At 48.6% G+C, this 144,179-nt stretch overlaps 1 protein-coding gene across 1 annotated transcript; it reads right to left on the bottom strand.

Annotated features, from left to right (window-relative positions):
• Positions 1-69,006: 69,006 nt before the first annotated feature.
• Positions 69,007-133,660, bottom strand: LOC147099463 (beta-1,3-N-acetylglucosaminyltransferase lunatic fringe-like). The gene is made up of 8 exons (XM_085969638.1): positions 132,815-133,660; positions 98,832-98,880; positions 95,536-95,638; positions 88,660-88,813; positions 81,473-81,558; positions 79,825-79,990; positions 79,044-79,129; positions 69,007-69,704 (listed from the first exon to the last, which is right to left on the bottom strand). The coding sequence occupies exons 1-8, from the start codon at positions 133,277-133,279 to the stop codon at positions 69,653-69,655; spliced, it is 1,161 nt and encodes a 386-aa protein (XP_085825764.1). The 5' UTR covers positions 133,280-133,660; the 3' UTR covers positions 69,007-69,652.
• Between the last annotated feature and the right edge of the window lie 10,519 nt (positions 133,661-144,179).

The following is a 144,179-nucleotide window of genomic DNA, read 5'->3' as shown; positions in this document are numbered from 1 at the left end:
CCTCAACTCTCCCTTCACTCCTAGTTACCCAGTGCACCCTGCACTCTCCCTTCACTCCTAGTTACCCAGTGCACCCTGCACTCTCCCTTCACTCCTAGTTACCCAGTGCACCCTGCACTCTCCCTTCACTCCTAGTTACCCAGTGCATGATGCACTCTCCCTTCACTCCTAGTTACCCGGTACACCCTGCACTCTCCCTTCACTCTTAGTTGCCCAGTGCATGATGCACTCTCCCTTCATTCTGAGTTGTCCAGTGCATGATGCACTCTCCCTTCACTCCTAGTTGCCCAGTGCAACCTGCACTCTCCCTTCACTCCTAGTTGCCCAGTATGCCCTGCACTCTCCCTTCACTCCTAGATGCCCAGTAAACCCTGCACTCTCCCTTCACTCCTAGATGCCCAGTACACCCTGCACTCTCCCTTCACTCCCAGTTGCCCAGTACACCCTGCACTCTCCCTTCACTCCTAGATGTCCAGTGCACCCTGCACTCTCCCTTCACTCCTAGATGCCCAGTGCACCATGCACTCTCCCTTCACTCCTAGTTACCCAGTACACCCTGCACTCTCCCTTCACTCCTAGTTACCCAGTGCACCCTGCACTCTCCCTTCACTCCTAGTTACCCAGTGCACCCTGCACTCTCCCTTCACTCCTAGATGCCCAGTGCACCCTGCACTCTCCCTTCACTCCTAGTCACCCAGTGCACCCTGCACTCTCCCTTCACTCCTAGATGCCCAGTGCACCCTGCACTCTTCCTTCACTCCTAGTTGTCCAGTGCACCCTGCACTCTCCCTTCACTCCTAGATGCCCAGTACACCATGCACTCTTCCTTCACTCCTAGTTGCCCAGTGCACCCTGCACTCTCCCTTCAGTCCAAGTTGTCCAGTGCATGATGCACTCTCCCTTCACTCCTAGTTGCCCAGTGCACACTGCACTCTCCCTTCACTCCTAGTTGCCCAGTGCACCCTGCACTCTCCCTTCACTCCTAGTTGCCCAGTGCACCCTGCACTCTCCCTTCACTCCTAGTTGCTCAGTGCAACCTGCACTCTCCCTTCACTCCTAGTTACCCAGTACACCCTGCACTCTCCCTTCACTCCTAGTTGCCCAGTGCACCCTGCACTCTCCCTTCACTCCTAGATGCCCAGTGCTCCCTGCACTCTCACTTCACTCCTAGTTGCCCAGTGCAACCTGCACTCTCCCTTCACTCCTAGTTACCCAGTACACCCTGCACTCTCCCTTCACTCCTAGTTGCCCAGTGCACCCTGCACTCTCCCTTCAGTCCTAGTTATCCAGTGCACACTGCACTCTCCCTTCACTCCTAGTTGCCCAGTGCACCCTGCACTCTCCCTTCACTCCTAGTTGCCCAGTGCACCCTGCACTCTCCCTTCACTCCTAGTTGCTCAGTGCAACCTGCACTCTCCCTTCACTCCTAGTTACCCAGTACACCCTGCACTCTCCCTTCACTCCTAGTTGCCCAGTGCACCCTGCACTCTCCCTTCACTCCTAGATGCCCAGTGCTCCCTGCACTCTCACTTCACTCCTAGTTGCCCAGTGCAACCTGCACTCTCCCTTCACTCCTAGTTACCCAGTACACCCTGCACTCTCCCTTCACTCCTAGTTGCCCAGTGCACCCTGCACTCTCCCTTCAGTCCTAGTTATCCAGTGCACCCTGCACTCTCCCTTCACTCCTAGTTACCCAGTGTACCCTGCACTCTCCCTTCACTCTGAGTTGTCCAGTGCACCCTGCACTCTCCCTTCACTCGTAGTTGCCCAGTGCACCCTGCACTCTTCCTTCACTCCTAGTTGCCCAGTGCATGCTGCACTCTCCCTTCACTCCTAGTTGCCCAGTGCACCCTGCACTCTCCCTTCACTCCTAGTTGCCCAGTGCACCCTGCACTCTTCCTTCACTCCTAGTTGCCCAGTGCATGATGCACTCTCCCTTCACTCCTAGTTGCCCAGTGCACCCTGCACTCTCCCTTCACTCCTAGTTGCTCAGTACACCCTGCACTCTCCCTTCACTCCTAGTTGCCCAGTGCACCCTGCACTCTCCCTTCACTCCTAGTTGCCCAGTGCACCCTGCACTCTTCCTTCACTCCTAGTTGCCCAGTGCACCCTGCACTCTCCCTTCACTCCTAGTTACCCAGTGCACCCTGCACTGTCCCTTCACTCCTAGATGCCCAGTACACCCTGCACTCTCCCTTCACTCCCAGTTACACAGTGCACCCTGCACTCCCCCTTCACTCTGAGTTGTCCAGTGCACCCTGCACTCTCCCTTCACTCGTAGTTGCCCAGTGCACCCTGCACTCTTCCTTCACTCCTAGTTGCCCAGTGCACGCTGCACTCTCCTTTCACTCCTAGTTGCCCAGTGCACCCTGCACTCTCCCTTCACTCCTAGTTGCCCAGTGCACCCTGCACTCTTCCTTCACTCCTAGTTGCCCAGTGCATGATGCACTCTCCCTTCACTCCTAGTTGCCCAGTGCACCCTGCACTCTCCCTTCACTCCTAGTTGCTCAGTACACCCTGCACTCTCCCTTCACTCCTAGTTGCCCAGTGCACCCTGCACTCTCCCTTCACTCCTAGTTGCCCAGTGCACCCTGCACTCTTCCTTCACTCCTAGTTGCCCAGTGCACCCTGCACTCTCCCTTCACTCCTAGTTACCCAGTGCGCCCTGCACTGTCCCTTCACTCCTAGATGCCCAGTACACCCTGCACTCTCCCTTCACTCCTAGTTACACAGTGCACCCTGCACTCCCCCTTCACTCTTAGTTACCCAGTGCACCCTGCGCTCTCCCTTCACTCCTAGTTACCCAGTGCACCCTGCACTCTCCCTTCACTCCTAGTTGCCCAGTGCACCCTGCACTCTCCCTTCACTCCTAGATGCCCAGTGCACCATGCACTCTCCCTTCACTCCTAGTTGACCAGGACACCCTGCACTCTCCCTTCACTCCTGGTTGCCCAGTGCACCCTGCGCTCTCCCCTCACTCCTAGTTGTTTCGCTAGCCAAAAATGCCAACATGCCACACTCAAGTTCATTTCAGGTTCCAAACTGAGTTACAATTTTAATTTACAACAAATAAAATCCGGTGCAGAATCACACCCGACGTCTGGCTGCTAAACCCTCAGACCATTGAAGGTGCAGCCGGTTCCTTCATCCGTAAGCAGTTGATATCAATCTTTACAACAGTCTCTCACTCCAGACTTACAGTTCCCAGGAGACTCCGGACATGAAACTGGTTTTTGTCATAGGCCCCAAATGCCCCATAATATATATTTGTTAACGTTGTCTTCATGGGGAAGGAATGTTGGGCTGGGTGTAAAACAGACTGCAGATTCACCATCGCCATTGGTTTGCGCTGCTCCATAATTTTCCTTCTCTGAAGCAGTCGCCAAGCCTGGGGCTGAACCGCCCTGTTATATCCTCGATCGGCCTGGAGATTGCGTATGTGGGGGATTGGCAGCGGAACAATGCAACCTTCTACGGTCTTTCAAAGTGACTTTTGCACAGAGTGCGTTGTTCACATCAGGTCTCCATGGCTTGATTAGAAAATAACTTGCATTTATATAGCACCTTTCATGACCCCAGGGCATCCCGAAGCACTTTTGAAGTGTGGCACTGTTGTAATGTAGGAAACGCGGCAGCCAATTTGCGCACAGCAAGCTCCCGCAAACAGCAATGTGATAATGACCAGATCATCTGTTTTTAGCGATGTTGGTTGAGGGATAAATATTGGCCAGGCCACCAGGGGAGAACTCCTCTGCTCTTCTATCAAAATAGTGCTGCGGGATCTTTTACATCCACCTGAGAGAGCAGAAAGGACCTCAGTCTAACATCTAATCCAAAAGATGGTACCTTAGATGTAGTGTATGTAACCGTCTACCTTTAAGAGACTATTGTATGTAACCGTTCACCTTTAAGAGAACTATTTTAGGTGTGGCACTACTTGTTTGGCTTCTGTATACGGTAATACCGACGGTGACCACACTGGTATATAAGTGCTGTGGCATGATTTATAGGGCAGATTCGCCCTGACCTTCGAATAGTAAAGTCTTGTTGTATGTTACTCCTGAAGTCTGTGTCGTAATTAACTGCACAACCCACAGACTTTACAGTGGCGACGAGTCCGATCGTACCCTGCGGCAACAATATTTTCAAAGCAACGAAAGAGCGTCGAAAAGAGGCAACCGCCCTCGTCATTCGGCTGGGAGAAAACTCAAGGCTGCAGCAATAGAAAGGAGGAAGACTTTAGCGACAAAAACTTCCATCAGCAACAGGCACTGACTGTCCCTTCTGCCACGGTGACTGTGAGTAAGGGAAAGTGAAAAGAATAGCCGGAGGATAAGGGCTGGGTACTCGACCACGGTCGAGGGGGAAAAGGAGCCGGACAAAAAGTCGGGTCCAACGGCGTCGTGAGAGACCGCGACCGGCGGGAAAAGCCGGGCGGTGACCGAAGCCACGAAGCGCTGCGACCGGGAGCGTAGGCGCGGGAAGAGAGAAACTCAGCCGCAGCCGGGGAGAGAAGCACCGGACTGCGAGAGGGCTGGGAGGCGCGATTGGGGTCCGAGCGAGCGGGAGAGGCAGAGCCGACCAAGAGAGACTGCGCGAGAGCCAGTCCAGCGGCTGAACTGTCCTCCGTCAACGGGGTGTAACCAGCGCCGGTAGAGCCGAGCGAGCGGGAGAGAGGCAGAGCCGAGCAAGGGGAACTGTGCGAGAGCCAGTCCAGCGGCTGAACTGTCCTCCGTCAACGGGGTGTACCCAGCGCCGGTAGAGCCGAGCGAGCGGGAGAGAGACAGAGCCGAGCAAGGGGAACTGTGCGAGAGCCAGCCCAGCGGCTGAACCTGTTCGCCGTCAACGCGGTACCCAGAGCCGGTCGCCCTGCCATAAAATTAAAAAAAAAGGGAAAGCCTTGAAGCCGACGCGCAGGCTGTGAACCTGAAAGCCAGCGGCCGTCGCCCGTGGGGAAAGTGTACCCCTCCCGCCAGGGAAGAAACGCGGGAAGCCGCCATTAGAAGGGGGAAGAAGACAGAAGCGGGAAACCGCCATTGAAGTGGGCGGGGAGAGAAGATAAGAGCGGGAAACCGCCATTTTCGCGGGAAAACCGCCATCTTAGAAAAAAAAAAGAAATAATAATTTAAAGAAATACTTGTGTTGTTCCCAAAGAGAGGAAGATGCCTAATCGTGGTAACATCAACGATTTTAATTCGGAGATAGAAGACTGGGCCACGTACGTGGAACGCATTGAGATCTATTGTGAGGCCAACAAAATAGAAGAAGACGACAAAGCTATAACGTTGCTAAACTCGATGGGCGCAAAGACATACGGGCTCTTGAAGCATCTACTATCACCAGCTAAACCGGCGGATCAGACTTTCGATGAGATAGTGGCTGTTCTGAAGGATCACTTGAACCCCACACCGTTGATGTTGGCTGAACGATTCAAATTCTATGCGAGAACGCAACGGAAAGACGAAAGCAACGCGGAATACTTGGTCGAACTGCGTAGACTAGCGAAATACTGCCAGTTTGAAGGGAATCTGACAGAGGCATTGCGAGACAAGTTCGTATGCGGACTGTCCAAGGAAGGGACGCAAAAGCGATTACTCGAAGAGAACGACCTTACACTTGACAGGGCTGTCCTTATAGCAGCATCGCACGAAGCCGCAGCGAAAGGAACTGCGGAAATGCAGCTAAAGGCAGCGGCACTCGGTGTGGACCAAATTACCTCGAGTATAACAAAATGCTATCGCTGTGGGAAGACAACACACGATCAGAACCAATGCTGGTTTAAGAACCAGGAATGTAGGAAATGTGGCAAACTGGGTCACATCGCTAAGGTATGCCGGTCAGGGAAGAAGACCAACAACCAAAGGAAGCCATCACAGGAAAAGTACAACAAGGTACACAAGGTGGCTGAGAAGAGTTCAGACGAACAGAATTCAGACTCAGACCCAAACGGCCAGGAGCTGGGTAGTCTGAGAATTCATAATGTGAGTAAGGAAGCTGACCTACAAACTATCTGGGTCATGCTAAAAATAGCTGGAATCCAAGTGAAAATGGAGTTGGACACTGGATCAGCTGTATCAGTCATAAATCGAAGGGATTACCACCGGCTCTTCTCACATATACCCTTAAGAGATACCAAGTTCGTATTGCAGACATACACGGGGCATAAAGTATACCCCATGGGAAAGATAAGAGTCAAGGTGAGAGATAGGGGTAAAGAACACCCAAGAATGAACTTATACGTACTACCTGAGGGAGGACCACCACTTCTAGGACGGGAGTGGATCAAGAAAATAGACATGGAATGGCACTACCTACAAGCAATGACGAGTGAGGACTCGGTGCAGACAAGCAGCTCAGACTCTGAGCCGGAAGACGATAAGTCCAGCCCAAGTATGAAAAACAAGGTTAACATGAACTCACTGACTAAGGTTGGAAAAACGATGGCGTGTATAAAGACAGAGAATTTTGAGTCTGTTCAAGTTACAGACATATGCATTACGGAGGAACACCGGGCTCGAACTCAACGTTATCTCAAAGTACGACAACAATTAGAACAATTGAGTTACCGTCTCGTACAAGAGATGAAAACAATGAAAAAGTTCTATGACACCGAATGGGAGAGTCTGGAAAGACAACAGAACCTGCTGGCTCAAGCAGAGAGCGACCATAGAGCCATCGTGACCAATTACCGATCACATCTCCCTTATGATGTTCAGGAGTTAGAATATTTGCATGATCTAGAGATACAGCATAAAGGCAACCCACGCTACACTGAGGATTTTGTTCTGCAATTGGAGACGGAGCTAGTGCAGGCAAGGTTAAGAGAAGCTGAATCGCAGTGTGCACTTAAAGAGATGCAGAAAAAAATCTTGGGCATAGAAAAGAGAAACGCTTCTTTACCTGATGAGAATAATGTGGCCATGTTGCAAGAGGAGCTTATAGGGGCGAAACTGAAAGAAGCTAAGCAAAGGATGTTGGAACTTGAAACACAGAACCAAATCAGTAGTAACCAGCTAGGTCGAACAGAGAAGGAGTGCAATGGTCTACAGGAGAAGGTGCAATATCTCTCAGCCCAGAATAAGGGACTACTCACTCAGTTAAATGAAAGTAAAGGGAAAATGGCTGAGATAGACTGCAAGAATAAAGAAGATTTGATGGCAGTGAGACTTCGAGAGGCAGATAGCATAGCAGCCTTGGCTGAACTCCAACAGAAAATCGCAAAAGAAGCAAATGAAGAGGAATCTTCAGGAAGCCAGGATTTTATTCCAGTTCTTCTCTACGACTCCTTACAAGCAGAGTGTGAGAAGTTGAAAGAACAGTATGAACAGGCCCAGGCTACAATTCTGGAGGGGGTTAACTCGGCAACCTCCGAAAAGCTAGTTTCAGTAGAAGCATATGAGCAACTAAAGGTTGAACATGAGCAAGAAGTCCAAAGGCTGCAGGAAATTCTTGATGAGCTCAAGGCCAAGACAGACTCATCGGTAGAAGTTCCATCCATAGATGAGAAATTAGAGGTGAAAGACATGGCAGAACATGAAAGGCAAGATGTCCAAGAACTCAGAAAATTATTGAAGGAAACCCAAGACATGACCCAAAATATGAGGCGGCAATGACCGAGGTTCAACAACTTGAAGAACAGAGTCAACTGGGAATCCTTTCAGTGGAAGAAAAGGAAACTGTAAGAAACACAGAGACTGTAAGACATGAGCTAGAGAGCATCATGGCACAAGAGCTAGATAGCATCATGGCACAACTTCTCCGAGCGCTGAAAGCCAAAGTCCAAGAGGAAAAGAAGGTGAAAGCATTGGAGGAAAAGGTGGATTAAATGGAGAAGACTCTGATTCACAGTGTTCCCGTGGAAGAGTTAACGGTCAGCCAACTCCTTCATATGTTGAGGGACAAGACTCTGCAATGGGAACAATCTGAACACGAGCTTCAATCTTCAGAGGGAAGGAGTTCGGAGCTCTCAAAAGTTACGGATATAGCTGAGGGTGCAACATGGATTTTACTGGGATGCCAAAAGTACGCTGAATCACGTCAATGGGAACAACAGAATGTTGAAACAGATGCTCCAGTAGAAGGATTGAATAGCCCGATCAATCAATCTCCGATGGAAGGGGAAGTATTGAAGTCATTAGTGAAGGATTTGCAGGAAACCCAGGAAGAGTGGGATGAATATGAACGCATAAAGAAGTCTCTTCAGGAAAGATGTCTAGGGAGGGAACAACAGTCGGCTAACGTCCAGTTGGGTAAGGAAGAAGTAGCAGGCCCTCTCGCTAGACTAGCTCAGGATGACACCGAATATTACCATGACCTGTTGAGTGACACGGAATATTACGAGGGCTTGGTCTGCCCAGCTTGTGATGAAAACTCCCAAAGTGCAGAAATCAGGATGAAGCACTTAGGGCTAGATTTTCAGTTGCTTGCGCCAGCAGTTAGCGCCTTAAGAGAAGTGATTTCCGGGCGCTATGCGTGTAGCGCCCGGGCGCAGCGCAGTTTGCGCCCCGCCCCAAATTAAGTTGCCCGTTAGCGCCGGCGCAAAGTTTAGCGCCCGCCCGGATGCGCGCGCAGAAAATGACGTCACATCCTCGTGCAACGCCCTTTGGCCGCCCCGATTGCAAACTTCAGTCGGACCGCCCCATTGTGCGGCGGGCGGCCGGAGCGTTTGGAAAAAGGAACGCAACACAACCAGCGCGGGCCCCGGGGGGCGCTAATTAAAGGGAACGTCCTCTCCAGTATAAAGGCCATCCATTATTTCAGAAAACAGTCTTGTGCAACGCATTTCTGGAGACACAACAAGGAGGATAGCTAACTGGTTTCAAGCAGCAAGAGCCAGGTATTTTTGGACTCAGGCAACAGCGCTGCAAGTGGCCATTTGGAAATTAGAGTGTTTGCCAGGATTTGATGGGGGTTGCATGGGGTGCCAACGCGGAGCTGCAGCTCCATGTCCGTAGGGCTCGCAGACGCATTGTGAGAGGGGCAGCCCTGGCTAGAGGCAGAGGGGGCTACAGGCGTCGGCCACGTAGGCCTTACCCAGTCAGGCTATACCGCCAGCAGCGCTCCTACCTAAACATGAGTGCCGCGCGATGTGTTAAAAGGCTCCGATTCCGGAAGGGGGTGATTGCAGAGATCTGCCACCTGCTTCGCCGAGATCTGCGGCCAAAGCTCAGGTGCAGGACGTCTCTGTCGGTGGAAGTGAAGGTGACAGTGGCATTGAACTTCTATGCCACCGGCTCCTTCCAATACGCTGCTGGGGACATAGCAAACATCTCCCAGTACGGCGCGCATCGCTGCATCCGCCAGGTGACCGAAGCACTGTTCAGAAGGAGAAGCCAATTCATCTCCTTCCCCATGGCCCTGGAGAGCCAGCATCAGCGCGCATTGGGATTTTCCAGACTCGGGGAATTCCCCTTGGTGCAGGGCGCCATTGACTGTACGCATGTGGCTTTGCGGGCCCCTCTGGAGCATGGCGAGCAGTATCGCAACAGGAAGGGCTACCATTCTCTGAATGTGCAGCTGGTCTGTGACCACAAGCAGCGCATCATGGCAGTCAATGCCAGCTTCCCAGGCAGCAGCCACGATGCCTTTATCCTGCGGCAGAGTACTGTGCATGACATGTTCCAGGCACAGCCTCCCCCAAGAGGATGGCTACTCGGGGACAAAGGCTATCCTTTGTGCACCTGGCTCATGACCCCGCTCCGCGCGCCCAGGACCGCTGCTGAAGAGGCCTACAACGAGAGCCATCAAACCACCCGCAACATCATCGAGCTAACTATTGGGGTCCTCAAGCAGCGGTTCCGCTGCCTTGATCGCTCCGGAGGAGCTCGCCAGTATTCGCCGGACCGGGTCTCCCAATTTGTGGTGGTTTGCTGCATGCTACACAACCTGGCTATCCGCAGGACTCAGGCACTGCCACCTGACGTTGGACCAGCACCTCAGGAGGAGGAGCAGGAGGAGCATGAGGAGGAGGAGGAGGAGGAGGAGCAGGAGTACGTTCCCAGGAGGGAGCGACCAGGGCCAAGGGCCGCACGACGCCACCTTATTACACGGTACTTCTAAGCCCCCTGTCAGGGAATGGCCAGGGGCCATGAGGGAAGATGAATGCAGCCGCTCCGCAAGCCCTCAGCCGGCGAAGCCAACAAACACTAAGAAGAACAACCATGGAGACTGCATGAATAAAGATAATTTTTTATTAAACAAAAATGAAAAGCCCTTCCCACATGAATCCCCAAAAACAATAAACGGGCCCCACAAAAAGCCCAACAAACGACTCACTCCCACAAACTGGGGAGGAGCCACTCCACCTTTATTGAAACCGGGCCTCAACGTCGGCCTAACGCAAAAAAAAAGCCCTCCAAAAGCACAACCATGGGCAAAATAAAGATGGCCACCGCCATATTAAAGGAAAGCTGGCCACACCCTCTACTGAGTGGCCCGCGAGGGCGAGACCTTGGCCAGCATTTTGCCTCCCCTGCCCTGCCTGCTGCTCCTTCGCAAGCTCTGCCCAGTGGCTGCTGCGAGGCTGGGGGAAGGCGCCTGAGGCTCAGATGCCCTTCCGCCAGATGCCGCTGGGGGGCGGCCTACACGGCGTTTGGGCCTCGAGGGGCCGTCTCCTGAGTGGCGCACCTGAGCCTGGCCACCATCAGCTGCAGCCGCTTGCCCTTGACGCCCCAGAGGGGGAATGGCGGCGACGGATGGCGCAATGTGGGCCAGCTGGCGTCTGGGATGCGCTGGCTGGTGCTGTGGCGCGGTGGCACTCGGCCGGGCCCGCACTGCAGGATCCGCAGCAATCAGCCGACGGCCGGCTTGCTGGGATGGTCCAGCGCGGCGCCTGCCCTGGCGATGCCTGCCTGAGACAGCGCGTGTGGCAGCAGTGAGTGGCCCTGTGGTCCTGGTGTGCGCGCGCATCACATCCGCCAGGGTCTTGACGGCATCAGTTAGCATGCGGCCAGTCGCGGCAGTTGCTGCCCCGAACTCGCGCACACTGGTCGCCAGCGACTCGATGGCCTCAGGCATGCACCCCACCACGCTCATGAGCTCCGTGTGGCGCCGGTCCGAGTCGTCGGCCATCTGATCGAGCTTCCGCACCTCCTCCGAAGTGAAGGTGTCCGGACTGGAGTCGCGACTCTCCCGCTGGGGAGGAGGGGGCCGAACTAGGGGACCCTTGCCGCGTTGGTGACGGCGAGTGTGCCGAGCAGCAGCACTCCCCTCTGATCCTTCCCCCCTTTGGGGGGAAGGCCGCGGGCCACGCGCACGGCTGCTGGGTGGCTGGACGCCACTGGTCCCAGAAGCTGCATTGCCCTGCGACAGTTCCTCCAGGCACTCGTCCAGTGAGGAGGTGTCGAGCATTTCCTCCTCTCCTGCGGGACGTGACTGTTCCCCCGAAGGTCCGGCTTGCTCCTCCTCCTCCTCCTGGTTGGAGGTGCTGTCACTGGCAGCCTCAGGGTCCTGGTCGTCACCAGCTGAAAGCAGGAATGCACAAGAGTAGCTTCAGAGTGAGGAGACGGCGTCAGCGAGGGAGTTAGGACTGGTGGGATTCAGCGCATTGGTGGGACAGTGGCAAAGGAGGTAGCTCGGATGGGCCAGTGCGACGCGAGAGGGCCAAAAGGCGAGGTCCTTACCATTGCCGGGCAGTGGAGGGTCGGATACACCGCACGCTGTGGGGACAATCACACGTGCTCCCATGAGCACACACACGCGCTCCTCCAGCTGAGTGAGCTTCTGCAGCTTGGCGCGGCCACCCCTGGCACGGGCCTGGCGATTAAACGCTACTTTAGCCTGCAAGAGAAAGGACGGGCTGTAAGTGCGCAGTGAAGCCCTGATGTAGTGTGCACTGCCTCCCATGGTGGAATAGCTTGGACAGAGTGAAGCCCTGATGTAGTGTGCACTGCCTCCCATGGTGGAATAGCTTGGACAGAGTGAAGCCCTGATGTAGTGAGCACTGCCTCCCATGGTGGAATAGCTTGGACAGAGTGAAGCCCTGATGTAGTGTGCACTGCCTCCCATGGTGGAATAGCTTGGACAGAGTGAAGCCCTGATGTAGTGTGCACTGCCTCCCATGGTGGAATAGCTTGGACAGAGTGAAGCCCTGATGTAGTGAGCACTGCCTCCCATGGTGGAATAGCTTGGACAGAGTGAAGCCCTGATGTAGTGTGCACTGCCTCCCATGGTGGAATAGCTTGGACAGAGTGAAGCCCTGATGTACTGTCCACTGCCTCCCATGGTGGAATAGCTTGGCCAAAGTGTAGAGTGCCGAATGGCCATTTGATGCTCATGACTGTCCCAATGCTGCTGGCTGAGGGCTGGCCAAAAGGACTTTCAGGTCCCTTTGCCCATCATGTCAGGTGTACATGCAAGAATGAGGAGGAGACTGGAAAGGCTACTCACCCTCACAATCCTGGTCAGATCGTTGTACTTCTTACGGCATTGTGTGTGGGTCCTGGGGGCCTCGCCGGTGAACGTCACCCTCTGGGCGATCTGCTTCCAGGCTTTGGTGTAGTCGTGGTGGGTTGGATTCCTCCCACAGTCTGGAAACAAGATCTTGCGCCTCACCTCCAGAGCTGTGACCATGATGTCCAGATCACCCTCTGAGAAGCGCAGGGCACGCTGACGGGCCTTCTCTGGCGTTGCCATGACTCCCTGGGGCTGAGCAGTAGTGTTGAGGCCTCTTTGCAAGGCTGCAGTGTGCAGGGCGTGGCAGCAGACCAATTCGTCCCTTCCCCCTTTAAGAGCTGGTCGGCACCACGGGGTCTGCTGTCAGTGCAAAAATGACCGCACCCGTGCTGCGCCCCGCCTGGGCGCTATCCCTCTGGACCGCCGGCTTAGCGCCTAAAGAGAGTAGTGGAACGCCTCTTTTAGCGCTCCACCAACCTCTTAGGGCGAAGCCACTGAATTCCCGGCAACGGGGCGCTACTTTGGGGCGGGCGCTAACTTCGGGCGGGCGCTAAGGTTAGCGCCCCAAAACTGCCTATACTGAAAATCTAGCCCTTAAAGTCTAAGGAACATAGGGAGATGGTGGCGCTACAGCTGGCAGCTGATAAGGGAGCCCCGAGAGTCTCCAAGAAGCAAAAAAAGGAAAAGACGAAGCCGAAGATGATAACCATCTAAATCATTATCACTTCTAATGGGAAAGTAGGGAAAAATTACTAAGGCAGTCCAGCTGTTTGTAAAAGTCAGCACTGCTGGTTCAGCAGGACGGAAGTTCAAGCTGTTACGTCAAGGGAAAGACTATTGGATGAGTCACGCTAGCAATGTGAACCGGCTACACCACAGAGATGTTGTTCGGACCGAGTCAAGACCAGAGACTGAATCTGTGAACTGTTCCCACAGAGACTGAACCTGTGAACTGTTTTCCGCAGAGACTGTGGGCTAGATTTTCAGTTGCTTGCGCCAGCAGTTAGCGCCTTAAGAGAAGTGATTTTTGGGCGCTATGCGTGTAGCGCCCGGGCGCAGCGCAGTTTGCGCCCCGCCCCAAATTAAGTTGCCCGTTAGCGCCGGCGCAAAGTTTAGCGGCCGCCCGGATGCGCGCGCAGAAAATGACGTCACATCCTCGTGCAACGCCCTTTGGCCGCCCCGAATCCAAACTTCAGTCGGACCGCCCCATTGTGCGGCTGGCGTCCAGAGCGTTTGTAAAATGGAACGCAACACACCCTGGGGAGGGCAAATTAAAGGGCACTCCTCCTGCACTATAAAAGGCAGTCTGCATGTGTTGTGTGGAAGGATCCAGTGTGTTGTTGTGAACGGTGTATTTTTTCCGGCCACCTCCTCCTCCTCCTCCTCCTCCTCCTCCTCCACCTCCTCCTCCTCCTCCTCCTCCTCCTCCTCGTTTCCCCCCCCAGACTCTGCCTTTGAAAAAAACACATGCACCCTTCCCCTTTAAGAGCTCACTGGCACCAGAGTGTCTGCCGTGCGCTGCGCCCGAGCTCGGGTGTTGCGCTGTGCACCGCCGGCTTAGCGCCTAAAGATAGTAGTGGAACGCCTCTTTTAGCGCTCCACCAACCTCTTAGGGCGAAGCCACTGAATTTCCGGCAACGGGGCGCTACTTTGGGGCGGGCGCTAACTTCGGGCGGGCGCTAAGGTTAGCGCCCCAAAACTGTCTATACTGAAAATCTAGCCCTATATCTGTAAATTGTTTTACATGAAGTTGAATATATGTTATGTTTAATGGGGAATACGTATGTTGTAAGCTAAAAAGGGAGGATTGTAGTGTATGTAACCGTCTACCTTTAAGAGGCTATTGTATGTAACCGTTCACCTTTAAGAGAACTACTTTAGGTGTGGCACTACTTGTTTGGCTTCTGTATACAGTAATACCGACGGTGACCACACCGGTATATAAGTGCTGTGGCATGATTTATAGGGCAGATTCGCCCTGACCTTCGAATAGTAAAGTCCTGTTGTATGTTACTCCTGAAGTCTGTGTCGTAATTAACTGCACAACCCACAGACTTTACATTAGACAGTGCAGCACTCCCTCAGTACTGGCGCTGGAGTGTCAGCCTAGATTTATTTGTGCCAAAGTGGGATTTGAACCCATGTCCTTCTGACCCAGAGAAGAGAGAGTGCTCCCAACTGAGCCACAGCTGACACTCCAGGATGCTGAACGAGCCTGAAGCGTCAGAACAAAAAACGAATAAAGCAGTACAGATACAGGGGAGATGTCGAGCATCTTAGAGCCTCTGAAAAAAGACTTGCCTTAGCTTTCAACTTATACGGGAAATATACAATATATACAAAGCTGGACTAATTCTCATCGAAGTGACATGAACCCTAAACCTGTCACATAGCTCTTGGAAGAAAGTTATAGAGCAAAACGGTGTTATGTGTGAGATGTAAACGTGAATCTATTTCAATAGCAGTTACAGCCTTTTCCTATCTGCCTGCCTCAGCACAAAACCAGTGTTGAAGTGGGACCTCAAACTGGTGTTTGGCGCCTTATTTACAAATGCAAATTATGTAGGTAAAGTACACTTCCTTTCCCAATATGGCGAACGGCGCACTGCAGTGTGAGCGCGCTTCCTGTCTACAGCATTGGGTTAGTAGACCAGTTAGGGCCTAAACAAAAGGCCGAATTTATAGGCTGCAATCTCATAGCCTTTTAATCTCTATGCATAATCTCATTGGAGATAAGGTAAGGTACATGGTGTTAGCCTAGGGTTCAAATGCATTGATCTACACCTGATTATTGTACTACTGATGTAAATCTGGGCCAAGACACACTTACCACAAGGCTATGTGTTTCTTGCCTCTCGCCTCTGAGTCAGAAGGTCGTGGGTTCAAGCCCCACCCTAGAGATTTGAGCACATAACCTAGGCTGAAAATCCTGTGCAGTACTGAGGGAGTGCTGCACTGTCGGAGGTGCCGCCTTTTGGATTAGACGCGAAACCGTGGCCCCCTCTGCCCTCTCATGTGGACGGAAAAGATTCCCATGACACTATTCGAAGAACAGGAATTCTCATTCTGTCCTGGCCAACATTTATCACTCCACCAACATCACTAAAACAGATTATCTCGCCATTTATCTAATTGCTGTTTGTGGGAACTTGCAGTGCACAAATTGGCTGCAATGTTTCCCTACATTACAACAGTGACTACACTTCATTGGTGCTTTGGGATGTCCTGAGGTCGTAAAATGTGCTATATAAACACAAGTTCTTTCTTTCATTTATGTTAGTACCACGGTTACAAGCTAAATGTAATTATAAAGTACTTTGCCAGGGTTTCTGGTTCTGGTCATTATCTAGTGACCTCTCCCCCAATCCCCCGCTTCGCAAAAGCTCATGTCAGGTGAAGACAGGTTTAGGCTCCTGATAGCCCACCCCCATGATCAAAAAGCACGGCCCAACCAGCTCGGGTATGAAAGATGGCTACATGGGTGTGGTACTGACCATGCCAGTCCCAATACAATTGCACCCACGCACGCATGTTGAACAGTATTCAGAAGAGGAGGAGAGAAAATTGGGACTGGGGAGAATTGGGAATCAATCCCTTCACACTTGCAATTGTTAAGTTAGCGAATGAACTGTTGATTGACACATAGAATCATAGAATAGTGTAGCGCAGAAGGAGGCCATTCGGCCCATCGAGCCTGTTCCGGCTCTTTCGACGAGCAATCCAGGTAGTCCCACTCCCCCGCTCTTTCCGCATATCCCGGCAATTTTTTCTCCCTCAAGTATTTATCCAATTCCCTTTTGAAGGTTACTATTGAATCTGTATCTACCACCCTATCAGGCAGCGCATTCCAAATCCTAACCACACTTTGTGTAAAAAAAGTTTTTCCTCATGTCGCCTTTGGTTCTTTTGCCAATCACCTTAAATCTGTGCCCTCTGGTTGTCGACCCTTCAGCCACTAGAAACAGTTTCTCTTTATTTACTCGATCTAAACACTTTGCGATTTTAGACACCGTGAATGCAGTTTTAGTTGAAGCATTCGGAAAACAACAACAGGGATTGGACGGAGATGGTCTCACCACAGAGGGAATGGGTTGACAAAAATGCTCTTTTTAAATTTCGCAACAGGAATCTAAACCGGGCGAGCATGAGGGAGAACAGACTGGATGGATGTACTGATAGTGTTAGATTAAGAGGGCTGGGAGGAGGCTCGTGTGGAGCATAGACGTCGGTATGGACCAGAATGGCCTGTTTCTGTGCTGTACATTCTATGTAACATGGATTTTTCTTAATGTGTTTTCAAAAGCATTAGGAAAGCCAAGGATGAGAATGGGACTTTGGGCCCACTAAGATTAGACAAGCATGTAGCAAAGGCAGAGTGGTTTTAATGGGCGATTTTAACTTTCATATTGATTGCGATAAGCAGACTAGCACCTGTCAGAAAGGTAGTGAATTTCTTGAGTGTGTCCGGGATAGTTTTCTGCAATAATATGTCCTAGAGGCAACAAGGGGGCAAGCCATGTTTGATTTAGTAATGAGTAATGAGCCAGAATTAGTTAACAGCCTAACTGTCCATGAACATTTATCCAATAGCGATCACAACATGATCGAGTTCAAAGTAGTGTTTGAAAGGGAGAAACGCGAAACAGCTACTAAGATTCTAGATTTGGGTAAGGCCGACTTCAATGGGATGAGGCAGAGACTGCCCACAGTAAACTGGGCAAATCTGCTAATGGGTAAAATGACAGAAGATCAGTGGGAGATGTTTAAAAAAAGAATTGAAGGTGACACAGAACCAATTTATACCCCCGAGGGGCAAGAGCTCTACTTGCAAAAAAAACAGCCGTAGATGACTAAAGAGGTAAGGGACAACATAAAACTAAAGGAAAGGGCATGCAAAAAATAGCACAGATCCTGGCAAATGGGAAAGATACAAAGAACAGCAAAGGGTCACAAAACAGATAGTAAGAGCTACAAAAAGGGAGTATGAAAGGAAACTTGCAAGGGATATCAAAATCAACACAACATTTTTTAGTTATTTTAGGAAAAAGAGGGTAGTCAGGAGCAATGTTGGCCCCTTAAAAACTGAAAGCGGTGATATTGTCAATGATAACAAGGAAATGGCGGACATGTTGAATAATTACTTTGTGTCAGTATTTACAGTAGAGGAAGAGGATAGCATGCCAGAAATCCCAAGGAAACTAAATCAGGGACAGGGACTCAATAAAATTAATGTAAGTAAAATAACAGTATTGAAGAAAATAATGGCACTAAAGAGTGACAAATCCACAGGACCAGATGGTTTCCATCCCAGGGTTTAAAAGGCAGTAGGTGAGTACATTGCAGATGCCCTAACTATAATCTTCCAAAGTTCTCTCGATTCAGGAACCGTTGCTTTAGATTGGAAAATTGCGCATGTCACTCCACTTTTTAAGAATGGTGAGAGAGCGAAACCAGGGAATTATAGACCAGTTAGCCTAACATCTGTTGTTGAGAAATTGCTAGAGTCTATAATTAAGGATAGGATGACTGAACGCTTTGAAAATTTTCAGTTGATCAGAGAGAGCCAGCATGGATTTGTGAAAGGTAGGTCATGCCCAACAAACCGGATTGAATTTTTTGAAGAGGTGACTAAAGTAGTGGACAGGGGAGTGTCTATGGATGTTATTTATATGGACTTCTAGAGGGCATTTGATAAAGTCCCACATAAGAGACTGTTAACTAAGGTAGAAGCCCACGGAATTGAGGGCAAACTATTGACCTGGTTAGGAAATTGGCTGAGCGGCAGGAGACGGAGAGTAGGGATAATGGGCCGGTACGCTAATTGGCAGAATGTGACTAGTAGTGTCCCGCAGGGATCTGAGTTGGGGCCTCAACTATTCACAGTATTTATTAATGACTTAGATGACAGCATAGAAAGTCATATATCCAAATTACCGATGACACAAAGATAGGCGGCATTGTAGGCAGGGTAGATGAAAGCATAAAATTACAAAGGGAATATTGATAGGTTAAGTGAATGGGCAAAACTGTGGCAAATGGATTTCAATGTAAGCAAATGTGAAGTCATCTACTTTGGACTTAAAAAGGGTAGAACAGGGTATCTTTGAAATGGTAAAATGCTAAAAACAGTGGAGGTCCAAAGAGACTTGGGGGTCCAGGTACACTGATCATTAAAATGTCATGAACAGGTACAGAAAATAATTTAAAAGGCTAATGGAATGCTGGCCTTTCTATCTAGAGGACGAGAATACAAGGGGTAGAAGTTATGCTGCAGCTGTACAAAACCCTGGTCAGACCACACCTGGAGCACTGTGAGCAGTTCTGGGCACCACACCTTAGGAAGGATATATTGGCCTTGGAGGGAGTGCAGCGTAGGTTTACCAGAATGATAACTGGACTTCATTAAGTTACCTCGTTAAGTTACAAGGAGAGATTACACAAATTAGGGTTGTATTCCCTAGAATTTAGAAGGTTAAGGGGTGATCTGATTGAAGTTTTCAAAATATTAAGGGGAACAGATAGGGTAGATAGAGAGAAACTATTTCTGCTGGTTGGGGAGTCTAGGACTAGGGGGCTGAGTCTAAAAATTAGAGCCAGACCTTTCAGGAGTGAAATTAGGAAACACTTCTACACACAAAGGGTGGTAGAAGTTTGGAACTCTCTTCCGCAAACAGCAATTGATGCTGGGTCAATTGTTAATCTTAAATCGGAGATTGATAGCTTTCTGTTAACCAAAAGTATTAAGGGTCGCTGGGTCAAAATCCTAGAACTCCCTCCCTAACAGCACTGTGGGAGTACCTTCACCACACGGACTGCAGCGGTTCAAGAAGGCAGCTCACCACCACGAATAAAAAAAAATATGGGCCAAAGGCGGGTTATATGGAGTTCGGTCGCAGATCAGCCGTGATCTCATTGAATGGCGGAACAGGCTCGAGGGGCTGAATGGCCTCCTCCTGTTCCTGTGTTCCTAAAGCTCACTCCTCTAGTACCGTAACTCTCTCGTTATAGCGTGCAGTTGCATGTTAACTATCTGTAATGTTTTTGCCTCTGCTATCCCACCTGGCGGACTATTCTCAACAGTCATCACTCTTTGAGTAAGCTCTCCCTAATATCTGTTTTCAATTAATTCATCGCTTTTTTAATGTTTTTTGTCGCCTGGTCCTACTGTTCTGCCTTCAGCTGATGGAACGTTTGGGGTTTACGATTTCTACACCATTATAACATTTTATACACCTCGATGACTTTTCCTCTTGAACCACCTTCTTCCTAGATTATGGAGCCTGAGCTTATCAAGTTTTCTTCATCCCCTTCATAACAACAACAACATCCATTTATATAGCGCTTTTAACGTAGGAATACATCCCAAGGCAAGTCACAGGAGCGATTTATAAGGAGATATTAGGAACAGGTGCCCAAAAGCTTTGTCAAAGAGGTAGGTTTTAAGGGACGTCTTAAAGGAAGAGAGAGAGGTAGAGAGGCGGAGAGGTTTAGGGAGGGAATTCCAGAGCTCTGGGCCCAGGCAGCGGAAGGCACGGCCACCAATGGTGGGGCGAAGAAAATCGGGGAAGCGCAAGAGGCCAGAATTAGAGGAGCGCAGAGATCTCGGAGGGTTTTAGGGCTGGAGGAGGTTACAGAGATAGGGAGGGGGCGAGGCCACGGAGGGATTTGAAAACAAGGATGAGAATGCTTCTCATTTCCCTCAGCAGCGTTTCCCCTTGCTGTTCAAGAGTCAGCTGCAACTTCAGGAGAAGAGGGAGATTAATGGGAAATGACGGGGGGCGGGGGTTGTTGGTTGGTGGCAGGAGGGAGACCTGTATGAATTGGCTTTTGTCCAATATTGGAAGTCAAATTAATTTGCTTCCTTTGTGAGGCTGTGGGGATGATCTCCTGATGGGGTCCCATCCATATGGCCAGCGACTAAATGTCTGCGACACATGTTGCCTGCTTCCTGTAATGAAAACACATTAAACAGTGTTTGAAATTGGCCAGCGTTTGCAGTCAAATTGGATGCAAGGGGAGGTAGCAGGAAGCCTTTGGCTCTGTGTATAGCATGCTTGTAATATTAATATGTGTTGCCGTACAGTGAACAGGTGGCGGTCCGGACACAGGTGAGTGTCTCTATTAACAAGTTACAAATACAGTATCTGGAGACAGTTGCATTGGTATGAATGGGCGGTTAACCCTTTGAGGACTGCGGCACCTAAGACAAGAACAAGATTGTCCAACAGCATTCTGGCACCTTGCAGCACTGTGCACTAGTAAGGCACTGATCTGTGCCTGTGATTTTTGCAGTGCTGGCGGTGAGTTTGTTGGCACTTAACTGCCCTCTGAGGTGGCCTAGCAAATCGCTAGAAAGAAAAATGGAATCAAATTGGACAGACCACTTGGCTCCAACTAGGGCATCCAATCGAGACATGACAATGGAACACCCAGCCCAGTCGACCCTACAAATTTCCCCTCACTAACATCTGGGGGCCAGTGCCAAAGTTGGGAGCTGTCCCACAGACTAGTCAAGCAAATGCCTGACATAGCTTATCTAAGGAAGGACACACTTGCCTTAGAGGCGGTGCAACGAAGGTTCACTAGATTGATTCCTGGGATGAGAGGGTTGTCCTATGATGAGAGATTGTGTAGAATGGGCCGATACTCTCTGGAGTTTAGAAGAATGAGAGGTGATCTCATTGAAACATAAGATTCTGAAGGGGGATTGACAGGGTGGATGCTGAGAGGCTGTTTCCCCTATCAGGAGAGTGTAGAACTTGGGGGGCGTAGTCTCAGGATAAGGGGTCGGCCATTTAGGACTGAGATGAGGGGGAATTTCTTCACTTGGAGCGTTGTGAATCTTTGGAATTCTCTACCCCAGAGGGCTGTGGATGCTGAGCCGTTGAGTATATTCAAGGCTGAGATCGATAGATTTTTGGACTACAGGGGAAGCAGGGATATGGGGATCGAGTGGGAAAGTGGAGTTGAGGTCAAAGATCAGCCATGACATTATTGAATGGCGGAGCAGGCTCGAGGGGCCGTATGGCCGACTCCTGCATCTAATTTTTATGTTCTTAAAGTCATACTTACAGAATTGTACCTATCCGTCAATGTCCCAGACTCCTCCATCACCATCGCTGGGTATGTCCTGTCCCACCGGCAGGACATAGAAACATAGAAACATAGAAGATAGGAGCAGGAGTAGGCCATTCGGCCCCTCGAGCCTGCTCCGCCATTTAATGAGATCATGGCTGATCATCCAAATTCAGTACCCTGTCCCTGCTTTCTCCCCATATCCCTTGATCCCTTTAGCCTTAAGAAATATATCTAACTCCTTCTTGAATATATTTAATAAGTGGGCCTCAACTGCCTTCTGTGGTAGAGAATTCCACAGGTTCACCACTTTCTGGTGAAGAAATTCCTCCTCATCTCAGTCCTAAATGGCTTACCCCTTATCCTTAGACTGTGACCCCTGGTTCTGGACTCCCCTGCCATCGGGAACATCCTTCCTGCATCTAGTCTGTCTAGTCCCGTTAGACTAGAGGTGGCAGCACAGTGGTATACAGTCAGGTGGCCCTGGGAGTCCTCTACATTGACTCTAGGCCCCATGAAGTCACACGGCATCAAGTCAAACATGGGCAAGAAATTCTCTTGTGGATTCCCACCTCCTGCCCTCCCTCAGCTGGTGAATGAGTTCTCCTTCATGTTGAACACCACTTGGAGGGTAGCAAGTGCACAGAATGAACTGGGGGGCTTCAATGTCCATCACCAAGCATGGCTCAGTAGCACCACTACTGACCAAGCTGGCCAAGTCCTGAAGGACATAACAGCCAGACTGAGCTTGCAGCAGGTGGAGAGAGAACCAACATTAGAAAATAACCTATTTGACCTCATCCTCTGCAATCTACCTGTCGCAGATGCGTATGTCCATGATGGTATTGGTAGGAGTGACTACAGCACAGTCATTGTGGAAACCAAGTTCCGTCTTTACACTGAGGACACCCTCCATCGTGTTGTGTGGCACTACCACTGTGCTAAGTGGGATAGATTCAGAACAGATCTAGCAGCTCAAAACTGGGCACAACAGCAGAGTTGTATTTCACCACAATCTGCAACCTCATGGCCCTGTATATCTGTCACTCCTTCATCACTATCAAGCCAGATGACCAACCCTGATTCAATGAGGAGAGTAGAAGAGCATGCCAAGAGCAGCACTAGGTGTACCTGAAAATGAGGTTACAACCTCGTGAAGCTACATGCATGTCTAACAGGAAAAGCAGCATGCTATAGAGAGAGATAAGCAATGCCACACCCAAAGGAGCAGGTCAAAACTCTGCAAACCCTGCTACATCCAGTCACGAATGGTGGTGGACAATTAAGCAACTGACAGGAGGAGGCTCCATGAAAATCCCCATTCTCTGCTCACAACCTCGGCATCATATTTAACACTGAGCTGAGCTTCCCATACGCCCCTTTTTCAGAAAGACTTCCACCTAGTCTGTCTCCGCCCCTGCCTCTGCTGCTCAACCCCTCATCCAGGCCTTTGTTACCTCCAGACGCGACTCTTATGTGCATTAATAACTAGACATTCTTCTTATGAACACAGCTAGCTTCTATCGCCTGTGGGCCTGCAACCATAAGCAGCAACGCTATCTTCCTTGCGTCTGGCTTCGTACCGAATCTGATGGCTGCAATGTAGAGTTCGAATTGTTGCTTAAAAGTCTGCCAATTGTAGTCGATTTTTTCTGTGAGATTCAAACGCTCTGGTGGCTTCAAATTCTCCATGTCGCTTTTCACAATTTTGAGCAGATCTTCACCACCCTGGTACCATCTTATGTTCATTAATAACTAGACATTCTTATTATGAACACAGCTAGCTTCTAGCTAGTCATTTATTCAGTACACGTTCTCTAGGTACAGTATCTGTAGAGATGCAGCATGTGTGCTCCTGTGTGCAGGCTGCCATCTTGACTGTTGCCTTGTGGGTAGCCTAGCCTCATGGGTAATGTAGTCTTAATATATATACAGCTGGGTAGTGTAGTCTTATACATACAGCTATATACAGCTCTACACAGCTCTACGGCTCCACCTAGTGTCCACTATAGAATGACATGTTATTGATCATTACATCCCCCTTTCTTTGAGGTTTAACAAAATCAATATCAATCAACATTCAAGAAAACAATAAAGATAATATCAGTAACACTTGTTAGTGCTCTATAAACATAAACATTTTCAAAACAGTCAACACATTTTCAAAGCTTTACATTGTACTCAAAGACTAAGTCTATCAGGCTCTTTTACTTCACGTGTGGATCTTCTCAACACGGGTAAGTCTGATGTGTCTTCATGAGATTGTTCTGGCGGTGAATGACAAGATGCAGTTGCGGCATTGTCATCAATCTGCTCTTGTATAGATCGAGGTCTCCTTGCGATCTTTGCTTGGAGAGGGTTTCAGTGTTTCCTTCACTCTTCATGCCATAACTCTCAATGTAGTCAATGCACTCTCGAAAAACTGCTGGCAGCTGGATCCCATCATACAGCATAGTCCTCTCAGCAGCCTCGGCTAATGGAACACCAAAGATTGGCCTGAGGGAAGAAGGAGTATCCACCGGAACTGCTTCCTGCTCTGGTGCAGGCTTCTTCTTTTTCTTTTTCTCTTTCCATTGCTTAACAACATCTGCTGCGGTTATATCTTTGGACTTTTTCTCCTTGTGTTTTTCCTCATTGTGCTTTTCTTTGACCTTAAAGTCTTTTTCTTTCTTCTTGGAGAAACTAGGCTTTTTGAAGACATGGATACCCTTTGGCCTTTTCATCCTTGATGGGCTCTCTGCTTCATCACCTGAGTCACAGTGGGCAGCATGGTGGCATAGTGGTTAGCAATGTTGCCTCACAGCGCCAGGAACCCGGGTTCGAATCCGGCCTCGGGCGACTGTCTGTGTGGAGTTTGCACATTTTGCGTGGGTTTCCTCCGGGTGCTCCGGTTTCCTCCCACAGTCCAAAGATGTGCGAGTTAGGTTGATTGGCTATGATAAATTGACCCTTAGTGTTAGGGGGATTAAATACGTGGGGTTACGGGGATAGTGTGGGATATGTGTTGGTGTAGGGGTTATGGGGATCGGGTGGGATATGTGTCGGTGCAGGCTCGATGGGCCGAAATGGCCTCTATCTGCACTGTGGGGTTTCTGTGATTCTGTGATCTGGTCTGCTTATGGCACAGTTTATATGGTAGACTCTCTTGACCAGTTCTAAGTCCTCACAAGCTTTGTCACCCAGCAGTGAATCAAGTCTTTCAGCCACAACAGAAAACATGAGATGATGCACTTTGTCTTTGACTGTCACTTTAAGTCTGCATGCACCTAAGCTATCTATTTTTTGTCCACTTTTTCTGTATTTTGGGCTTTTCTTTCATATTGTTAATGTCACTCATACTGATTAAGTTTGCTTTTGCCCCAGTGTCCAGTTTCAATGTAACTAATGCTCCATTTATCTGCAGTGGGATCATCCATTTGTCCACTTTTACTGCATTGACTTTATGTTCAGCATTGTCCATTTCTGAGGGCTGCACATTTTCTGTATCCTTTTTGATATTGTCACATGACACCATTCCTACAAAAAATGTCTCACTTAAATCAGTGTCCTCAATTACATTAACTCGTTGCCCTTTCTTAGTTTTTACTTTTGAAAAGCATTGTTTGGCAAAGTGATTCTTTCCAGGCACGGTGGCATAGTGGTTAGCACTGTTGCCTCACAGCGCCAGGGACCCGGGTTCAAATCTGGCCTTCGGGCGACTGTCTGTGTGGAGTTTGCACATTCTCCCTGTGTCTGCGTGGGTTTCCTCCGGGTGCTCCGGTTTCCTCCCACAGTCCAAAGATGTGCAGGTTAGGTTGATTTGGCTATGATAAATTGACCCTTAGCATTAGGGGATTAAATACGTGGGGTTACGGGGATAGGGTGGGATATGTGTCGGTGCAGGCTCGATGGGCCGAAATGGCACTGTAGATTAAAAAAAAATTAAAAAAAAAAAAAAATTACACTTTGTGCACATTTTTCCAAACGCTGGGCATTGTCTTAACTGGTGTTTGTAACCACAGCATTTACAATTAAAAATTTCATCCTCCGATTGCTTTTCATTTCTGTTCTGCCCACGTTTCTTCCCCTTGTAGGACACAGCACCGACAGCAGCATTATCACTCATTACAATCGCATCATTATTGATTTCACTGAAAGTCTTTGCGTGCTTTCGAGCTAGCTCGCTGGCTTGGCATATTTTCACCGCATTTTCCAAATTTAGTTCGGTTTCTCTCAACAGACGTTCCCTGACTTTTTTATCATGAATACCAAACACAATCTGGTCATGAATCATGGATGCTTTGAGCTCAGAGAAATTACATGTCTGTGCTTTCAGTTTCAGATCAGTTATAAAGCTATCAAAAGTCTCATTTTGCTGCTGTGTCTGAGAACAGAACATGTATCTTTCATAGGTCTCATTCTTTTTGGGAGAGCAATGTGCATCAAATTTTTTTAGCATATCTTCTAATTTTTCTCTGTTCTCCTCTGGATTAAATACAAATGTATTAAATACCTCTATCGCCTGTGGGCCTGCAACCGTAAGCAGCAACGCTATCTTCCTTGCGTCTGGCTTCGTACCGAATCTGATGGCTGCAATGTAGAGTTCGAATTGTTGTTTTAAAGTCTGCCAATTGTAGTCGATTTTTTCTGTGAGATTCAAACGCTCTGGTGGCTTCAAATTCTCCATGTCGCTTTTCACAATTTTCAGCAGATCTTCACCACCCTGGTACCATCTTATGTTCATTAATAACTAGACATTCTTATTATGAACACTGCTAGCTTCTAGCTAGTCATTTATTCAGTACACGTTCTCTAGGTACAGTATCTGTAGAGATGCAGCATGTGTGCTCCTGTGTGCAGGCTGCCATCTTGACTGTTGCCTTGTGGGTAGCCTAGCCTCATGGGTAATGTAGTCTTAATATATATACAGCTGGGTAGTGTAGTCTTATACATACAGCTATATACAGCTCTACACAGCTCTACGGCTCCACCTAGTGTCCACTATAGAATGACATGTTATTGATCATTACAGCGACTATTCCAGTGCTCTCCAGGCCAGCCTCCCATCTTCTACTCTCAATAAACTTGAGCTTATCTCTGCTGCCCGTACCCTAACACACATTAAGTTCCGTTCGCCAATCGCCCCTGTGCTCGCTAACCTACATTGGCTTCCGATCTGGCAACACCTTGATTTAAAAATTCTCATCCTCGTTTTCAAATCCCTCCATGGGCTCGCCCCTCTCTACATAGAAACATAGAAACATAGAAGATAGGAGCAGGAGTAGGCCATTTGGCCCCTCATGCCTGCTCTGCCATTCAATGCGATCATGGCTGATCATCCAAACTCAGTACCCCGTTGCTGCCTTCTCCCCATATCCCTTGATCCCTTTAGCCTTAAGAAATATATCTAACTCCTTCTTGAATATATTTAATTGGCCTCCACTGCCTTCTGTGGTAGAGAATTCCACAGGTTCACCACTCTCTGGGTGAAGAAATTCCTCCTCATCTCAGTCCTAAATGGCTTACCCCTTATCCTTAGACTGTGACCCCTGGTTCTGGACTCCCTGGCCATCGGGAACATCCTTCCTGCATCTAGTCTGTCTAGTCCTGTTAGAATTTTATAAGTTTCAATGAGATCCCCTCTCATTCTTCTAAACTCCAGCGAGTATAAACCCAATCGACCCAATCTCTCCTCATATGTCATTCCTGCCATCCCAGGTATCAGCCTGGTGAATTTTCGCTTCACTCCCTTCATGGCAAGAACATCCTTCCTAGTTAAGGTGGCCAAAACTGCGCACAGTACTCAAGATGTGGTCTCACCAAGGCCCTCTATTTCTGTAACCTCCTCCAGCCCTAAAACCCTCAGAGAATACACAATGAATGGTAGGACCCTAGGAAGGACAGAGGATCAGAGGGACCTTGGTGTGCATGTACATAGATCCCTGAAGGCAGCAGGACAGGTAGATAAGGTGGCTAAAAAGGCATATGGGATACTTGCCTTCATTAGCTGAGGCATAGAATATAGAAACATAGAAACATAGAAACATAGAAGATAGGAGCAGTAGTAGGCCATTCGAGCCTGCTCCGCCATTCAACAAGATCATGGCTGATCATCCAAACCCTAGCACCCGGTCCCTACACCGACAGCCATCCTACCCAAGCCCTATCCCCGTAACCCCATAACCCCACGTATTTAATCCCCCCTAACACTAAGGGCCAATTTTTATCATGGCCAATCAACCTAACCCGCACATCTTTGGACTGTGGGAGGAAACCGGAGCACCCGGAGGAAACCCATGCAAACACGGGGAGAATGTGCAAACTCCACACAGTCTCCCGAGGCCGGATTTGAACCCGGGTCCCTGGCGCTGTGAGGCAACAGTGCTAACCACTATGCCACCGTGCTGCAGGGAGGTTATGATGGAGCTGTACAAAACGCTAGTGTACATTAATGATTTAGGTATGAATGTAGGAGGTATGATCAGTAAGTTCGCAGATGACACGAAAATTGGTGGAGTGGTAAATAGCGAGGAGGGAAGCCTCAGGCTACAGGATGATATAGACGGGTTGGTCAGATGGGCAGAACAGTGGCAAATGGAATTTAACCCTGAAAAGTGTGAGGTGATGCATTTTGGGAGGACTAACAAGGCAAGGGAATACACTATGAATGGTAGGATGCTAGGAAGGACAGAGGATCAGTGGGACCTTGGTGTGCATGTACATAGATCCCTGAAGGCAGCAGGACAGGTAGATAAGGTGGTTAAAAAGGCATATGGGATACTTGCCTTCATTAGCCGAGGCATAGAATATAAGAGCAGAGAGGTTATGATGGAGCTGTACAAAACACAAGTTAGGCCACAGCTGGAATACTGTGTGCAGTTCTGGTTGCCACACTATAGGAAGGATGTGATTGCATTGGAGAGGGTGCAGAGGAGATTCACCAGGATGTTATCTGGGCTGGAGCGCTTCAGCTATGAAGAGAGACTGGACAGGCTGGGGTTGTCTTCCTCAGAGCAGAGAAGGCTGAGGGGGGACCGGATTGAGGTGTACAAAATTATGAGGGGCATAGATAGGGTAGATAGAAAGGAACTTTTCCCCTTAGTAGAGGGGTCAATAACCTGGGGGCATAGTTTCAAGGTAAGGCGCAGGAGGTTTAGAGGGGATTTGAGTAAAAACTTTTTCACTCAGAGGGTGGTTGGAATCTGGAACTCACTGCCTGAAAGGGTGGTAGAGGCAGGAACCCTCACAACATTCAAGAAGCATTTTCATGAGCACTTGAAACATCATAGCATACAAGGCTACGGACCAAGTGCTGGAAAATGGGATTAGAATAGGGCTTGATGGCCGGCGCGGACACGATGGGCTGAAGGGCCTCTTTCTGTGCTGTATAACTCTATGACTATGAGATCTTTGCTCTTCTCCAATTCTCACCTCATACACGTCCCCCATTTCTTTTGCCCCACCTTTGGTGGCCGCATCTTCAGTCCGCTTGTCCTTGAGCTCTGGAATTCCCTCCCTAAACCTCTCCGCCTCTCCACCTCCCATTCATCCTTTAAGACACACCTTAAAACCCACCTCTTTCTCCAGGCTTTTGGTCACCTGTCCGAATATCTCTTCTTTGGTTTGGTGTCAATGTTTGTCTGATAACACCCCTGTGAAGCACCTTGGGATGTTTTACTACATTAAAGGCGCTATATAAATGCAAGATGTTGTTGAAGAAGAAGGGCCATCGCTAGCTTTTTAAGGGCAACTAGAGATGGGCAATAAACGCCGGCCTTGCCAGTGACACCCACATCCCGGGAACAAATTAAAGCAAAGTTGCAGCTTCTAAATTCTATTGTTAAATCTGATTATGAATGGGAGCTTTAAACATGGGAGCACAGGAACACCACCAGCTCCAAGTTCCCCACCCGGTCACGCACCATCCTGACTTGGAAGTATATCGGCCGATCCTTCATCATCGCTGGGTCAAAATCCTGGAACTCCCTCCCTAACAGCACTGTGGGAGCACCTTCACCACATGGACTGCAGCGGTTCAAGAAGGCGGCTCACCACCACCTTCTCAAGGGGCAATTAGGGATGGGCAATAAATGCTGGCCTTGCCAGCGCTGCCCACATCCCAGGAATGAATTTAAAAAAAAACTCCTGTGTGCCAAAAGAAGGGTTTATATTAAAAGAGCAGCTCACGATCACAGCCATTCATCTAATTAGTTCTTCTGTAAGATGTATATCATTATGTATTATTTCAAAGCTCATCATCCACAGGGCACTTGGCAATTCCATCTTAATTACAGTCATTTTAATAGCAACGCATTCGAGGTGCAGTGTGCAGTCGGATCTAAATCCGCTGTCTTTGCCCCTTTTTTCATCATTCGCACACTGTTGGTTACAAGGCATAGAGAGAACAATTCTCAGCTGACAACAGGTACGTAGACCACGGATTTTTATCCCTAGATATAGGTGCGTGTGCGCGGTGTGTGTGTGTGTGTGTGTGTATATGCATGTGTGTGTTATGTGCACGTGCGTGTTTGTATGTATGTGTGTGTATATGTGCATTGTGCGTGTATGTACACGTGTGTGTGTGCGTGGGCATGCATATGTGTGTGTGTCTATGTATGTGTACGCATGTGTGTATATGCGTGCGTGTGTTACTTATGTGTGTACACACACGCTCATTCATCTTCCATCTGTATAAAGTCAAACGCAGGACCTTGAGGTAAAAAGGCATACTTGAACAACTCCCCCCTCTTCTCCGTTGCCAATGACCTAAAATTTACCGCATAATTAATTTGATGAGTATCAGTCCATGTACTGCTGCAGGTTCATTTGACCTGCTCACCTGGGCTATCAGAGAGAAGCGCCTACCTGCTTATCTGCAGTGTTACTGATCCTACCCCACCAATATTCCCCACTCAACTTTAAATAATGAGTTGTCCCCATTATACATTTCTCCCCCGCGCCATCAGTAGATCTCTGTGGGACCTTGCTGAACGCAAAAAAAATTCTGCCGGCGTTTCCTGCATTACAACAATGTTTACACTTCAAAAAGTGCTTCGCTGGCTGTAAAACGCTTTGGGACGTCCGGAGGTCGCAACAGGCGCAATTGAAATCCAAAGGGGGAAAAATTCAGTTGTTTGCGCCTCCCGTTAGCGCCTTAAGAGGGCGCCAATTGGGGCGCAAAGCAACTAGCGCCCGGGCGCGGCGATGTTTGTGCCGCTCGTGAAACTAGGCATTTTGCGGCGGCGCTAAACACTACCGCCACGATCTCCTGCGCCGGCAGATTGTGACGTCAGTCGAGCGCGCAACGCCCCGGTAGCGCCCCGGACCGGATATTGAGTGGCGCCCCCTGCCTTACCGCCTGCCGCTAGCAACGACAGGTTGAGGGGAGCGTTTTGCTGTCAGAAAGGGACTGGGGGAGCGCTATTTAAAGGCGACCGCTTCCTGCCTTTTTTTGTCGGTGACATTTTTGCACCACGCATTCTGAGAGAGAGAGAGAGAGAGAGACTTCTGGAGAGATTCAACGCTGTGTGAAGGAGTTTTGAGTACTGAGCAGCACTTTGCAGGTTTATTTTGATTTGCCCTTCCTTGCTTCGCCGGCGCTCTGAGGTAGCGCCTCGCTCCTCGGCCTTTGCGCCTTAAGACAGGTGTGAAGCGCCTGATTTAGCGCTCCAATCACCTCCGGGGCGATCAAAGCCAAGTTTGCTGTCGGAGGCAATAATTAGCAGCAGGCGCTAAATTTTGCGCACGGCCGATAATGGCGCCCCAAACGGGGCGATACTGAATTTTCCCCCCAAAGTCTTTCTTTCCCTGTTTTGCGTCAGTGCCTCATCAATGGCAAATGCCTCTTCAGTGCTGATCCACAGCGATGCCAAGCTGTGATATGCGATAAGCAGATAAAACCAAGACTCTCCAAATCTCCTGTGGGGCAGTAAGTTTTTGAAATTAGTCCAGTAAACAGAAAGGTACATTCAGCATGTTGGATGCTCCTTCAGTAATTAATACGTTGGTTTTTGGACCGCATTATGCTCTGTGGGTGTTTGTAGATCCTGCAGTGGAGCTGTCAGGCATGACTTCCTTCCATCTCTATTGTTTTCCAATAACCTTCAATGTAATGAGTTATCTTTCTCCGCCACAGTAGATTGAGATGGGATGAAATAGTCCTGTGGTGAGCCGGGTTCATTTGGTGTCTGTATGTGAGAGAAAAGAAAGACTTGCATTTATACACCACCTTTCGTGACCTCAGAACCTCCCAAAGCGCTTTACAGCCAATGAAGTACTTTTGAAGTGTAGTCACTGTTGTAATGCAGGAAATGTGGCAGCCAATTTAAGCACAGCAAGCATCTACAAACAGTAATGTGATAATGACCATAATGTTTACAGCAACATTCTACCTACCAAAGTAAGCACAGGCTTTATATCAGAAAGGCTATTGTAACAGGCACCATATACAGACAATTAGGCTGCAGTTAGAGTCAGAGAATCTTACAGCACAGAAGGAGGCCATTCAGATCATCGTGCCTGTGCCAGCTCTTTGAAAGAGCTATTCAATGAGTCCCACTCCCCTGCCCTTTCCTCACAGCCCTATTGTTAAGTCTGTGTGTTATATTGAGAATTACTACACAGACCACAAGAGTAAACTTTAACAGGTCTTTACTAGTCGAAGGTCAGGGCGGAACTGCCCAATAAATCATTACACAGCACTTATATACCGGTGTGGTCACCACCTGTATTACAGTATACAGCAGCCAAGATAAAATAGTTCTCTTAAAGGTGGAACGGTTACATACACTACAATCCTCCCTTTTTAGCTTAACAGTATATATTTCCCATTAAACATAACATCATAACATATATACACAACTTCATGTAAAACAGTTCACAGATTCAGTCTCTGAGGCGGCGCCTCCTGCGCCTCCTGACTCGGTCCGGATAGCGCCTCGGTGGTGTAGTAGTTTTCGGTGGTGTAGTAGGTTTTCGTTGCTGGGGTGACTTATCTAATAGTCCTTCACTGGACTTAACAGCTTGAATTTTCGTAACTTCAGAACCAGCATTGTTGACTTCTAAAGGCTCGAGTACCTTGGGAAGTTTTTCTGCTTCCAGACCAATTTGGCTCAGTTCGGAGGGACCACGTGCGTGACCTGGTAGGGGTGGTAATGGTTCAGATGAGTCATCATCTTCATCATCATGGGACAACTCACATGAATACACTAGATTGCTGTCCTCCTCAGTATCTACGTCCTCCAAATGTTTTATTATTTCTATTTTTGGAGCTTCAACTGTGAGTGTGGCTGTGGTCTGTGCATTACTTGATTTGCAGCTATATTCACCAGAGTCTTTGGGTGTGAGCTTTGTAATGGTAAGTTCTATCACATTCTTATTTTGTTTAAATTTGTATCGGTCAGAAGATTCGATTACGCTCTGGTCTTTGTACCATCTGACCATCTTGGAAGTAGGTGTAAACTCATAGCTCAAAGTAGCAGAATGCTTCTCTTCCACTGTAATGTTCTGTAGTTCTTTGACTACCTTTGACGGAGGCTCTTTAATAGTCAGCCTCGCCTCAGATTTTGATTTCCCTGCGATAAACTGCAGCAAGCCGGTCATCTTACAAGTTGTTTTTTTCAGAGTGAGACGATGAATAGTGCCACGATGCTCAATGTCCACATCTTCAGAAGCATGAAGAATTTCACCATTTAGTATCCATTTTGGAGGCTTCACGTCAGCAACTGAAAGCTCACACTCAAGAATGGCGTCACTTGGCTCTGTCACTTCCATATCACATATGGGTTTAATGATGGCAATTGATTGCTCTTCTACATATAACTTTGCTGTGCTTTGGTCATCTATGGCATCGCACATGTAGTTGCCTTCATCTTCAAAAGCGACATTATTAATAACGAGCTTCCTGTACACATCTTCACTCACAATCTCATATTTATTACTGGGATGAATCTCTTTGTCTTTGTAATACCACTTGACAGCAGCATTTGGCCTGGAAACCTTGCATTCGAAAATGACACGATGTTTCTCCCTGCCAATCTTCTCTCTTAAGGGTTTCACAATTTTAACTGGCAATTCTTTAATTCGAAGCAAAGCTCTGGAAGTAGCGCTTCCAGCAACAAACTTGATCTCTGCAGCATCTTCAGTTTTTGCCTCTGCCACCAATTCCCTGAGTGGCTTATTACTGCTGACACTGCTCACAAAAGGGTGCTCTTTCTTCTTAGCTTTCAACTGATCGATGAATTTGACATATTCCCTTTCTTGCTCAGCTTTGATTCGTTTGGCCTCATCGCGCAGACGGTTTGTGTGTTCCTGTTCCATTTTCTCAATCAGCTGCTTCTGCTGTCTTTCCAGATTCTCCCACTCTGTGTCAAAGAACTTTTTCTTTGCATTCATCTCTTGCTCAAAACGGCGAATCATTTGTTCTAATTGCTGTTGTAGTTTGAAATTGAGTTGAGTTCGAGCCCGGTGTTCCTCAGAAATGTGCATGTCTGTAGACTGGACAGACTCAGAATTCTCTGTCAAACTATGTTGTTGTTGTTCAGTGGAATTCTGTTCTGATACTTTGTTCTCTTCTGAAGCATTTATGCACTCCTTCGTTTTTCCATCATTAGTCTGCAAGTCCATTTTAGACTTGTCTTTTGCACATGGGCTGGTCTTACCATCATCAGTTCCAGAGTCTGAGCTGATTATCTTCACCGAGTTCTCACTCTCTGCTTTGTCACTGTCACTGCTGCATATGCCCTCATCCAATATTCTGGACAATCGTGCAGGTTTGACATCTTTGTTTTTTCCGGAAACTACCGTTATTGCTTTTAGGGAGTGCCAGTCCATATTTATTGTCCTGATCCACTCCCGTCCCAGAAGTGGTGGACCTCCCTCAGGTAGTACATATATGTCCATTTCTTGGTGTTCTTTACCCTGGTGTACCACCTTGACTTTTATCTTTCCGATGGGGTATACTCTTTGCCCCGTGTATGTCTGCAATACTATCTTCGTATCCCGTAGGGGAATATGTTTGAATAACCTTTTGTAATCTTGCTTATTCATGACCGTCAACGCTGATCCGGTGTCCAATTCCATCTTCACGTGGACTCCTGCTATCTGCAGTGTGGCCCAGATAGTTTGTTGGTCAGCTTCCTTACTCACATTGTGAATTCTCAGACTACCCAGTTCCTTGCTGTTGGAGTCTGAGTCCAAATTCTGTTCATCCGAACTCTTCTCAGCCACCTTATGTACCTTTCTGCACTTTTCCTGCGGTGACTTTTTGTTGCTGGTCTTCTTTCCTGACCGGCATACTTTAGCTATGTGACCAAGCTTGCCACATTTTCTACATCCCTGGTTTTTAAACCAGCATTGGTTCTGATCGTGTGTTACCTTTCCACAACGATAACATTTCATTGTACCCAAAGCCATTTGATCTACACTGAGTACCACTGCCTTCAGCTGCATTTCTGCAGTGCCTCTCACTGCGGCTTCGTGCGATGCTGCAATAGTGACAGCCTTATCAAGTGTAAGATCATTCTCTTCAAGCAGCCGCTTTTGTGTTCCTTCTTTCGACAATCCACACACGAATTTGTCTCTCAGTGCCTCTGTCAGGCTTTCCCCAAACTGGCAGTATTTCGCTAGCTTACGCAGTTCAATTAAGTACTTCGCGTTGCTTTCCTCTTTCAGTTGTGTTCTCGCATAAAATTTAAACCGTTCCGCTAACATCAGCGGTGTGGGGTTCAAATGATTCTTCAGGACAGCAACAATATTAGCGAAAGTCTGATCCGCCGGTTTAGCTGGTGATAGAAGATGCTTCAATAGCCCGTATGTCTTCGCACCCATTGAGTTTAGTAAGGTTAGTGCTTTATCTTCATTTGATATTTTATTAGCCTTACAATATATCTCTATGCGTTCTACATACGTGGCCCAATCTTCAACATCGGGATCGAAATCGTTGATGTTACCACGCTTAGGCATCCTAGCAATCTTTTTGAGAGGCAAAAAGAAATTTTTCCTTTATTTATTTTTTTTAAATGGCGGTTTCCCGCGCTCGTCTTCTTCCCCCGCCTACGAAAATGGCGGCTTCCCGCGTTTGCCTTTCTCCCCCGCTGGCTGTAATGGCGATTGCCGTATTGCTGCGTTCGCCCTCCCCAGCGGTTTTCAAATCGTGCCTCCCAGCCCCTCTTGCAGTCCGGTCCTTTCCCCCGGCTGCGGCTGAGTTCTCCGCGGTTTTTTTATTTTCTCCCGCGCCTTACGATCGTGCCTCCCAGCCCCTCTTGCAGTCCGGTCCTTTCCCCCCCCGGCTGCGGCTGAGTTCTCCGCGGTTTTTTTATTTTCTCCCGCGCCTTACGATCGTCCCGGTCGCTGCGCCTCCCAGCCCGCTTGCAGCCCGGTCTCTCACACCGGCTGCGTTTCCATTCACCGCGGCTTCCGTGCCTTACGCTGCCCCAGTCTCAGCGCCTCTGGCCCCGACTTCTGTCCGGCTCTTTTCCCCGGCCGTGGTCGAGTTCTCCGCCCTTATATCCTCCGTTTTTTTTTTTTTTTCTCCCCTACTCACAGTCAACGTGGCCGACTTGCTGCTCGTCGCTGATCGGCTTACCCACCACCGTGATAGAAGGGATGATCACTGCCTGTTGCTGATGGAAGGCTTCGTGTCAGAATTCTTCCTTTGCTCCGCAGACCCGAGTCTTTTCTCAGCAGAATGATGAGGGCGGATGCCTCTTCTCGACGCCCGTTAAACTGCCTTGGATGTATCTCTGCCGCAGGGTAAGATCGTACTCGTCGCCACTGTTAAGTCTGTGTGTTATATTGAGAATTACTACACAGACCACAAGAGTAAACTTTAACAGGTCTTTACTAGTCGAAGGTCAGGGCGGAACTGCCCAATAAATCATTACACAGCACTTATATACCGGTGTGGTCACCACCGGTATTACAGTATACAGCAGCCAAGATAAAGTAGTGCAACTCTTAAAATAGTTCTCTTAAAGGTGGAACGGTTACATACACTACACCTATCCCATACCCCATCTCCTACCCACTTGTCCCATATCCCCTATCCCGTACCCTCTGTCCTTTACCCTCCGTCTCCATCACAAATCCCCTGTCCCATACCCCCGATCACTATCCCATTCCCCCTTTCCCAAATCCCAAACTCACAGCACTACGCTGTTAATCCTCTAGTGTCTCCCAGTCAAACCTTTTAGGTTTGCCAGTAACTGCTGGGATGAATTCTACAGAAATCCTCAAAATAATTTTTTCAAAGATTGCAGGTGGTTGTTCTTCAAGTTTCCTGCACTCTTTCCACACAGAACACTCAGTTGGGGTGAAGTGGTCAAAAAAAACAAGTATTTCCATACTTAGTTCTTGCGTTTTAAAAATGGCATCTTAAAGGGGCAAAGCAGACTCGAGGTATATTGTCAGGAGTGCCTCCTTGCAGATTGCACTGAGGTCAGTGACAAAGAAGCACTGCTTGGATGCTTGCACAGACACCCACTCCTTATAAGAACATAAGAACATAAGAACAGGAGTAGGCCATTCGGCCCCTCGAGCCTGCTCCGCCATTCAATAAGATCATGGCTGATCTTCTATCTCAACTCCACTTTCCTGCACTATCCCCATATCCCTTGATTCCTTTAATATCCAAAAATCTATCGATCTCTGTCTTGAATATACTCAACGACTGAGCCTCCACAGCCCTCTAGGGTAGAGAATTCCAAAGATTCACCACCCTCTGGGTGAAGAAATTTCTCCTCATCTCAGTCCTAAATGGCCGATCCCTTATTCTGAGACTGTGACCCCTGGTTCTAGACCCCCAGCCAAGGGAAACATCCTCCCTGCATCTACCCTGTCAAGCCCTGTAAGAATTTTGTATGTTTCAATGAGATCACCTCTCATTCTTCTAAACTCTAGAGAATATAGGCCTAGTCTACTCAATCTCTTGGTCCTCTTTTGCTGAATTCTAAAATCCTCCCAATTCTCAGGCTTATTGCTCTTTTTGGCAACATTATAAGCCTCTTCCTTTGATCTAATACTATCTTTAACTTCTCTTGTTAGCCACGGTTGGACCACTTTTCCTGTGGGGTTTTTCTGCCTTAAAGGAATGTAGGTTTGTTTTAAATTATGTATTCATTCTTTAAATGCTAGCCATTGCTTGTCTACCATCATACATCTTAATGCAGTTTCCCAACCTACCTCAGCCAGCTCACCCCTCATACCTACGTAGTTAGATTTAAGACCCTAGTTTCAGATTTAACTAAATCACTGTCAAACTCAATATAAAATCCTATCATATTCTATTATATTGCTCATGCGAGGGACCTTTTGCTACCTGTCACATTTTTTGCGTTTTACATTAGATATATATATATATATATATATACATCCCTTCACGGGATGTGGGCGTCGCTGGCAAGGCCGGCATTTATTGCCCATCCCTAGTTGCCCTGAGAAGGCGGTGGTGGGCGTTCTCCTTGAACCTCTTTAGTCCTTGTGGTAATGGTGCTCCCACAATGGTGTTACGAAGAGAATTCCAGGACTTTGACCCAACAGCGATGAAGAACCGATGATGTATTTCCACATCTGGATAGTGTGTGACTTGGAGGGAAACTTGAAGGTGACGATGTTCCCACGACATTGCTGCTCCTGTCCTTCTCGATGGTAGAGGTTGAGGTGCCATTGAAGTAAGCTTGGCATGTTGTTGCAGTGTATCCTTTATGTAGTACACACTCCAGCCACAGTACGCTGGTGGTGGAGGGGGTAAATACTGAGCTTAGTAGCATGGGCACCCAACAAGAGGGCTGCCTTGTCCTAGATGGTGTTCCACGACCAATGATTCGATCGCCTTCTGAGAATTAAGAGGGAGATCTTAACCCTACTCGCTCAGCAGAAACCCGGCAGGTGGGCGGTTAAAATCGCCCCCTGGCTCTTACCTGTCCGAAAGCCGCCATGATTGCAACATCTGCAATTTTACAGGCACTTTACAGCCTTCCGGACTCAATATCAAGTTCAACAATTTCAGATCATAACCTCGGCCCCTATTACATTTTTACTTATACTTTTTATCCACACCTTTGTTTTGGCCTTTCCCCCACCCTTTCCTTTTTTTTTCTTTCCCACATGGCAGCTGTCTCCCATTCTGCCAGTGCATTTCACACCTAATCTAGAGCTGTCTTTTGTCTCCACTAGTCCTATCACCATCTCGTCTCGTTTTGAATACCTCTTAATGTCTCTTCTCTTTTGTTCTCTCCCAGCCTGGCCTCTGAATCTATTTCATTTCCTGTGCTTCTTTAGTCTTGACAAAGGGTTTTCACCCGAAATGTTGACTCTATTTTCTCTCCACGGATGTTTCCTGGCCTGCTGAGTTTTTCCAACGTTTTCTGTTGTTATTTCTGCAATTTTAACCGGCTCTCCTGAGCAGGCAGCGAGGACAGGCGCCCGGAGCCAACAGGGGTCCTTCTTTACACAGGCGTGTTGCGGCCCGATGACATCATTGAGACCCGACTGTAATTTTAACTCAGGCCTGAAGCGGGGAATCTGCCTGGAGTTAAAATCGGGGCCTTGATCTCAAAATATCCTTGGGACAGCACTCAGTAATGAGACGGGTGGGCACCGAGATCAGCTTTTCATATGCCGTATAAATGAGCTCGCGACAGGTAACTGTGATGACAGACAGCCAATTACAAGCCGAGTGGTCAAGCGGATAATAGGATCAGACACAAGCATTTTTTCTAATATTTGGAACTAATTAGCATTAACCTGAAAGCAGCACAAATAGAAAATAGCTTCATCTGTGCGAGATCGAGAACACTATCTGGGCTGAGATTTTCCTTCCATTCTAATCAATTAAGATAATAAATTGCACATTAAGAGTGAATTTGGGGCCGGTAATGGGCAACAGTGAGCTGCTTGGATGAGAATTGCATCAACTCCATGTTAGTATGAAATAATTCAAATTAGCGTTTAATTTTAAGGCGTCCCCACCATTAATGATGATGTTATTAAAGAACCAAATGCATCTAATTTATCATTAACTCCTTTATCCTTTTACGAACACTAATAAAAGATTATTTGGCTGTCAACTTCTCTGTAGCCCTCAGACCAGAAAAGAAATTCTCTAAAATAACAATTAAATCTGGAATAAGAAGCTTGTATCAGTGGCATAGACACCCAACAAGACGACTGCCTTGTCCTGGATGTTGTCAAGATGGTGCATGAAGCTGTCAGATTGTCGGAAAAACCCAACTGATTCACTAATGTCCTTTAGGGAAGGAAATCTGCTGCCTTTACTTGGTCTGGCCGACACACGAGTCCAGTCCCACACCAACATGGTTGATTCTTAAGTGCCCTCTGAGATGGCCCAGAGAACCACTCAGTTGTATCGAACTGCGACAATAAAGATTAAGAAGAATAAAACCCGACAGACCACTTGACTGTGAGCATCGAATTCAGACTCAGCAAAGGCACTCTCCGCCCAGGCGACCCTGCAAAGTCCTCCTCACTAACATCTGGGGACTGGTCCCACCGACTAGTCAGCAACTTCGTCGTACTCACGGGATTGTACGTTTCAGCTGACGTCCCTGACATAGAAACATAGAAACATAGAAGATAGGACCAGGAGTAGGCCATTCGGCCCTTCGAGCCTGTTCCGCCATTGAATGAGATCATGGCTGATCATCCAAATTCAGTACCCTGTCCCTGCTTTCTCCCCATATCCCTTGATCCCTTTAGCCTTAAGATATATATCCAACTCCTTCTTGAATATATTTAATGAATTGGCCTCTACTGCCTTCTGTGGTAGAGAATTCCATAGGTTCACCACTCACTGGGTGAAGAAATTCTTCCTCATCTCTACCCTAAATGGCTTACCCTTTATCCTTAGACTGTGACCCCTTGTTCTGGACTCCCCGACCATCGGGAACATCCTTCCTGCATCTAGTCTGTCCAGTCCTGTCAGGATATTATAAGTTCCAATGAGGGGGGCACGGTGGCATAGTGGTTAGCACTGTTGCCTCACAGCGCCAGGGACCCGGGTTCAAATCTGGCCTCGGGCGACTGTCTGTGTGGAGTTTGCACATTCTCCCTATGTCTGCGTGGGTTTTCTCCGGGTGCTCCGGTTTCCTCCCACAGTCCAAAGATGTGCAGGTTAGGTTGATTTGGCTATGATAAATTGACCCTTAGTGTTAGGGGATTAAATACATGGGGTTATGGGGATAGGGTGGGATATGTGTCGGTGCAGGCTCGATGGGCCGAAATGGCCTCTATCTGCACTGTAGATTCTGTGATTCTGTGATTCTGTGAGATCCCCTCTCATCCTTCTAAATTCCAGCGAGTACAAGCCCAATCGTCCCAATCTCTCCTCATACGTCATTCCTGCCATCCCAATATCAGCCTGGTGAATCTTCGCTGAACTCCTTCCATGGCAAGAACATCCTTCCTCAGATAAGGCGCCCAAAACTGCACACAATACTCAAGATGTGGTCTCACCAAGGCCCTGTACAACTGCAGCAAGACATCCTTGTTCCTGTACTCAAACCCTCTCGCTACGAAGGCCAACATACCATTTGCCTTCTAAACTGCCTGCTGCACCTACATGCTTACCTTCAACGACTGGTGCACAAGGACATCCAGGTCTCGTTGCACTTCCCCTTCTCCCAATCTATTGCCATTCAGATAATAATCTGCCTTCCTGTTTTTGCCACCAAAGTGGATAACCTCACATTTATCCACGTTATATTGCATCTGCCATGCTTTTGCCCAATCACCCTGTGATGAAATATTCCATTCACCACTGCCTGTGACTGAGATCGGTTTCAGTGTCATTTCCCTTCCCCCAGACCTCATTGTATTGTGTACTGGAATGTGCTGTATTGTATACTGGAATGTGCTGGAATGTGCTGTGTGTAGGGCTCCACCCATACCTGGCCCCGTTTGTAAGCTAGCTTCAGTCTGGCCTCAGTCTCCAGAAGGAAGACATCTCTCTCTCTTACGTGTTACTTTCTAAGTTAATAAAAGCCTTGTTTTTGTTCTGCTAACTTCGAGTCTCGGAATTATTGAGGCACATCAATTTTATTAACTTATTTTTCAACACTATGGATCAACTCCTGAAACCCGAACATTTGGATTTGGATCAACATGCTCCGGACGCATCAGCACGCTTCGGACACTGGTTTGAGTGTATGGAATTCTTCCTGGACAATTCCGCAGCCGTCAAAGATGCTACGGACGCTGCGAGGATGAGACTCGGAATTCTGCGGAATTGGGTAAGCCACCGGGTTTACCCCCTCATCCAAGACGCCGAGACGTACCTGGCCGCCTGCGACATCTTAAAGGCGCATTACCAGCAGCCTACGAATGAGGTGTATGCTAGGCACCTGCTCGCTACCCGCGCACAGCGACCTGGGGAATCGGTGGAGGAGTTCCTAAGCACCCTGAAAATGCTTGGCAAAGACTGCAAGTGCCGAGATGTAAAAGCCGCGGTGTACACTGACGAGCTTGTTCGCGATGCCTTCATCACAGGCCTCAGCTCCACTTACATCCGGCAAAGACTGCTGGAAAAAACGGGGTTGGACCTGAAACAGGCTGCGAACACCGCGCGATCCCTGGATGTGGCCCAGAGAAACTCGGACGCCTACTCTTCAGCCCGCGCCGTCCACGCCGCCACGTGTGCACCGAGGGCGCCGCCATCTTGGAAGGCATCTTCCCCGCCCGACAGCCCGACACCGGCTGGGCCCCGCTCTCCCCCCAGAAGCCCTACGACAGCCGCGACGCGTCAGGGACCCAACTGCTACTTCTGCGGGCAGCCAAAGCACACCAGAAACCTGTGCCCGGTGAAAGGCATCACCTGCTTTAAGTGCGGTAAGAAGGGGCACTTCGGGAAGGTGTGCAGAGGGAACCCCGCCGGAAAACCAACCGCCGGAAAACCCGCCACCGCCGCGTGTGCGCCGTGGGAGCGGCCATCTTGGACGCCATCTTGCCCGACCTCGTGGGGTCCGCCATCTTGTGAGCAGACAGCGTGGACGCCATCTTGTATCGATCAGGGCCCTACAGTGGCATCGGTCACAGTGGACCAGACCAGGCCGCACCCGCTATCCAGATCAATGGTGGACATCGAGGTAAACGGGTGCCGGGTTAAATGCATAATTGACAGTGGAAGCACGGAGAGCTTTATCCACCCAGAACTGGCACAACAACTCTCCCTAAAGGTGGTCCCTACTCAGGGTACCATCTCTATGGCTGATAAAACCCAGACATCGACCATTCTGGGTTACTGCACGGTACAATTGTGCGTTAACGGAACTGTATATGATAATTTTAAAGTATTAATCATGAAGAACCTATGTGCGAGCGTGATCTTGGGCCTGGATTTCCAGTGCAACCACCAAAGCATCACGCTCAAGTACGGTGGGTCCCAGCCGCCCCTCACAGTGTGCGGTCTGGCTACCCTGAAGGTAAAGCCGCCTTCGCTATTCGCGAACCTTACCCCTAACTGCCGGCCAATAGCGACCAAAAGCAGGAGGTGCAGCTGGGAGGACAGGCGGTTTATCGCGACCGAGGTAGACAGGCTCCTGAAAGAGCGCATTATTGAACGCAGCAACAGCCCGTGGCGCGCCCAAGTGGTAGTGGTAAGGGGTAGCGAGAAGAAACGGATGGTGATCGACTATAGTCAAACGATCAACAGGTACACCCAACTAGACGCCTACCCGCTACCCCGCATATCAGAAATGGTGAACCAAATCGCCCAATACCGGGTGTTCTCCACCATCGACCTCAAGTCAGCGTACCACCAGCTCCCTATCAGACCAGAGGACCGCCCGTACACCGCCTTCGAGGCGAACGGACGCCTCTACCAATTCCTCAGAGTCCCCTTTGGGGTGACGAATGGGGTCTCGGTCTTCCAGAGGGAGATGGACCGCATGGTCGATGACCACTGTTGTGTATGTAATATGTGTGCTACTTTAAACCTACGGACAGGACTGCACTACTTGTAGGGCGTAGTGATACGCAGTACCACTCCTGGCCATAGGGGTATAAATAGTACTGTGGGTACTGATCTCCCCTCAGTTCCCGCCTGTGGGCATGAAGTAAAGACCTACGGGTAGTCCCTACCTCCAACCAGTAAAGACCTGTTTGAGTTATACGTTTAAGTCTTTGTGTTAATTGTTCAATACAATACACATACTTAACACTGGCGACGAGTCAGATTCTTACCCTGCGGCAGTTATTCCACGGCGGCTTCGTCCACAGACAGGACGTTGAAGAGAGGTTTCAAACCGCACCACCCCACTGGAAGCGACAGGCATTAGGACCCTGAAGCCTCCATCAGCGACTGAAAACTGGAGGACAGAAGACATCCTGCAGCTTCTTTTTCAACCTCGGTGGTGGGTAAGCCGAGCAGCGTTGGCTGCAAAGACAGGGCTGGGGGAAGTCGGAGGTACAAGGGCGATCGCGATCGGGAGATAAGGGCCATCGATCGCGGCGGAGATAAGGGCCGCACTCCGGGCTGAAGGGAGACGGCGTCGGGGGACGGGTGAAGACCGCCAAGCGCGGGAAAACCGCCATTTTGTGGGCGGAGGACGACGGCAAGAGCGGGAAGCCGCCATCTTTGATAACAAGTAAAGAAAATAAAATCTGAGAAATTGCAAATCTACAATGCCGAAACACGGGAATATTAGTACCTTTGATAGTGACCTCGAAGATTGGGCCATATATGTTGAAAGAGTAAAAAATTATTGTAAGGCCAATAAAATTCGTGACCAAGATAAAGCTCTAACATTATTAAATTTAATGGGTGCGAAGACATACGGGCAATTGAAACACCTGTTATCACCAGATGAACCGGCGGATAAGACGTTCGATGAGATTGTTACTGTCCTGAAAGATCATCTAAACCCCACGCCGCTGATGCTAGCGGAATGATTTAAATTTTACGACAGAAAGCAGCTACAGCATGAAAGCAATGCTGAATATTTGCTGGAATTGCGTAAATTAGCGAAATATTGCCAGTTTGGAACGGGACTGACAGATGCACTACGAGACAAATTTGTGTGTGGTTTATTTAAACAGGATACACAAAAGCGACTGCTCGAGGAGAATGAGCTGACGCTTGAGAAGGCGGTCACTATGGCAGCAGCACACGAAGCCGCAGCGAGAGGCACGGCAGTAATGCAGCTACGGTCACCGGAGCTCAGTGCACACAAATTGGGTGTGAGTTCTGGCAAATGTTATCGTTGTGGAAAGACAACGCATGATCAGAACCAGTGTTGGTTTAAAAACCAAGAATGTAGAACTTGTGGTAGGCTTGGACACATAGCTAGAGTATGCAGGTCAGGGAAGAAGACCAGCAACAAGAAGTCACCGCAAGGAAAATACGCAAAAGTACACAAGGTGGCCGAACAGGAGTCCGATTCAGACGCTAGCAGTAATGAACTGGCTGGCTTAAGCAGTACTGAACTGGCTAGCTTAAGGGTACTCAACGTGGGTAAGGGTGCAGACCTCCAGACAATTTGGGTCACTCTTCAGATAGAAGGAGTCCAAGTAAAACTGGAATTGGACACTGGATCGGCATTGACGGTCATAAATAAGAAAGATTATGGAAGGTTATTCCAACATATTCCCCTACAGGATACGGAGCTCATATTGAAAACATACACGGGGCAAAGAGTGTACCCCATCGGGAAAATTGAGGTCACAGTGGTCCACAAGGGTGAAGAAAGTCAAATAATGGACTTATATGTGCTATCTGAAGGAGGTCCTCCACTACTAGGACGGGAGTGGATTAGGAAAATGAATATCGACTGGCATTTCCTACAAACAATAACGAGTGAGAACTCGGTGAACATAATCAACCCAGACTCTGGAACTGATGATGGTAAGACCAACCCGTGTGCAAAAGACAAAGTTTCAGCACAGAATTCCACTGAGATAGAGAATTCGGAGTCTGTCCAGTCTACTGACATGCACATTTCTGAGGGACACCGGGCTCGAACTCAACTCCATTTCAAACTGCAACAGCAATTAGAACAAATGATTCGCCGTTTTGAGCAAGAGATGAATGCGACGAAAGAGTTCTTTGATATAGAGTGGGAACATCTGGAAAGACAACAGAAGCAGCTGCTGGAGCAAATGGAGCAGGAGCACACAAAACGTCTGATGTCAGAGGAGTTAACGGTCAGCCAACTCCTGCATATGCTGAAGGACAGGACTCTGAAATGGGAAAAACTTGAACACGAACTTCAATATTCAAACGAAAGGGGTTCGGAGCTCTCAAAGGTTATTGGAAGAGCTGAGGTGGCAACACAGACTGAGATGACTGCAACAGAGCAGCCCTTGGATGCCAAAAGTACACTGACTCACGTCAACGTAGAACAACAGACCGCTGAAACAGCTGCTACGGTAGAGGGATTGAATAGTCCGATCAATCAATCTCCAAAAGAAGTTGAAGTAGTAAAATCTCAAATGAGGTCATTAGTAAACGACTTGCTGAAAGCCCAGAAAAAGCTGGATGAAGAGGTACGCATGAAGAAGTCTCTTCAGGAAAGATGTCTGGACTTGGAACAAAAGCTGGCTAACGCCCAGCTGGGTATGGAGGAAATAGAAGACCCTCTCGCTGGCCTAGATCAGGACGACACCGAATATTACCATGACCTATTGAGTGACACTGAATATTATAGTGACCTGGTCTGCCCAGCTTGTGATGAAAACGCCCAAAGTGCAGAAATCAGGATGAATCGCTTAAAGTCTAAGGAACATAGGGAGATGGTGGCGCTACAGCTGGCAGCTGACAGGGGAGCCCAGAGAGTCTCTAAGAAGCAGAAAAGGAAAAGACGAAGCAGAAGATGATAACCATCTGAACCATTATCACCCCTACCAGATCACACACGTGGTCCCTCCGAACGGAGCCAAATCAGTTCGGAAGTTCAAGCTGTTAAATCCATGGAAGGACTATTGAATGAGTCACTCCAGCAACGTGAACCGACTACACCACAGAGACTGAATCTGTGAACTATTTTCCGCAGAGATTGAATCTGTGAACTGTTTTCCGCAGAGACTGAATCTGTGATCGGTTTTGACATGAAGTTATCTATGTATCTATGTTATTCTGTTATGTAAACCTGAAGTTATATATGTATATATGTTATTACGTTATGTTAAATGGGGAGATGACTGTAAAGCTAAGAAGGGAGGAATGTTGTGTATGTAATATGTGTGCTACTTTAAACCTACGGACAGGACTGCACTACTTGTAGGGCGTAGTGATACGCAGTACCACTCCTGGCCATAGGGGTATAAATAGTACTGTGGGTACTGATCTCCCCTCAGTTCCCGCCTGTGGGCATGAAGTAAAGACCTACGGGTAGTCCCTACCTCCAACCAGTAAAGACCTGTTTGAGTTATACGTTTAAGTCTTTGTGTTAATTGTTCAATACAATACACATACTTAACAACCACCACTTGCAGGCAACCTTCCCCTACCTCGACAACGTCACCATCTGCGGTCACAACCAGCAGGATCACGACTCGAACCTCGAGAGGTTCCTGAAAACCGCACAAAAACTCAACCTCACCTACAACGAGGACAAGTGCGTTTACAACACCACGCGCCTCTGCATACTAGGCAGCGTGGTGGAGAATGGGGAAATCGGGCCAGACCCCGACCGATTGCGCCCCCTACGGGAGCTGCCCCTGCCCAACACTCCCAAAGCCCTGAAAAGGTGCCTGGGGTTATTTTCTTATTATTCCCAATGGGTCCCCAACTACTCCGACAAAGCCCACCCCCTCTTGAAAGCATCCTCTTTCCCGCTCTCTGCTGAGGCCCACGCCACCTTCAAAAGCATTAAGCAGGATATTGAGCGGGCCACGCTACAGGCAGTGGACGAGAACACTCCATTTCAAGTGGAAAGTGATGCGTCTGACTTCGCCTTGGCGGCCACCCTCAACCAGGCGGGGCGGCCCGTAGCTTTCTTCTCGAGGACCCTCCAAGGGCCCGAGATCAGACACTCCTCCGTGGAAAAGGAGGCCCAAGCCATCGTGGAGGCAGTGCGCCACTGGCGCCACTACCTAGCCGGCAAACGCTTCACCCTACTTACCGACCAGCGGTCGGTAGCGTTTATGTTCAATAATAAACAGAGGGGGAAGATTAAAAATGATAAGATTCTTAGGTGGCGGATCGAGCTCTCCACCTTCGAGTACGACATCATTTACCGGCCAGGGGCCCTTAACGAATCCCCTGACGCCCTCTCACGAGGGATGTGTGCCAGCGCCACCGGGGATCGGCTACAGACCCTCCACAACGACCTCTGCCACCCAGGGGTCACGCGGCTGTTCCACTTCATAAAGTCCCGTAACTTACCCTACTCGATTGAGGAAGTTCGGTCCCTGACCAGGAACTGCCGCACTTGCGCTGAGTGCAAGCCTCGGTTCTACCGCCCAGATAGAGCCCACTTAATCAAAGCTACACGGCCCTTTGAGCGGCTCAGCTTAGATTTCAAGGCCCCCTCCCGTCCGTCGACCACAATGTTTACTTCCTGAACATTGTGGACGAATACTCCCGGTTCCCATTCGCCTTCCCCTGCCCAGACATGACCAGCGCCACGGTCCTTAAATGCCTCAACAGCCTGTTCTGCCTGTTCGGTATGCCGAGCTACATCCATACGGATAGGGGGGCGTCCTTCATGAGTGAAGAGCTACGCCAGTACATGCTGTCCAAGGGGATCGCCACGAGCCGTACCACCAGCTACAACCCCCGGGGTAACGGCCAAGTGGAGCGAGAGAACGGGACAGTATGGAAAGCAGTCACTCTAGCTCTAAGGACCAAGGGCCTCCCTATCTCCCGCTGGCAGGAAGTCCTCTCGGATGTGCTCCATTCGATACGGTCGCTATTGTGTACGGCCACTAATACCACGCCTCATGAACGAATGTTTGTCTTTCCCCAGAAATCCACCTCAGGCGTATCCATGCCGTCATGGCTCTCCACCCCAGGTCCGGTACTCGTGCGAAGGCATGTGAGGGGCCACAAGACGGACCCTCTCGTGGAGCCAGTACACCTACTCCACGCCAACCCCCAATACGCATATGTCCGGCACGCCGACGGAAGGGAGGACACCGTGTCCATAAAAGACGTCGCCCCAGCCAGCATCGACAACAACCACGGCAATAGCGGCAACGACGATCACAGCAACTCTTACCCACCCACTACTCTTTCATCACCCCCGGAAGAACACCGACCAACGGCACCCCCACCAACTACCCCTCCAACAACCCTGGCGGCACCCCCGGCAGAGACCCAGGAGGCTACCGGGGACACCCAGCCGACACCCGCGGCACCGCAACAGCCACGTCGGTCGCAGAGGACTATCAAACCCCCGAACAGACTAAATCTATAGAAGGGGTGAATGTGATGAAATATTCCATTCACCACTGCCTGTGACTGAGATCAGTTTCAGTGTCATTTCCCTTCCCCCAGACCTCATTGTATTGTGTACTGGAATGTGCTGTATTGTATACTGGAATGTGCTGGAATTTGCTGTGTGTAGGGCTCCGCCCATACCTGGCCCCGTTTGTAAGCTAGCTTCAGTCTGGCCTCAGTCTCCAGAAGGAAGACATCTCTCTCTCTTACGTGTTACTTTCTAAGTTAATAAAAGCCTTGTTTTTGTTCTGCTAACTTCGAGTCTCGGAATTATTGAGGCACATCACACCCAACCTGTGCAAATCATCCTGGAGTTTCTCGGCATCCTCCTCACAGCACACACGCCCACCCAGCTTTGTGTCGTCTGCAAATTTGGAGATATTACATGACTGCAGCAGCTCACCAAGGCTTCATCGACAGCACCTCACAAACCCGCCAGCTCCACCACATAGAAGGACAAGGGCAGCGGGTGCATGGGAACGCCATCACCTCCAAATCCTCTCCAAGTCACACATCATCCCAACTTGGAAACACATTGTCGTTCCTTCATGGTCGCTGAGGCAAAATCCTGGATTTCCCTGCTTAACAGCACTGTGGGAGTACTTTCACCACACGGACTGCAGCGGTTCAAGAAAAAGGCTCACCACCACTTTCTCAAGGGCAATTAGGGATGGGCAATAAATGCCGGCCTGGATTCCCCTAGAGTCCAAAAGTCTTTCTATCTCAGCCTTGAATATACTCAATGACTGAGCATCCACAGCCCTTTGGGGCAGAGAATTCCAAAGATTCACCACCCTCTGAGTGAAGAAACTCTTCCTATATCCTATCGGATCTGTTAATCTCTGGAATGTTCTTTGGCAGCCTGTCCTGATTACGCCTCAAAGAATGAATACACTCAGTGGCAGCCCCAGAGGAAGAGCGCGCTGGATGATTGCGCTCATCGCAGCATGCCAAGGGTTAACATGAGCGGTACTACAACTTGCCAACAGGTCCCATTTCTAGTCAGTGTAAAGCAACAGTATAAAAATCACACAGAAAATGCTAGAAATCCACAGGAGGTCAGTCAGCATCTGAAAGAGAAACTTTTCAGGTGAGAACCTTCACTGGAACCCGCAACAGTTTAGCTCCAACATTCCCTTTACCCTAACAGAGTCATAACGGCACAGAAGGAGGCCATTCGGCCCATCGAGTCTGTGCCGGCTCTCTGTAGAGCAATCCAGTCAGTCCCACTCCCCCGCTCTATCCCTGTAGCCCTGCAAGTTTATTTCCCTCAAGTGCCTATCCAGTCTCCCCTTGAAAACATTGAGTGTCTCCGCTTCCACCACTTCCGCCGGCAACGAGTTCCAGGTCCTCACCACTCGCTGCGTAAAAAAGTTTTTCCTCACGTCCCCCCTGTATCTCTTGCCCAAAACCTTAAATCTGTGTCCCCTAGTCCTTATACCATCAACTAGTGGGAACAGCCTTTCCCCATCTAGCCTATCCAAACCCATCATAATCTTGTACACCACTATCAAATCACCCCTCAACCTCCTTTGCTCTAATGAAAACAAATCCAGCTTCTCCAACCTGTCCTTGTAGCTAAGATCCCCCAATCCCCAGAACCATTCTGGTAAATCTCCTCTGCACCCTCTCAAGGACCTTCACATCCTTCCTAAAAAGTGTGGTGGACACAATACTCCAGTTGTGGCCTAACCCAGTGCTTTATAAAAGATTCAGCATAACTTCTCCGCTTTTGTACTCGTAATCTGGTGGAAACTGGTGAGCGAGAGGTTGGTGTGGCCAATGAAAGAATGTTGCACTGGTGCCATGATATTGGGGCCGAGCTGCAATGCAGAGGAGAATTTAGTCTCCCGCTAACCTGAGGTGGTTGATGCTGACTGACAGATGGACAAACCAGCGCTCAAATCATTTGTCTTTAACAACACATTGCTGTTTGCCTCCTCCAATTCCAATTATCTTTTTATTCCTGCATTCAGGAGATTACTGTTTGCCTGTGATGCCAGGACAGTCCAGAATGGCTTCCTGGAATGAGCCAATATTTGATTAATAAGAGGGATTATCGTGGCTCATATGGATGAACAGTTAACAGACTAACATCTGCAGAAAGGAACAGAGGCTATTAATCCCCATTTTTAGCTTCGTTCGTGTAAATACTGCAAAGCTGCAAATTGTTTTTTTTTAATTGACTGATAGGTAATTCTCCTCTCATCTGTATCCTCCAGCCTATCTCTGCATCACAATCTTTCAAGTTGGAAATTAGATATATACTGGAAAAGGAAAAATTGGCAAGGCTATGGGGAAAGAGCAGGTGAGTGGGACTAATTGGAGAGCTCTTTCAAAGAGCCGGCACAGGCACGGTGGGCCGAATGGCCTCCTCCCGTGCTGTAAGATTCGATGTCTTTTTCCATTTTTATTGATGCTACAATGGTCAGTGCATCTCCGTTCTTTCTGCTCTTCCTTCAAACTTGAAATATGTCACCCGACACACTCTTCAAACTTGAAATATGTCACCCTACACACCCTTCAAACTTGAAATATGTCACCCTACACACTCTTCAAACTTGAAATATGTCACCCGACACACTCTTCAAACTTGAAATATGTCACCCGACACACTCTTCAAACTTGAAATATGTCACCCGACACACTCTTCAAACTTGAAATATGTCACCCTACACACTCTTCAAACTTGAAATATGTCACCCGACACACTCTTCAAACTTGAAATATGTCACCCTACACACTCTTCAAACTTGAAATATGTCACCCTACACACTCTTCAAACTTGAAATATGTCACCCTACACACTCTTCAAACTTGAAATATGTCACCCGACACACTCTTCAAACTTGAAATATGTCACCCTACACACTCTCCAAACTTGAAATATGTCACCCTACACACTCTCCAAACTTGAAATATGTCACCCTACACACTCTTCAAACTTGAAATATGTCACCCGACACACTCTCCAAACTTGAAATATGTCACCCTACACACTCTTCAAACTTGAAATATGTCACCCGACACACTCTTCAAACTTGAAATATGTCACCCTACACATTCTTCAAACTTGAAATATGTCACCCTACACACTCTCCAAACTTGAAATATGTCACCCTACACACTCTTCAAACTTGAAATATGTCACCCGACATACTCTTCAAACTTGAAATATGTCACCCGACACACTCTCCAAACTTGAAATATGTCATCCTACACACTCTTCAAACTTGAAATATGTCACCCTACACACTCTCCAAACTTGAAATATGTCATCCTACACACTCTCCAAACTTGAAATATGTCACCCTACACACTCTTCAAACTTGAAATATGTCACCCTACACACTCTCCAAACTTGAAATATGTCATCCTACACACTCTCCAAACTTGAAATATGTCATCCTACACACTCTTCAAACTTGAAATATGTCACCCTACACACTCTTCAAACTTGAAATATGTCACCCTACACACTCTCCAAACTTGAAATATGTCACCCGACACACTCTCCAAACTTGAAATATATCACCCGACACACTCTCCAAACTTGAAATATGTCATCCTACACACTCTCCAAACTTGAAATATGTCATCCTACACACTCTTCAAACTTGAAATATGTCACCCTACACACTCTTCAAACTTGAAATATGTCACCCTACACACTCTCCAAACTTGAAATATGTCACCCGACACACTCTCCAAACTTGAAATATATCACCCGACACACTCTCCAAACTTGAAATATGTCATCCTACACACTCTCCAAACTTGAAATATGTCATCCTACACACTCTCCAAACTTGAAATATGTCATCCTACACACTCTTCAAACTTGAAATATGTCACCCTACACACTCTTCAAACTTGAAATATGTCACCCTACACACTCTCCAAACTTGAAATATGTCACCCGACACACTCTCCAAACTTGAAATATGTCATCCTACACACTCTCCAAACTTGAAATATGTCATCCTACACACTCTTCAAACTTGAAATATGTCACCCTACACACTCTTCAAACTTGAAATATGTCACCCTACACACTCTTCAAACTTGAAATATGTCACCCTACACACTCTCCAAACTTGAAATATGTCACCCTACACACTCTTCAAACTTGAAATATGTCACCCTACACACTCTCCAAACTTGAAATATGTCATCCTACACACTCTCCAAACTTGAAATATATCACCCTACACACTCTCCAAACTTGAAATATGTCATCCTACACACTCTTCAAACTTGAAATATGTCACCCGACACACTCTCCAAACTTGAAATATGTCACCCTACACACTCTTCAAACTTGAAATATGTCACCCTACACACTCTCCAAACTTGAAATATGTCACCCTACACACTCTCCAAACTTGAAATATATCACCCGACACACTCTTCAAACTTGAAATATGTCATCCTACACACTCTCCAAACTTGAAATATGTCATCCTACACACTCTCCAAACTTGAAATATGTCACCCTACACACTCTCCAAACTTGAAATATGTCACCCTACACACTCTCCAAACTTGAAATATGTCACCCTACACACTCTCCAAACTTGAAATATGTCACCCTACACACTCTCCAAACTTGAAATATGTCACCCGACACACTCTCCAAACTTGAAATATGTCATCCTACACACTCTCCAAACTTGAAATATGTCATCCTACACACTCTCCAAACTTGAAATATGTCATCCTACACACTCTCCAAACTTGAAATATGTCATCCTACACACTCTCCAAACTTGAAATATGTCACCCGACACACTCTTCAAACTTGAAATATGTCATCCTACACACTCTCCAAACTTGAAATATGTCATCCTACACACTCTCCAAACTTGAAATATGTCATCCTACACACTCTTCAAACTTGAAATATGTCACCCTACACACTCTCCAAACTTGAAATATGTCACCCTACACACTCTTCAAACTTGAAATATGTCACCCGACACACTCTCCAAACTTGAAATATGTCACCCTACACACTCTCCAAACTTGAAATATGTCATCCTACACACTCTTCAAACTTGAAATATGTCACCCTACACACTCTCCAAACTTGAAATATATCACCCTACACACTCTTCAAACTTGAAATATGTCACCCTACACACTCTTCAAACTTGAAATATGTCATCCTACACACTCTCCAAACTTGAAATATGTCACCCTACACACTCTCCAAACTTGAAATATATCACCCTACACACTCTCCAAACTTGAAATATGTCACCCTACACACTCTCCAAACTTGAAATATGTCATCCTACACACTCTCCAAACTTGAAATATGTCACCCTACACACTCTCCAAACTTGAAATATGTCACCCGACACACTCTCCAAACTTGAAATATGTCACCCTACACACTCTTCAAACTTGAAATATGTCATCCTACACACTCTCCAAACTTGAAATATGTCACCCTACACACTCTCCAAACTTGAAATATGTCATCCTACACACTCTCCAAACTTGAAATATGTCACCCTACACACTCTTCAAACTTGAAATATGTCATCCTACACACTCTCCAAACTTGAAATATATCACCCTACACACTCTTCAAACTTGAAATATGTCATCCTACACACTCTCCAAACTTGAAATATGTCACACTACACACTCTTCAAACTTGAAATATGTCACCCGACACACTCTTCAAACTTGAAATATGTCATCCTACACACTCTCCAAACTTGAAATATGTCATCCTACACACTCTCCAAACTTGAAATATGTCACACTACACACTCTCCAAACTTGAAATATGTCACCCGACACACTCTTCAAACTTGAAATATGTCACCCTACACACTCTTCAAACTTGAAATATGTCACCCGACACACCCTTCAAACTTGAAATATGTCACCCTACACACTCTTCAAACTTGAAATATGTCATCCTACACACTCTCCAAACTTGAAATATGTCATCCTACACACTCTCCAAACTTGAAATATGTCACCCGACACACTCTTCAAACTTGAAATATGTCATCCTACACACTCTCCAAACTTGAAATATGTCATCCTACACACTCTCCAAACTTGAAATATGTCATCCTACACACTCTCCAAACTTGAAATATGTCATCCTACACACTCTCCAAACTTGAAATATGTCACCCGACACACTCTTCAAACTTGAAATATGTCATCCTACACACTCTCCAAACTTGAAATATGTCATCCTACACACTCTCCAAACTTGAAATATGTCATCCTACACACTCTTCAAACTTGAAATATGTCACCCTACACACTCTCCAAACTTGAAATATGTCACCCTACACACTCTTCAAACTTGAAATATGTCACCCGACACACTCTCCAAACTTGAAATATGTCATCCTACACACTCTTCAAACTTGAAATATGTCACCCTACACACTCTCCAAACTTGAAATATGTCACCCTACACACTCTTCAAACTTGAAATATGTCACCCGACACACTCTCCAAACTTGAAATATATCACCCTACACACTCTTCAAACTTGAAATATGTCACCCTACACACTCTTCAAACTTGAAATATGTCATCCTACACACTCTCCAAACTTGAAATATGTCACCCTACACACTCTCCAAACTTGAAATATATCACCCTACACACTCTCCAAACTTGAAATATGTCACCCTACACACTCTCCAAACTTGAAATATGTCATCCTACACACTCTCCAAACTTGAAATATGTCACCCTACACACTCTCCAAACTTGAAATATGTCACCCGACACACTCTCCAAACTTGAAATATGTCACCCTACACACTCTTCAAACTTGAAATATGTCATCCTACACACTCTCCAAACTTGAAATATGTCACCCTACACACTCTCCAAACTTGAAATATGTCATCCTACACACTCTCCAAACTTGAAATATGTCACCCTACACACTCTTCAAACTTGAAATATGTCATCCTACACACTCTCCAAACTTGAAATATATCACCCTACACACTCTTCAAACTTGAAATATGTCATCCTACACACTCTCCAAACTTGAAATATGTCACACTACACACTCTTCAAACTTGAAATATGTCACCCGACACACTCTTCAAACTTGAAATATGTCATCCTACACACTCTCCAAACTTGAAATATGTCATCCTACACACTCTCCAAACTTGAAATATGTCACACTACACACTCTCCAAACTTGAAATATGTCACCCGACACACTCTTCAAACTTGAAATATGTCACCCTACACACTCTTCAAACTTGAAATATGTCACCCGACACACCCTTCAAACTTGAAATATGTCACCCTACACACTCTTCAAACTTGAAATATGTCATCCTACACACTCTCCAAACTTGAAATATGTCATCCTACACACTCTCCAAACTTGAAATATGTCACCCGACACACTCTTCAAACTTGAAATATGTCATCCTACACACTCTCCAAACTTGAAATATGTCATCCTACACACTCTCCAAACTTGAAATATGTCATCCTACACACTCTCCAAACTTGAAATATGTCATCCTACACACTCTCCAAACTTGAAATATGTCACCCGACACACTCTTCAAACTTGAAATATGTCATCCTACACACTCTCCAAACTTGAAATATGTCATCCTACACACTCTCCAAACTTGAAATATGTCATCCTACACACTCTTCAAACTTGAAATATGTCACCCTACACACTCTCCAAACTTGAAATATGTCACCCTACACACTCTTCAAACTTGAAATATGTCACCCGACACACTCTCCAAACTTGAAATATGTCACCCTACACACTCTCCAAACTTGAAATATGTCATCCTACACACTCTTCAAACTTGAAATATGTCACCCTACACACTCTCCAAACTTGAAATATATCACCCTACACACTCTTCAAACTTGAAATATGTCACCCTACACACTCTTCAAACTTGAAATATGTCATCCTACACACTCTCCAAACTTGAAATATGTCACCCTACACACTCTCCAAACTTGAAATATATCACCCTACACACTCTCCAAACTTGAAATATGTCACCCTACACACTCTCCAAACTTGAAATATGTCATCCTACACACTCTCCAAACTTGAAATATGTCACCCTACACACTCTCCAAACTTGAAATATGTCACCCGACACACTCTCCAAACTTGAAATATGTCACCCTACACACTCTTCAAACTTGAAATATGTCATCCTACACACTCTCCAAACTTGAAATATGTCACCCTACACACTCTCCAAACTTGAAATATGTCATCCTACACACTCTCCAAACTTGAAATATGTCACCCTACACACTCTTCAAACTTGAAATATGTCATCCTACACACTCTCCAAACTTGAAATATATCACCCTACACACTCTTCAAACTTGAAATATGTCATCCTACACACTCTCCAAACTTGAAATATGTCACACTACACACTCTTCAAACTTGAAATATGTCACCCGACACACTCTTCAAACTTGAAATATGTCATCCTACACACTCTCCAAACTTGAAATATGTCATCCTACACACTCTCCAAACTTGAAATATGTCACACTACACACTCTCCAAACTTGAAATATGTCACCCTACACACTCTCCAAACTTGAAATATGTCACCCGACACACTCTTCAAACTTGAAATATGTCACCCTACACACTCTTCAAACTTGAAATATGTCACCCGACACACCCTTCAAACTTGAAATATGTCACCCTACACACTCTTCAAACTTGAAATATGTCATCCTACACACTCTCCAAACTTGAAATATGTCACACTACACAATCTCCAAACTTGAAATATGTCACCCGACACACTCTTCAAACTTGAAATATGTCACCCTACACACTCTTCAAACTTGAAATATGTCACCCTACACACTCTTCAAACTTGAAATATGTCACCCTACACACTCTTCAAACTTGAAATATGTCACCCGACACACTCTTCAAACTTGAAATATGTCACCCTACACACTCTTCAAACTTGAAATATGTCACCCGACACACTCTTCAAACTTGAAATATGTCACCCTACACACTCTTCAAACTTGAAATATGTCACCCTACACACTCTTCAAACTTGAAATATGCCACCATCCATGCTCTTCATCCTCACTGAGGTTGAAAACAAGACACCACAGAGTTTCCTACTCTGGCTCATTCTCTCCCAGGGACTTATAACTGGTGAACTGTTTGCCTCCCTCGGTTTCCCCTTCCTCCTACAGTCTTCCAGCTTTTAAATGCAATGTTGGCATCTCCTCTGGTCTAATTTACTAATCTTCTCTCCTCTTACAATGAAAGAGAGATGGAGGAGGAGGAGGATAGAGGCCATCTCTGGCTGTTGGTAGGCTGTTCTGATCTCTGCTATTCTTAGTGTCAGAGAGAAATGGGGCCATGTATTGAGGCGTGTCCATCTAATCTGACTCCACTGCCCAGACTCCACTTCTTACCCCTATTTTTGCCTCTCCTGAAGGCAAAGACACAAGTGGTTCCTTGAGTGGCAACAGCTTTCTGATAATCCGTCTGAGTGGCCTGCTTCATAAATGAACCTGGACAGTGAGTGTTATCTGGCTATTCAACTATAGAGTATATCACAGCCCAACAGTCCACACACTTGTATATGTGTATATAGCACCAATCAATCTAAGAGCAGGGGTCAGCCTATATGTGTATATAGCACCAATCAGTGTGAGAGTTGAGGACGGTCTATATATATGTATATAGCACCAAATAATCTGAGAATTGGGGGCCACTGATGATCATGGCTGATCCTCTATCTCAATACCATATTCCCGCTCTCTCCCCATACCCCTTGAGGCCTTTTGTGTCTAGAAATCTATCTATCTCCTTCTTAAATATATTCAGTAACTTGGCCTCCACAGCTGTCTGTGATAGAGAATTCCAAAGGTTCACCACCCTCTGAGTGAAGAAATTTCTCCTCATCTCAGTCCTAAATGTCCTACCCCATATCCTGAGACTGTGACCCCTGGCTCTAGGCCCCCCCAGCCAGGGGAAACATCCTCCCTGCATCCAGTCTGTCTAGCCCTGTCAGAAATTTATACATTTCAATGAGATCCCCTCTCATTCTTCTAAACACTAGTGAATACAGGCCTAGTTGACCCAATCTCTCCTCATACGACAGTCCTGCCATCCCAGGAATCAGTCTGGTGAACCTTCGCTGCACTCCCTCTATGGCAAGTATATGCTTTCTTAGGTAAGGAGATCAAATTGTTTCCCCCTACAAGTCTTTATCCAACTCCCTCTTGAAAGTTACTATTGAATCTGCTTCCACCGCCCTTTCAGGCAGCGCGTTCCAGATCGGAAGAACATTAACATTACAAGCATGTCCTTGTAATAAAGAGTCCTTGTTCAAAACACAGCTCGAGTCCTCCCGCTAATGACTTGTTGTTGAACTCGGGGGATGATGGGCGCTCTGAAGAGGGGCAATTATCTTTCGGAAGCAGGTTTACAAGCGAAGTGGGAAACACAAAATATTCGCCAGTGGGAGGAGGGGGTTCAATGTATTTTCCATGGGTTCAGTTGCATGCGTTCGGTGTCAAATTTTCATTCCTTATTAATCTGCTATTGTGAGCTTAAATTGGAAACAAATGATTAAAGTATAAAATTAGGAATGGCCAAGGGATGAATTATAAATTCATTGTTTTGTGGCGGGCTTTTCTGTGGAACCGATTTAAAATGTGCCAAAAAAAAAATTGACCATTTTTGAAATTGTGTTTCATTTTAAAAACCAGTCAGTGATTCTGGTGACTCACAGCTCCCTAATGTTAATCGGGCAGATTTAAAGAGACATCATCGCTGCTGCAGTTATGAAGGAAGCTCTTGGAGCCGAGACATAACAATATTGCCCCCTGTTGGCTCTGTGGGTAACTGCGCCCCACGGTGTAGCCCTGAGACGTGCAGTCCAGGCAGGTCCTCGGTTTAGTCACCCAGTTCCCGCTCTCAGTTGGCTGATTTCATCCAGGGAAGCACTCCAGTGGGGAAGCTGCAACTATCTTCAGGGCCTCTGGGACTTGGGTGTTAGGGGAAAAAATCAGCCAATTCCTGATGGTTGGGCTGTGACCCACGCTGAAAAGTGCCTGTGTGCAGATTGTGACCTTAAACATAGAAACATAGAAGATAGGAGCAGGAGTAGGCCATTCGGCCCCTCGAGCCTGCTCCGCCATTCAATGAGATCATAGCTGATCATCCAAATTCAGTACCCTGTCCCTGCCTTCTCCCCATATCCCTTGATCCCTTTAGCCTTAACAAATATATCCAACTCCTTCTTGAATATATTTAATGAATTGGCCTCTACTGCCTTCTGTGGTAGAGAATTCCACAGGTTCACCACTCTCTGGGTGAAGAAATTCCTCCTAATTTCTGTCCTAAATGGCTTACCCCCTTATCCTTAGACTGTGACCCCTGGTTCTGGACTCCCCCGCCATCGGGAACAGCCTTCCTGCATCTAGTCTGTCCAGTCCTGTCAGAATTTTATAAGTTTCAATGAGCTGTGATGCCCCCCATGGTACAATAGCCTGCCAACTATCACTAACAGGGTTCATGCCTAAGGACTAGTCACATTGGAGGAGGTGAGGTGAGGTGAGCTGGCACCATACCCCAACATGAATCAGCACCTACATAGGGACAGGAGGAGGCCATTCAGCCCCTCGAGCCTGTTCCGCCATTCAATGAGATCATGGCTGATCTGTGTCTCAGCTCTATCTACCCGCCTTGGTTACATTAACACTTAATACCCTTACCTGACAAAACACTCTCGATCTCGGTTTTGAAGTTTTCAATTGACCCCACCTTCAGGTGAGGTGAGGAGAATAAAGGGAAAAGAAACAGCAAAACACGCAGATGCCCGCTCACCTCAGAAACATACTAGGCAACTACTAACCCCTTTATCGTAGTGGAAGGGGCAGGCTGGCCAGGAGTGCGTTGGAATAGTCAAGTCTAGAGGTAACAAAGACATGGATGAGGGTTTCAGCAGCAGATGAGCTGAGACAAGGGTGGAGTCGGGCAATGCTGCGGAGGTGGAAGTAGGCGGTCTTGGTGACGGAACGGGTATGTGGTCAGAAGTTCATCTCGGGGTCAAATACACCAAGGTTGCGAACGGTTTTGTAAAGTCCGCGCCTCAATAATACACGGACTTCAGGAGAACAGTTTAACAGGTGCTTTACTGAACAAGAGGCAGCTTGAAACTGAAACTACAGAAGCCTGCTAGGGCCTTTTATACAGGGGTGGTCACTGCCGGTACTGCAGTCTAAGACCAGTTATTCCCTTAAAGGTACATACACAACAATTCCTCCCCTTTTAGATAAACAGTACATAACATTCATTTAACAACTAAATAATAACTAATTACAATTACAATTTTCTCAGTAATATATACATCAACTGAAATAGTCATTTATAAGTTCAGTCTTTGAGGAGGCTTCCTGATCCAGACTGGATAGCGCCTTTCTCGAGTATCCTGTTCTGGCGGTGGAGTCAATTCTGGCTCATTGTCACTGGCTGGCTCGTCAGCCTCCAACACCCCTGCTTCTGAGGTAGACACAATCTGTACTTCGGGCTCATTACCAGGTGCACATGCTTGTGGTACAGGTTTGGCTTGTTCCTGTGACTCTAGAATCTGGTCAGCATGGCGTCTCACGATGCTCTCTCCAACGTCCACTGTGTGCATTAGTGGTCCCTGCTGTGTGCATATCGTGCCTGGCTGCCATTTTTCTGTTCGGTAGTCGCGGGCCAAGACTGGTTGCCCTATCTTGAAGCTCCTGGTTGGCTTCTCATTTATGTGCTGGAACTGCTTATCCTCAACATCTCGTCTTATGTTTGGTTTGAGCAAATCCAAGCGACATCTTAGTCTCCGGTTGAAAAACAGTACGGCTGGAGTTTGGTTGGTTACTGCATGTGTCGCATTCCGGTAAACAAACAGGAAGTTATCCACCTTGTGTTGCAGTGGTATGTCGTCATTATACATTGCCTTTATGGCCTTCTTAAAGGTCTGAACAAACCTCTCAGCCAATCCATTTGTGGCTGGATGATATGGGGCAGATGTGTAATGTTTCACCCCATTATTCTTCAGGAACCTCCGGAAATCCTCAGACACAAACTGTGGGCCATTGTCGGAACAGATCTGTTCTGGCAACCCATTCCTGGTGAAGATGGTCCTTAGGACTGCAATAGTTTTCTCCGTGGTGGCGGAGGACATTTTAATGACCTCTGGCCATTTCGAATGGGCGTCCACAGCGATTAGAAACAATTCGGTATGGCCCCGCCAGGTCTTTTGCGCCCGAAATTTTGCGCCCACCAGGATTCCCGTAGCGCCCGCCTAAAATTCAGTTGCGATGGGCCAAGACGGCGGCGGGCGCTATTGCAGGGTTTGGCCGCCTCGCTAGGGGCGATGACTGTCACTTTCAGGCATCCAGCTCCCGCTGCGGCACCCGATGCGGTGCGGCAGGCTGGGGTACTGCAGGCCTCCTCCTTCTCTTAAGGAGGAGCTGCCTGCAGCCATCAGATCACCGGTGGATTCCCCCGGCAAATGAGCCCGGCACCACGGAGAAGTGCCGGGCTCGCGGGACTCAGACATCAATGCCGCGGGGGGGTGGTGCAGGAGTCCAGGGAGGGAGGTGCGGGCAGGTGGCCGCCGGGAAAGCGGCCGGCCGCCGCTCCACCTTTATGCGCCGGCCTTTCGGAGCTGCAAGACCCCGTTTCACAAACGCTGTTTGCGGCTGCCACGGGCAAGGCAGCCGCAACTGAATTTGGCCATCGGGCCGGAATAGCATTGCAACCGGGGCGCTGCGCACACCGATGACGTAATCGGTGCCGGCACGGCGCTACCGGCTAATGCCGATGTTAGGGTCCATCTGAATTTCGGGCGATAAAAAACTTCAGGCGCAAACCACTTTATAGCCAATAAGTGGGCGCAAACGCGACTGAATTTCTAGGCCATTGAGTCCATAAATGGACCAGCGAAATCAATGTGTACCCGTTGCCATGGAAATGAGGGCCACTCCCATGGATATAGCGGGGCCTGTGGTGGAGCGTTTTGGACCTTCTGGCATCCTGTGCATCTCTTGGTCATATCCTCGATTTCTTTATCGATTCCCGGCCACCACACAAACGCCCTGGCTAGGCTCTTCATTTTTACCCCTCCCAGATGACCCTCGTGAAGCTCATTGAGTACTCTATCTCTCAACTTGGGTGGAATTACCACTCGGGATCCACACATCAAGGTTCCCCGGCACACTGACAGCTGTTCCCTCCTTGGCGAGAATGCTGGCAACAGTGAGTCGCCATATGCTGGCCATCCCTTCACCGTCAAATCATAGACCCGAGAGAGTGTCGGGTCATTTCGGGTTTCCTTCTCAATACTTGCGTTTGTAACAGGCAAACATTCGACTATGGTCGCATGGAATATCTCCACCGGGTCCACTGCAGGTGCTTCTTCCGCCGTAGGCAACGGTAGGCGCGACAGCCCATCAGCATTTCCATGTTGTTTCGTACCCTTGTACTCTACGTCATCCTGATGTGCCCCTAGAAAAAGTGACCATCTTTGCAGCCGTTGCGCCGTCATCACCGGAACGCCCTTCTTTGGGTTAAAAATTGAGACCAGGGGTTGATGATCAGTCAGTAGGGTGAATTTCTGCCCGTGCAGATAGTGATTGAACCTCTTCACCCCCCACACCAGGCTAAGGGCCTCCCTGTCAATCTGGGCGTAGTTACGCTCGTCTGAGGTTAGCGAGCGCGATGCAAAGGTTATTGGCCTCTCTGAACCGTCACGGAATTTGTTTGACAGCACCGCTCCAATGCCGTAAGGTGACGCATCACATGCCAACCGAATCGGTAGTGTTGGGTTGTAGTGGGCCAATACTTCTTTTGAAGTGATTTGGCATTTACATTCCTGAAAGGCACGCTTACACTCATCACTCCATTTCCATGTTACACCAGTTTGAAGGAGGGCGTTCAGTGGGTGCAGAATTGTAGATAAATTCGGCAAGAACTTATGGTAGTAGTTCACCAACCCGAGGAACGACCTCAGTTGCGACACATTTTCTGGTGCTGGAGCCTTGACTACAGCCTCAATCTTGTCCGGCGACTTATGCAACCCTTCCTCATCAATCATGTGGCCACAATACGAGATTTGTCTCCTGAAGAACTCGCATTTGGGACGGTTGGCTCGTAGCCCATATTCCTGCAATCTCGTGAGCACCTGTTCCAGGTTGGCAAGGTGTTCATTGTCATTTTCGCCCGTAACCAGGATGTCGTCCAAATAACACTGGGTCCCCGGGATCCCTTGCAGGACTTGTTCCATTGCCCTCTGCCACATAGCCGGGGCCGATGCTACCCCAAATACCAGTCGATTGTACTGGTAAAGGCCTTTGTGAGTGTTTATCGTGAGGTATTTCCTAGATGCTTCTTCCACCTCCATTTGTAGATACGCTTGAGCCAGGTCAATCTTTGTAAAACGTTTCCCTCCAGATAGTGAGGCGAAAATATCTTCTATCCGCGGAAGCGGATACTGTACTGTGTGCAGGACTGGGTTCACAGTCACCTTGAAGTCCCCACAGATGCAAACCTTCCTTGGCTCCCCAGGCGTGCTGCTCAATGCTTTCTTCATTACAGGAACGATGGGTGTGGCCCACTCGCTCCAGTCCACCTTAGACAGCACCCCCGAACGCTCCAGACTCTCCAGTTCAGCTTCCACAGCTGGGCGTATCGCGTATGGCACCGGTCTGGCCTTGAAAAATTTTGGGGTTGTGTTATCCTCAATCTTTATGGTTGCCTTTACTCCTTTTAGAGTCCCAAGTCCTTGTTGGAACACCTCTTCCACGTCAGATAGAATTTGTGACAGACGTCCAGGTGCGACGTCATCATCTTTTTTGTCAGTCACAGTTAGTGCCAGAATGGAATGCCAATCCAATTGTAGTCTTCGGATCCATTCACATCCCAATAATGGTGGTCCTCCATCTCGTAGTATATACATGTATAGTTTCTGTGTTTCCTTTCCGTTATATTCAACTGGCACCCTTATTTTTCCTCTGGGGTAGACCTTTTGCCCCGTGTATGTCTTCAATACAATGGACGTGTCCTTTAAGGGTATGTGTGAGAATAGCCGCTCATAGTCTCATCGATTCATGACAGTTAGGGCTGATTCTGTGTCCAATTCCATCTTCACTGGGGACCCTGCTATCATGAGGGTGACCCAAATGGTTCGGTGATCTTCTTTTGCGATCACGTTGTGTAACTTTAAACAACTTAGTCGCCTGCTCCCGGAGTCCTTATCACTCTCCTGATCTTCTGAACTACTGTCAGTTTCTTTACTTTCCTGTACTGTTCCTTAGTAGTTCTTGTCGTGTTGGTCTTCTTTCCCGACCTGCAGACTCTTGCTAGATGTCCCATTTTCCCGCATTGCCTGCATATTTTGTCTTTAAACCAGCAGTCCTTCTGCTCATGGGTTGTTCTGCCGCAGCGATAGCACTTTTCGGCTCCATACGCCATTTCGTTAGTGCTGTATTCTTGTGGTTTCTGTTGTATTTCCGCAGCTCTCCGTGCTGCTGCTTCGTAGGATACTGCCATGCTGAAAGCCTGTTCTAGCGTCAGGTCCTTTTTTGAAAGTAGTCGTTTCTGGGTTCCTTCACTCTGGAGCCCGCAGACAAACTTATCCCGTAAGGTGTCTGCCAGTCCTGCTCCGAACTGGCAGTGCTTCGATAACTTGCGTTGTTCCGTAAGATAGTCAGCATTGCTCTCATCTTTGTGCTGGTTTCTTTTATGGAACTTGAATCTTTCTGCTATCAGCAGTGGTGTAGGGCTTAGATGTTCCTGTAAGATATGAACAATCTCCTCAAAACTTTTCTCCATTGGTTTAGCTGGGGTAATTAAATTCCGCAATAGGCCGTACGTACTCGCACCCATCAGATTTAATAATACCGACGCCCTCTTTCCATCAGCCACCTCATTTGCCTTGCAGTACACTTCAATTCTTTCCACATACGTGGTCCAGTCTTCTACCTCGTTGTCGAAAGCAGTGATACTGCCACTTTTCGGCATCTTGGGCAATTTAAAATGGTGCCTCCCGCGCTTTTGCTTCTTCCCCAATGGAATAAAATGGCTCCTCCCGTGCTTTTGCTTCTTCCCCAATGGGATAAAGTGGTGCCTCCCGCGCTTTTGCTTCTTCCCCTTACTGCCACGCTGCTCCTAGCGTTCTACAGGGTAATGGCGGCGACCCGCAGCTTCGGCACGTCTCGCTTTCCTTCCCCCCCGTTTAGTTTCTCTCCGCTGTCCTGTTCTCGAGCACCGACCGCGTCCTGTGCGCTCCACCCTCTCTCTCTTGTTTTCTTTTCCCGGCGACGCTGCGCGGCCCGATTTGTAGAGCCGCTCGATCGAGCTTGAGCCCGCCGCAGTCCGGAAGGGTCAGCGCGCTACCTGCTACCAGCACGATTCGCTGGAACCACAGTCTCTCCCGCAATTCTCCAAACACCGATGGATTCTTTGGGTGGTTGCCCTCGGTCGACGCCCGTTGCTCAGACTACGACCTTCCAGGACCTTCCTTTCAGGCGAGATCCCCGTGAGATGATGCCACACTGCAGGTGAGTTTGAACTTACTCATCGCCACTGTAAAGTCCGCGCCTCAATAATACACCGACTTCGGGAGAACAGTTTAACAGGTACTTTACTGAACAAGAGGCAGCTTGAAACTGAAACTACAGAAGCCTGCTAGGGCCTTTTATACAGGGGTGGTCACTGCCGGTACTGCAGTCTAAGACCAGTTATTCCCTTAAAGGTACATACACAACAGGTTTGGTTTAGCCTCAGTTTCCAGGGAGAAGGATGGAGTTGGTGGCTAGGGAACGGAGTTTGTGACAGGGACCGAAGGCAATGGGCTGGATTTTGTCAATGGGGACGTGATGGAGGCAGAACTCCCACTTTTTGGGTTGTAGTCCCGTCTCCATCGATTTGTGGCCAACCCACGCATCCATGCCGCCTTGGTCTCAGTGGGAGGCCTCTTCCTCCCTGACCTATGGAAGAGGACCTCCCTGTGGGCCCTAACCCCATCGAATAATGCCTGCAGTGAAGCCTCATCGAATTTGGAGGCAGCTCGGGGTCTGGCACTGGCCACAGCTGCTGCAGGCTCCTCTGCCATCCTGCATGGTTCGTTTGGAAGCCTTCAGAGGATGCAGTGCTTGCTGTGGACTTTGAAAGCACCACGAATGATGACATCATACTGTGGGGCTTCCTGACTGGAAATGGACAATTAGCAAGGCTGCCCATACGCTGGAACTTAATTGCCACTTGAGGGAAAATTGCGTGCAGCTGGCTGACCCATTTTTTTTGGGGTCGGAACCCCACATTCGGGGAACCCGCCCATTTCACGCACGATCCACAAAATCGGGCCCTGACAATCTGACTTCTAACTTGAGTCCTTCTCCACAGATTCGGTTAGAAATCTCGCCAAAACAGAAAGCAGAATGCTGCAACTTTTGACAGCTCGCGGCCATTCTGTTTTCTGTGCCGGTGAGATGAGGGACTCCTGAGACCTGAAGGAAGGAAGCCTGCATTAATAAGTAAAGGTAAGTAAAACTTATTTAAACACTTTACACACACCAAACACACTTACCTCTGCACTCATGCACCCATCACTCACCTGAACACCGGACATCTCGAACCCTCCAACCCCTGCAGACCGACGGTCCGCCTTGTTAACTTGGCGTGGTTTGGAGCCGTCGGGCAGCCCACACTTCAGGGATAAAAATAGGGATTAGGCCAAAAACTGCCTGTTAACTACCAGTTAACAGGCAGTTAATTGGCACTAATCCCCTTCCCGCCTCGGGGAGGCGGCTCCCAGCACAGGTCGGGAACCCGCCTCCTGGGAAACGGGCATGGAGGCGGGTTGGGGGCGGGAAGGGTTTGTGACCCCCACTCCCGCCTCCAAACCCACCTCCACGGGGCTTGGAAATTCGAGCCCAATGGCTTTGGTCTTCCCAATATTTAGTTAACATTTACACCTTTATCATATTTACCCCTTAACTGACCCATTATCAAGATCATGAGTCTATGACTGAACAAGTCAATTCCTCTTTTTATTAGAGGAAGTTCTGGTGTTTGAGGACCACGTTTTGAAATTCCGTCCATGTTTTTCTATGAAAACCCCTGGCCCTTGCTGACCATCTCCCCAACTCCATCACATTGGGCTTCTTTAAGGATCAGCTGGTTGCTGACATGCTTCAAAGGGGAGGGTTGGCATTCCAGAAGGGGGAAGATAAGTGAAGGCTGAAGGCCTTTCTTCACCCAAACTTACCTCGTCGGGGAGCTGAATGCCTTAACTGGATGTCACTAGTGACAAAGTGATTAACAAGCTGAGAAAGTTGAAGATAGAAAGAGGAAGGAAGAACCTCTGTTCGTGGAACGCCATTCACCTTCTCAGGACGTCCCAAAGCGCTCCGCAGCTAATGAAGAGCAGGGCAGCGGCCTTGGATCTGGATTGCTCTAGCGATGGGCCGGCATAGACACCATGGGCTGAATGGCCTCCATTGTGCTGGAAGCTCTGGTGGTTTTATTCAAACGTTCATGTTTAAATCAGCTAGCGGCACCGCCAAAGTAACGCATGCAGGAATACCACGTGAAAAAGGCTTGCATTTATATAGCGCCTTTTGTGACCTCCGGACGTCCCAAAGCGCCTCACAGCCAATGAAGTGCTTTTTGAAGTGGAGTCACTGTTGTAATGTAGGAAACGCGGCAGCCAGTTTGTGCACAGCAAGCTCCCACAAACAGCAATGAGATAAATGACCCGCTAATCTGTTTTTCGGCGGTGCTGGTTGAGAGAGAAATGTTGGCCAGGACCCTGGGAGAATGCTCTGGCCCCCCCCCCCCCATTCTGAATAATCCCATGGGAGCTTTTTGCATCCACCCGAGAGGGCAGACAGGGCCTTGGTTTAAAATCTCCGACGAAAGACGGCGCCCCCGACAGCGCAGCGCTCCCTTGACACTGAAATGAAGCGACAGCCAAGATAGTGCGCTCAGGTGCATAGCGGGGGAGGCTTGTACCCCAGAACAAGCCGAGAAACAACGGTGATACCAAACGAGTCACTCCAACACCCAAAATACTCAGAAGAGCGCGAATTTCAACACTGCAAACAGGAAGAACGCCAACATCATGAACGCTATAACCTTATACTTCTTTATTTTAAATTAAAAATATTATTTTCCGGAGTTGAGGGAAGTGCCCAACCTTGTCGTCAGGAAGCAGCCAATCGGTAAGCTTTTTACTGCACGGTGCGGCGTTGCTGCTCTACACTGAACCCGTGTGAATCCATCGCACGGGCTCCCTCGCACGCAAGCGGCAGACCAGGGTCGCCACCATCAGTCGCCGAAAGGCGCCGAGTGTGCGGGGAAGCATCATTCAGAGTTCTCTTGCAAGTGAAAGGAATTAAAAAAATAAGAACATTTCTGCGTTTTAAAAATAATTCTTCTTTCAAAACAGTCCCCGATCAAGGGTCTAGTTGACGTCTTGTGCTTTTTAAATTTTCTCTCCTCTGTTCTTTGTTCATAGTTGAGGGCCACTCATTCGCAGCCCATCGGAGGGGGGGCTTTATTCTTACCACAGTTCATGTCATGATTGTCCAGCGCACAGTCATAGTTGACTCCGAGTTTTATTTTTCCTTCTTGCCTCTTCTTTTTTAAACACCACTGTCTGCAAGAGGAAGTGGCCCAAAGTGCTTTCAGAAAGTGCAGAGTTGGCAGCGGTGACCTCTACCCTCCGGTAACCTTTAACCCTGACCATGCCGGAGGTCAGGGATGTTCTTCTAGGGGCACCAAGGTGTTTCTGGGTAAAGTAGACAGTGGATGGACTTGAATCTGTAGAAGAGATAAAAATGTTATATTTCATTCTGGAGGATTGGAATTTGCTTTATTGGTTTCAGCCATTGTTTTTCTCACACGCTTTTTAACATCTCCTCATCCAAAGGCACTAGCTTCTTGCTGTAGTTTCTTGGTGTCGGGCACCCCCGGGTATCTCTCCCAAGTAGCTATTCTGCAGACAATGAGTGTCAGCAGGGTATTTGTCTACGATGGGCAGTCAAGTACAATTTCACCCTCCCCCAATGTCCCCCACACACTCACTCAGACACACACACACTCAGACACACACACACTCACTGAGACATACACACTCACACACACACACACAATTGTAGTGTATGTGCCTTTAAGTCAGAACTACTTTTTACAGCTCCTGTATACTGTAGTACCGGCAGTGACCACACCGGTATATAAACTGTGTGCATGCCTCTGTACCCCAGTCTAGAGTTTACCCTCCTCCAGTAAAGACTTGTTATTTGTTTATGTACAGCATCCATGTGATTATTTATCCACTGAACCACGGATCTAACAGTGGCGACGAGTGTCGATGCGAATCTACCTGCAACATAAAACAAAAAAAAACAAAAAAATAGTCGAGTCCAGGAACACGGGCGTCGACCGCGAGCAACCGCCCAGCAGTCAGGCAGAGATCCAACTTCGCTGGGGAGGCTGTGGAGAGCCGGGCTTGGTTCCCCAGCCACAACGAGCAGTAAGAGACCGACGACAGGTCCAGAGCAGACCCTTCCCGAGCAGCGGCGGCTGGAGCCGACCGACGGCAGAGAGAGGGAGCCAAGCAGCGTCGACGGGGTAAGAAAGAGGGTGAAGAGAGCAGGGCGCAGCCGGGGGTTGATCACCGAGCGGCGTCGAGGAAAAATACTGCAAACCGGAGAGAGAGAGGGTAAGAAACAGCCGGGTTCTAGACTGAGCGGCGTCGACAAATATCAAGAGAAGAACGTGCAGAGCACAGCCAGGGATCACAGGCTGATCAGGGTCCGCGGGGCGAAGCAAGGGGAGACGCCATTGAGCCACAGAGAAGCAGGGAGAGCGCGGGAGACGCCATTGAGCCGCGGAGAAGCAGGGAGAGCGCGGGAGGCGCCATTGAGAAGGAAGAGCACGGGAGACGCCATTTTGCGAAGCCGCAGCGGAGAAGACGGGCGAGCGCGGGAAGGAAGGAAAGCGCGGGAGACACCATTTTGTGCCAGCGGAGAAGAAGGGGAAGCGCGGGAGGCGCCATTGGTGATAGTTAACGCACAACCAAAGATGCCGAAGAGTGGCAGTATCTCTACGTTCGACAATGAAGTCGAAGATTGGGCGACATATGTGGAACGTATTGAGGTGTACTGCAGGGCGAATGAAGTGCCAGATGCTAATAAAGCACTGGTCCTGTTAAATTCCATGGGTGCAAAAACTTATGGGTTACTGCGAAATCTAATAACCCCAGAGAAGCCGGTAAACAAGAATTTTGAAAGCATAGTAGAAATCCTACAGGACCACTTAAACCCCACACCGCTGCTGATAGCAGAACGATTTAAGTTCCATAAAAGGAACCAACACAAAGACGAAAGCAATGCTGAGTACCTAACGGAACTGCGCAAGCTATCGAAATACTGCCAGTTTGGAGCGGGACTAGCAGACACGTTAAGGGACAAGTTTGTGTGTGGGCTACAAAAGTGAAGGAACCCAGAAACGGCTTCTATCAGAAAAGGACCTTACGCTGGACAAAGCTTTCAGTATGGCAGTATCACACAAAGCAGCCGCAAGGGGCACTGCAGAGATACAACGGAGACCGCAAGAATATGGCACCAACGAAATGACCTATGGAACAGGGAAGTGCTATCGCTGCGGCAGAACAACACATGACCAGAAAGATTGTTGGTTCAAGGACCAAGTGTGCAGACAGTGTGGGAAAGCAGAACACATAGCAAGAGTCTGCAGGTCTGGGAAGAAAACCAACAGTAAGAAATCTCCACAGGAGAAGTACAAAAAGGTACACCAGGTGATGGACAGTGGTTCAGACGAACAGAAAAGTGACACAGACTCCGGAAGCAAGGAGCTGGGTTGTCTGAAACTACATAAGGTAACCGAAATGGAGGATCACCAGACTATCTGGGTTACACTCAAGATAGACGGAGTCCAAGTGGAAATGGAATTGGACACAGGGTCAGCTCGAACAGTCATAAATCAAAGAGACTACAAGCGGCTATTTTTACACATACCCTTGAAAGCTACAGAGATTGTCTTGAAGACGTATACGGGGCAAAAAGTCTACCCCAAAGGAAAAATAAGGGTGAAAGTGACATATAAAGGTCAGGAAATACCTAAAATGGATATATATGTATTGCCAAATGGAGGACCACCACTGCTAGGACGTGAATGGATCCGGAAGATACATTTAGATTGGCATTCCATACAGGCACTGAAGGTGGAGGCCAAAAAGGATGACGACGTCACACCTGGACGACTGTCAAAAATGCTAACTGACGCAAAAGAAGTGTTCCAGGAGGGACTAGGAACACTAAAAGGAATAACAGCAACAATTAAAATAGAGGATAATGCAAGCCCAAAGTTTCTGAAGGCCAGACCAGTGCCTTATGCGATCAGACCAGCGGTTGAAGCAGAGCTGGAACGTTCAGGAGCACTGTCCAAAGTGGACTGGAGCGAGTGGGCTACACCCATCGTTCCTGTAATGAAGAGGTCGTTGAGTAATATGCCTGGGGAACCAAAGAAGGTCCGCATCTGTGGGGATTTTAAGGTGACAGTGAACCCAGTCCTTCACACGGTGCAATATCCGCTTCCACGAATTGAGGATATTTTCGCCTCGCTATCTGGTGGTAAACGCTTCACCAAGATTGATCTAGCCCAGGCGTACTTGCAAATGGAGGTAGAAGAAGCTTCGAAATATTACCTTACGATCAACACCCATAAAGGTCTCTATCAATACAACCGGCTGGTGTTTGGAGTAGCCTCGGCTCCGGCTATCTGGCAAAGGACGATGGATCAGGTCCTGCAAGGGATTCCAGGGACCCAGTGTTATTTGAACGACATCTTGGTCACGGGCGAAAATGACGGTGATCACCTCGCTAACTTGGAGAAGGTGCTCGCCAGATTAAAGGAATATAGGCTACGAGCTAATCGCCACAAGTGCGAGTTTTTCCAGAAACAGATCTCGTATTGCAGCCACGTCATCGATGAAGAGGGGTTACATAAGTCCCCTGACAAGATTGAGGCAGTAGTCAAGGCTCCAGCACCGGAAAATGTGTCACAACTGAGGTCGTTCCTCGGGCTGGTAAACTATTACCACAAGTTCTTACCAAATTTGTCTACGGTATTACACCCGCTGAACACCCTACTGCAAACAGGGGTACCATGGAAGTGGGATGACGAACGTAGACGAGCTTTCCAGAAGTGTAAAGAATTGATCACATCAAAAGAGGTGTTGGCCCATTTCAACCCAGCACTACCAATTCGTTTGGCATGTGATGCATCACCCTACGGCATTGGAGCGGTGGTGTCGCACAAATTCCCAGACGGGTTGGAGAGGCCAGTAGCCTTTGCGTCTCGGTCACTAACCTCAGCCGAGCGCAACTACGCCCAGATTGACAGGGAGGCCCTCAGCCTAGTATGGGGAGTAAAAAAATTCAACCACTATCTGCATGGACAGAAGTTCACCTTGCTGACTGACCACCAACCACTTGTCTCCATCTTTAATGCTAAGAAGGGCGTGCTAGTAATGACTGCACAGCGGTTACAAAGATGGTCCCTGTTTCTAGGGGCGAATCAATATGAAATAGAATATAAAGGCACGAGACAGCATGGGAACGCTGATGGGCTATCGCGCCTGCCACTGCCTACTGTGAAGGAAGCACCAGCAGTGGACCCTATCGAGATATTTTATTCGTCAATAATTGAACGATTGCCAGTAACAAACGTGGATATAGAGGAGACCCGCAATGATCCGATGCTGTCACGGGTATATGAATTGACGGTGAGGGGATGGCCAACACATGGCAACTCACTGTTGCCAGCATTCTCATCCAGAAGAGAACAGCTGTCAGTATGCCAGGGGACAGTGATGTGTGGATCCAGAGTGGTGATTCCACCCAAGTTAAGGGAGAGAGTGCTAAATGAGCTACATGAAGGTCATCTGGGGGGGAGTGAAAATGAAAAGCCTAGCTAGGGCTTATGTGTGGTGGCTGGGAATCGATCAACAAATCGAAGACCTAACTAAGAGCTGCTTAGGATGCCAGAAGGTCCAAAATGCACCACCACATGCCCCTCTACACCCATGGGAGTGGCCCTCCTCTCCATGGCAACAGATGCACATTGATTTCGCTGGTCCATTCATGGACTCAATGTTCCTAATAGCAGTGGATGCTCATTCAAAGTGGCCTGATGTGATAAAGATGTCTTCAACCACTACAAAGAAAACGATTGCATTCCGACGGACCATATTTGCCAGAAACGGTTTGCCAGAGCAGATCTGCTCTGATAATGGAACACAGTTTGTGTCCGACGAGTTCCAAAAATTCATGAAAAGGAATGGGGTAAGGCATTACACATCTGCCCCGTATCATCCAGCCACCAATGGATTGGCTAAGAGGTTCGTACAAACCTTTAAGAAGGCGATAAAGGCCATGTGCGACGAGGAAATTCCATTACAGCATAAGATGGACAATTTCTTATTAGCCTACCGAAACGTGACACATGCAGTTACCAACCAGACCCTGGCCATGATGTTCTTTAACCGAAGGTTGAGATCTCGTCTGGACTTGCTCAGACCAAATGTGCGAAGAAATGTTGAGGACAAACAATTCCAGCACATCAACGAGAAGCCGACAAGGAGCTTCAATGTCGGGCAACCAGTCTTGGCCTGGGACTATCGAACAGAGAAGTGGCAACCCGGAACGATATGTACAAGGCAGGGGCCATTAATGTACACAGTGGATGTCGGGGAGAACATTGTGAGACGCCACGTCGATCAGATCTTAGCATCACAGGAATGCGTCAACCCCATGTCTCGAGTACCTGGGGATGAACCCGACATACCGGTAGCATCTACTTCAGACCCAGTAGCAGTGGAACCCGATGAACTACCTGATGAAAGGGGGTCAGAATCACCCCTGCACCAAGAACAAGAACCTCCAGAAAGGCGCTATCCCGAAAGGGTCAGGAAGCCGCCCCAAAAATCTATAAATGGACTTTTGTTACTGAATGTACATGTAAAAATGTAATTGTTATTTGAATATTAAGGGGGTATTATTAATCTAAAAAGGGAGGAATTGTAGTGTATGTGCCTTTAAGTCAGAACTACTTTTTACAGCTCCTGTATACTGTAGTACCGCCAGTGACCACACTGGTATATAAGCTGTGCGCATGCCTCTGTACCCCAGTCTAGAGTTTACCCTCCTCCAGTCAAGACTTGTTATTTGTTTGTGTTCAGCACCCGTGTGATTATTTATCCACTGAACCACGGATCTAACAACACTCACAGACAACAAACACACACACACACACTCACACACACTGAGACACACAACTCACACACACTCACAGACAACAAACACACTCACACACACACACAGACACACACACAGACACACACACACTGACACACACACACTGACACACTCACACTGACACACTCACACTGACACACTCACACTGACACACTCACACATACACACACACACAAACATTCACATACACACTCACACACACACACACACTCACACACACACAAACATTCACATACACACTCACACACACACACACTCACACACACACTCACACACACACTCACACACACACAAACATTCACTCACACACACACACACACACAAACATTCACATACACACTCACACACACACACACACACACACACACTCACACACACACACTCACACACACTCACACACACTCACACACATTCACATACACACACACACACACTCACACACACTCACATATACACACTCACACACTCACACACACACACTCACACTCTCACACACACACACTCACACATTCACATACACACACACACACTCACTCACACACACACAGACACTCACACATACAGACAGACATTCACACACCCGTACACTTCTTAGCAGGGGTCACCAGATAGTGATGAAGTGTTTATAGGATTTTAAACCCCTTGTGGTATGAACTGCAAAATGTGTAATGGCAATCTGAGAGCGTGAGAGCTCCTAGACTGAATGTTATTGTGCTTCTTCACTTCCGATGGAAAGAAAATTTAGAGATAATGATTATTAATGGAAGTAAATCAATCTCAGTGGGCGCTCATTAAATCAGCCAGGGCAAGTAGTCAGCCACAAGCAGGGAGCAGGAGGTGCACTCCTGCCTTTGGCTGGGTGATAGCCAGTGATCCTCACTGTGGTACAAAACCCTGACCTAGAATTTTAAAAGCAGGGACACACGATTTGGACCCTTCCCTTTCTAGGTTTTGTGTGTTTGGCTGTGTGTGCCACAGCACCCAAACTTTAACTGAATATAACGGAGTGAGGCCCCAAGGCCTAGACTTAGGCCTCTAGACTCGACTATTCCAACGCTCTCCTGGCCAGCCTCCCATTTTCCACCTCCGTAAACTTGAGCTCATCCGTAACTCTGCTTCCTGTGTCCTAACTGGCACCAAGTCCCGTTCACCCATCACCCCCTGTGCTCACTGCCCCGTGTCCTAACCGACACCAAGTCCCGTTCACCCATCACCCCTCTGCTCGCTGACCTACATTGGCTCCCGGTCTGACAACACCTCGATTTTAAAATTCCCATCCTGGTTTTCAAATCCCCCCTCCCATGGCCTCAACCCTCCCTATCTCTGTAACCTCCCCCAGCCCCACATCCCTCTGAGATCTCTGCGCTCCTCCCATTCCGGCCTCTTGAACAGCCCTGATTTTAATCGCTCCACCATTGGCGGCCGTGCCTTCAGCTGCCCGGGTCCTAAGCTCTGGAATTCCCTCCCTAAACCTCTCCGCCTCTCTACTTTTTCCTCCTTTAAGACACTCCTTAAAATTGAACTCTTTGACCAAGCTTTTGGTCACCTGCCCTAACATTTCTTTACATGACTCGGTGTCAAATTTTGTTTTTGATAACACCCCTGTGAAGTACCTTGGATGTTGTGCTACATTAAAGGTGCTATATAAATGCAAGCTCTTACTGCTGTTGTTCATTTTTAACTCCCCACCCGGTCCAATTTACGGGTCAGATTAAAATCGACCCCACTCGGATGCCTGAAAACAGAATCAAAAGACCAACTCTGCCGAGTGACTCGAAAGTTGACCAAACATTAGCTGGTAGTTCTCACTGCTGCACCCGCCAGCCTTTCGATATAATCTTCTCCTCGGGCAGTCCCTCGGAACCGAGGAGGACTTGCTTCCACACTAAAAACGAGTTCGCAGGTGACTGATGAGTCCAATGCGGGACCTACAGTCTCTGTCACAGGTGGGGCAGATGGTGGTTGAAGGGGCGGGTGGGTGGGGTGCTTGGGTTGACGTGCGCTCCTTGCGCTTGGCTTCCGCTTGCTTCCGGCGAAGAGACTCGAGGTGTTCGGCGCCTTCCCCGGACGCTTCTCCTCCACTTTGTGCGGTCTTGGGCCAGGCATTCCCAGGTGTCGGTGGGGATGTTGCACTTTTTCAAGGAGGCTTTGAGGGTGTCCTTGAATCGTTTCCTCTGCCCACCTGGAGGGCTCTCCTGCCGTGCCGGAGCTCCGAGTAGAGCGCTTGTTTTGGGAGTCTCGTATCGGGCATGCGGACGATGTGACCCGTCCATCGGAGCTGATCGAGCGTAGTCAAAGCTTCGATACTGGGGATGTTGGCCTGACCGAGAACACTGACGTTGGTGCGCCTAATAGGCGGAAAATCCCGGCCTCTAACGCAAGATTTTTTTCCTTCCCGTTGTTCTCTTCCCAGGAAAGCTGATGGACCCCACCCAGCTTTCCTATAATCAGCGAGAGAGCTGCAGCGTCAGCTGCTCGCTCAAGAGTCTGCAGGCTAAGTGGCAATGGGCAGTCTAGCTGCTAGGTCCTGATGCATAAGGTAGATGTAAAGATATTTTTCCAATGGGGCCAGTTTGCCTACAACAACAACGGCTTGCATTTATATAGCACCTTCCGGAAAGGAGAGCAAAATGTTCAGAAAATGCCTCAGACAATGGGCCTGTACTCTCTGGAGTTTAGAAGAATGAGAGGTGATCTCATTGAAATATACAAGATTCTGAGGGAGATTGACAGGGTAGATGCTGAGAGGTTGTTTCCCCCTGGCTGGAGTGTCTAGAACTAGAGGGCACAGTCTCAGGATAAGGGGTCGGCCATTTAAGACTGAGATGAGGAGGAATTTCTTCACTCAGAGGATAGGGAATCTTTGGAATTCTCTGCCCCAGAGGGCTGTGAATGCTGAGTCTTTGAGTATATTCAAGGCTGAGATCGATAGATTTTTGGACTCTAGGGGAATCGAGGGATATGGAGATCGGGCGGGAAAGTGGAGTTGAGGTCGATGATCAGCCATGATCTTATTGGATGGCGGAGCAGGCTCGAGGGGCCGAGTGGCCGACTCCTGCTCCTATTTCCTATGTTCTTACAACAAATGTACTTTTTGTTTGAACAAATTACACTTTGTTTCCCAGGAGCCTGCTCCTGAGTTTTGCCGATGCCACTGTTGATGTGGCCACTGGAGGCCACACGAGTGAGTCGGGAGTGATTGTGCTGCAGATTATCGCTTTCCTGTCGACAAGCACCTGCTCCTTGATCATCCCCACCTCCATCCCCCCCCCCACCACCCAAACAGATTAAAGAAGAAAAAAGACTTGCATTTCTATAGCGCCTTGCACAACCTCAGGACATTCTAAAGCGCTTTACAGCCAATGAAGTACTTTTGAAGTGCAGTCACTGTCGTAATGTAAGTGGCAGCCAATTGTGCACAGCAAGCGCCCACAAACAGCAATGTGATAATGACCAGATAATCTGTTTTTAGTGATGTTGGTTGAGGGATAAATATTGGCCGGGACACCGGGGAGAACTCCCCCTGCTCTTCTTCAAAATAGTGCCCGAGGATTTTTACGTCCACCTGAGAGGCAGACGGGACCTCAGTTTACCGTCTCATCTGAAAGAGAATAGGGACTCAATAATCTAGGAATCACAGATCCAGCCCATGTCCTCCCATTCCAAGACATGGGTCAATGAAGCACCATCCGTCATTCTAATCTGGTATATATTTTCCACCTCTGACAGAGCCTGGCATGGAAGAGCTAAGAGTTGTTCTTAACCAATCCAAAATGTTTATTATCCCCAACGGGGAAACAATAGGGTTGAACACACTCACCTGGAGGGGTCTTCTTCGACAGAAAACGCTCCTTTCATCTCAATGATATTTCTCTTGTTCTCAAAGGTTCCATAACTTAAAGTAACCTGGAAATAATCATTTTGATTTTATTTCAATTTATTATCCTCTATTTTGCTCTCTGATGAATCCCACAAGATGTTGAATCTCCCCATGATTTAGCATCAGTAATAACTTGCACCTTCATTGCCTACCTCATCAACCTCAACTAAGTCTAACCAACCTCAACTCATCTCCAAGGTTAATCTGTCTCTAAGGTCCTTCATCACCAATCTCAACCCATCTCCAACCTCCAGAGTCCTACATCACCAACCTCAACCCACCTCCAGGGTCCTACATCTCCAACCCTAACCCAGCTCCAAGGTCCTTCATCCCAAACCTTAAACCACCACCAACCTCCAAAGTCCTACATCTCCAACCTCAACCCAGCTCCGGTCCTTCATCTCCAACCCTAACCCAGCTCCAAGGTCCTTCATCCCAAACCTTAACCCACCTCCAGCCTCCAGAGTCCTACATCTCCAACCTCAACCCACCTCCAGGGTATTCCATCCCCAACTTCAACCCATCTCCAGGGTCCTACATCCCCAACCTCAACCCACCTCCAAAGTCCTGCATCTCCAACCTCAACCCAGCTCCAAGGTCCTTGATCCCCAACCTCAACCCAGCTCAAAGGTTCCATGTCACCAGCCCAGATGTGCCTTCAAGATCCTGAGCTTGGTCAGTGCCGGTGCAATTCGGCTCGGAGAGCATCGGTGGGACATACCTGGCTTTGGATCTGGGATTTAGAAACTAGCTGTAAGTTCTCGAGGTGGGAGTGGAAGAGTGGGCTTCGAATCAGACTCACGCCCAGGAGGGCCTCAATGATGTAACCGATGGTGCAGTCGTCAGGGAGACGGATCCTCTCTGCTGTATTCATAAAATGTCCGTCGCTGGCCAAAAAAGAAATCGCAATGTTTTTTTTTTTAAATGTAAGTGTTCTACATTTTTACATACTTACTGTAGTAAAATGGTGACGAGTTACATCTTTAATGAAGCTGTGTTATGTAGCGGGTGTGAGGGGCCTGTTTCTTGGCCTCTCTCGCTCAGGCTAGCCCAACCGGTCAGTAAATTTCCACCCCTCCCCTCCCCTCCCCCGTTTGGATGGACCCTCCTCCGGGAGCAGTTTACACAGCACCCCTAAACTGTGGGCCTCCTTCCTTCCCTCAGTCCTTTCCTCCCACCTACAGCCTTTTAATACTCAATCTTAATGCCACATAGCGATTGGGTCGCCAACTCTGATTGGACGTCTTCCTGGAGGTTTTATCACCTGACCTCCTGCCTCCAATGGCCCCGTCCCCCCTCCACTCTCCCGCCATTGGTCGACCGGCCCGTCCACCCTCGCCGCGCCCCGCCTTCCCTCGGCCAATCGGAAAGCGAAAGGACTCTTCATTACCCGATTGGATGACCCTTGACCGTCAGTCAAACAGCCATTTCCCACCCCCAATCTCCAATATTTTCAGAACTAATAAATGGAAGTGCTCAAAAGGAAATGAAAAGAAACACACAATTTTTTTTAAACGGCCCCCACCATTTCTCTCCCGGGTGTTACCCGCAGCGAGTGTCCTGGAGACTGGTCTTTTATTCCTGGAGACTCCAGGGCAATCCCGGAGAGTAGGCGACCCTACCTAAAGACTGCTTCCTTCTCCTCTACCCCTTTTTAACCTTGGGGGGGTGGGGTCCTGCACTGGGGGCCTCGGCTCTTCACCTAGGTTTTCTCAATTTAAAGAAAAAAGAAAGGCTTGCATTTGTATAATGCCTTTCACGACCAACAGACATCCCAAAGCGCTTCGCAGCCAATGAAGTACTTTTTGAAGTGTAGTCACTGTTGTAATGTAGGAAACGCGGCAGCCAATCTGCGCACAGCAAGCTCCCACAAACATCAATGTGATAATGACCAGTTAATCTGCTTTAGTGATGTTGATTGAGGGATAAATATTGGCCCCAGGGAGAACTCCTGCTCTTCTTTGAATTAGTGCCATGGGATCGTTTACCTGAGAGAGCAGACACTTGGTTAAACATCTCAGCACTGCACTAGAGTATCAGCCTTGATTTTTCTGCTTAAGTCTCTGGAGTGGGACTTTGAACCCACAACCTTCATGACTCAGAGGTCAAGGGTGCTACCCACTGAGCCACAGCTGACATACGTGGGACTGGACTTGGATTGATCAGTAAGAGTTGTTAAAAAAAACAACATTAAACTGGGATCGTGCTATGTGTAGATCCAGGGGGTGGGGGTGGTACGGGGGGCTCAAACAGCGGGTAACAAAAAGTCCCCATCAAGAGAATTCAGTCCAGCTACATCCCCCAATAACAGGCGACTGTTACATTGAAACCTTTCACTCATTCTTTCGATTAATGGATGGCACACCTACCTTGCCCAAGGTGCCATCTTCAGTGCCAACCCACGGCTGATACAGAATCCAGCTCCGCCAGTGGCGAACCAAAAGTACACAGATTTCTGTAAAATGAAGGTCAAATCATTATCCACGGCCACCTTCGACCTGACGTTGTACTATGTGAATAAAAGCAAAGAAAGATTGCATTTCTATAGCGCCTTTCACGACCACCGGACGTCCCAAAGCACTTTACAGACAATGAGGTACTTTTTGAAGTGGAGTCACTGTTGTAATGTAGGAAACGCGGCAGCCAATTTGCGCACAGCAAGCTCCCACACACAGCAATGTGACAATGACCAGATCATCTGCTTTAGTGATGTTGATTGAGGGATCAATATTGGCCCCAGGACACTGGGGAGAAACTCCCCTGCTCTTCTTCGAAATAGTGGCCATGGGATCTTTTACATCCACCTGAGAGGGCAGACGGGGCCTCGGTTTAACGTCTTATCCGAAAGACGGCACCTCCGACAGTGCAGCGCTCCCTCAGTGCTGGACTGGAGCGTCAGCCTGGATATTTGTACTCAAGTCATGGTTAATCAAGTCAACTCAAGCATATTACTAACCGAGTGCTTAACATGTTGATATGAAATTCCTTTTATCTAATATTAAAGATTCCGATAAAAATTGCAGACAAAGAAATTTGTTATAAATATATTAGTGTCTGGATGCCAATATTCGCCCTGTCTTTTCAAGGCCTTTGTCTCCCTGAGTGAATTGACCTTTTTCCATGTGATAAGAGATCTTGAAGGTTTAAATCAAAAAATCTTAGAATTTTACAGCATAGAAGGCGGCCATTCGGCCCATCGTGGCTCTACTGGCTCTCTCAGGGAGCTATCCCCCTGCCCTTTCAAGTTTTTCCCTTTTAAAAGCTCCCAAACCCACGACCTCTACCACCTAGAAGGGCAAGGGCCGCAGGCGCAGGGGAACACCACCACCTCCAAGTTCCCCTCCAAGTCACACACCATCCCGACTTGGAAATATATCGGCCGATCCTTCATCGTCGCTGGGTCAAAATCCCGCAACTCCCTCCCTAACAGCACTGTGGGAGTACCTTCACCACACGGACTGCAGCAGTTCAAGAAGGCGGCTCACCACCACCTTCTCAAGGGCGATTAGGGATGGGCAATAAATGCTCGCCTTGCCAACGCCGCCCACATCCCAGGAATGAATAAAAAGAAAAAAAAATGGATTCCGATTCTCGCACCGTTTCTGGTTGGGCATTCCATGCCGACAACATTCCGCATAAACAAATTCTCCTAACCTCGCCCTTCATTCTTTTGGCGATGTTCTTAAATTTATGCCCTCGAGTCACAGAAAATAATGGAGATAGTGTTTCCTCGATTCACATCATCAGCACCCCTCCTCGTTCTGAGCATCGCGGTGGATCTCCCCTTAATGTTATTTGTTCTAAGGAAAAGAAGCCCCAGTTTCTGGGGAAAATGGCTGCAAGAATCATCCAAAGGCCCGATGAGTCGCGGCTCCAACGCAGTGAGGGGGCAGCCAAGTGGAACAAGGCGGTGGCAATTGGAGGAGCAAAGTACCACAGCAGCAACAGTAAAATATAGGACAACAGTAAAGGTTGCTGACGTAAGAAAACTACTAGACACTTGATCAGAGTATTAAACAAGGCTTTAATTGACTGTTTCACAACATGGAAGTCTAGTTATCCTTCACTAGTTCCTGTTTACAAAATGTCCCTGAGCAAGTTGGGCCCATGCCCGAGTATTTATACTCTCCCTGGATAGCGCCACCAGCAGGCCACCCAGTATATTTCATAAGTCATTTCTACATGAATGGCACGATTTATGTCAGTCGCGATGGTGATAATGACCAGATCATCTGTTCTTTGTGATGTTGATTGAAGGATAAATATTGGCCATGGCACTGAGCGAGAGGTTGGGCGTGAGCCATATCAACCCTTCAGACAACAAGCTTTATTCTTTATCCTGCCCAGGAGTGAGGGGTGTTAGAAAAACCCCCCTAGTCTTCCATGAACCTCTCTGCCTCTCTCTCCTCCTTTAAGACACTCCTTAAAGTGTTAGCCATGGCTCAGTGGGTAGCATTCTCCCCTCTAGAATCAGAAGGTTGTGGGTTCAAGTCCCACTCCAGGTACTTGTAGCACATAAAGCTAGGCTGACACTCCCAGTGCAGTGCTGAGGGAGTGCTGCATTGTCGGAGGTGCTGTCTTTCGGATGAGACATTAAACCAAGGCCCTGCCTGCTCTCTTAGGTGGGTGTAAAAGATCCTGTGGCACTATTTAGAACGTGTGCCCTGGCCAATATTTATCCTTCTACCAACATCACAAAAACAGATTATCTGGTCATTATCACATTGCTGTTTGTGGGAGCTTGCTGTGCGTAGATTGGCTTCAGCATTTCCTACATTACAACAGTGACTACACTCCAAAAGTATTTCATTGGCTGTAAAGCGCTTTGGGATGTCCTGAGGTCGTGAAAGGCTCTATAGAAATGCAAGTCTTTAATTTTTAAAAACCTACCTCTTTGACCAAGTTTTTGATCACCTGTCCTAATGGCCCAGAATTTCGGGTCACCACAGGTGAGTACGCACGGGGTACTCACCCGTAGGCCCAATGGAAGTGCCGGTTTCCTGCATGCACTGCGCGTGCGCGGGAAACCGGCACTTCCGTTCCCCTGAAAGAAGGGGTTCAGAGTTCGAACGGGTGCGCAGGAGAGACTGCGCGTGCGCATCGAACTTGCGGTTTTTTTGCAGGTTTTCCCGGGAGGGTAAGTCTCCAGAATTTACATATTTAAAAAGCAGGCGTAAGGCCTGCTTTTTACAAGGTAAGTGGTGAATTAATTAAAATTAAAACATTTTTTCCACAGGTTTATTATTTTTAAATACTTTAAAGAAAAGATAAGTTTATTTTTAGCCGTTAGAAAATAAAATTATACTTTTCAAAAATTTAAATTATTGTTTAAAATAGTTATTTCATGTAATTTATAGTTTATTTTTAAAATGTGATTTAAAAAAAAAATTATTTGAAGATTTAGTGATGTTTTGGGGCTCGTAGTATTTCTAAGTTTGACAGCACTTCCTGTCAAACTTATGAATGAAGCATTCCCTGCTACCATTGGCTCTCCATGGCCCACGTGATCCCAGGGGACGCTTCGAACTAACTGCGCCCCTGGGATATGCAAGCACTGCGCGCCGGCAGTTGGAGCAGGCCCAGGATCGGCGCGCTAGGTAAGTGCAGGTCGGGGGCTTACACCCGCGGGAAGACTCCGACCCGAATTTCTGGGCCAATATCTCCTTATATGGTGTCAAACTTAGTTTGATAACACTCCTGTGAAGCATCTTGGAGCATTTTACTATGTTAAAGGCGCTATATAAATGCAAGTTGTTTGGTTATTTATAATGTATTAAACTTGCGATGTGTGTCCCTCGCTTCTTATGTGGGTGCTGCTCTTCCATCATACCTCTAGGTGGTGCCCGGATGGGATTTTCCGATAAAGTGACCTGTCACCTGCAGCTACTCATTTCTATCACTGGATGGAGCTTCAGATACCCAGAGCAACACCTTCAGCATCACGAACGCACTGAGGGAACTCCGGCCTCTCTGTGTGGGCAAAGGCACACAGGAGATCCACCACAAGGGTTCAATTAAGAGGTTGAGCCGCTCTCAGGGGTAAGGTGGCTACAGTTTCCCACAATGGCCCTCTGCCGCCCGCGTTCCTAACCCGCACCAAGTCCCGTTCGCCCATCACCCCTGTGCTCGCTGACCTACATTGGCTCCCGGTTAAGCAGCGCCTCGATTTCAAAATTCTCATCCTTGTTTTCAAATCCATCCATGGCCTCGCCCCTCCCTATCTCTGTAATCTCCTCCAGCCCGACAACCCCACCCCCCCCCCCCCCCCCCGAGATATCTGCGCTCCTCTAATTCTGGCCTCTTGAGCATCCCTGATTATAATCGCTCCACCATTGGTGGCCGTGCCTTCTGCTGCCTGGGCCCTAAGCTCTGGAATTCCCTGCCTAAACCTCTCCGCCTCGCTACCTCTCTCTCCTTCTTTAAGACGCTCCTTAAAACCGACCTCTTTGACCAATCTTTAGGTCACCTGCCCTAATTTCTCCTTATGTGGCTCGGTGTCAAATTTTTTGTCTTTTAATACTCCTGTGAAGCACCCTTGCGACGTTTTACTACGTTACAGGCGCTATATAAATGCAAGTTGTTGTTGTTGACTAGGGACAGGAAAGTCAGGTTTCCACTCCTGGTCCCTGCACAGCGCCCCCTTCTGGAAGTGCCATGCCTGGTGGGGAGGGACAGGATTGGGCCGGAGGCTGGTGACCTCCATAGTCAGACAATGTGCTAACTCACTGGTCAAGGAACATCAACAGATGCCCAACGGACCGCCAGTGACCGCGGAACGGTACCCCAGTGAGGGACTTGCTAACCGATCTGTTAATGACCGAGGGAGAAATGTTGGCCACAGCACTAGGAAAACTTCCTGCTCTTCAAAGAGCGCGGCGGGATCCTTAACGTTCACCTGAAGATGAAAACAGGGCCTCGGCAGCACCTCCGATAGCGCAGCAGCCTCCTCAAAGCTGCACTGGAGCGTTCAGCCGAGATTATAGTGCTCAACTCACAGGAGCATAGAAACATAGAAAAATAGGAGCAGGAGTCGGCCAGGAGAATACCATATTCCCGCTCTCTCCCCATACCCCTTGATGCCTTTTGTGTCTAGAAATCTATCTATCTCCTTCTTAAATATATTTAGTGACTTGGCCTCCACAGCCCTCTGGGGTAGAGAATTCCACAGGTTCACCACCCTCTGAGTGAAGAAATGTCTCCTCATCTTAGTCCTAAATGTCCGACCCCATATCCTGAGACTGTGACCCCTCGTTCTAGACCCCCCCAGCCAGGGGAAACATCCTCCCTGCATCCAGTCTGTCTAGCCCTGTCAGAATTTTATACGTTTCAATGAGATCCCCTCTCATTCTTCTAAACTCTAGTGAATACAGGCTCAGTCGACCCAATCTCTCCTCTTATGACAGTCCTGCCATCCCAGGAATCAGTCTGGTGAACCTTCGCTGCACTCCCTCTATGGCAAGTATATCCTTTCTTAGGTAAGGAAACCAAAACTGCACACAGTGCTCCAGGTGTGGTCTCACCAAGGCCCTGTATAACTGTAGTAAGACATCCTTGCTCCTGTACTCAAATCCTCTTGCAATGAAGGCCAACATACCATTTGCCTTCCTAACTGCTAAAACCAAATTCAAGTTCTCAAACTGCCATGGTGGGATTTTGAATTCACGTTCTAGACTGTATTATCAATCCTAGCCTTTAGTCCAGTATCATAACCACTAGACTACCGTGCCTGCAAGGCTTGAAGTGACAACCTTCCAACTCAAGGCCAAGAGAGCTGCCAAGTGAACCCGGCCAAGGCTTATTGTAAATCATGGAGCGTTGGCAACCCTGACACCACCACCTGTGGGCACTGTCAGAACAAGGAAATGGCAGCCCAAACAAGAACGGGTATTCCTCATGCACCCTGCCCATCTATCCACCCCTTCCCCTGCCGCCCACTCATAGAATCATAGGATCACAGAAAGTTACAGCACGTAAGGAGGCCATTTCAGCCCATCGTGTCCGCACCAGCCAACAAAGAGCTATCCAGCCTAAACCCACTTCCCCAGCTCTTGGTCCGTAGCCCTGCAGGTTACAGCATCCCAAGTGAACATCCAAGTACTTTTTAAATGTGGTTAGGGTTCCTGCCTCTACCACCCTTTCAGGCAGTGAGTTCCAGACCCCCACAACCTTTTGGGTGAAGAAATTCCCCCTCAAATCCCCTCTAAACCTTCCACCAATTACTTTAAATCTGTGCCCCCTGGTTTTTGACCCCTCTGCTAAGGGAAATAGGTCCTTTCTATCCACTTTATCTAGGCCCCTCATAATTTTATATGCCTCAATAAGGTCTCCCCTCAGCCTCCTCTGTTCCAAGGGAAACAGACCCAGCCTATCCAGTCTTTCCTCATAGCGAAGATTCTCTACTCCCGGCAACATCCTTGTAAATTAACGGACTCAATTATGACCACCAGCGACAAAGCATCAATTCCTAAAGTGTGTCGAGAGTATACAAACACATCAGCAGACCCATTTTGTGATGCCCATCCTCTTCGTAGCGAGAGGGTTTGAGTACAGGAGCAAGGATGTCTTGCTGCAGTTGTACAGGGCCTTGGTGAGACCACACCTGGAGCACTGTGTGCAGTTTTGGTCGCCTTATCTGAGGAAGGATGTTCTTGCCATGGAGGGGGTGCAGCGAAGATTCACCAGACTGATACCTGGGATGGCAGGAATGACGTATGAGGAGAGATTGGGTCGATTGGACTTATGTTCGCTGGAGTTTAGAAGAATGAGAGGGGATCTCATTGAAACTTATAAAATTCTAACAGGACTAGACAGACTAGATGCAGGAAGGATGTTCCCAATGGCGGTGGAGTCCAGAACCAGGGGTCACAGTCTAAGGATAAGGGGTAAGCCATTTAGGACTGAGATGAGGAGGAATTTCTTCACCCAGAGAGTGGTGAACCTGTGGAATTCTCTACCACACAAGGCAGTTGAGGCCAATTCATTAAATATATTCAAGAAGGAGTTAGATATATTTCTTAAGGCTAAAGGGATCAAGGGATATGGGGAGAAAGCAGGGACAGGGTACTGAATTTGGATGATCAGCAATGATCTCATTAAATGGCGGAGCAGGCTCGAGGGGCCGAATGGCCTACTCCTGCTCCTATCTTCTATGTTTCTATGTAAATGCCAGGTAAGCAAAATGTCCAACAAGATTTAAATAATAAAAAGGGCCGGTGGAAGCAGAGGGCCCAGGTTTAAGGTAACTGGCAAAAGAACCAGAGGCGACATGAGGGAAAACAGATTTTTACGCAGTGAGTTATGAGGCCCTGCCTGGAAGGGCGGTGGAAGCAGATTCCAGGAAAACTTTCAATAGGGAATTGGATAAAAGAAGTGGAAAAATTTGCAGGGCTACGGGGAAGGAGCAGGGGATGTGGGACAAGGAGCCGGCACAGGCACGATGGGCCGAATGGCCTCCTCCTGTGCTGTATCATTCTAGGATTCTGTTCTATAACTATATATGTAAACCCAGAACAAAATTTCAATTCAAAAGGTTTTTTTTTTTTTAAAAGTCGCTCACTGTTTTATTGTTAGGCAGCTTTTCAGACGCCTCGATCGGCCGGTCCAGGCTGGGCTTTCCCACGTAGATGTCCTGCGTGGGAGGGAAGCTCGAGAGCAAGTCCAGCAGGGCGCGCACGTTGACATAATTATCATCATCGACGTGGCAAAACCACCTGGAGAATCAGAACAAAGAAGGCAGGGGTGAGAGGTGGACTCGTCATCTTCCGATTAGGCACTTTACAGCCTTACCTGACTCAATATCGAGTTCAACAATTTCAGATCATAACCTCGGCCCCTATTACATTTTTACTTATATTTTTTATCCACACCTTTGTTTTGTGCCCTTCCCCCTTTTTTTCTCTCCCACATGGCAGCTGTCTCCCATTCTGCCAGCGCATTTCACACCTAATCTAGAGCCGCCTTTTGTCTCCACTAGTCCGATCACCATCTCGTCTCGTTTTGAATACCTCTTAATGTCTCTTCACTTCTCTTTTGTTCTCTCATCCCCATTTCCCAGCCCCCAAACTGGCCTTTTAATCTGTTTCATTTCCTGTGCTTTTTCAGTCCTGACGAAGGGTTTCGACCTGAAACATTGGGGGAAAAATTCAGTATCGCCCTGTTTGGGTCGCCATTATCGGCCATGCACAAAGTTTAGCGCCTGGCGCTACCTATCACCTCCGACAGCAAACTTGGCTTTTATCGCCCCTGGAGGTGATTGGAGCGCTAAATCAGGCGCTTCACACCTATCTTAAGGCGCAAAGGCCGAGGAGCGAGGCGCTACCTCAGAGCGCTGGCGAAGCAAGGAAGGGCAAATCAAAATAAACCTGCAACGTGCTGCTCAGTACTCAAAACTCCTTCACACAGCGTTGAATCTCTCCAGAAGTCTCTCTCTCTCTCTCCGAATGCGTGGTGCAAAAATGTCACCGACAAAAAAAGGCAGGAAGCGGTCGCCTTTAAATAGCGCTCCCCCAGTCCCTTTCTGACAGCATAACGCTCCCCTCAACCTGTTGTTGCTAGCGGCAGGCGGTAAGGCAGGGGGCGCCACTCAATATCCGGTCCGGGGCGCTAACGGGCCGTTGCGCACTCGACTGATGTCACAATCTGCCGGCGCAGGAGATCGTGGCGGTAGTGTTTAACGCCGCCGTAAAATGTCTAGTTAATTTCGCGAGCGGCACAAACATCGCCGCGCCCGGGCGCTAGTTGCTTTGCGCCCCATTAGCGCCCTCTTAAGGCACTAACGGGAGGCGCAAACAACTGAATTTTTCCCCCATTGACTCTGTTTCTCTCTCCACCGATGTTGCCTGGCCTGCTGAGTTTTTCCAGCGTTTTCTGTTGTTATTTCGGATTTCCAGCCTCCGCAGTATTTTGCTATCATTAGAGGTGGACTACTGTTAACTGAGAAGATGCATGAAGGCACTAGGCGGGGTCAACTCGGGTGCAAGGCCTTGGACACCGTGGATGCCCCTGAATGTTTTGGGTGATCTCGGAGGTTGGCATTGCGCCCTGGACCTGGTGTTGCAGGTGTAGCTGGAGCATTCCAGAGCAAGGACGACGGCAACCTGTTCGAGAACAAAGGATTCGAACTGAAGGCCAGGGAAGCCTCGAGATCCCAACAACTGATGATAGAAACGTTAGCCGAAGCCCAGACTCAGAAATATAGGAAAGGGACAACTATGAAGAGTAAAAGTGCTGGTGGTTACATTGAGTGGGCTGTGGGAGGCGGTTAGTTGGACAGGGGGGATAAGGGATACCCGGTCTTGTTTAGGCTGCCATTGCCTTGTTCTTGCAGTGCCCGCAGGTGATGGTGCCAGTGTTGCCAATGCTCACGGCAAGCCCGGTTTTGCTCCTGGTCGTTGTTGAGCCGCGTCTCTTTTTACTTTTCGAGGTGGTTGCCAAGGCGATGCCTCTGGAATTGATGAGTTTAGTCAGTAATTCATTTGCTCTAATCTATTTTGGCGACCTCCGGCCTCTGAATGTGCCTCTGTGCCTGCCTTGAAGTTGCTCAGAGTTGGGTTTTTCCATTTGTCTTTGATATCTAATTGTGGTGGCAATGCCGGCTTGTTGTGTTGGTTGAGTTCTGGACCAAGGCCTTCGAGCCCTGGCTTCAAATCCCAACATTTATCCTTTCATCGGTAACTAAAATGAGTAGCAGATCTTAGTATGTGGGTGGAGGGCGAGAGATAGCAGGGACTGTGCACGGTTCAGACACTCCGAGTGTTGGCAATGGAAACATAAGCTAATAATGCCTCAAGCTGCCATCTGATGGAGATACATGTTCAATCTTTCGCTCCTTTCTTTCTTTCTCTCTTTTTGGTTAATAACAAGTGTTTATTTCCGTTTTTAAATATGGCAAGCCAACCTAAATTGTCGTCTCCATCCATCGAAGACTGCCGTACACAATCCGGTCCGAGCTGGCCACTGCCCTGCTCTCTTCCTTTGCTTCAGACATTGATCCAATTTTCCCTTAAAAGATGCGATGGTTTCTTCTACCCCTGGCATTCCCGGGGAGGGGGAGGAGGTTGTAGAGCTGCTGGAGGTTACCGGATAGGGAGGGCAAGGCCACGGAGGTATTTAAACGCAAGGATGAAATCACAAAATTAAACCTTCTTTTAAATCTCCTCTGGGCCTTCTCTCCTTTGTTAAAAATAGTCCCAGTAGCTGAAGTCTCTCCTCATAACTATAGTTCCTCATCACTGGGATTATCCTGGTCAATCTACATTTTCGATTGCTTTAGTATTATTTCTATAACGGGGTGGCGGAAACTGCACACACTGTACTCTAACCATTGCCTCGCACAGATTTATCATTACGTCCACTGCCACCCAACAATATAGGCTGGATTTTCCCAGCCCTGAGGAGGTGGGTTTGGAGGCGGGACTGCTGGGAAAATGGGAAAAATTGCGAGCGGGTCCCAACCCCGCTCCCAACCCGCCTCCGAACCTTCTTCCCAGGAGGCGGGTCCCCGGCTCACGCCGGCACCCGTCTCCTAGCGGCGGGGAGGGAATTGAAGCCAATTAACTGCCTGGTAACAGGTAATTAAGTGGCTTTTCCCCATTTTCCGCCTGCTGATGCGGCCTTCCCGATGGCGGGAAACCCCGCCAGGGTCAGCGAGGCGAGCTGTGGGTCTGCTGCAGTGTAAGTGTGCAAATGACAGCTGCAGAGGTAGTGTGATGGGTGCAATGGTGCACAGGCAAGTATGACAGGTGAGAGAACGTAGTGAGAAATATTTTTATTCTGTTTATATGTATCTGCAGGTGACAAGGTTTGATGTTTCTGTGAAGCCTCATCTGATCGGGAGAATTGACAGATGGCTTCTGCAATCTCACATGCATCTGCCATCTGTTTTCTCCTAAGGAGAGAGTCATTGGAGAGCATGGGTACAAGGGCTCACCTTTGGACAGTGATTGTCAGTGTTTGACAGCACCTCAATGCTGTCAAACACTGACAATTCATCCGTCAAAAAATGATGGTGCCTGTCCCTTTAACAAAACCAGCAGATGAAGCATGATGCATTGACGTCATCTGACACCGGCTTTCTCTTAATTGGCCGGCAAGCGCGCAGGGCGGGGCTTAACAAGGCCAATCAAGGGAAAATAGCGTCTGTTCGTCAGACGTCGCTGGGGGCGGGACTAGAACCCGGAAGGCAGCAGTCCCGCCCCCAACGCGTCTCCTCAGGTAAGATCCTGGCCTCTGTCTCAGCTCCAGCTCTCTCTCCTCCACCGTGTTTCCCATTATGACAAATAGCCACCTGTGGCCCCTTCAAAATGAGTTTGGCCATTGAGAGCCAGTTGACGATGAATGAGGGACAGGTTTGTGTTGTGGGCCCGTGCCCAGTAGGAACTGATTTCAGAGGTCACCGACACACCTCGCATTAACCCTTACAGCCAGCAGACAAAGGAGACCCTCATCCCATTGGTCGGGTGGCCATAGGGTAGAGAGCTGACGAGTCTGCTGCCATCCAGACCTCGGCTGCCCCGTGCCCTAACTCGCACCAAGTCCCGTTCACCCATCACCCACTGTGCTCGCTGGCCTACATTGGCTCCCAGTTTGGCAACACCTCGATTTTAAAGTTCTCACATCCATGTTTTCAAATCCCTCCATGGCCTCGCCCCCTCCCTATCTCTGTCACCTCCTCCAGCCCCACAACCCTCCGAGATATCTGCGCTCCTTCAATTCTGCCCTCTTGAGCATCCCCGATTTTAATCGCTCCACCATTGACGGCCATGCCTCCAGCTGCCGAGGCCCTAAGCTCTGGAATTCCCTCCCTAAACCTCTCCAACATGCTACCTCTCTCTCCTCAGCTATTTAGGACTGAGCTGAGGAGAAATCTCTTCACTCAGAGGGGGGTGAATCTTTGGAATTCTCTACCCCAGAGGGCTGTGGATGCTCAAAACAGAGATCGATAGTTTTTTGAACACTACAGGAATCGAGGGTTATGGGGATAGTGCAGGAAAGTGGAGTTGAGGTCGATGATCAGATTATTGAATGGCGGGGCAGGCTCGAAGGGCCGAATGGCCTACTCCTGCTCCTATTACTTATGTTCTCTTTTAAGAGGCTCCTTAAAACCTATCTCGTTGGCCAAGCTTTTGGTCACCTGTCCTAATATCTCCTTATGGGGCTCGGTGACAAATTCGGCCCGATTACGTTCCTGTGAAGCGCCCTGGGGCGTTTTACAATGTTAAAGGTGCTGTGTAAATGCTGTTGTTGTTGTTGCCATCAGATTGAATGGCATCGCGCTTGCTCTGCAATTCAAAGCTGTTCCTGCAGGGGGAGACAACACACAGCAGTCAGCGTGGAAAGGTCTTCATGTCGCTGTGCAGCGCAGGAAACAAAGTTCCACACACAAACCATCCACCTCACTGCATCAGCAGGACTCACATCGGGTCAGCTAACCTCAGGCGGGGTTAAACATAGAAACACAGAAGATAGGAGCAGGAGTAGGCCATTCGGCCCCTCGAGCCTGCTCCGCCATTCAATGAGATCATGGCTGATCATCCAAATTCAGTACCCTGTCCCTGCCTTCTCCCCATATCCCTTGATCCCTTTACCTTAAGAAATATATCCAACTCCTTCTTGAATATATTTAATGAATTGGCCTCCACTGCCTTCTGTGGTAGAGAATTCCACAGGTTCACCACTCTCTGGGTGAAGAAATTCCTCCTCATCTCTGTCCTAAATGGCTTACCCCTTATCCTTAGACTGTGACCCCTGGTTCTGGACTCCCCGACCATCGGGAACATCCTTCCTGCATCCAGTCTGTCCAGTCCTGTTAGAAAAAGACTTGCATTTCTATAGTGCCTTTCACGACCTCAGGACGTCCCAAAGCGCTTTACAGCCAATGAAGTACTTTTTGAAGTGCAGTCACTGTTGTAATGTGGGAAACACGGCAGCCAATTTGCGCACAGCAAGATCCCACAAACAGCAATGTGAGAATGACCAGATAATCTGTTTTAGTGATGTTGGTTGAGGGATAAATATCGGCCCAGGACACTGGGGAGAACTCCCCTGCTCTTCTTCGAAATAGTGCCGCGGGATCATTTATGTCCACCTGAGAGAGCAGACGGGGCCTCGGTTTAACGTCTCATCCGAAAGCAGCGCTCCCTCAGCACTGCACTCGAGTATCAGCTGAGATTTTTGTGCTCAAGTCTCTGGAGTGGGACTTGAACCCACAACCTTTTGTTGCAGTAACAATTATGGGCGGCTCGGATTTCAGTGCAGGTGGCGTACAGAGCAGGCTGGTGGTGAATGGCTGTTTTTCAGACCGGGGGGAGGCTATGCGATGATGTTCCCCAGGGTTCAGTACTAGGGCCACTGCTGTTTTTGATTTACATTAATGACTTGGACTTGGGGGGTGCAGGGCGCAATTTCGAAATATGCAGATGACACGAAACCTGGAAGTGTAGTAAATAGTGGGGAAGATAGTGATAGACTTCAAGAGGACATAGACAGGCTGGTGGAATGGGCAGAGACGTGGCAGATGAAATTCAACGCAGGAAGTGTGAGGTGATACGTTTTGGTAAGAAGAATGAGGAGAGACAGACACACTAAATGGTACAATTTTAAAGGGGGTGCAAGAACAGAGAGACCCGGGGGTGTTTGTGCACAAATCTTTGAAGGTGGCAGGGCAGGTTAACAAAGCGGATAATAAAGCAGATGGGATGCTGGGCTTCATAAATAAATAGAGGCACCGAGTACAAAAGCCAGGAAGTTATGTTAAACCAATATATAAAACACTAGTTCGTCCCCAGCTGGAGTATTGTGTCCAATTCTGGGCACCGCACTTTAGGAAGAACGTGGAGAGGGTACAGAAGAGAGTTACGAGAATGATTCCGGGGATGAGGGATTACAGTTACGTGGACAGACTGGAGAAGCTGGGGTTGTTCTCTTTGGAGCAGAGAAGGCTAAGAGGAGATTTGATAGAGGTGTTTAAAATCATCAAGGGTTTAGACGGAGTAAATAAAGAGAAACTGTTTGCAATGGCCAAGGGGTCGATAACCAGAGGGCACAGATTCAAGGTGATTGGCCAAAGAACCAGAGGCGACTTGAGGAAAAACTTATTTATGCAACGAGGGGTTAGGATTTGGAATGCGCTGCCTGATAGGGCGGTGGAGACAGATTCAATAGTAGCCTTCAAAAGGGAATTGGGTAAATACTTGAAGGAGAAAAAGTTGCAGGGATGTGGGGAAAGAGCGAGGGGAGTGGGACTGACTGGATTGCTCTTCGAAAGAGCTGGCGCAGACTCGATGGGCCGAATGGCCTCCTTTGGTGCTGTACTAATCTACAATTCTAGGGCTCATTGCATGGCCTGTTTTCTTGACCTCCTAGTCGAACATCCTCCCTGCTCATTCCCATGGCCTCACCAACACCGCTGCCACGTGTTGGCCCGATGACTTACTTCAGGCGTGACGCAATGAACACATCGTACTCTGCGGCCATCTTGCACGACAGGGCTTGCCGGCTGTGCGCTGATGAGCAGTTCGTATTGATCACTCGGTGGCCTGTGTGGAGACAAGTGAAGTATTAATACGATGGCCAAGCGGGCAGGTCGGATTGAAACACTGGCCTGTGACTGGCACAGACTCGCGGTGGGAGCTGATCAGTGCACAGGAAAACCCAACAACCAACAGCTGAATTCCAAGTCAGTTAATCAGGTGAACAAATTCTAGCAGCAGGAAAAGGCCATTCGGCCCGAGCTTAACCCATTTTGTCTCAACCCCACCCACCATCTTGTCCTACCAATCAATCCATTCACGGACTCTATGGCCGTGGTTTCCGGCTTCCAGTCCCGCCCCCAACTGCATCCGGCCCACATTTTACATTGGTTGACCTTGTTAAGCCCGCCCTGCGGGCTTGTCGGCCAATTAAGAGGAAGCTGGTCAGATGACATCATTTGATGATGCGTCATCTGCCGGTTTTCTTAAAGGGACCACGCACAATTTTTTTTTGACAGCTGAGTTCTCAGTGTTTGACAGCATTGAGGTGCTGCAAACACTGACAATCACTGTAAAAAAGTGAGCTCTTGCACCCAGGCTCTCCAATGACTCCCTCCATAGGCTGGAATAGATGGCAGCTGCAGGTGAGGTGACAGAAGCGATCTGTCACTAATGAGAGAGGTTCTCCCAATGAGGTGCCACTGGACATGGATTTCAAAACTTGTAACCTAAAGAAATGTATAAATGCATTAAAAAACCATTTCCCAACATTTTCTTACCTCTGAGACTCACCAGTGCAACATTGGATCCTTCACACCACTTCTGCAGCCGTCATCAATGCAGAAACATTACTGCAGACTCACAACACGCCACACTTACCTGGCAAGCTGTCCGGACGTCAGGCAGAAGCGGCAAAATTCAAAAACAGCCCGTCAACTACTGGCAACTACCTGTTAACGGGCAGGTAATTGCCCTTAATCCTCTTCCCGCCGCTATGTGTCGGGTCCATGCGCAACTTGGGGGACCTGACACTTGGGAAAATTGTTTGAAGGCGGGTTGACAGCGGGATCGCAACCCCCCCCCCGTCAATCAAAACAATTTTACCCTTTGACCCGCCTCCAAACCCGCCCTCTGAGCGCCGGCAAAATCCAGCCCAAAGACTCTATGACTGCGCTGTACTTCATTGGCTGTAAAGCGCTTTGGGGCGTTCGAAGGTCATGAAAGATGTTAAGGGCAAGCTCTTCCTTTTCTTTTCCAAGTGCAGGAAGTTTTTGCTAAATTTATATAAAACACCAGTTCCACCCCGGTCTGTTGAACCTATTTCAATTCAATGGCCGCTTCCTCGCGACACATTGCGACCTTTACCATTTGTTTTAAAATACTGGCCACTTGTTTGCCTGGCGTCCCTTTCAATGAACAGCCCCTGTCTCCGTACCCTCATGGCCACTCCCTCACATAACACCGGAGCTTTCATTCTATTCGTTCACGGGATGTGGGCGTTGCTGACAAAGCCAGCATTTATTGCCCATCCCTAGTTGCCCTTGAGAAGGTGGTGGTGAGCTGCCTTCTTGAACCACTGCAGTCTGTGTAGTGAAGGTGCTCCCACAGTGCTGTTCGGGAGGGAGTTCCAGGATTTTGACCCAGCGACGATGAAGGATCGGCGATATATTTCCAAGTCAGGATGGTGTGACTTGGAGGGGAACTTGGAGGTGGTGGTGCACACACTCTCAAGAATAATCTGCAATCTATGATGCATTGGCCTGAAGTTTACCGAGAGATTATTTGCACAGTGTACCATTCAAACTGCCACAGGTGGCACAAGCACGTGAGCCCCGTACCAGATGCAAGCTCTGCACAATGACTTGTAGCACCTTTAACGTTAAAAAAAATAAATGTCCCAAGGCAAAATACAAACAGATACAGGAATGGATGCTGAGCTCTGGAGGGAGAGGTTAGGAGGCGTGACCGAGAGTTGGGTTGGAAAGATGGGTGTTGAGAAGGTTCTTTAAAAGGAGAGGAGTGGAGAGGAGGAGACGTTCATGGAGGGAGTGTCACAGAGCAGGGCCCAGGCATCTGAAAACTTTCTCACCTATGAGGTGGGCCAACAAGAGGGAGGATACACAGAAGGCCAGAGTCAGAGGACTGGAGGCTGCAGGAGGTTCCAGAGATGGAGAGGGACTTGAAGATTAGGGTTAAAGGAATAGGAGGCTATCAAGGGGTATGGGGAGAGAGCGGGAATATGGTATTGAGATAGAGGATCAGCCATGATCATACTGAATGGCAGAGTAGGGTCGAAGGGCCGAATGGCCAACTCCTGCTCCTATTTTTCTATGTTTCTAGAAGGATATGCAGAGAAAGAAAGAAAGAAAGAATTGCATTTATATAGCGCCTTTCACGATCACCAGACATCTCAAAGCGCTTTACAGCCAATGAAGTACTTTTTTGAAGTGGTGTCACTGTTGTAATGTAGGAAACGCGGCAGTCAATTTGCGCACAGCAAGCTCCCATACACAGCAATGTGACAATGACCAGCTACTCTGTTTTAATGATGTTGATTGAGGTAAATATTGGCCAGGACACCGGGGAGAGCTCCCCTGGTCTTCTGCGAAATAGGGATCTTTTGTCACCAGCTGAGAGAGCAGACAGAACCTCGGTTTAACATCTCATCCGAAAGGCGGCACCTCTGATAGTGCAGCACTCCCTCAGCACTGCACTGGAGCCCCCCAATGATTGAATAGTTTACTAAAATTTTAGGCTCGCACGTGAAGAGTGGGGCCTCGGAATAAATCCCAAACTGATCTGTTCTTATGAACCGGTTTAATTCTACTGCAATATACAGGGATCGAGTCAGTGCCTGAGTCAGTATTCCCACAAACAGGATACCTGTGTACCATGTACCAGTGGCCCATACCAGGGCCTGTGACATTTGGCTAATCGGCCCACGAAGCCCAGGCCACTCGGGTTCGAATTGAGCTTATAATTCTCACTCGTTAGTTTGCCCGCTTTAAATTCCGTGGGCTTGGAGGTTTGGGCTGTTCTTCACGCTGTCGCCTCACGAGTTGGTAAATCCTAAATCAGTACATCCAGATCTGTCAGTAGCAGTAACATTAATAAGGACATGGATCGAAACACTACTTATGGCCTTTGAGGCCTCATGCTATGAACCGAAGTGGTCCACACAGGCCAATACGTGGACACACACCCCCTCGTGGTACACCACGAATCAACTGATCTTCATCAAATAACAGACCGCCCTCACCTGTCCTGATCTTCAGCTCCTCATCCTCATCGTCCGTGAAGATGTATGTCTGGAAAAAAAGGAAAGAAAAACTATTAGGGACACTCTGTCTTCTGGTTTCAACCTAAGTTTAATCTAGCGCATGATAGACAATCAAAAATAGTCATCGGACCAATTACAACAACAACAACTTGTATTTATATAGCGCCTTTAACACAGTAAAACGTCCCAAGGCGCTGCACAGGGATATTTTAAGACAAAACAATTTGACACCGAGCCACATAAGGATAAATTAGGGCAGGTGACCAAAAGCTTGGTCAAAGAGGGAGGTTTTAAGGAGCGTCTTAAAGGAGGAAAGAGAGGTAGCGAGGTGGAGAGGTGTAGGGAGGGAATTCCAGAGCTTAGGGCCCGGGCAACAGAAGGCACGGCCACCAATGGTTGAGTGATTATAATCAGGGATCCTCAAGAGGGCAGAATTAGAGGAGCGCAGAGATCTCAGTGGGGGGGTTGTGGGGCTGAAGGAGATTACAAAGATAGGGAGGGGGCGAGGCCATGGAGGGATTTGAAAACAAGGATGAGAATTTTGAAATCAAGGCGCTGCTTAACCAAGAACCAATGTAGGTCAGCGAGCACAGGGGTGATGGGCGAACGGAGCTTGGTGCGAGTTAGGACACGGGCCAGCCAAGTTTTGGATGACCTCAAGTCTACATAGGGTGGAATGTGGGAGGCCAGCCAGGAGTGCATTGGAATAGTCAAGTCTAGAGGTAACAAAGGCATGGATGAGGGCTTCAGCAGCAGATGAGCTGAGGCAAGGGCGGAGACGGGCGATGTTACGGAGGTGGAAGTAGGCGGTCTTGGTTATGCTGCAGATATGTGGTCGGGAGCTCATTTCAGGGTCAAATATGACACCAATTGCTCGCCTCAATTACTGATCGGAGTGGCGCTGGTGTGCGCTATAAAGGTTTCGATAAGTGGCCGAGAGATTACAATCTCTTAACTACTGGTCCATTGGAAAAATTCAAAATTGAAAGAATTGATGCCACAGAATCATGCGCTATGTTCCAAGGACTGGACTACCTGGACTGTCTAGAGCACGTTGAAGAAAATTCGTGAAGAAAGCACGGCGGCAGAACATGAAGCATCTGGTACACTCCTTGAAATATTTGTATTTTTATTCACACTGACCGACTAAGTACAAATGCTGTCAGGTGCAACTCAAAGAGCTCTGGCGCCAACTAGCCAAGCGCTGGAGTAACTTCTCCTCCTTTTGTTTATGCCAGCTGTTGTTAAAGTTTCTCTGTAAGGGGAGAAGTTTGCAGGGCTATGGGAAAATATAGAAACATAGGAGATAGCAGCGGGAGTAGGCCATTCAGCCCCTCGAGCCTGCTCCGCCATTTAATGTGATCATGGCTGATCATCCAAATTCAGTACCCTGTTCCTGCTTTCTTCCCATATCCCTTGATCCCTTTAGCCTCAAGAAATATAGAAACATAGAAGAGCAGGGGGGAGTGGGACTAATTGGAGAGCTCTACTAAAGAGCCGGCACAGGCACGATGGGCCGAATGGCCTCCTTCTGCGCTGTATCATCCTAAGATTCTATAAATGGCTGATCAGTCCATTCTGCTGGTCTGACGTCAACGCTTCAACAGCTTCATTACCCTCCACCAGTTCCAAAAACTGCAAGCGAAATAGAAGCGGCCCAAGAAATGGGACCCCTGGCTTTGAGTTCTGGGGCTTGTTTTATTAATGGCACAGCCTGAGGCCTTTGCAACGGATTGAAGTCCCTGGAGATTTTTTTTTCCAATAGAAGGGTGTGGTAAACCACTGTTGTATTCCTGTTTGTCCTGTTTGTATTCCACTGTGTACATGCCTGGACATGCCTCGGCTGACTCCTCCCACAGGTCCTAGTATAAAGGTGACTGCTCCCCAGCCCTTGTATCCTGGACCGGTCGACCACTCAAGGCAGACCTCCATTCTGTTGTTAATAAAAGCCTTTAGTTACTCTTCTAACTCTCAGTCTTTTATGAGTAATTGATAGCGCATCAATTTTATTAACAACATTTTTATAATGGAGAAGATCCTCACACCAGCATGCCTGGACTTAGATCATCGGGAGGCGGACTCATCCACCAAGTTTACTCACTGGCTTAAGTGTTTCGAAAAATTCCTGAACGCCTCCGAAGCAATCAAATCGGACGAGGACAAACTGGATGTCCTGACCTCCAAAGTGAACCACCGAGTGTACTCGGTCATCCAAGACGCGACCTCGTACGCGGATGCTATCAAGCTCCTCAAGGACCAGTACACGCGCCCAGTGAACGAAGTGTACGCCAGGCACCTCCTGGGGAGTCGTAAACAACAACCTGGGGAATCGACCGTGGAATACCTTCAGGCACTGTCTGTGCTTGGCCGGGCCTGTGGTTGTAAGGATGTAAAGGCCGCCGTGTACACAGAGGAACTTATCCGGGACGCTTTTGTAGCGGGCCACAGATCCAATTACACACGACAGCGACTGTTGGAGCAGAGGAACCTCGACCTCAACAAGGCCTCTGAACTCGCACTATCGTTGGATGCAGCCTACCAGGGCATGGATGCCTACTCCTCTGCACCGTGGACGCCGCGGGGAATGACAGCCTGGGACACGGTAGGACCGCCTCATAGCGCCGTGCCACCCCAGCCACACCCCAACAACGGCCCAACTACCGCAGCAGTGTCCCAAGGCCAGACAGCAGTGCCCCAAGGCCAGAAATGCTACTTCTGTGGCCAGGCAAAACACCCCAGAGCGCGCTGCCCGGCGAAAAACGCGATCTGCTCGGGCTGCGGGAAGAAGGGACACTACGCTAGCGTCTGCAGGGCCAAAGCCACCCCGAACCCCAGCAGCGCCGCGTGTGGGCCATGCGGGCCGCCATTTTGGACCTCCCCGGCCGTGTGCGAATCACCGGTACAGCAGCCATTTTGGACGCCTCCAGCCACATGGGGATCATGGACGCCGCCATCTTGGACGACAGCCGGGACGCAGCAGGCCCCCGACACCGCCTCATCTGATACCCGCAGCGACACACCGACCCCTACGCTGGCATCCGTTACACTGGACCAAGCGAGACCGCACCAACTGGCCAGTTCCACAATGGACATTAAGGTAAATGGTCACGATACAATCTGCCTTTTTGACTCTGGGAGCACGGAGAGCTTCATCCACCCCGACACGGTGCGGCGTTGCTCTCTCCCAGTCCTGCCTGCGCACCAGCGGATTTCTATGGCCTCCGAGTCCCAGTCGGCGGACATCGGCGGCTACTGCGTGGTGACACTCGTAGTAGACGGGACCGTGTACGATCATTTTAAACTTCTGGTCCTGCCTGACCTCTGCGCTGCCGTCCTGCTGGGGTTAGATTTTCAGTGCCACCTTAAAAGTGTTACGATGGCGTACGGTGGACCCCTACCCCCACTCACAGTCCGCAGCCAGCAGCTTCCAAATTGCCCGCCGCGCACCAGGTGCAACCTCTCCACACTCAGAGTCACCCCCCCACCACTGTTTGCTAACCTCACCCCCGACTGTAAGCCCATCGCCACAAAGAGCAGGCGATACAGTGCCGGGGACAGGGTTTTCATTAAAACCGAAGTGGAGCGGCTCCTGAAAGAAGGGATTATTGAGGGCAGCACCAGCCCCTGGCGAGCCCAGGTTGTGGTCGTTAAGACCAGCGAGAAGCAGCGCCTGGTCATCGACTACAGCCAGACAATAAATCGCTACACCCTGCTGGACGCCTACCCACTCCCCCGTATAGCTGATATGGTCAATCAGATCGCGCAGTACCGCGTCTTCTCGACCATTGACCTGAAATCAGCGTACCACCAGCTCCCCATCCGCCCTGAGGACCGCCAGTACACTGCCTTTGAGGCAAACGGCCGCCTCTATCACTTCCTTAGGGTTCCCTTTGGCGTCACCAATGGGGTCTCCATCTTCCAAAGGGAGATGGACCGGATGGTAGATCAAAATGCGTTGCAGGCCACTTTCCCATATCTGGACAATGTGACCATCTGCGGCCGTGACTTGCAGGACCATGACGCAAACCTCGAAAAATTCCTCCGCACCGCCCAACTCCTAAACCTGACATATAACAAGGAGAAGTGCATATTCCGCACAAACCGCCTCGCCATCCTTGGCTGTGTTGTGGAACACGGAGTCATCGGCCCCGACCCCGACCGGATGCGTCCCCTTATGGAACTCCCACTGCCCCACTGCCTCAAGGCCCTGAAGAGGTGCCTAGGGTTTTTCTCCTATTACGCCCAGTGGGTCCCCTACTATGCGGACAAGGCCCGTCCGCTGATCAAGTCCACCTCTTTTCCCTTGATGGCAGAGGCCCACTTAGCCTTCCACCGTATCAAGGAGGACATTGCCAAAGCCACCATGCACGCAGTGGACGAATCCATCCCCTTCCAGGTGGAAAGCGACGCGTCCGACTTTGCCCTGGCCGCTACCCTCAATCAGGCGGGGAGACCCGTGGCCTTCTTTTCACGAACCCTCCAAGGCCCGGAGACCAGACACTCCGCTGTTGAGAAGGAGGCCCAGGCGATTGTGGAGGCTGTGCGTCATTGGAGGCACTACCTGGCCGGAAAACGATTTACCCTGCTCACTGACCAGCGTTCAGTTGCTTTTATGTTTAACAACAAGCAGAGGGGCAAAATCAAAAATGACAAGATCTTGAGGTGGAGAATCGAACTTTCCACCTACAACTACGAGATCTTGTACCGGCCAGGGAAGCTAAATGAACCCCCGGATGCGCTATCGCGTGGCACCTGCGCCAGCGCGCAGATCGATAGACTACGGGTCCTCCACAATGACCTCTGCCACCCGGGGGTCACCAGGTTCTTCCACCTCATCAAGGCCCGCAACCTGCCTTACTCTATTGAGGAGGTCAGGACCATGACCAGGAACTGCCAAGTCTGCGCTGAGTGCAAACCACACTTTTATAGACCAGACAGGGCCCACCTGATAAAAGCCACTCGCCCCTTCGAGCGCCTGAGCGTTGATTTTAAAGGGCCTCTCCCCTCCTCCGACCGCAATGTGTACTTCCTCAATATTATTGATGAGTACTCCCGTTTCCCGTTCGCCTTCCCCTGCCCGGACATGACCAGTGCCACGGTCATTAAATGTCTGAACAACCTCTTCACCCTGTTCGGCTTCCCCAGCTATATCCATAGCGACCGGGGCTCATCGTTTATGAGCGACGAACTCCATCAGTACCTGCTAACTAGGGGTATTGCCACAAGCAGGACCACCAGTTACAACCCCCGGGGGAACGGACAGGTGGAAAGAGAAAATGCGACAGTTTGGAAGGCCGTCCTGCTAGCCTTAAAGTCTAGGGGCCTTCCAACCTCCCGCTGGCAGGATGTGCTCCCCGATGCGCTCCACTCTATTCGGTCACTGCTCTGCACTGCCACTAACGCCACCCCCCATGAGAAAATGTTTGTCTTCCCAAGGAAGTCCACATCAGGGACATCGCTACCGCCATGGCTGACGTCCCCAGGGCCGGTCCTACTGAGAAGACACGTGAGGACCCATAAAACGGATCCCCTGGTCGAGAGGGTCGACCTCCTCCACGCCAACCCCCAGTATGCTTACATCGCATACCCAGACGGGCGGGAGGACACAGTCTCCATAAGAGACCTTGCACCCTCGGGGACCACAGTAACCCACTACCCACTACCACCCCCCCCCACGATCCGATATCCAGCCCCAGCAGACGGCAGGCCTGGGCCCTGCGACCCGCTCGACATCTACGAGGACGACACGCCTGTGCCACAGCCTACGCTGGACTCGACGCCGGAAGCTTCACTACCCCTGCCGTCGCCACGCCGATCACAGCGGCAGACAAGACCTCCGGAGAGACTCCAATACACTAACTTTTAATACACTTCACCCCGCCGGACTCAATTTTAAACAAGGGGTGAACGTGGTAAACCACTGTTTGTATTCCTGTTTGTCCTGTTTGTATTCCACTGTGTACATGCCTGGACATGCCTCGGCTGACTCCTCCCACAGGTCCTAGTATAAAGGTGACTGCTCCCCAGCCCTTGTATCCTGGACCGGTCGACCACTCGAGGCAGACCTCCATTCTGTTGTTAATAAAAGCCTTTAGTTACTCTTCTAACTCTCAGTCTTTTATGAGTAATTGATAGCGCATCAAAGGGTCAACATTTTTTTCAAGAACTTTATCCACCATTGACTTTGATCAAATAACATCATGGCTAATTTTAGGGTGAATTCTGGGATGGCGTTACCGCTTGGAGACCAGCGTCAGAATGGCCGACCGCACAATGCATGGAGAGAGAGAGAGAGAGAGAGGAGACAACGGGCGCGATTAATAAAACCGACTGTGGTTCGTTTCCAATTTCCCCGTCCCCGTCCCCTTCTCTCTCCTGATGCGATGGCAACTCATGGTGAGGTACGGTATCACAGACTCGATTTTAACTCTTCCTGTCTGGCGGAAACCAGGCCAGGGAGGAGGGGGGAGGTGGGGCAGTTAAAATAGAGCAGGGAGGGGAAACTGACCCACATCTTTCCCGTGCCAAACTGACCGACTGACGTTTTAAATTACAGGCGGCCAGGGCACCCATCCCAAGCCGGCGGGGTCCTTCTTTAAATATGCTTTGGTCGGGCTTTGATGGCGTCATCGGGGCCTGCTGTGCGATTTCGACCCGAGGCCTGGGCGGGGGAGCAATGGTGGCTTCCCAGTCAGGTCAAGCCTGCCGGGAGCTGGATCGAGAGCCACAGGAGGCCCAGCGAATTAATTCAAAAAAAATTATTTTTAAGTTTCCTTTTGTGCAGGAGTTCTCCTCTGGGCTCCGCACGGATACCTGGGGCCTACCTTGCCCTGGGGTTCCTTCCTCTTCCCCCGATCGCGGTCAGCTCTGGACCCCCCCCCTTAACTGATGGCCAGAATCCATTCCCACGTGTTCGCCGGCTGCGGCCTCCTGCTGCCCGAATTCCCGCCCCAGGCCCGTTCAGATGGGACTCGGGCCTTGAATGTCGAAAGAAGGCGACGGAGTCAAAAATTTCTCCGGGTCCTCGACATGCGGGTTTGTCGCTCGCCCCCGACCCCTTGCACAGAACGATCCCACAGTCTCAGGATAAGGGGTCGGCCATTTAAGACTGAGATGAGGAGGAAGTTCTTCACTCAGAGGGTTGTGAATCTTTGGAATTCTCTGCCCCAGAGGGCTGTGGATGCTGAGTCTTTGAATATATTCAAGGCTGAAATAGATAAATTTTTGGACTCTAGGGGATTCAAGGGATGTGGGGATCGGGCAGGAAAGCGGAGTTGAGGTCGATGTTCAGCCATGATCTTATTGAATGGTGGAGCAGGCTCGAGGGGCCGTATGGCCTACTCCTGTTCCTAATTCATAAGAACTTAAGAAACAGGAGCAGAAGTCGGCCATTCGGCCCCTCGAGTCTGCTCCGCCATTCAATGAGATCATGGCTGATCTTCTGCCTCAACTCCATTCACCGGCCCTCTCGCCATATCCCTTGATGCCCTTACTAGTCAGAAATCTATCAACTTCTGTTTTGAATATACCCAATGACTGAGCCTCCACAGCCCTCTGGGGTAGAGAATTCCAAAGATTCACCAGCCTCTGAGTGAAGAAATTTCTTCTCATCTCAGTCCTGAATGGCCTACCCTTTATCCTGAGGCTGTGGCCCCTGGTTCTGGACTCCCCAGCCAAGGGAAACATTCTCCCAGCATCCACCCTATCAAGCCCTGTAATAATTTTGAATGCTTCAATGAGATCCCCTCTCATTCTTCTGAATCCAAGAGAATACAGGCCTAGTTTACTCAATCTCTTCTCATACGACAGTCCCGCCATCCCAGGAATCAATCTCGTGAACCTTCGTTGCACTCCCTCTATGGCAAGTATATCCTTCCTTAGGTAAGGAGACCAAAATTGTTATGGTCTTATGTTGTTATAATCCCACTCCAACTTAAAATTGAGGCCTGAGAGTCTGGACAAGCGAGTGTCAGTCTACTTGGTGATGGAGGCGGCATCAAAGAGCAATAAATCAGGTTGTCATGTGACATTCGCAAACACAGACTTTGCAGCAGATGCCACTGGGTAGAGATCAGGGGCGGGAATCTTGGCTGAAACCTTTCCCTTTCTTGCCTCCCCAGCTGAACAGGGACCAAATTTGGGATCGCTGGTCTGTTGGGCTCAGTACCACACCTGTGGTGCATTCAGAGATTGAACCATCAGTGGAGGCCGCAGAACTACTATACAATCAAAAAGGGCGACAGTACAACCTCTGATCATTATGGTACAGTGTGTGACTCCGGTTGCGCTCAATGCAAGGTTCCTGTTTTTCAATAAAACAGGAAGATGGGCAGTAATAGCACACAAGACAACTGAAATATCTGTGGTGGTAAGCAAAGGTCACCCGTTTCCTCATTCCGCACTTTACTTTAAGACCGCCGTTTGCACAGCTAGACAGACTTCCTCAGTTCGTCGGACCAGCCTTTCGTCAGCTACAACAGCAGAGCAGAGACACAAGGCTTTCGACCACACCCCACCCCCTACCCCCGGCCCGACCTCTGCCTCACAGCCAACCGAGAGTAATCGCTCAATGCTTTCGAAAGAAAAGCAGAGCTGATCCTGTTAACGCTGTCGCCTGGGCCTCCTCCCGCTTACAATCAGCCAAACAGAAGGTCGCTCCACATGAATACACGGCGCTGGGTAACATTAACCAGCTGACCGGCTTTCTCTATGCCAACGACAGGCAGCTGGGCTGGCCTTGTTTAAGCAAGAGGCGATGAGCTAATTCAACAAGACTGCCACCTCAGCTCACTCCGCTCCTTGTTTAAATGCTTCTGCATTTTCCACACCAACAGGGTTTAGACCTTAAGAACTAAACTCTTGACAGGCAGCAGCAGAGATAGTGAGACAGGCCTGGAGAGGACATTTGTGGAGAAGCGCATTCAAAATGGCTCATCTGACGTGAGCTCGAGGTCCTTCTCTGCAAATACACATAACGGACTTAAAAAGAAAGAACTTGCATTTATGTAGCGCCTTTCATGAACTCAGAATGTCCCAAAGCACTTTAGAAGTGTAGTCACTGTGGTAATGTAGGGAACGAGCCAGCCAATTGGCACACAGCAAGGACCCTCAAAGAGCAATGATTTCAGCTGTTGTTTGAGGGATAAATATTGGCCCAGGACACCGGGGTGAACTCCCCTTGCTCTTCTTCGAAATAGTGGCCACGGGATCTTTTACGTTCATCTGAGAGGGCAGACGGGGCCTCGGTTTAAAGTCTCTATTCACAAGACGGCACCTCCGACAGTGCAGCGCTCCCTCCATACTGCATGGGGAGTGCCAGCCTGGAATTTTGTGCTCAAGTCTCTGGAGTGAAACTTGAATCCATGCCCTTCTGACTCAGAGGCGAGAGTGCGGCCCACTAGAAACATAGAAACATAGAAAAATAGGAGCAGGAGTCGGCCATTCGGCCCTTCGAGCCTGCTCCGCCATTCAATATGATCATGGCTGATCCTTTATCTCAATACCATATTCCCGCTCTCTCCCCATACCCCTTGATGCCATTTGCGTCTAGAAATCTATCTATCTCCTTCTTAAATAAATTCAGTGACTTGGCCTCCACAGTCTTCCGTGGTAGAGAATTCCACAGGTTCACCACCCTCTGAGTGAAGAAATGTCTCCTTATCTCAGTCCTAAATGTCCTACCCCGTATCCTGAGACTGTGACCCCTCGTTCTAGACCCCCCGAGCCAGGGGAAATATCCTCCCTGCATCCAGTCTGTCTAGCCCTATATGTTTCAACGAGATCCCCTCTCATTCTTCTAAACTCTAGAGAATATAGGCCTAGTCTACTCAATCTCTCCTCATAGGACAATCCTGCCATCCCAGGAATCAGTCTGGTGAACCTTCGCTGCACTCCCTCTATGGCAAGTATATCCTTCCTTGGGCAAGAAGCCACGGCTGACTTCTACAGCGTGTCCAAGGTAGTACTGGATCTGAGGTTCAAGATGAATTGCTTTGAAAACCTCAGTCGGATGCACGAGGAATAGCTGCCACTCCAGTGCAGCACTGAGGGAGTGCTGCACTGCCGGAGGTGCCGTCTTTCGGGATGAGACGTTAAACCAAGGCCCCGTCTGCTCTCTCAGGTGGCCATAAAAGATCCCAAGGCCACTATTTCAAAGAAGAGCAGGGGAGTTATCCCCGGTATCATGGGGCCAATATTTATCCCTCAACCAGTGGATGTGGTGTATTTGGACTTTCAGAAGGCTTTCAATAAGGTCCCACATAGGAGATTAGCATGCAAAGTTAAGCACATGGGATTGGGGGTAAGGTACTGACTTGGATAGAGAACTGGTTGGCAGACAGGAAGCAAAGAGTTGGAATAAACGGGTCTTTTTCCGAGTGGCAGGCAGTGACTAGTGGGGTACCGCAGGGATCGGTGCTAGGACCCCAGTTGTTCACAATATATATTAATGATCTAGACGAGGGAACTAGATGCAGTATAATGTGGATAAATGCGAGGTTACCCCACTTTGGTGGCAAAAACAGGAAGGCAGATTATCCGGTCATTATCACATTGCTGTTTGTGGGAGCTTGCTGTGCGCAAATTGGCTGCCGCATTTCCTACATTACAACAGTGACCACACTTCAAAAAGTACTTCATTGGCTGTGAAGTGCTTTGGGTCATCCTGAGGTCGAGAAAGGCGCTATATAAATGCATGTCTTTCTTTCTTGTGGGGATTAAATGAGTTTAGGTAGAATCAGATTAATCGGCAGCTGGTTCACTCACTTCAACGGAAAAGAAAACCAAACAGACCAATTCACTATCGCCCACATTGCACCAGCGCCAGAAATTAATTTCTACGCCATCCACGTTACTGAATCAGGAGCAGGTACAAGAAGATAATTGTAAGGAACCTGTGAGATAAAATGTGCTTCAGAAGCCGACTTGTTGATTTATGTGACAGTTTGCCACCAATTGCAGCGAGTATGGACCAGCAGGGGAACTCAATAAATTAACGGGGGAGAGGTGGGGGGAAGTGGAGACATATGGGGCCCGTCCCTGCTGTGACCAGCAAACTCAAAACGGGTCGTCACTGTCGAGTCGGTATTGCACAATACCACACTGAACATCGAGGGGCATTCAATTAACTCAGAACACAATTCTTTACTGTCGCTTACAAACTGTCATTGGTGTTGCCACAGGAACCTCCGAGCTGTGTCCAACTCCATCTCTGTGACCAACCGCAAGGAGTGGTTTCAAAGCTCAGCCCCTGTCCGACAGCAGTCACTAAACTCCTCTGTGGTTTTTCTGTCAAACTGACTCCACTCTCACTCCGGAAACAGCAGATAAGAACAAAACACCAGTTGCACGCAAAGGGCTGAAACATTTGAGGACTTTTCTTTTCAAAAATCTGTCTATCTCCACCTTAAATATATTCAATGACCCAGCCTCCACAGCTCTCTGGGGCAGAGAATTCCACAGATTCACGACCCTCTGAGAGAAGAAATTCCTCCTCATCTCCGATTTAAATGGGCGAACCCTTATTCTGAAACTATGCCCCCTAGTTCTGGATTCCCCCACAAGGGGAAACATCCTCTCTGCATCTACCCTGTCAAGCCCCTTCAGAATCTTATATGTTTCAGTAAGATCCTCTCTCATTCTTCTAAACTCCAATGAGTATAGGCCCAACCTGCTCAACCTTTCATCATAAGTCAACCCCCTCATCTCAGGAATCAACCTCGTGAACCTTCTCTGAACTGCCTCCAATGCAAGTATATCCCTCCTTAAATAAGGAGACCAAAACTGTACGCAGTACTCCAGGTGTGGTCTCGCCAATACCCTGTACAGTTGTAGCAGGACTTCCCTGCTTTTATACTCCAACCCCCTTGCAATTATGTGGTTCAGTATCAAATGTTGTTTGATAACGCTCCTGTGAACTCCCCTGCTCTTCTTCGAAATAGTGCCGTGGGATCTTTTACGTTCAGCTGAGAGGGAAGATGGGGCCTCGGTTTAATGTCTCTATCCACAAGACGGCACCTCCGACAGTGCAGCGCTCCCTCAGTACTGCAAATGGTATGCTGGCCTTCATTACATGAGGATTTGAGTACAGGAGTAAAGAAGTCTTACTCCAATTATATAGGGCCTTGGTGAGACCACACCTGGAGTACTGTGTACAATTTTGGTCTCCTTACCTAAGGAAGGATATACTTGCCATAGAGGGAGTGCAACGAAGATTCACGAGATTGATTCCTGGGATGGCGGGACTGTCGTATGAGAAGAGATTGAGTAAACTAGGCCTGTATTCTCTTGAATTCAGAAGAATGAGAGGAGATCTCATTGAAGCATACAAAATTATTACAGGGCTTGATAGGGTGGATGCTGGGAGAATGGTTCCCTTGGCTGGGGAGTCTAGAACCAGGGGCCACAGCCTCAGGATAAAGGGTAGGCCATTCAGGACTGAGATGAGAAGAAATTTCTTCACACAGAGGGTGGTGAATCTTTGGAATTCTCTACCCCAGAGGGCTGTGGAAGCTCAGTCATTGGGCATATTCAAAACAGAAGTTGATAGATTTCTGACTAGTAAGGGCATCAAGGGATATGGCGATAGGGCCGGTGAATGGAGTTGAGGCAGAAGATCAGCCATGATCTCATTGAATGGCGGAGCAGGCTCGAGGGGCCGAATGGCCGACTCCTGCTCCTATTTCTTATGTTCTTATGAAGTGCGTTGGGATGTATTGCTATGTTAAAGGCGCTAAATAAATACAAGTTGTTGTGTTCAATTCTGGTCACCTCACCACACAGCCTGGTGAGAGGGCAGAAAACAGCAAGTGTGAGGAAGCTGAACTACGAGGAAGCTTAAACTCCACAATCTGGAAAGGAGATGATCGAAGTATAGAAAATATTAACCAGTTTAGGTAAGATAAACCTGAAATATTACTTCAAATTAAACTTGGAAAATAGATCGGGAGGAAATTAAGCGAAATGATTGGGAGGTAAATTGAAAACAGATATTGAGAAGTTCTTATTTACTCAAACAGCGATATATGTTTGGAATAATCCAACCGATGAGGCTAGCTTGGCCTTTTATTCAACGTGCAGCCTAATATAATGGGGGAGTTACGGTACCAGAGGGCGGAACATCCAAGGGTCACACAGCCTTGACCTCTGTTATGTTCTCATATCCCTTTCCTGTGGCTTCTGACCCCATCTGAATGATACCGGGGCTTAAAGGGTTAAATTATAAGGTCAGGTTGCACAGACTAGGCCTGTATTCCCCTGAGTTTAGAAGATTAAGGGGTGAAATAATTGAGGTGTTTAAGATGATTCAAGGAGTTGAGAGGGTAGATGGAGAGAAACGATTTCCTCTGGTGGGGGGAGTCCAGAACAAGGGGGCATAACCTTAAAATTAGAGCCTGGCTGTTCAGGGGTGATGTCAGGAAGCACTTCTTCACATAAAGGGTAGTGGAAATCTGGAACTCTCCCCCAGGGGGTCAATTGAAAATTGCAATACTGAGATGTTTGTTAGGCAAGGGTATTACGGGTTATGGAACTAAGGCGGCTGGATGGAGTTATGATGCAGATCAGCCATGATCTCATTGAATGGCGGAACAGGCTCGAGGGGCTGAATGGCCTCCTCCTGTTCCTATGTTCATCCATCACCCTTCGGTTCAGACGATGGTAAGTCACATTAGACTGTGGATGTCACAAACGTCACTGCGTCAGTCTGTGACCAACACCCAGTGAGTATGCAGAGCTAACATCAGCCGCACCCCTTATGGGGGGTCCTGCACAGAGAGGCATGAGACTGCTCCAGAACCACCAGAGGTGGCTTGGTCCTAGGCTCTGGAATTCTCTCTCTAAACCTCTCAGCCTCTCTAACTCTCTCCCCTCTTTAGGAACATAGGACCAGGAGGAGGCCATTCAGCCCCTCCAGCCTATTCCGCCATTCAATGTGATCATGGCTGATCTGCGACCTAACTCCATATACCCGCCTTTGGCCCATATCCTTTAATACCTTTTGTTATGAATCTTACGATCCATGAAGAAAGACTCATGAAAGAACACTGGACGGCCAGCTGGTGGCGCCGTCCAAGGAGTATAAATACTCGGGCGTGGGCCCAGCTTGCCCAGGACATTTTGTAAACAGGAACTAGTGAAAGATAACTAGACCTCCATGTTTTGAAACAAGTTGATTAAAGCCTTGGTTTATACTCGAACCAAGTGCGTAGTGAGTTTTATTACATCACCTTTGGTTAACAAAAAGCTAGTAATCTCCTTTATAACACTCCTTAAAACCTACCTCTAATTAAGCTTTTGCTCACCTGTCCTAATATCTCCTTATGTGGCTCGGTGTCAAATTTTGTTTCATAACACTCCTGTGAAACACCTTGGGACATTTTACTAGGTTAAAGGCGCTATATAAATGCAAATTGTTGTTGTTGCTGACACATCATGTACTATTTATAAGCCAAGTTTCTCTCCGCCTCTCCTGAAGCTGTTGACTCCTCACTGGGCCACAGTTCCATGAGAACCATCAGTCCCCCCAGTAACCTGCCAGAGCGGCCGTTTGCCGAGTGATCCCGGACAGGGAGGGTCAGTAGGCTCTTTCTCAATAGGGAGGACAAGATAGACATCCCCACACACACTTTCTATCCGGGGTTGGGGGCGGGGGGGAGGGGAGGGGTGGCGGAGAGGTCACAAAACAGCAATTAGGAGCAAGAACCCTCCTGGTTTTACCCCTCCCTCGCCTGAGGTGCTCCCAGTTGGAATTAACTAACTCAGCACAAAGCAGGAACCAAGCCGGAGACCTGGCAGGACAAATTTGGGTAGCTCTTTCAAAGAGCTGGCACAGGCACGATGGGCCAAATGGCCTCCTGCTGTGCTGTATCAATCTATGATTCTATGAACTGCATATGAATTGGTCAGCCATTCGCTCAGTGGGCAGCACCCTTGCCTCTGAGGCAGAAGGTCATGGGTTCAAATCCCACTCCAGAGACTTGAGCACAAAAAGCTAGGCTGACACTCCCAGTGCAGCACTGAGGGAGTGCTGCACTGTCGGAGGTGCCGTCTTTCAGATGAGACTTTAAACCGAGGCCCCGTCTGCTCTCTCAGGTGGATGTAAAAGATCCCAGGGCACTATTTCGAAGAAGAGCAGGGGAGTTCTCCCCGGTGTCCTGGCCAATATTTATCCCTCAATCAACATCACTAAAAAGACAGATTATCTAGTCATTATCACATTGCTGTTTGTGGGAGCTTGCTGTGCGCAAATTGGCTGACGCGTTTCCTACATTACAACAGTGACTACACTTAAAGTATTTAATTGGCTGTAAAGCGCTTTGGGACGTCCTGAGGTCGTGAAAGGCGCTATAGAAATGCAAGTCTTTTTCTTTTTTTTTTACACACCACCTGGTGCCTGTAGCAACTGAGGCATCCAGACAGAGATCTTCTGCTTCAGTCGGCGTCAGGCACCTCGTGAGTCTGCCTCGGGCTCCCAGACAGTCTGCTTCAGGCACCAGGGGTGGCAGAGCGAAGTGCGTGACTGAGTCACTTCTGTAAAGAGAAGTGGCCCGGCAGTTTTGCACTGACATGGCAGCAGGAAACCAAGGCTGGTTCCGTACCCCGCACGCTTCCTGTTTCACAGTGACATTATAAACCTCCGGCATAAATTGGCTTCAAACATTATCACCATGTCAGGGGAGGTGGTGGGGCGGTCGGTGGGGGGCAGGTGTGATGGGGAACTTCTAACGCAGCCAGCGCTATCTATGAACAGCCCTACCCTGAAAACTTCACTGCTGGTTCTGCAATGCAGAACAAGTGTTTCTGAGTATTTTTTAAATTACTTCCACATTTTAACAAAATCGTGCATTTATATAGTGTCTTTCACTCTCGCCTCTGAGTCAGAAGGTCGTGGGTTCAAGCCCCACTCCAGAGACTTGAGCACAAAAATCTAGGCTGTCACTCCCAGGGCAGTACTGAGGGAGTGCTGCACTGTCTGAGGTGCCGTCTTTCGGATGAGACGTTAAACCGAGGCCCTGCCTGCTCTCTCAGGTGGACGTAAAAGATCCCACGGCACTATTTCAAAGAAGAGCAGGGGAGTTCTCCCCGGTGTCCTGGCCAATATTTATCCCTCAATTAACATCACTAAACCAGATTATTGCTGTTTGTGGGAGCTTGCTGTGCACAAATTGGCTGCTGTTTCCTACATTACAACAGTGACTGCACTTCAAAAAGTACTTCATTGGCTGTAAAGCACTTTGGGACGTTCTGTGGTCGTGAAAGGTGCTATCGAAATGCAAGTCTTTCTTTCTTGTGGGGATTAAATGTGTTACTTTAGCAGAGCGGTTAACCCATTTAAAATAAACACATGAACATTTAAATAAAACCGCAGCACGAAGAGGCCATTCGGCCCATCGTGTCGGTGCTGGCTCTTTGATAGTGCAGTGTAAATCTAAGCCCACTGCCCAGCTCTGCCCGATAAGAATAGTAAACGAATGAACGTTTTTAAAAAGCATTAAGCAGCCGCCCGTTAATATCACCACGGCAAATTTCAGGCTGTAATTTTTTAATAATAGGTGCGCTTACAGTGCATGCTCAACCCCATCACACAGTCACTCAGTCCCAGCTCCCTACAACCTGTCTTCTGTGATTCTGCTCAGTAACAAGGCCCACTAGTGACTGACAGCTCTACCGTGATTCTCACAGTCTCAGAATACGGGGTAGCACCTTTAGGACTGAGATGAGGAGAAATTTCTTCACTCAGAGGGTGGTGAACCTGTGGAATTCTCTACCACAGAAGGCTGTGGCGGCCAAGTCACTGAATATATTTAAGAAGGAGATAGATAGATTTCTAGACACAAAAGGCGTCAAGGGGTATGGGGAGAGAGCGGGAATATGGTCTTGAGATAGAGGATCAGCCATGATCACATTGAATGGCGGAGCAGACACGAAGGGCCGAATGGCCTACTCCTGCTCCTATTTTTCTGTTTTCTATGTAATCGTCTGAGTACTTGGCAGGGCTGGAGAAGGTGGAAGAAACATTCAGAGGGGTGGGCAAAGCCAATGGTCAAAAGGTTTCCAAGAAACCTTTGACGGCAGCAAGAGACAGAATCCCAAAAGGCAGCAGAATGACTACAGGGAACGAGCAGTAATCCGGTGTGGGAGGAGAGAGAGTATTGAACGAGCAGTAATCCGGTGTGGGAGGAGGGGGAGTATTGAACGAGCAGTAATCCGGTGTGGGGGGAGAGAGAGTATTGAACGAGCAGTAATCCGGTGTCAGTGAGGAAATGTACAGCATGGGAAGATCACTGATTCACTTCACACCGAACATCTGTTTTACGTCAGTGTGCAGCTTGTCCCAAACGCTCAGCACAGCCCCATCCCCTCCCCTACCATTGACTGTGCTCAGTCAGCCCCCAGCACACCGCTCGGCCATCATTGTATTAACTCACTCAGCCCCTGCAGAGCTGCCTGCCCACCAGTCTTCCCTCTCAGACCCATTGTGCCCATTGTCAGACAGTTTAACTGCAGTTCTCTCCACGCTTGATAAGCTCAAAACCCTCCTGAAGAAAGGCAGCCCAGCAGAGTGAAATGTCCTTTATAACTCGAGCCTTTAAGGTGCAATGGCTGTTGTCTCGTTCGACTGGTTAATGTACAGACTTGAATTATTTTCCACTGGTGTTTTTTGCTTCCTTCTGCCTCATTTTGTATTCCCCTCGCTCCCCTTCCAGGTCTCCATACACCATAGCTTGACCGAGAGCGCAGGGTGGGGTGAAAATCCCAAATCTAGTCGCGAACCAGAAGACATTAAAAAAAAGCATGAGCCTCCTGTCTCCATTCGTCCACTATTCTTTGCTGACAGAAGGACTTGACCATTCCTGACACACGAGCTGGAGAGTCACACAGTGACATACACGAGATAACAGATCGAGTGACCAGTGGCTCTGTGGTAGTGTTCCCACCGCAGAGTCAGAAAGGTCGGGTTTGAGTCCCACACTATTCAATTCAATTCAATTCAATTTTATTTGCCATATGTACTAGTACAATGGAATGCTCACTCCCCGTTGGGACACGTCAGCTATTTTTACAGCGCCGTGTTCAGAAAGTCAATTCTTTGACATCCAGTGTCAGTGGGAGCACGATGTCCCTCAGCCGCTCCGTCCTCCTCGTCCCTGCGGCCTCCTCCTCGCTGTTGCCGGCTCGGCTCCACGTGTGGTGGACTGCTTCTCCCGCTCACCCTCTGGCCACCATTCCCGGCTCCCCTCCTCCCAGTCGGACTGTGAGTCGTCATGGCTGCTGCTGCTGCTCGATGCGCTGCGCTGCCTCCGCCCGACTCGCCGAATACATCCTCCGGTCGCCGCGGCCTCCACCTCACCGTCGCCGGCTCCACGGTCCGACGGCCCGGGCCTGCTTCTCCCGCTTCCGGTCCGGCCTCTGGCCGCCATGCTCGGCTCCCCTCCTCCCAGTCGGACTGCGAGTCGACGTGGCTGCTGCTGCATCCTGATGCGCTGCGCTGCCTCCGCCCGACTCGCCGAACACCTCGCTCCGGTTGCGGGAGCGAGCAGCGAGAGCGGGCCGCCCAAAGCAGGGAGAGCATGCTAGCGCCGGACCGTCTTGTTCGCCATCTTGACTCCTTACTGGATATAGAGAGCTCTGTCAAGTGGAGACTAGAACATGGTCTCTAAACACTGGGTTGACGCCCAGCAGGATACTCGCGTCTGGACAGTGACCATAATATCCAGACTGACACTCCAGTGCCAGTGCTGAGGGAGCACTGCACTGTCAGAGGTGCCGTCTTTCGGACTGAGGCGTTCAACCGAGGCCCCGTCTGCCCTCTCAGGTGAACGTAAAAGATCACATGGCACTGTTTTGAAGAAGAGCAGGGGGGAGTTCTGAGGCCAATATTTATCCCTCAACCAACATCGCTAAAACAGATTATCCGGTCGTTATCAGGTTGCTGTTTGTGGGAGCTTGCTGTGCGCAAATTGGCTGCCGCGTTTCCTACATTACAACTGTGACTACACTTCAAAAAGTACTTCATTGGCTGTAAAGCACTTTGGGACGTCTTAGGCACATGAGAGGTGCTATAGAATCACAAGTCTTTCTTTCCTTTTATCGACTCAAGGCAGGATTTTCATTGGGCCGTGGAGGCGGGATTGGAGGCGTGCGGGGGGTTAAAATCCCAAAATCAGGGGGGCACGAACCCATCCCGTCCCCAACCCGCCTCCGTGCCAGTTTCAAAGGAGGCGAGTACCCGACCCGCACTGGGACCCGCCTCCCCGAGGCGGGAAGGGGATTAGTGCCAATTAACTGCCTGTTAACAAGCAGTTTTTAGCCTAATCCCTACTTTTATTGTTGAAGTGTGGGATTCCCGACGGCTCCAAACCACGCCAAGTTAGAGGAGGCGGACCGTCGGGATGAAGGGCTTGGAGGGGTCGAGATGTCCGGTGTTCAGGTGAGTGATGGGCACATGAGTGCAGAGGTAAGTGTGTTTGGTGTGTGTAAAGTGTTTAAAGAAGTTGTACTTACCTTTACAGCCTTCCTTCCTTCAGGTCTCGAGAGTCCCTCATCTCACCGGCACAGAAAGCAGAATGGCTGCGATCTGTCAAAAGTTCCAGCATTCAGCTTTCTGTTCCGGGGAGATCTCTAAATCAGCCTGATAGGAAGGAATTAACTTGGAGTACAGATTGTCAGTGTTTGGCAGCTTCAAACAGCTGTCGAATGCTGATATTTCATCTGTCAAAAGGTCTTGACAGATGAAATATCAATCTGTGACATCACCTGTTGCTGGGTGGCCATTAATTGGCCTGCTGAGCCCGCTGGGCGAGCTCAACAAGGTCAATCAAGTCAAAATCGCGTGGGTTGGCTAGAACTCGATGGAGGCGGGACGACAACCCCAAAAGTTGTAGTCCCGCCTCCTACCCGACTCCTCAATGAAAATCCAGCCCTCAACCTCTGAGTCGGACGGTTAAGGGTTCGAGCCCCACTCTAGAGAGCCCCGGCGAGTGGAGAACGGAGCGCTGGCTCCGAATACCGGATTGACGACCAGCGGAGGTACTTGTGTTCGATGGGTGTTGGTGGCCCCCTCCCCCTCCCTCATCGTGGGTGGGACTCTTTAGCCTTGGTTGCAGCCCTCCTATGAGAAGGTACTCTGAAGATAAAAAAAACCATGAGGAAGGCAATGAGAAACCACCTTAGCTACTCTTCCCTTGTCAGTGGCCCAAGAATTTTGTGTCCGAATTTAGAGCACAGGAACAGGCCATTTGGTCCACAACGGTGTAAATGCTCCACACGAGCCTCCTCTCACCCTGTCAGCATGTCCTTCTATTCCTTTCTCCCTCATGTGTTTATCTAGCTTCCCCTTAAATGCATCTCTGCTGTTCACCTCAACCACTCCCTGTGGTAGCGAGTTCCACATTCTCACCACTCTCTGGGTAAAGAAGTTTCTCCTGAATTCCCTATTTGATTTATTAGTGACTATCTTATATTGATGACCTCAAGTTTTTGGACACCCCCCCCCTCCCCCGCCACTTGAGCCTTGAGTTAAGACCTGCCCCGGGACAGAACACAACAGGCGGACGTGTAATGATCTGTGAAGTTCAAGGGGGGGTGAGCGAAAGCGCGGTCGGGAAAGTAGATGTTGAGGAAGCTTTTGAGAGTACGGAGAGAGGTAGCAAGGTAACGAGGTTCCGGAGAAAAGGCAAGTCTGCGGGGGACAAAGCTGTGCCCCCCACCCAAAGGAGGGGTGTCCGGAGTGGGGGGGGCCCGAACCCAAACCTTCGGACTCGGAGGCGAGTCAGTGGTCACTCTGGCCAGACGCGAGTGTCCACTCGTGCAGTTTTGTCCCTGCACCCTTGCAGGGACGGAACTAGGGTCGCCAGCTCTGATTGGATGCCGTGCTGGAGGTTTTGTCACATGACCTCCCGCCTCCGACCGCCCCACCCCCCCACTCGCCTGCCATTGGTCGCCCAAGCCGTCCAACCCCACGGCGCCCCGCCTTCCCACAGCCAATCCGAAAGCGAACAAACTCTCCATTACCCGATTGGACGATGGCCCTTTTTCCACCTCCCCCATCTCCAATACTTTTATAACTAATAAACGAAAGTGTTCAAAACAATATGAAAAGGAACCCACAATTTACTTAATGCCCCCTTTGATTTTTCTCCTGGGTTGCTCACAGCCCGGAGAACGATCTTTAATTCCTGGAGACTCCTGGAGGGATGGCGACCCTCGGTGGACATAGAGTCATGGAGTGATAGAGTCATAACGGCACAGAAGGAGGCCATTCGGCCCATCGAGTCCGTGCCGGCTCTCTGTAGAGCAATCCAGTCAGTCCCACTCCCCCGCTCTATCCCCAGAGCCCTGCAAGTTTATTTCCCTCAAGTGCCTATCCGGTCTCCCCTTGAAAACATCGAGTGTCTCCGCTTCCACCACTTCCGTCAGCAGCGAGTTCCAGGTCCTCACCACTCGCTGCGTAAAAACATTTTTCCTCACATCCCCCCTGTATCTCTTGCCCAAAATCTTAAATCTGTGTCCCCTAGTCCTTGTACCATCAACTAGTGGGAACAGCCTTTCCCCGTCTAGCCTATCCAAACCCATCATAATCATGTCCACCTCCATCAAATCACCCCTCAACCTCCATGAGTCACGTCACGGCTCTCAGGAGCTGTGAACGGCTGTCCACTTAAAAATAAACGGCAGCTGGCCTCGATTGTAAGGAAGGCAGTTGAGGCCAACTTATTAAATATATTCAAGAAGGAGTTGGATATATTTCTTAAGGCTAAAAGGATCAAGGGATATGGGGAGAAAGCAGAGACAGGGTACTGAATTTGGATGATCAGCAATGATCGCATTAAATGGCGGAACAGGCTCGAGGGGCCGAATGGCCTACTCCTGCTCCTATCTTCTAAGTGAGATAAGTGTGGGAGAGGAGAGGGTGGAGATTGCTGGGTCGCTGTTGGAGGACCATTCCCCCGGGACCCTTTATGACAAAGTGAAACCTTTGTGCAGCATCGATAAATCCTGGCGCCTCACACAAAGAGGCTGCTGATGATTTAGTGACCGGATGCATGAGTCATCAGCTGCTCTGGCTTTGTTTCTATGTGAGATCTGTGAAGATCTTCAAATGTTAAAAAAATCCACAATTAAATGGGGAAAAAAGCGACAACATTTATTTTCGAATTCAAATATTTATGGTGGGAGGCGGTTATCAACCAAACCTAATCTAGTCGACAAAGCAACTACATTGATCAACTTGCCCGCTTCTGACCTGTATAAAGTCAAGAGGCAGTGGAACTGAGGGAAGAAAAAAGGTCCATTTCTTGCAGAGAGCCGGCACGGGCTCGACGGGCCGATTGGCCTCCTTCTGTGCTGTAACCATTCTATGATTCTCTACACACTTCATACCAAACCAGGGAGGAAGCAGGGTGACTGCAGTCACCAGCTGCACGAACCAGGAAATGGGTTTAACCGAGGCCCCTGGTGTCGAGCAGCCTTAGGTTTTTGGACTCTGTACATTTGTTTCCAAGCCGCGACCGGGGCGGGTGGGTGGGTATTTTAACCCCAACCTTTGTAGCAAAATAGCCGGGATACTCGTCGCTTGCCTGGATGAGTGCAGCTCCAACAACACTATAGAAGCTCGACACCATCCAGGACAAAGCAGCCCGCTAGATTGGCACCCCATCCACCACCTTAAACATTCACTCCCTCCACCACCGGCGTACCGTGGCTGCAGTGTGTACCATCTACAAGATGCACTGCAGCAACTCACCAAGGCATCTTCGGCAGCACCTCCCAAATCCGCCACCTCTACCACCTAGAAGGACAAGGTCTGCAGGCACATAGGAACTCCACCACCTCCACATTCCCCTCCAAGTCACACACCATCCCGATATCGAAATATATCAACATTCCTTCATCGTCGCTGGGTCAAAATCCTGGAACTCCCGACCCAACAGCACTGTGGGAGCACCTTCACCACACGGACTGCAGCGGTTCAAGAAGGCGGCTCACCTCCACCTTCTCAAGGGCAATTAGGGATGGGCAATAAATGCTAGTGACGCCCACATCCCGAGAATGAACAAATTTTTAAAATCCATTAAAATGGTGCATAGGGGGTGTGGGCCGAGTCACCCTCTCCGTTCCCGCCTCGGTCTGACCGACCGCAATGTTAAATTGCAGGCGACAAGGAAAGCCGCCCCGAGCGGGCAGGGTCCTTCTTTAAATATGCAGATTGGGCTCCGATGACGTCACAGGGACTCAATCCGCCATTTTAATCCGAGGCCTGAGCAGGAGTGTTGGTTACCCTGCCTGGCCAAAGCTGATAGGAGCAGGAGCTGCGGACAGAAGAGGCCCAGTTTTTAATCACTTTGGGAGTCAGGAGGAACAGGAGCGCTGCTCCGGGCCCCACAAGGAACCTTTGGGCCTCCCCTGCTGCCCCAAGCTCCCACTCCAGAGACTTGAGCACAAAAATCTAGGCTGACACACTCAGTGCAGTGCTGAGGGAGCGCCACACTCTGAGGTGCCGTCTTTTGGATGAGACATTAAACTGAGTCCTTGTCTCCCCTCTTGAGTGGACGTAAAAGATACCATGGCAATATTTTGAAGAGCAGCAGATTCTCCCCAGTGTCCTGCCAATATTTATCATCCTTGCAATAAAGGCTAACATACCATTTCCTATTATTCACTTTGGTGGGAAGAACAGAAAAACAGAATATTTTTAAAATGATGAGAAACTATTAAATGTTGGTGTTCCGAGAGATTTAGGTGTCCTCGTACAGGAAACACGGAGAGTTAGCATGTAGGTACAGCAAGCAATTAGTAAGCCAAGTGGCATGTTGGCCTTTAGTGCAAAGGGGTTGGACTATAAGAGTAAGGAAGTCTTGCTACAATTGTACTGGGCCTTGGTGAGACCACACCTGGAGTAATGTGCACAATTTTGGTCTCCTTATCTATGATGAGGGATTGTGTAGATTGGGCCCATACTCTCTGGCGTTTAGAAGAATGAGAGGTGATCTCATTGAAACATACAAGATTCTGAGGGGGATTGACAGGGTAGATGCTGAGAGGTTGATTCCCCCTGGCTGGAGAGTCTAGAACTAGGGGGGCATAATCTCAGGATAAGGGGTCGGCCATTTAAGACTGAGATGAGGAGGAATTTCTTCACTCAGAGGGTGGTGAATCTTTGGAATTCTCCACCCCAGAGGGCTGTGGAGGCTCAGTCGTTGAGTATATTCAAGGCTGAGATCGATAGATTTTTGGACTCTGGGGGAAATCAAGGAATAAGGAGATGGGCGGGAAAGTGGAGTTGAGGTTGATGATCAGCCGTGATCTTATTGAATGGCGGAGCAGGCTCGAGGGGACGTATGGCCGACTCCTGCTCCTAATTCCTATGTTCTTATGTTCCTGCCTTCCTAATTGCTTGCTGTACCTGTGACATGTGACTGACAGTTGCGGGATAGACAGATATCAAAAAGTCATTTGATATACCCGACAGGATAAACATCATTTAATGAAAATTGTCTGATGTCTAGGAAAGCAAATGATATGTTAGCATTTATTACAAAAGGATTGGAGTATAAGAGTAAAGAAGTCTTACTGCAATTATACAGGGCCCTGGTGAGACCACACCTGGAGTATTGTGTACAGTTTTGGTCTCCTTACCTAAGGAAGGATATACTTGCCATAGAGGGAGTGCAACGAAGGTTCACCAGGCTGATTCCTGGGATGGGGGTATTGTCCTATGAGGAGAGATTGAGTAGACTAGGCCTATATTCTCTAGAGTTTAGAAGAATGAGAGGTGATCTCATTGAAAAATAAAATTTTTACAGGGCTTGACAGGGTAGATGCAGGGAGGATGTTTCCCCTGGCTGGGGAGTCTAGAACCAGGGGTCACAGTCTCAGAATAAGGGGTCGGCCATTTAGGACTGAGAGGAGGAGAAATTTCTTCACTCAGAGGGTGGTGAATCTTTGGAATTCTCTACCCCAGAGGGCTGTGGAGGCTCAGTCGTTGAGTATATTCAAGGCTGAGATCGATAGATTTTTGGATACTAAGGGAATCAAGGAATATGGGGATCGGGCGGGAAAGTGAAGTTGAGGTCGAAGATCAGCCATGATCTTATTGAATGGCGGAGCAGGCCCGAGGGGCCAAATGGCCGACTCCTGCTCCTAATTCTTATGTTCTTATGTCATCGACCTGAAACGTTAACTCTGTTTCTCTCTCCACGGATGCTGCCTGACCTGCTGAGTATTTCCAGCATTTTCAGTTCTTATTTCAGATTTTCAGCATCCGCAGTATTTTGCTTTTGATTGAATGAAATATGTGCTGTTACAAAAAGCTCTTTTAGCACTTGGCTGTGTCTTGGTGTATTAATAACCAGGAAGATATTTCAACAGGTCACTTGTCCGAACTCAAACTCAGAGATAAATAAAGAGCCTGCATCAACCAGAAAGTAAAAGGCTTGCATTTATATAGCGCCTTTCATGTCCTCAGGACCTCCCAATGCGCTTTACAGCCAATGAAGTACTTTTTTCTGAAGTGCAATCACTGTTGTAATGTAGGAAATGTGGCAGCCAATCTGCGCCCAGCAAGCTCCCACAAACAGCAATGTGATAATGACCGGGTAATCAGTTTTTAGTGATGTTGGTGGAGGGATAAATATTGGCCAGGACACCGGGGAGAACTCCGCTGCTCTTCTTCGAAATAGTGCCGCGGGATCATTTACGTCCACCTGAGAGTACAGACGGGGCCTGGGTTTAATGTCTCATCCGAAAGACGGCACCTCCGACAGTGCAGCACTCCCTTAGCGCTGCACTGGGAGTGTCAGCCTAGATTCTTGTGCTCAAGTCTCTGGAGTGGGATTTGAACCCACAACCTTCTGACTCAGAGGCGAGGAGTGCTACCCACTGTGCCACAGCAGCCAGCGGAGAAACTGGCACCATCAAAGGTTTGTGATAAATATTACGACTTCCCGCGGTTGCTCTCTCCTTTCCCCCTGACCCCCATTGCAAACAGATTGGAAAACAACCTCATAAATCCCGTGCCCCCTAGCTGAGGTTAGGATTTCCTGTGACTCACCGATCAGCTGCAGTGACAGACGCGGCCTCGAGACTCGACTGAAGTCTGCCTAAGGCGGGGGGGAGGCGGGCTCAGACTGCTGTCAGGCAGCAAGTTGCAGCTGCCATTTCTTCTGCTCGCCCACTCTCAAGATTGCCAACCCTGCCGGGGATAAGCTTGAGTGGTTTCTAAGCAAGGCCAGTCAACTCCGAGGCGAGCTGAGAGTCTGCGGGTATATCCTTTAGAATATATAGTGGGGAGGGGATGTCGGACTTGTTTGCCTGTTGCTTGTCATGGCGAACATGGACAGACTGGGTAATCCAGGCACATCTGGACTGGACAATCAGCAACTACTGTACATTCACTGAGTGATGATGTACAATTAATGGTTCAAAGTCTCAGTCAATAAATATGCAGGCACTTAGAATACATAACTTCTTTACCCAGGGAGTGGTTGGAATGTAGAACTCGCTACCACAAGGAGTAGTTGAGGCGAACAGCACAGATGCATTTAAGGGGAAGCTGGATAAACACATGAGAGAGAAAGGAATAGAAGGATACACTGATGCGAGATGAAGAGGAGTGGGAGGAGGCCCGTGTGGAGCATAAACACCGGCATGCACCAGTTGGGCCGAATGGCCTGTTTCTGTGCTGTACATAGAAACATAGAAAAATAGGAGCAGGAGTTGGCCATTCGGCCCTTTGAGCCTGCTCCGCCATTCAATATGATCATGGCTGATCCTCTATCTCAATACCATGTTCCGTACGTTCTATGCAATAACAGTCACAACCGTTCATTGCCAGAGGATGCTTCTACCCAATTCCCAGAGGTCAAGCAACACTCCACATTATCCATCCGACCTCACATCCTGCATTGTTCGCACTCGCTCGGTTGCGCAGCCATTAATCCGGTTTAAGACCACTAACACGCAGTTCTTCGCAGGAAGAGTGATCAACACGTTAAGAAAGAACTTGCATTTCCTCAGGACGTTGCCAAGATACTTTTCAGCCAATGAAGTGCATCTGAAGTGCAGTCACGGTTGTAGCCTAGCTAAGCGCGGCAGCCAATATGCGCACAGCAAGATCCCAGAAACAGCAGTGGCCAGTTTATCTGTTTTTTGGTGGCATTGATTAGGGATACATATTGATCGGGACACCAGAACTCCTTGTTCAAATATGCTGGCCCGAGAGCGCAGTTGGGGCCTTGGTTTAACATCTCATTCAAAAGACAACGTGCTATATTTTCAGTGGGGTTGGGTGGGTGGGGGGTAGGGTTCCCCAACTCCTGTCGTAAATTCAGCACCATGAGAAAAGGCCATTGGTGCCGTTTTTTCTGGGGTTTCTCCCGATCTTCCGCTGAGGGATCAGAGGAAACCCCCAGAAAATTCCCAGGCGAACTCTTGCACCACTCCCTCAGTGCTGGACGGAGGCCAGCATTAGGTCATCAAGTCCTGACGTGGGGGCTTGATCATGGAGTCATAGAGTCATAGGCCTAGAAATTGGGTTGGGGCGCCAAAGTGGCGCAAAAGTCGCCTGAGCGCAGGATTTAGCGCAGCGATCGGAGTGATACCGATCGCCAGAAATTCAGTTTCAGTGCCCCTCGAGGGACACGGGGCGAGGCTCGAGGCGCTCCGCGTCCCTCTTAGGGCGCTGAAACTGATTATCGCAGTGCAACGTGCCGCAGCGCCACATGCTGCGGCACGGCACGCTGCGATACTGCAGGCCTTCCTCCCACTGTTAAGGGGGAGGTGCCTGCAACAGCGCGATCCCTGCTCGCGAGTGCCGGCAAATGAGCCCGGCACCAAGGAGAAGTGCCGGGCTCTTGGGAAACAGCCGGCAATGCCGCGGGGGGGGGGGTTAAAAGGCCAGGGACAGAGGTGCTGGCAGGCGGCCGCCGAAGAAGCGGCCGCCCCGCACCTCCACCTTAACTTGCGCCGCTGCCGGCACAGTAAGGCCCCGTGAACCGGGCGCGGGTAGCGAACGGCACAACTGCGGCGTTCGCTACCAAATATCGCGAACGGGGCACGAACGGGGTGCTGCGCACACCGATGACGTCATCGGTGGCGGCGCAGCGCAAATGCCTAACGCCACCATTAGCGCCCCTACTGAATATCGCTGGAGATGCAGCCAGTGGCGCTACAGCCACTGACTGCCTCTTTAGGCGCTAACAGGTGGTGCTACTCACCCAATTTCTCCCCCATAGAGTTATACAGCACAGAAAGAGGCCCTTCGGCCCATCGTGTCCGCGCCGGCCATCAAGCCCCATCTATTCTAATCCCATTTTCCAGGACTTGGTCTGTAGCCTTGTATGCTGTGGCGTTTCAAGTGCTTCATAGCGAGAGGATTCGAGTACAGGAGCAAGGATGTCTTGCTGCAGTTGTACAGGGCCTTGGTGAGACCACAGCTTGAGTATTGTGTGCAGTTTTGGTCGCCTTATCTGAGGAAGGATGTTCTTGCCATGGAGGGAGTGCAGCGAAGATTCACCAGACTGATACCTGGGATGGCAGGAATGACGTATGAAGAGAGATTGGGTCGATTAGGCTTATATTCGCTAGAGTTTAGAAGAATGAGAGGGGTTCTCATTGAAACTTATAAAATTCTAACAGGACTAGACAGACTAGAAGGATGTTCCCAATGGCTGGCGAGTCCAGAACCAGGGGTCACAGCCTAAGGATAAGGGGGAAGTCATTTAGGACTGAGATGAGGAGGAATTTCTTCACCCAGAGAGTGGTGAACCTGTGGAATTCTCTACCACAGAAGACAGTTGAGGCCAATTCATTAAATATATTCAAGAAGGAGTTGGATATATTTCTTAAGGCTAAAGGGATCAAGGGATGTGGGGGGAAAGCAGGGACAGGGTACTGAATTTGGATGATCAGCCATGATCTCATTAAATGGCGGAGCAGGCTCGAGGGGCCGAATGGCCTACTCCTGCTCCTATCTTCTATGATTCTATGTTTCAAGTGCTCATCTAAATGCTTCTTGAATGTTGTGAGAGTTCCTGCCTCTACCACCCTTTCAGGCAGTGAGTTCCAGATTCCAACCACCCTCTGGGCGAAAAAGCTGTTCTTCAAATCCCCTCTAAACCTCCTGCCCCTTACCTTGAAACTATGCCCCCTGGTTATTGACCCCTCCACCAAGGGGAAAAGTTCCTTTCTATCTACCCTATTATCTGTGCCCCTGATAATTTTGTACACCTCAATCTGGTCCCCCCCTCAGCCTTCTCTGCTCTAAGGAAAACAACCCCAGCCTGTCCAGTCTCTCTTCATAGCTGAAACGCTCCAGCCCAGGTAACATTCTGGTGAATCTCCTCTGCACCCTCTCCAATGCAATCACATCCTTCCTATAGTGTGGCGACCAGAACTGCACACAGTATTCCAGCTGTGGCCTAACTAGCATTTTGTACAGCTCCATCATAACCTCCCTGCTCTTATATTCTATGCCTCGGCTAATGAAGGCAAGTATCCCATATGCCTTTTTAACCACCTTATCTACCTGTCCTGCTGCCTTCAGGGATCTATGTACATGCACACCAAGATCCCTCTGATCATCTGTCCTTCCTAGGGTCCTACCATTCATTGTGTATTCCCTTGCCTTGTTAGTCCTCCCAAAGATGTGCGGGTTAGGTTGATTGGCTATGATAAATTGACCCTTAGTGTTAGGGGGATTAAATATGTGGGGTTACAGGGATAGGGTGGGATATGTGTTGGTGTAGGGGTTACGGGGATCGGGTGGGATATGTGTCGGTGCAGGCTCGATGGGCCGAAATGGCCTCTATCTGCACTGTGGGGTTTCTGTGATTCTGTGATTCTGTGAAAATGCATCACCTCACACTTTTCAGGGTTAAATTCCATTTGCCACTGTTCTGCCCATCTGACCAACCCGTCTATATCGTCCTGTAGCCTGAGGCTTCCCTCCTCGCTATTTACCACTCCACCAATTTTCGTGTCATCTGCGAACTTACTGATCATACCTCCTACATTCATATCTAAATCGTTAATGTACACTACAAACAGCAAAGGACCCAGCACCGATCCCTGCGATACACCACTGGACACAGGCTTCCAGTCACAAAAACAACCTTCGACCATCGCCCTCTGCCTCCTGCCACTAAGTCAACTTTGGATCCAATGTGCCAAATTGCCCTGGATCCCATGGACTCTTACCTTCTTGACCAGTCTCCCATGCGAGACTTTGTCAAAAGCCTTACTGAAGTCCATGTAGACTACATCAACTGCACTACCCTCATCCACACGCCTAGTCACCCCCTCGAAAAATTCAATCAAATTGGTTAGACACGATCTCCCCCTGACAAAACCAAACTGATCCTACAACCTCTGACTGACGGGAGAGGCCTATCTCCAAGCCAAGGATGATGCACTGGATTGCTGGCTGGGGCGGTAGAACCAAAGGTCTTGGAGTCATAGAAGTGCCAGTTGGATGCTATAATAATGGGTGGGGTGGGGTGTTGGACTTTATAGAAACATAGAAGCTAGGAGCAGGAGTAGGCCATTCGGCCCTTCGAGCCTGCTCCGCCATTCAATGAGATCATGGCTGATCATCCAAATTCAGTACCCTGTCCCTGCCTTCTCCCCATATCCCTTGATCGCTTTAGCCTTAAGAAATATATCCAACTCTTTCTTGAATATATTTAATGAACTGGCCTCCACCGCCCTCTGTGGCAGAGAATTCCACAGGTTCACCACTCTCTGGGTGAAGAAATCCCTCCTCATTTCTGTCCTAAATGGCTTACCCCTTATCCTTTGACTATGACCCCTGGTTCTGGACTCCCCGGCCATCAGAAACATCCTTCCTGCATCTAGTCTGTCCAGGCCTGACAGAATTTTATAGGTTTCGATGAGATCCCCCCTCAATCTTCTAAACTCCAGTGAGTATAAGCCCAATCGACACAATCTCTCCTCGTACGTCATTTCTGCCATCCCAGGTATCAGCCTGGTGAATGCAGGAACTGAAATGGACCAACGCACCTTTGGATTCACATTTAATGTGTGATACATAGATACATAGAAGATAGGAGCAGGAGTAGGCCATTCGGCCCTTCGTGCCTGCTCCGCCATTCGATGAGATCATGGCTGATCCTTTAATTCAGTATCCCGTCCCCGCCTTCTCTCCATAACCCTTAACCCCTTTTGCCCGTAGAAATATATCTAATTCCCTCTTAAATATATTTAATGAGCTGGCGTACACTGCCCTCTGTGGCAATGAGTTCCACAGGTTCACCACTCTCTGAGTGAAGAAATTCCCCCTCATCTCTGTCCTAAATGGTTTAGCCCTTATCCTTAAATTATGTCCTCTAGTTCTGTTCTCACCCGCCAAGGGAAACATTCCTTCTGCATCCAGTCTGTCTAGACCTGTCAGAATTTTATACACTTCTATGAGGTCCCCTCTCAATCTTCTAAACTCCAGTGTGTACATCCCTAAACTACATAGTCTCTCCTCATAGGTCATTCCCGCCATTCCTGGTATCAGCCTGGTGAATCGCCGCTGCACCCCCTCCATGGCAAGAACATCCTTCCTCAGATGAGGCGACCAAAACTGTACACAGTACTCGAGGTGTGGTCTCACCAGTGCCCTGTACAGCTGCAGCAAGGTATCCCTGTTCCTGATCTTGTGAAGTGGGTGAAATAGTGCAGCTGCTATCGTTACCAGTAACAGGATGTAGCGCATACACAACTAAGAGTGGGCGTATCATGCTACAGATACTAATCTGCTCGTATGAAACACGATTGATAAGAGAAACAGAACATTTTCCATTTTGACGCCCGACTCACCTCTTCCATTACTCACTCGCTCCTCCAAACTTATATTTTAATAAACACATAAAAGGGAACATTTTCAAACAGCCGGGCTCAAGTAAGTCGTTCTCAAGCGCCCATTGTCACTAAACAGGGAAAATTGGCACCACCCAAGATTGAGGTTACTTTAACTCATTTTATTTTCTGCTGAACCTCCTATTGCATCAATGTAAAGTGCTCAAAATAATGATATGGTTGTCAATTGTTGTTTCTGGGGTGTGGTTGGGATATGGATTGACCATGTACGTTTACAGAGATAGGAACCAAGGGGACATTCAACAAGGTTCCTCTCTCAATGTGGAACCTCACTAGATGGGACCATAGGGTCAGAGACTCTGACATATTGGCCCAGAAATTCGGGTCGGGGGCTTCCCGCAGGTGCAAGCCCCCGACCTGCACTTACCCAGCGCGCCGGCCGTTGAGCTGTGGGCCCGTGTGGGATTCCGATCCTGGGCCTGCTCCAACTGCCGGCACGCAGTGCTTGCGTATCCCAGGGGCGCAGTTAGTTCGATGCGTCCCCTAGGATCACGTGGGCCATGGGGAGCCAATGGTAGCAGGGAATGCTTCATTCATAAGTTTGACAGGAAGAGCTGTCAAACCTATAAATACTACAAGCCCCAAAACATCACTAAATCTTCAAATAAATTAAAACAAAACCATCACATTTTTAAAATAAACTATAAATTACATGAAATAACTATTTTAAACAATAATTTAAATTTTTGAAAAAATTAATTACATTTTCTAACGGGGCTAAAAATAAACTTACCTTTCTTTAAAGTATTTAAAAATAATAAACCTGTGGAAAATATGTTTTAATTTTAATTAATTCACCACTTACCTTGTAAAAGGCAGGCCTTGCGACTGCTTTTTAAATGTCTAACTTCTGGAGACTTACCCTCCCAGGAAAACCTGCAAAAAAAACGTAAGTTCGATGCGCACGCGCAGCCTCTCCTGTGCACGCGTTCTACCTCTGAACTCCTGCTTTCAGGGGAACGGAAGTGCCGGTTTCCTGCGCATGCGCAGTGCATGCAGGAAACCGGCACTTCCATTGGGCCTACGGGTGAGTACCCCGTGTGTACTCACCCGTGGAGACCCAAATTTCTGGGCCATTATACAGAATGTGCAGCACAGAAACAGGCCATTCGGCCCAACTGGTCTCTGCCGGTGTTTATGCTCCACACGAACCTCCTCCCACCCTTCTTCCTCTAATCCTATCAGCATAACCCTCTATTCCTTTCTTCCTCATCTACATCCCCTTAAATGCATCTGTGTTATTCGCCTCAACCACTCCCTGCGGTAGCGAGTTCCACATTCTCACCACTCTCTGGGTAAAGAAATTTCTCCTGAATTGCCCACTGGATTTATTAGTGACTATCTTTTATTGATAGCCCCTAGTTTTGGTCTGCCCCACAGGTGGAAACATCTTCTGTACAGTCTCTAACCTGTGCTCCTGTCTGGTGTCGAGGTGGAACTGATCGATGCGGCATGGGTAGCAGAATTTGAATCTGATTCTCCTCTTCCTGGTGGAGTGCTTTTTTATTGGTTCCTGGGATCTGCTCATTATCACATAGAAACATAGAAGATAGGAGCAGGAGTAGGCCATTCGGCCCCTCGAGCCTGCTCCGCCATTCAATGAGATCATGGCTGATCATCCAAATTCAGTACCCGGTCCCTGCTTTCTCCCCATATCCCTCGATCACATCGCTGTTTGTGGGAGCTTGCTGTGCGCAAATTGGCTGCTGCGTTTCCTACATTACAACAGTGACTACACTTCAAAAAAGTACTTCATTGGCTGTGAAGCGCTTTGGGACGTCCTGAGGTCGTGAAAGGCGCTATAGAAATGCAAGTCTTTCTTTCTATTCGGACAGTTGACCAAAGACTTGGTGTACAGGATGTGGCAGGCCAAAAGCCCTGTGCCAATAAGTTGCCCTGGGGGCACTGCATTATTGCTATGTTTGCAAAGCAGGAGCTAAAAGTTAGATCAATGTACAAAGCAAATATCCCTGGGGGGATCCAGCAATCTCTCATTCCCCCACTCCCCGTTATCCAGCCGTGCATCCTTGCTGAAGACACAAGGAAATATATATATTTTTTAAAAACACAAGACCGCCCACCTGCTGCCAAGCTCTTGAGATCCAAGTTTCCTGCAGCAATTCCAGTCTGGATTTGTGGAATTTGCGGGTCGTCTTGAGAGCGATGAAGATGTCCCTCAACGCCAGCCTCTTTCGCCGAGGTTCACTCTTCGGAGGCATGCCTTTGGAGAGGTTGGTGGCACCTCCACCTGGCGGCTCTGGGCGGAGCGGTCCTCGTGGGTTGTCCAGCTCAGGGATGGCCACCAGCGTCCGCAAGTAACGTGCGAACGCCCGCAGCGGGTCTGCGAGTTTCCCGTCAGCGGGCGGCGAGTCCTCCCTGAAGGCTTGGCCGCTCGGGGCGACGGAAAATCGGTCAGCTTTCCTCCTGAGCCCGCTGCCGTCTTCTCGCCTCTGGTAATCCACAAAAGCAACCAACAGGAAAGTGACCGTGGCCCCAGATATTGTCAGAAAGATCTTCTTCAAGCAGAGGCGCATTTTGCTTTTCATTTTAAAATCCCAATTCTAAAAATCTCCAAAGAAAATACCCAACTCTGACTGGGATCCCATGAAAATCGCCTGGAGACATTGTTCTAATCAATACACTGAAAGGGAGATTTCACTGACAAGCCTCGATGTGTAAAGCAAGCTTTTTCCAACTTTATAAACTCGTCCTCCCCAGCAAATATAATTATTCTAGCAAACAATTCGGAGATGCAATAACCCCTGTTAATATTTTAATAAAATTCAAATTTTCCCTCTCAAATTTCATTTAGTTTTAAGCCCAAATCATATAATAAAAATTAAAATGAATCAGCAGCTTCTCTGATCAGTAAGTGTAAGTCAACCCTTCCATCCTCACCGCCACCTGTCGCCCCCAGCATGTCCCAACTTGTCACAACTTTGTAGCAGTCTTTTTGTGTCAATTTCGCGGAACCAGCGTGGGGGGGGGGGCGGGGTTACACCAATGATTGGCAGCCGCGATTCACCAATCGCGAAACAGCTCCGGGGAGGGGGCGGGGCCAAACTGTGGGACAAATGAATTTGAGGCGGTTGTTTTTTTTTAACTCTTTGAGGGCACTGACACCCGCACCAGCCCCGGTGCAGGACTCCTGGCCCTGATTATGTTTTGAGGGTTGAGTGGGTTCACAGTCCCACTCCAGGGCCTCGGTGAGACCGCACCTTGAGTATTGTGCGCAATTTTGGTCGTCTTATCTGAGGAAGGGTGTTCTTGCCATGGAGGGAGTGCAGCGAAGATTCACCAGACTGATACCTGGGATGGAAGGAATGACGTATGAGAAGAGATTGGGTCGATTGGGCTTATACTCGCTGGAGTTTAGAAGAATGAGAGGGGATCGCATTGAAACTTATAAAATTCTAACAGGACTAGACAGACTAGATGCAGGAAGGATGTTCCCGATGGCCGGGGAGTCCAGAACCAGGGGTCACAGTCTAAGGACAAGGGGTAAGCCATTTAGGACTGAGATGAGGAGGAATTTCTTCACCCAGAGAGTGGTGAACCTGTGGAATTCTCTACCACAGAGGGCAGTGGAGGCCAATTCATTAAATATATTCAAGAAGGAGTTGGATATATTTCTTAAGGCTAAAGGGATCAAGGGATATGGGGAGAAAGCAGGTACCGGATACTGAATTTGGATGATCAGCCATGATCGCATTAAATGGCGGAGCAGGCTCGAGGGGCCGAATGGCCTACTCCTGCTCCTATCTTCTATGTTTCTATGTTTGAGCACAAAAAGGCTAGGCTGACACTCCAGTGCAATGCTGAGGGAGTGCCGCACTGTCGGCGGTGCTGTCTTTCGGATGAGGCGACAAACATTGACTACATTTCAAAAAGTACTTCATTGGATGTAAAGCGGTTTGGGACATTTGAGGTTGTGAAAGGTGCTATAGAAATGCAAGTTCTTTCTTTCTCGGAGTAATGCAGCAGTTTCTTCACAAGTATCAATTCCTCGCCAAGGCTTCTTCGGCAGCACCTCCCAAACCTGCGACCTCTTCCACCTAGAAGGACAAGGGCAGCAGGCGCATGGGAACACCACCACCTCCAAGTTCCCCTCCAAGCCACACACCATCCTGACTTAAAAGTATATCGGCCGATCCTTCATCGTCGCTGGGTCAAAATCCTGGAACTCCCTCCCTAACAGCACTGTGGGAGTACCTTCACCACACGGACTGCAGCGGTTCAAGAAGGCGGCTCACCACCACCACCTTCCCAAGGGCAATTGAAGCATACAAAATTATTACAGGGCTTGATAGGGTGGACGCTGGGAGAATGTTTCCCGTGGCTGGGGAGTCTAGAACCAGGAGCCACAGCCTCAGGATAAAGGGTAGGCCATTCAGGACTGAGATGAGAAGAAATTTCTTCACACAGAGGGTGGTGAATCTTTGGAATTCTCTACCTCAGAGGGCTGCGGAGGCTCAGTCATTGGGGTATATTCAAAACAGAAGTCGATAGATTTCTGACTAGTCAGGGCATCAAGGGATATGGCGATAGGGCCGGTGAATGGAATTGAGGCAGAAGGTCAGCCATGATCTTATTGAATGGCGGAGCAGGCTCGAAGGGCCGAATGGCCTATTCCTGCTCCTATTTCTTAGTTAGGGATGGGCAATAAATGCTGGCCTTGCCAGCGACGCCCACATCCCATAAACGAATTTTTAAAAATTCCAAGTTTCCAATCAGAAATTAGGGATGGGAGCATATTGCTTGGATGAGAGAATTAAAAAGCTGGGGCTTTATTGACTGGAGAAGATGAGGTTACAGGAGGATCAGATTAGAGTATTCTAAACTCTGAATGGATTTGAAAGGTAAATAGTGAAAGATTACATCCACTGGTTGGTGAATCAGTAGCAAAGAGCATAAACTCTGGATTAACACTGGGAACAGTTGCCCCGCCTGCACTGCTACTGTTGCGAGATGTGTTGGATCAAGCAGCTATGGCAAGCCATTAATTCCACCAGACGATTGTGACTCTTTGTCCTCCTTGCCTAATGCATGCAGTCTCTCCTCTTGCAGTTCCACGCCAATGTCACTCTGAAAAGCAACGTCCCGCAATTTGCGGTCCTGATGACTGCCTTTGAAACGGAACGCAACTTCCGGATTTAGCACGCGCCCAGCCTAGCGCGGAAATCTTGGAGTTGCGATCTGTCATTCACTGGCCCTCCACAGGCTGCTCTGTGCCCCCCGCCCCCACAGAGGTGGCAATCAGTGAAATCTCTCAAATCAGGGAATCTGACGAAAACTTCAGCTCTTCCGCAGTAATTACACTGTTAAATTCCCCACTAAAAATTAGACCCAAAGGGATTAGGTGTAACTGGGGTTTTTAACAGCGTATTGACTGCTAAACAAAGGTTACAGCCCTGCAAAACTAGTTTTAATTTTGTGCGGTATCAAATTTATCCATTTTAATAAAAATTAAAAATTTTAAGAAACTTTTAAAGGAACATTTAAAAAAATTTTTAAAGTTTGTTCATCTTTATTTCAGGTTTGCCTTTTCCCCATGTGAGAGCCCCAATCATTGTTTTGCTCTCGCTAACCTTTTTAAAAAGTTAAAATTTTAACAGCTTACTCACTTCCTGGTTCGCTGTCTGTGGGAAATCTGCATTCTGATTGGCTGCTTAGACAGCTGGTTGACATCACAGCAGCTCGCGCTATGGGATTCCCACTATACTACGTTGATTTAAATTACACCTCGGAAAACCCAAACTTCTCGACATAGAGGTCGCGAGATCTTTGAGCGAAGCTGATTTCGGGGCCAGCGGTGAACACCTTTGCTTCACCGCTGACCGCAAACTCCGGGACAATGCTTCACTAATGCCAATGCACTATAGGTATTCCATAGACCTTCTCAGAAACCTATTCAACAGCATCACCTGAACCCGTTGAGACATCAGGAGTGTTATCACAAGCAAATCATTATCTAAATTATATGTAAACCTGGCACTACATTGGCCCCATGGCTCGGTAGGTAAGTGCACCACCTGGTGTGGTGTTCAGCCATACAGGCCAAGGAAGGTCCCAGCTTTGACGGTAATGTAAGAACATAAGAAATAGGAGCAGAAGTCGGCCATTCGGCCCCTCGAGCCTGCTCCGCCATTCAGTAAGATCATGGCTGATCTGCTACCTCATCTCCACTTTCCCGCACTATCCCCATATCCCTTGATTCCCTTAATATACAAAAATCTATTGATCTTTGTCTTGAATATACTCAACGACTGAGCCTCCACAGCCCTCTGGGGTAGAGAATTCCAAAGATGTACCACACTCTGAATGAAGACATTTCTCCTCATCTCAGTCCTAAATGGCCGACCCCTTATTCTGAGACTGTGACCCCTGGTTCTAGACTCTCCAGCCAGGGGAAACATCCTCCCTGCATCTACCCTGTCAAGCCCTGTAAGAATTTTGTATGTTTCAATGAGATCACCTCTGATTCTTCTAAACTCTAAGGACTATAGGCCTAGTCTACTCAATCTGACCTCATAGGACACGCCCCCCATCCCAGGAACCAGTCTGGTGAATCTTAGTTGCGCTCCCTCTATGTGTGTGTTTAATTAGCTCGGATGGTCTCTCAGAAAGTCAAGTTGACTTCCATACTGAGCTGAATGGAGAAAGCTAACCCTGGGGTTATTACCGATTGCCAATATTGGACACCATTAGCCTGAAATTCCGCTTTTTTGCGCTGGGCACATTTCGGGTGCTGCTTTCAGTAGTACTGGGAGGAGGGGGAAAATGAGGTCGGACTCAGTTCCTCCAGGATTCCGGCCCTTGGAGAGGAGGCCAGAAAATTCCGATGGGAATACCCATGTTACATATGCCTGAAGAAAAAAAGAAAGACTTGCATTTATATAGCGCCTTTCCCACCCTCAGGATGTCTTAAAGTGCTTTACAGCCAACGAAGTAGCTTTTAATGATAGCAAAATACTGCGGATGCTGGAAATCCAAAATAACAACAGAAAGCGCTGGAAATACTCAGCAGGCCAGGCAACATCCGTGGAGAGAGAAACAGAGTTAACGTTTCAGGTCGAAGACCCTTCTTCAGAACTAAGAAAAAGGCAGGAAATGAAACAGATTAAAAAGCAAGTTTGGGGGCTGGGAAATGGGGGAGGGGATGAAAGAACAAAAGGGAAGGTCTGGGAGAGGTGAGGAGACATTAAGAGATATTCAAGGCGAGACGAGATGGTAATAGGACAGGTAAAGAGACAAAGGATGGCTCTAGATGAAGTGTGAAATGCGCTGGCAGTTTTTGAGGTGCAGTCACTGTTGTAATGTAGGGAAATGCAACAGCCAATTTGCGCACAGCAAGCTCCGGCAAACAGCAATGAGTTAAAAGGCCAGATAATCTATTTTTAGTGATGTTGGTTGAGGGATAAATATTAGCCAGGACACCAGGGAGAACTCCCCCTGCTCTTTCCATAGAATTACATAGAATGTACAGCACAGGAACAGGCCATTCGACCCAACTGGTCCATGCCGGTGTTTATGCTCCACACGTAGCCTCCTCCCACCCATACTTATCTCACCCTTCAGAATTATCTTCTATTTCATTTTCCCTCGTGTACTTATCTGGCTTCCCCTTAAATGAATCTATATTTTTCGCCTCAACTATTCCACATGGTAGCAAGTTCCACATTCTAACCATTCTCTGGGTAAAGACATTTCTCCTCAGTTCTTTATTGGATTTATTAGTGACTATCTTATATTTATGGCCCTTAGTTTTAGTCGCCCCCAGAATTGGAAACATCGGGCTGGATTTTCCTAAGCCCCTGGAGTCGGGTTGGAGGCGTGCGGGCGATAAAAATCGGAGATCCGGGGGCCCCGACCCCAACCCGCCTCCATGTCAATTTCATAGGAGTCGGGTTGCCGACAAGTGCTGGAACCCGACTCCCAGAGGCGGGAAGGGATTAAAGGCAATTAAACTGCCAGTTAACAGGTAGTTTTTTGCCTATTCACGATTTTTATTGCTGGTTTGTGGGCTTCCTGACATCTCCAAACCACGAAAAGTTTTCGAGGTGGGACGTGGGTCTGAGGTCTTGGAGGGGTCAAGATGCCCAGTGTTCAGGTGAGTGAGGGGTGCAGGAGTGCAAAGGTAAGTGTTTTGCAAGTGTTTAAAGTGTTTAAATAAGTTTAACTTACTTTTACTTACCTTTACAGGAGTCCTGCATTCCGGTGTCGGGAGTCGGCTGCAAGAACCACAGAAGCTCCGATTTTTAAAAAAAAATCAGCTTCTTGGTTTCTGCAGCAAAATGATTTTAAAGTTATCCTGAGAAAGGACTGAGGCTGAATTAGCAGTTTTTCAGTGCTTGACAGCTTCAAACAGCTGTTAAACACTGATATTTCATCTGCCAAAAGCTTTTGACAGATGAAATGTCAATCTCTGACGTCACCTGTTGCTGGGTGGCCCTTAATTGGCCTGCTGAGCCCACAGGGCGGGCTCAACAAGGTCAATCAGAGGAAAATCCAGTGGGTTGGCCACATCTCCATGGAGGCGGGACAACAAGCCCGAATGTGGGTTTCCCACCTCCAACCCGCCCCCGTAGCAAAATCCAGCCCATCTTCTCTCCGCCAACCCTATCAGACCCCTTCATAATTTGAAAGAGCTCTATTAGGTCACCCCTGAGCCTTCACTTTCTCTAGAGAAAAGAGCCCCAGCCTGTTCAGTATTTCCTGATAGTTATAACCTCTCAGTTCTGGTATCATCCTTCTAAATCTTCTTTCAAATCGTGCTGTGGGATCTTTCGCGTCCACCTGAGAGGGCAGACGGGGCCTCGGTTTAACGTCTCATGTGAAAGACGGCACCCCCGACGGTGCAGCGCTCCCTCGGCACTGCCCTGGTGCGTCAGCCTAAGAAGCATCTGTGGTGCTGCTGTGACCTGTGGGGTGGCGAGCAGGCATTGTCATGGCCATGTGCCTAGTTGTCCTCTGCACTCCCAATGTCCCAGACGCATCTGTATATAGAGAGTAAGAGACAAGTGTAAAGTTACCAGTATAAGAACATAAGAAACTTTATAAAAAACCACAGGAAAAAGGCTCGACTAAGCTGATCCCATTTTAATAGGTCAACCTCACCTCCCTCACCATATCTCCCAATCCTTTCTTTTTCCGTTCAATTACTTATTGTTACACTGTCTACATCAGCGGTCTTGTCTGGCAGCCCTGGGTCAGAAGTTTCTGCTTGACTTCCTTTCTTATTCGGAACTTTTAATCTTTAACTTCAGTCCCCTGGTATTTGAAACGTTCGCCACAGTGAACAACTCGATTGGAGTGATTCCCTCTGTAGCTTGAAACCTTCAACTGGGTCACCTCAAATACTTCTCTCTTCCAAAGATAGCAAACCCAACTTCCTTAATCTTTCCTCAGGGCTTGATGTACCCCTAGTGTAAAAGCTCATTCTCTCTGCTTAAAGCAATCGATGACTGCTGCAGCACAGGAACTGAATCGTGAAGACTGGCCATGTGAGGGATCATCTTTCATAAACTGCAATTATGGACCCAGCGAGGGGGGGGGGGGATAATGTACTTAACAATGTACCACTATTACAATGTGAACAAATGTCATTAAATAACCAGAATCGGAGGAAGTGTCCACACACTTCACTTCACCTGACACTTCAAAGACCTCCACAGAGAGCTGGCATGTATCTATGCCATTATTCCTCTTCTCCATGGCAACCTGTCCAACATCATTGAGACATTAATGAATGCGCTTGGCGGAACACCTCCGGTCAGTCCGTAAGGGTGACCCCGAGCTTCCGGTCGCCTGTCATTTTAATTCACCGCCCCATTCCCACTCAGACCTCACTGTACTCGGGCTCTTGCATTGTTCCACGGAAGCTCAGCGTAAGCTCTGTAGTGTATGTACCTTTAAGAGAGACCTACTTTTACTGCTCCTGTATACTGTAGTACCGGCAGTGAACACACCTGTATATAAGCCTTGAGCATGCCTCTGTACTGTTAGTCTTTAGACTACCCTCCTCCAGTAAACACCCGTTGATTGTTAATTTACAGCCTCCGTCTAGTTATTGGAAAACATCATACTTTAAGAATCAACGGATTCAATAATGGCGACGAGGTCGATTTGAATCTACCTGCAACTCTGCATTTCCTTTCAAGGATTCGCTCCGGGAGGACGGTGGAAGAAAGTTGAGGCCAGAAGCACGGGCGTCGACCACGAGCAACCGCCCAGTCATCCGGCAGAGAGTGAACATCGCAGGGGAGGCTGTTGAGGACTGGGTTTGGTTCTCCAGCCACGACGATCCAGCAACAGACTGGCAACAGGTACAGCGCAGACCCTTCCCAGACAGCGGCGGCTGGAGCCGACCACGGGGTAAGAGAGAGGGTGAAGCGCACAGGGCGCAGCCAGGGGGGTTGAAGACTGAGCGGCGTCGACGGAAAACAAAGAGAGAGAGGGTAAAGCACACGAGAATGCGCAGAGCACAGCCAGGGCTCAAGGGCTGAACAGCATCCAAGGGGAAAAAAAAGGAAGCGCGGGAGACGCCATTTAGCCGCGGAGAAGAAGGGAGAGCGCGGGAGACGCCATTTTAGAAGCCGCAGCGGAGAAGAAGGGCGAGCGCGGGAAGAAAGGAAAGCATGGGAGATGCCATTTTGTGCCAGTGGAGAAGAAGGGAGAGCGCGGGAGACGCCATTTTAGACAGTTTAATCACACCCAGGGATGTCGAAGAGTGGCAGTATCACTGCGTTCGACAATGGAGTCAAAGATTGGGCGACATATGGGGAACGCATTGAGGTGTACTGCAAGGCGAATGAAGTGCCAGATGCTAGGAAAGCACTGGTTTTGTTAAATTCCATGGGTGCAAAAACTTATGGCTTACTGCGAAACCCAATAACCCCAGAGAAGCCAGTGGATAAGAATTTCAAAAGCATAGTGGAAATCCTACAGGATCACTTAAACCCCACACCGCTGCTGATAGCAGAAAGATTTAAGTTCCACAAAAGGAACCAGCATAAAGACGAAAGTAATGCTGAGTACTTAACGGAACTGCGCAAGCTATCGAAACACTGCCAGTTTGGATTGGGACTAGCAGATACGTTAAGTGACAAGTTTGTGGGTGGGCTTCAAAGTGAAGGAACCCAGAAACGGCTTCTATCAGAAAAGGATCTTACGCTGAACAAGGCTTTCAGCATGGCAGTATCACACGAAGCAGCCGCATGGGGCGCTGCAGAGATACAACGGAGACCGCAAGAATATGGCACCAATGAAATGTCATATGGAGCAGGGAAGTGTTATCGCTGCGGCAGAACAACACACGACCAGAAGGATTGTTGGTTCAAGGACCAAGTGTGCAGACAGTGTGGAAAAGCAGGACACATAGCAAGAGTCTGCAGGTCAGGGAAGAAAACCAGCAGCAAGAAATCTCCACAGGAGAAGTACAAAAAGGTACATAAGGTGATGGAGAGTAGTTCAGATGAACAGAAAAGTGATACAGACTCCGGAAGCAAGGAGCTGGGTTGTCTGAAACTACATAAGGTAATCAAAATGGAGGATCACCAGACTATCTGGGTCACGCTCAAGATAGACGGAGTCCAAGTGGAAATGGAATTGGACACAGGATCAGCCCTAACAGTCATAAACCAAAGGGACTACAAGCGGCTATTCTCACATATACCCTTGAAAGCTACAGAGATTGTCTTGAAGACGTACACGGGGCAAAAAGTCTACCCCAAAGGAAAAATAAGGGTGAACGTGATATACAAAGGCCAGGAAATATCCAAAATGGACCTATATGTATTGCCAGATGGAGGACCACCACTACTAGGACATGAATGGATCCGGAAGATACAATTAGATTGGCATTCCATACAGGCACTGAAGGTTGAGGCCAAAAAGGATGACGACGTCACACCTGGACGACTGTCAAAAATGCTAACTGACGCACAAGAAGTGTTCCAGGAGGGACTCGGAACATTAAAAGGCATAACAGCGATGATTAAAATAGAGGAAAATGCAAGCCCAAAGTTTTTTAAGGCCAGACCGGTACCTTATGCGATCCAACCAGCCATCGAAGCAGAGCTGGAAGGGTTGGAACGTTCAGGAGCACTGTCCAAAGTGGACTGGAGCAAGTGGGCATCGTTCCTGTAATGAAGAGGTCGTTGAGTAATACGCCTGGGGAACCAAAGAAGGTCCGCATCTGTGGGGATTTTAAGGTGACAGTGAACCCAGTCCTTCACACGGTACAATATCCACTTCCACGGATTGAGGATATTTTCGCCTCGCTATCTGGAGGTAAACGCTTCACCAAGATTGATCTGGCCCAGGCATACCTGCAAATGGAGGTGGAAGAAGCCTCGAAACAATACCTCACGATCAACACTCATAAAGGACTCTACCAATACAACCGGCTGGTGTTCGGGGTAGCATCGGCTCCGGCTATTTGGCAAAGGGCAATGGATCAAGTCCTGCAACGGATTCCAGGGACCCAGTGTTATTTGGACGACATCCTGGTCACGGGTGAAAATGACAGTGATCACCTCGCCAACCTGGAGAAGGTGTTCACTAGATTAAAGGAATATGGGCTACGAGCTAATCGCCACAAGTGCAAGTTTTTCCAGAAGCAGATCTCGTATTGTGGCCACGTTATTGATGAAGAGGGGTTACATAAGTCCCCTGAAAAGATTGAGGCAGTAGTCAAGGCTCCAGCACCGGAAAATGTGTCACAACTGAGGTCGTTCCTCGGGCTGGTGAACTACTACCATAAGTTCTTACCAAATTTGTCTACAGTACGACACCCACTGAACTCCCTACTGCAAACGTGGGTGTAATGATCAATAACATGTCATTCTATAGTGGACACTAGGTGGAGCCGTAGAGCTGTGTAGAGCTGTATATAGCTGTATGTATAAGCCTACACTACCCAGCTGTATGTATATTAAGACTACATTACCCATGAGGCAATAGGCTACCCACAAGGCAGCAGTCAAGATGGAAGCCTCTACAGATACTGTACCTAGTCCACATGTGCTCAATAAAAGTGTCTAGCAAAAGCTAGCTGTGTTCATAATAAGAATGTCTATTCATTAATGAACATAAGAGGGGGTACCATGGAAGTGGAATGACGAATGTAAACGAGCTTTCCAGAAGTGCAAAGAATTGATCACATCAAAAGAGGTGTTGGCCCATTTCAACCCAGCACTACCAATTCAGTTGGCGTGTGATGCATCACCCTATGGTATTGGAGCGGTGCTGTCGCACAAATTCCCAGACGGGTTGGAGAGGCCAGTAGCCTTTGCGTCTCGGTCACTAACCTCAGCCGAGCACAACTACGCCCAGATTGACAGGGAGGCCCTGAGCCTAGTATGGGGAGTAAAAAAATTCAACCACTATCTGCATGGGCAGAAGTTCACTTTGCTGACTGACCACCAACCACTTGTTTCCATCTTT

The sequence above is a fragment of the Somniosus microcephalus genome, chromosome 28 (assembly GCF_052327205.1).
Source record: "Somniosus microcephalus isolate GS21.2 chromosome 28, FLI_Smic_1.0, whole genome shotgun sequence".
Taxonomy (NCBI): Eukaryota; Metazoa; Chordata; class Chondrichthyes; order Squaliformes; family Somniosidae; genus Somniosus; species Somniosus microcephalus.
This window is presented reverse-complemented; position numbering and strand designations above follow the sequence as displayed.

What these genes read in the sequence shown, in the direction of transcription:
- LOC147099463 (XM_085969638.1), bottom strand. Translation starts at nt 133,279, where the DNA reads ATGAAAAGCAAAATGCGCCTCTGCTTGAAGAAGATCTTTCTGACAATA. An exon ending in TTCATTGCGTCACGCCTGAA is followed by an intron (nt 88,814 to 95,535) that starts GTAAGTCATCGG and finishes CTGATTCTCCAG; the next exon opens with GTGGTTTTGCCACGTCGATG. An exon ending in GTCGAAGAAGACCCCTCCAG is followed by an intron (nt 69,705 to 79,043) that starts GTGAGTGTGTTC and finishes TCTCTTCTACAG; the next exon opens with ATTCAAGTCCATCCACTGTC.